The 144179-nt window shown below is 40.8% G+C and overlaps 2 protein-coding genes across 10 annotated transcripts; one reads left to right on the top strand and one right to left on the bottom strand.

Annotated features, from left to right (window-relative positions):
- Positions 39596-121864, bottom strand: LOC109720951 (ultraviolet-B receptor UVR8). Of its 9 annotated transcripts, none has more exons than XM_020248322.1 (15): positions 121463-121861; positions 95347-95423; positions 88388-88466; positions 85493-85552; positions 67036-67137; positions 66834-66927; positions 65282-65324; positions 65162-65207; positions 65017-65063; positions 64801-64903; positions 63378-63432; positions 63191-63257; positions 63026-63062; positions 41092-41171; positions 39596-39945 (listed from the first exon to the last, which is right to left on the bottom strand). In XM_020248322.1, exons 1-15 carry the CDS (start codon positions 121710-121712, stop codon positions 39820-39822), a joined length of 1266 nt encoding a protein of 421 aa, XP_020103911.1. In that variant the 5' UTR covers positions 121713-121861; the 3' UTR covers positions 39596-39819. The 9 variants fall into 9 exon arrangements, 8 of the variants coding, with proteins under 8 accessions (XP_020103911.1, XP_020103914.1, XP_020103912.1 ...); XM_020248328.1 differs by lacking the exon at positions 39596-39945 and adding an exon at positions 41458-41516 and having other exon boundaries at positions 41091-41171; positions 121463-121864; XR_002219105.1 differs by lacking the exon at positions 39596-39945 and adding an exon at positions 41444-41516 and having other exon boundaries at positions 121463-121864.
- Positions 78646-81416, top strand: LOC109720952. The gene is made up of 4 exons (XM_020248330.1): positions 78646-80656; positions 80748-80878; positions 80959-81034; positions 81114-81416. The coding sequence occupies exons 1-4, from the start codon at positions 79882-79884 to the stop codon at positions 81215-81217; spliced, it is 1086 nt and encodes a 361-aa protein (XP_020103919.1). The 5' UTR covers positions 78646-79881; the 3' UTR covers positions 81218-81416.

The following is a 144179-nucleotide window of genomic DNA, read 5'->3' as shown; positions in this document are numbered from 1 at the left end:
CCGCTTCCACCCCACGGATGAGGAGCTCGTGAACCACTACCTCAAGTACAAGTTCAATGGCCGGATCAAGTCTGAGGCCGAGGTCATCCCCGAGAACGATGTGTGCAAGTGCGAGCCATGGAATCTACCAGGTAATCATCGTCTCTCTTTTTTTCCTTTTCTTTTATTTTTTCCAGCTGAGATTTGGTTCTTAGATTGTGATCTGAAGCAGATTTGATGGATTTAGATTTGGATTATGGTGGGGGGAGTGTTTTTTAGGTAAATCGTTGATTAGATCGAATGATCCGGAGTGGTTCTTCTTCGCCCCTAAGGATCGGAAGTATGCGAACGAGCACCGGTCGAATCGGGCGACGGAGAAGGGGTATTAGAAGGCGACGGGAAAGGATCGGATCATCCAAGCGAAGAACACGGCTGCCGGCTCCAAGAAGCACAAGCCGGTTGTCACGCCCCGGAGCGGCCAATTTGGTCAGTTCGGCCACGCGAACAGACGCCAAACGGACAGCACCTCCCCTGTCCGCCCAAGGCTCCAACAACATGTATAATATAAGCAATTTAATACAAATGAACGCAATTATACAATGTTTGCACGAGGGCAAACAACAACTAAATCACAGTGAAAGCATCGAAACTAAACTAAACATTCATCCACATACTTGTCATTTGATTTCATTTGAATCAAACACAAGTAAATCTATTACATTTACATTCATTCTTCCTATTCATTCACATTTACATCACATTTGCCCTTAACCAAAATAAAAGGTTTACATCATATTGACCTGCTGCAAATAAGAATATTTGGGAGGCCTAGTTGCAATTGTAGCACACCATATATACCCCATCTCTTCTCCTTTCACAACAGCAGCCCCTCTCCTCCTCTTTCTCTCATATATCCCTTTCTCTCTCTAGAGATCTCACTCTAGGGCAAGGTGGTGAAGGAGAAGAAAGAGATTTGAAGGGATTTTGGTGGCTTTGGTGGTTCTAGGAGCTCTCCATCAAGGTGGACTTGGGGATAGCTCTTGGTTAAGATAAGTTTTGGCCAAGAATGCATCTACGCTTTGGACTTCCACCCTAAGTTTTAGAGTTTTGAGCTTCTTAGAGGTTTTAGAAGCATGCTAGAGCCTTGAACACCATGAAAACATGGTTTTCTTGGAACCCTCTCATGGCGGATTGTTAGAATCCAAAGTAGATGCCCTAGGAATGGTTCTAGAGGCTTGGTAATAGTATTAGAGAGCTTTTTAGGTGATTCTAAGCTATCATTTGCTTAGAGATGAGATCAATCTAGGATAAAATCCTATATGACATTGTTAGGGCTTGAAAATTGGGGCTTTGCCTCCGGTCGTTTTCGAGGCAAATTGATCTCTTGGAAACCTAATTGGGGGTATTCCCGACGCGTGGGACAACTCCGTTTAACGTTACGAAAAGTCTAGATATGAGATCTTGTATATAGGGCCTAATTCGACACTATTTTGGGTATAGGTCGCGGGAGAGGCGTCCTAAAATCACGAGAGTCGAACTACAACCCTTCTACAATATTCAAGGTGGGGGGTGCACACCGGAATAATCGGATTCCCCTTTATATCTATTTCACCTTTTGTTGAGCATATTGGTGTATAGTTATTCATGCATAGTAGGGTTAAATTACACGTGAACCTTGGTTTGATTTCATTTACATGCTTCTAACGTAGTTGAACATAGAGAATGATAGAACCATAATGGATATGTATGGTAGAACCCTAAAGTTGTATGAATGTGAGACTTGGATTTGGACAATAGTAAACAAAGGTGACATTGACAATAGAGACATGATTGGCATTAAGAAATTGGTTGTTAAATATAGTTTAACCATAGTGACATTGTAACAAGTATGACTTGGAAAGTAGCATGAACAAATAGGTAGAAATCTATTATGACAATGGCATTGTGACTAGTGGCTATGTATCTTCAAGTTGAGGATTGGATCGATACTTACGATAAGTCTTGGCTTGAGGGAGGTAGCTCTCCCTCGGGCGGTGCACTCCAGAGTTGGTCACCACTGGGCGTGGTAAAGTCCCTTCAGAGGATGGTCCCTAGGGTGGTTCGAGTCTCCCGTTATTAAGGAATTTTGGGTTGTAAAGTAAAGTATGAACAAGCATTGTCATGCCCCGTGACCCGCCAATTTGGCCGGATCCGGGCACGTCGAACAGACGCCGGACGGACAGCACCTCCCCTGTTCGCCCCAGGCTCAACAATAAGATCATGTACAAGAGTTGCCCAGAATAAACTCAATTAACATACATGATTCAACGTAACACCCCAAGTGCTAAACCAATAAGAGCAAGATACAAGTAAATATACAAGTGCATAAAAAGAGATAGTTCTAACTATTACACCACATTTGACATTCAACATTTACAAATAGATTTACAACTTTCTTTTCCCAAAATGAATACATATATCGCTCATAATACATACATCACTAGCAACCTCACCATCAAAATACATAAGTCGCTCGAACCATAATACATAACCTCTCAAAATGATGCCCGACTCTAATGCATATAGGAGGTAACTAGATAGCTAGGGCGCTATGTCCTTACCACGGTCCTCTACCGGTGCTCTCTCGCTAGGCCCTGCAACAAAGTGGGGTGAGAACTATATAAATATAGTTCCCAGTGGGTTCGGCCGCTGACTCCGCCGATCTTCCCACTAGGTCTAAGCAGGCATAAGCAACAAATAGATAGATAGATAGATATGAAAAAAGCTGCTACATAGTAATGGAATATACACATGCTACTATGCCTCTGTAATCATGGAATGCATGAACATAGCAATGATATTCTACTAATCATGATACCATGTCTCAATATACAATTGAATGAGCTACTACATAGGATGTACTCTACAACATGCACTATGCCTCATAATCAACAAATGCCTCAATAAATAATGAATAAGCTGCTACATTGTCACGCCCCCGCCCCGAGACCGCTACCAATTTTGTCCAGATCGGGCGCGGCGAACGGACCGCCGAACGGACAGAAACTCCCCTGTCTGCCCAAGGCTCAACCAACGAGATCATGTACACAAGTTCCCAGGAAATACACTTGACTAAATACATGATCTAACAATGACGACGAAGCACAAACAGTGCTTATCAACCAAGAGCAAGCAACACAAGTAACGCATACAAGTGATAAAGAGAGATGTACTTAACTATTAAACTCACTTGACTTTATACAATTATTCCATCCTGTACATTCTTCCAAAACATATATACAATCACTCTCAAAACCTCACCCTATACAACATCTACTCTCAATATAAGTATAGGGTAGAGCTAAAGCAAAGGGAAGTAAAACTCTACTAATACCACTAGGGCGCTACGCCCTTGCCGCGATCCTCACCGGGGCCACTCGAACTCGGACATGCAACAAAGTGGGATGAGAACTACGAATAGTTCCCAGTGGGTTCGGCCGCCGACTCCGTCGATCTTCCCATTAGGTCTAAGCAGGCACAGATAGATATGTAGATAGATAGATATTTTGCTGAATTGAAAGCATCCATAATAACAGGCAATTATATAAAATGAACATCTAACTATGCCTCAATCTGAAATGATGCATGCATGTGTCATAGGGTAAAGCTAAGTACCAAACTACTATGCCCAACAATAAATGTGACACATCAGGTTACCCAATCTCTTAGCGAACTCGAGGGTCGCTCAAAATCTCACGTAAGTAAGTTTTATAGGGGAGGAGCCCAGGCTCAACTACCCCCAAAACCGCCTGCGGACAGATACGTTAGTCCAAGGGTAAATACGTTAACCCTCCTCGGGTGACAACTTCGGAGTGCACTACCTGTGTGGAGCTACCACACCAGGCGCAGACAGGCAATGTGAGCTCGGTCCAATCTCATGAACTGTAAACATCCTACCAACTGGGATGATCTCATAATATCTCATCGTAGAACCCGAGTGTTCTAGTACTCAATCTCATAGTGTTCACTACACTAAGGTTTTCATATCAACTAGATGCCACTCGTTCTGTGTTCATTGTTAACTAGATGCCGCTCGTTCTCAATACGCTAGTTTGCAATATACTAGGTTCATATTCACGTAGCATGTTCATCACACATAGGGTTAACTATCTCATGTTCAACTCCTGCGTACTAGGTTCTCATTCACTGTATCCGCAAACCCAACTAGCCCTAGCATGCATTAATATGTAACAATTACATTTAACTCCCTATAATGCTATATCACAATATGCACTTAATCAATATGATGACTTAGACATAGGAAGCAGTTCAACTGCTTCGGGATGGCACTCCCCCACCTTTTGGCAGTGCCGTGTAGTTAGCAAACTCGACGTCGCGGTCCTCGTACGTCGCTTCAACTCCTCGGGGCAAAGCGAACCCTCAAGTACCTGTTTCGGCGATATCTTCGCACTCGTTCGTCGGATCGACGAACCGTCTTCGCCTACGTGTTCAGAGACCTAGCAGTTAGGTTTACGACCTATTAAACGAGATCAAAACCCTAGCTTTCCAACAATCCCAAATCCGTGCCCTAGGTTGGCAACAATGGAGAAATCCATGGTGCGAGCTTCAATTTCGAGCTCGAGCCATCTCCTTAACCTCAATAGGTTCCATTCGAACCATTTCTAAACAATAAAAACCCCAAACTCTAGAAATACCATTAGAGGGTTTAGAGCTTACCTCTATACAAAGCTCCAAGCTTGAGGGAGAGAGAGAGAGAAGAAGATGATCTTCTTCTTCTTCTCAGTCTTCTCCTTCTTCCTTCTCTACTTCTTGTCCTTCTTCTTCTTCCTCTCCTTCTTCTTTTCCTTTTTTTTTCTTTCTAGAGAGAGAGAGAGAAAGAGTGAGAGAGGGAGTGAGGGGAAAAGAGAGCAGTGAGCGAGAGAAGAGGGTCCCCCACCTCTCATATAAGACATTTTTGCAATTAAGCCCCTCAACTTTCTATCTATGAAACAGCCCTGCCTGGGCATTTCCCGCAGTGAGGGACCGGTCCCAGCTCGGGAAGACCGGTCCCCGAGAGCCTCCCATACGGGCAAAGGGGATTTCGCGTTCGGGAACCGGTCCCTGCCTGAGAGACCGGACCTGGGGAGACCGGTCCTTGCCCGAGAGACCGGTTCCCGAGAGTTGGATTTTTGGGACTTAGCCAAATTTCGGCTTTTCTCGCTGGGTTAACGTTCGGGGACCGGTCCTCCCCTGCCAGGGACCGGTCCTCTCCTGCAAGGGACCGGTTGCATCAAGAATCCCCACCAGCCCAGCCTGATGGGACCGGTCCCTCCCTGCTAGGGACCGGTCGCCGAGAGTAATTCTGCTCCAGTGCAGAATTTGCACTGCTGCTCTCGCGGACTCTTCCTAATGCAGTTTATGTATTTAATTACCTCCGGACTTTCCGAAGCTTATACCCTCGACAATTAGTGGACTCTAAATGAAGTCTAATCCTCGGGTTTCGAGAATTCACTTCCTTACATCCTCCGCACCTTAAAGTTTCGTCCTTGACACGAACTCGATAACACTAAATTTATCCAGAACTTAACCTTTAGATGCATACCTCAGCTCAATCTTCAAATAAGTGAGGATGATTCACTCTCATCTCCTCCTCGAGCTCCCAGGTGGCTTCGCGATCGCTATGATTGCTCCACCGGACTCGAACATAGGAAATTTCTCGATCCTCAACTTACGCACCTCCCGAGCCAAAATCATCACCGGGAACTCCTCGTAGCTCATATTTTCTTGCAGTTCCGGCGGCTCATAGACCAAGACATGCTCAGGATCATGCACATACTTGCGAAGATTAGAGACGTGGAATACATTGTGCACACCTGCAAGTTTGGGTGGCAATGCTAGTTGGTAAGCCACCGTCCCAATCCGCTCTAAGATCTCGTAGGGGCCGACATAACGAGGACTTAGTTTCCCTCGCACCCCAAATCTCTTCACGCCTCTCATTGGCAAAACTTTCAAGAACACACGGTCACCCACTGCGAACTCCAAATCTCTACGACGCCTATTTGAATAACTCTTCTGTCGGGATTGCGCCGTGAGCAATCTCTTGCGAGCAAGGTGGACTTTCTCCTCCGCCTCTCGCAACACGTCGGGACCGAATTCTACTCGCTCGCCCACATCACTCCAATGAATGGGAGACCGGTCCTTGCCTGAGAGACCGGTCCTCGGGAGATCGGTCCTTGCCCGAGAGACCAATTCCCGAGAGTTGGATTTTCGGGACTCAGCCAAATTTCGGCTTTTCTCGCTCGGTTAACGTTCGGGGGCCGGTCCTCCCCTGCCAGGGACCGGTTGCATCAAGGATCCCCACCAGCCCAGCCTGATGGGACCGGTCCCTCCCTGCCAGGGATCGGTTGCCGAGAGCAATTCTGCTCCAGTGCAGAATTTGCACTGCTGCTCTCGTGGACTCTTCCTAATGCACTTTATGCATTTAATTACCTCCGGACTTTCCGAAGCTTATACCCTCGACAATTAGTCGACTCTAAACGAAGTCTAATCCTCGGGTTTCGAGAATTCACTTCCTTACATACATAGTAATGGATCTACACATGATACTATGCCTCAAAATGAAATACATGAATGAGCCGCTACATAGTATGAACCAACAACATGATACTATGCCTCAATAAATAATGAATGAGCTACTACATAGTAATGGATCTACACATGATACTATGCCTCAAAACGAAATACATGAATGAGCCACTGCATAGTATGAACCAACAACATGATACTATGCCTCAATGAACAATAAATGAGCTACTACCTAGTATATGATCGACCACATGGTACTAGGCCTCAATAATCAACGAATGAACAAGCTACTACATAGTGCGTCGTGCAACTATGCCTCGATAATCAGAATGAACGAGCTACTACATAGTGCGTCGTGCAACTATGCCTCGATAGTATCCAATCTCATGGCCAACCCGAAGGTTGCTACCCCAAGGCCAACCTGAAGGTTGCTACCTCGACTCACATCTCAAATCTCGCTAGTAGGGATATACTACTCGAGACCTGTCTGCGGGACAACTATGTCTGCCTCAACGCGACTACTACTCCGGAGATTACTACTTGGGTGGAGCGACTACGCCAAGGTTACACAGATTATGTGAGTATGATCCAATCCCCACGCTGGAGGATACTCTATCTACTAGGACCACAATGCCTCAACTGCACTAATGCCAAATGCAGAATGTCCACAACTAGGGAAACTCACCTATTCCCTATGCTCAATGCCATAAGTGTTTCTATTACACTAGGTTTGATGCAATATGCCACAACTAGGGAAACTCAACTAATCCCTATGTCCAATGCCAAGTGTCAACCACACTAGATTATCATGCAATGTATCATAACTAGGGAACTCAACTAATCCCTATGTTCAATGCCAAGTGTCAACCACACTAGATTATCATGCAATGTATCATAACTAGGGAACTCAACTAATCCCTATGTTCAATGCCAAGTGTTTCTATCACACTAAGTCCGATGCCACTCGTCATATTATTAACATTGTTTACATGCCACTCGTCAACTATGTCTTTAGATACAACACTAGGTTCATTTCGTTTAGCATCATAGGTTTCCAATGTCATCTCTCAATCCTTATGTCTATTACATCAAGTATTCATATCATAATACTATATCAACCATAGACATCATACAAGGAGTAAGAATGCATGTATCATCACCCTATAATGCATAACAATATACAATATGCTATATGCAAATCAACAAAGCACTAAGACATAGGAAGGAGCTCAGTTGCTTCGGGATGGACACCCCCCCACCTTTTAATATTACTAGGAGGCTAGGGTTCCGTTCTTGTGATTTTAGGAAGCTTTCGCCGTGAGCTGCGGCAATCTGTACCGCAACAAGCCTTTTCTTTAATATCTTTGCACAGGCTCGACGAATCACCGAACCGACTTCACCAACGCGTCGGAATACCTAGCAGTTAGGTTTACAACCACTCAATTTAGATCAAAACCCTAGATTTCCCAAAACTCTATTTTGGAGCCCCAGGTTGCAACTAGATAAAAATCTACCATTAGAGCTTTGGATTCAAGCTCTAATCATCTATTTAGTGTGCTAGGGTTCCACTAAATCCATTTCTAGGGTATACAACCAAAGCTCCAAAGATCTACCATTAAAAGGCGTGAAGCTTACCTCAACCAAGCTCTCCAATGGTGAGGAAGACGATGAGGAAGGTGAAAACCCACTTCCAAGCTTGCTTCTTCTCCAACTCCTTCTCTTTGATCCCCTTCTAGAGAGAGAGATTGAGAGCTTAGAGAGGGAGAGAGAGTGTTCTTTTAGGTTAGAACACAAGAAATGAGAGAGGAAGAGAGAACCCTTGCTTCTATACCCTCTCATAAGTGCCAAAAGTGCAAATAGGCCCCTCAACTTTACGTTTATGGCATTGCCCCCGCGGGGGCCATTTTTTGTATAAGGGACCGGTCCCTGGACTTGAGGGACCAATCCCCGAAGGTCCAGAATTCCAGCATTTTTAGGACTTAGCCAAATATCAGCCCTTTTCCCTGTTTCTTCTCCGTTTTCGCTCGTTTCGCTCGTTTGACCTCCGATTCTTTTCAAATCGAACCAAGACTTTCCAAACATGTTTTCGAGCATATTTTCATCATCTTTTCATCCGCGCTAATGCCGGATTTAGTCCATGGTCCAACATAGCCTTTCGGACCCAGTTTTCGCACCTACGCTCTCCGAAAACGCCCGAATGCTTCCGAACTTCACTGGAATCATTCTAATGGCTTTCCAAACCAAATGTACACTGTAACTTCATAATTTTTGAAGTCCGATACCTTACAAGCATGCATGCATGAGCATTCATTATTCGATTATATATCTATTGACATCTTTCTTGCAGGCATAGTATTTGCATTAGCATTGGTTACAGTTTCCTTTCCTTTGAAATACTGATGCTTGAATAGACCTAGTGGGTACGTTGGCGAGGTCGGTTGCCGAACCCACTGCGAACTTCGTTGTAGTTCTCACACCACTAACCCTACAGGTCCGAGCACGAGCAGGGCGGCGGAGGACCTTGGCAAGGGTATTGTGCCATAGCTAGTGGCCACCAAGACTTATGCGTTAGTCATTCCTTTTGCCTATATGTATCAACTTTTATTTTGTTGATTTAGAATTGTAAAGTTGAAAACATATCATGTATTTTGGAGAATGATAAAAATGTAAAGAATTATGGTTGAATGGAAAAAGACTAATAATTTTAGTTTACTTGTATTTGGTTTAAATCTAATCAAATATCATGTATGGTTATATGTTTATCTTAGAGCTTTCACTTCCGTTGTTGCTTGCCCTCGTGCAAGTCTTGTATAATTGCAAAATCTCTTTGTTGTTTGTTTAATTATACATGTTGTATGAGCCTTGGGCGGACAGGGGAGATGCTGTCCGTTCGGCGTCTGTTGACGTGACCCGAACCCGACGGTGCGGTAGTACGAAAAGGAGTTCACGCACCTTGTCAATTGCGTGCCGAGCTTGGTTCACGGCGATAGGGATCGGGCGGAGGCGTTCGAGCGCGGGTTGCGACCCGAGATTTTCAAGGTCATTCACGCCTTCCGGTTAAAGACCTATGAGGAGGTACTTGACCGCGCGCTTTGGTTGGAGCGCGGTAATGCTATTACGCGAGAGGAGCGCGAAGCATTCGAGAAGGACAAGGAAATGGATAAGTCCAAGAAAAGGGCAGCTAGCGGGTCTGCGGGGCAGTCGAGCTCTAAGCGACCCCCTCGACCTCAGCGATCACAGTGGCGGGGAGGCAGGAGCCAAACGACTACCTACCTGTGCGTGATATGCGGCGGAGATCATAGAGTCGCTACATGCCCACAGCGGGAGGGACGATGTTTCCGATGCGACCAACCGGGGCACATCAGCCGAGAGTGCCTGGGCGGCGCATCCCCAGCTCCGTCGTCAGCTTCGGTTCAATATACTCAACGACAGCTGGCGGGACTGCCACCCGTGGTGTCAGCTGGACGATCATCGGCGCCTCGTCAGCCGGAGGCTTCTCGAGCACCTAGTGGGCGGATTTTTGCCACTCAAGTGGAGGGGCTGCCGATTCTAGTCCTCGACGACGTCGTGGCAGGTATTGTCTTGATCAGAGGCACTCGAGCTAGAGCATTATTTGAGATAGGTGCATCGCATTCATGCATATCAGCATCATTTGCACTAGCTCATGACATAGAGGTTACACATAATGAGGACTATTTGACAGTAATATACCTGGGCATTTGTTCCATGGACATGACGAGTGTTTGGATTGTACGGTACAGATAGGCGATTGGATCATGCTGATCGACCTTTTGGTATTAAAGCAAATGTGAGGCTTCGATGTAATCTTGGGGATCAAATGGCTAACTCCAGAGCGCCGGCTTATAGGGAGCGACCCTCACAAGCATGTGCGAATGAGCACAATGGCAAGCATGCGTATAAGTCTGTTTCAAGTCTCAAGTCCTCATTTCTATGAACATGAAAAGTATCGAATGTCACAAAGGCTTATCACTATGTCATCATGTCTCTAACATGGAATATAGTCGATGTCCAATGGCCTATCACTATGTCTCTATGTTGCATTTTCATAGTTTACTAGTTTCAAGTGCCCCTTTATGACACTTTTGTTCAACGAGTCCAAGCATGATAATTATGTTCCCGAATGCATAATATGAGTCATTTTAAACATAGAAGACAAATTTTTCACTCGCTAATGCGATTACTTTTCACATGCATGCAGCATATCCATAAGGCTCTACTATATAGAGTGAAATATTCATCATACATAATGCATGCATTTTAAGTGATCTAAAATTCACATAATTCATATTTAGCATGGATTTGCATTCAAAAATACTTTACGGCAAGTATAGAAAACATAGGGGCCATTTGCCCCGTGTTCATGAAGCCAAACCCACCAAAAATCGAAACTCTTCGTTTCGCCGAACGGAGGTGTCCACAAGTCTCCTAGCACCCTAAAGATGTAGGAACAAGAGTTACACAATCGAAACGAATATCGGAAAGCTCAATCTTAACCATCTAAGCATAGAGGGCATAACTCACATCTTGTGATGAAATCCTTTCCCAAGTTTCCAAAGAGAGCAATAACCTTTCCAACCCAACCTAGAGGAAGGTTCTAAACCCATCAATTAGATCTCCAAGCCCTTAAATCAAAAATCTCCAAAATAAATCCTAAAATCCAAATTTAGGGTTTCATCTCCCAAAATCTACCAAAAATAGGTCTAGAGGGGAGAAATAAGCAACTAACCTCAAGAGAAGATCCAAACCAAGCTCCAAATGCTGTAGGGTTGTAGATTGATCCTCTATCAAGCTCCTAGCCTAAGCCCCAAGCCTCCAATGGTGAGCAAAAGGGAGAGGAAGATGCTCCAAGCCTTAAGATCTTGCTCTTCTCCAATTTCTTCTTCTCATTCTTCTCCTTCTCTTTCTCTTTCTAGAGTGAGTGTGAGGGAGAGGAAATGAGGATGAGAGGGAGAGGAAACAAAATCCACTTAGGTCCCTCTAAAAAGGAACCTGTGCACTGCCCGGTCTGGGCAGTTTTCGCGCTGAGGGACCGGTCTCCCCGACACCTGGGACCGGTCTCTCAGTTCATCCCGCAAAATCAACGTTCGAGAACCGGTCTCTCCCCGCCAAGGACCGGTCTCTTGGACCCTTCACGCAAAAATACGCATTCGGGAACCGGTCTCTCTCAGCCAGGGATCGGTTGCCTCAAGCCCTGCCGCAGCACTGTTCTGAGGGGACCGGTCTCTCCTATCAGGGATCGGTCCCCGAGAGTGAAAACTCTCAGGACCAAGTCAAAACTCTAGAGATCGAATTTTTAGGTTGGAATACCATCTACGACCTTCCACCAAGTGTGGAAAAGTTCGGAATACATATCAAACACTCGAACCTTGCAATTTGCAAAGGTCCAATGTGCTACAGCCTAATGCCAATCTCTCGCCGACTTCACTCTAATGAAGTGGCGATCTGCACTTCCGTCCATAAAGTGCTTCGAAGGGCGCCATCTTGATGCTTGCTTGGTAACTATTGTTATAAGCAAACTCCGCTATAGGTAGATATTGCGACCATCCTCCCTAGAAGTCTATCACACATGCTCGGATAAAGTCTGGATGGTGCGCTCCGACTGGCCATCACTCTGAGGGTGGAAAGCAGTGCTGAAGTCCAATCGGGTGCCCAGGGCGTCCTGTAGACTCCTCAAAAAATAAGACACAAACCGAGTGTCTCGATCCGATACGATCGATGTAGGTGCTCCATGAAGTCGCACAATCTCATCAAGGTACACTTGTGCGAGCTTCTCTCCGGTCCAAGTAGTATGAATAGGTATGAAGTGCGCCGACTTCATCAACCTATCCACGATCACCCATATAGCATCATGCCCGGCCTGAGAGTGAGACAATCCTGTCACAAAATCTATAGTGATCTTCTCCCACTTCCACACGGGAATAGGCAAACTCTGAAGTTTTCCCGTGGGTAATCGATGCTCAGCCTTTACTTGTTGGCAAGTTAGACAACGAGCTACAAACTCGCGAACGTCCTTTTTCATCCCGGGCCACCAATAGAGTAACTTTAAATCCTTGTACATCTTGATGCCTCTCGGATGTATAACATAGGGCACACGGTGCACTTCTTAAAGAATATCCTCTTTAATTCCCGAATCCGCCGGTACACAAATCCGTCAACGGAAATGCATCAATCCTTGGTTATCCACAAGGAAATTGCCGGTGCAACCATCAACCATTTTACCTTTAATCCTTTGCAACTCCACATTGGAAGCTTGCTTTTCTTTAATTCGATCCAAAAGAGTAGGTTGCACCACTAAAGTCAACAACCTCAAGGGCGTGTCAGGAGTCACCACCTCCAGCTCCAACTGCTTCATCTGCTCGATCAACTGTGGTTGAGTAACAACATGCGTCGCTAAGTTCTCCGTTGATTTCCTACTTAGTGCATCCGCCACCACGTTAGCCTTACCCGGGTGGTATAGGATCGTCAGATCATAATCTTTGAGCAGCTCCAACCATCTACGCTACCTCAAGTTTAACTATTTCTGAGTGAACAGGTATTTCAAACTCTTGTGATCCGTGTATACTTCACACCGCTCGCCATACAAGTAGTGGCGCCTGTGAGATATTGAACTCGAAGGATTTTGGCTAACTTTGGCCAAATGGACCAAAGTGGGTAATTGAACGGTTTGGACTAGTTCCATTCGGTATTCCAATAAGTTTGGAAGAGCAAAATGAGTTCCAAAGGAGTTGGAATGGTTTTGACATCGATCGGCGCAAAGTAGAGCCGAAGAGAAGTGAAAATAACATTCTGGAGCTGTTGTACCGGTACAAGGGTGATGGCTGTACCGGTACAACCATCGCAGCTCTCGTGTTGGGGGGCTGCCAGGCCTTGTACCGGTACAAGGGGGCCTTGTACCGGTACAAGCCCTGCGAAACCGAGAAACCGAGCCTCGGGTTGGGCTGTCTGCCAGGCCTTATACCGGTACAAGAACCCGTGTACCGGTACAAGGGACCCGAAACTGCAGGTCAAGTTGGGAAATAGAAAATAGAGGGGCTTTTTGGGATTTTGTTACATTAGAGGGTTATAATACCTCTCTCTCTCAGCCTCGCTCTCACTCTTAGCCTCTCTCTCTCCCTCTCACTTAGCTCTCTCTCTCTCTGACCGTAGAAGAAGGAGAAGAAGAAAAGAAGGAGAGAAAGAAGAAGAAGAGAAGAAGGAAAGGAGGGAGAAGATCAAGGAGAAGAAGAAGAAGCTTCTCTCCCTCCTCTTCCTCAAGCTAGGGCTTGCTTTGGAGCAAACCTTAGAGGTAAGCCTCAACCCTAATTTGTGATTTCTAGGGTTTGGGAGGTTTTTGTTACTTTTAATGGTTCGAATGGAACCTAATGAGTTTAGAGGACATGGATCTAGCTCACAATGAAGCTAGAAATCATGGTTTCCCATAGGTGCTAAACTTAGGGTTGGATTTTGGAGTTTTTGGGAATATAGGGTTTTGATCTATTTTGATGGGTCGGAAACCTAATTGTTATGCTCCCGAACGCGTAGGCGAAGACGGTTCGTCGATCCGTCGAGCGAGCGCGGAGATATCGCCGATTTGGTCGCTCTAGGGTTCGTTTTGACCCAAGGTGTTGAAGCGGCGCACGTGGATTTCGACGCCGAGTTTCTTAGCTTTTCGGCACTACCACAAGGTGAGTGGTGACCTTCTCGAAGCCGCGGGGCTACGTTCTATGTCCAAGTTTATTATTGATCTAATTGCATCTTATACATGTTGCATATAGGGTTAGAAGATGATTGTTATTGCTTATATTTGCATGCTAGTAGCTATATGTTTAGTTGATTGATCCATGATCTAGTATGCATGAAAACTACATGATGAAAACCTAGACCCTATATGTAATGGTTAATGTTTATGAGATTAAAGAACTAGTATGATGTAACTAGTGTTGAAAATGAGTCTAAATGACGAGTGGCATCTAGTTTAGAAAACTATGACAAGTGGCATCTAGTTATAGAAAACTATGATGAAGGACATATGATTGTTGATAATTTGATATGAGAACCTTAGTGTAGTTGAGACACTATGAGATTGGGTACAAGAACACCTTGATTCCATGATGAGATTACCCTTAGAGGGTAGGTTGCTGTTGTTCGTGAGTTGATCGTGCTCACATAGCCTGTCTGCGCTTGGAGGGGTCGCTCCCCGCAAGCTGTGCACTCCGGAGGTTGGTCACTAGAGGGATAGTCAGTGTGCTGTCTGGACGGTCTGTGTGCTGTCCGCAGGCGGTCTCGGGAGTAGTTCAGTGAGACTTTCCATATGAGACTTACACGTGAGTTATGCTTGTGAACCTCGAGTTCACCATGAGATTGGGTAACTTATTGAGTCACACTCATTACTTGTTGTCTATAGTAGCTTCCCTATGGTTGTTCATATTAGCTTACTTGTTGTTGCTGTTCATAGCAGCTTATCACATAGCTTTATTATCGTTCATGCATGCATGATATCAGATTGAGGCATAGCTAGATATTCATGATTATACCTACTTGCTTACGTTCCTTACTTGCTCAGTTATCATACCTGCTCTTAGTTGGTTTAGCTTTATATATATATATTGCATATATCTCTCTATGCCTGCTTCGACCTAGTGGGTAGATCGGTGGAGTCGGCGGCAGAACCCACTGGGAACTATTCGTAGTTCTCACACCCGTTGTTGCAGGTGCTAGTTCGAGTGCCCCGACCTAGCGAGATGATCGCGGCAAGGGCTTGGCGCCCTAGCTGTATTAGTTGATAGCTTACTTTCTACTTGCATTAGCTCCACCCTGTCTTTATATTTTGAGAGTAGATGTTGATGTATTTACATTTTGGAAAAGATTGAAAAACAATGTATGAAGTTTAATGCAAGTTGTATTTAATGCTTTAAATTTCATAGTTCAAATAGTTAAGTTTCTCTCTTTTATATACTTGTATGCTTTTACTAGTATCGCTTGCTCTCGATGGTTTTAACACTTTTTGTATTATCGTTGTTTGATTGTGTATGAAATCAAGTTGTTTTTTCCCGGGGACTTGTTGTACACAATCTCGTTGGTTAGCCTTGGGCGGATAGAGGAGACTCTGTCCGTTCGGCCTCACGCCGCCGCCCTCGAACCGGACCAAATAGTTACCGTTTTCGGGTCGTGCGGTCGGGGCGTGACAGTTGTGGTATTAGAGCGAGGTTAAGAGCAAGCAAAAAGGAGAGTCTAGGATGACCTAGGAGACCCTAGGTTGGTTAACCCTAAGGTTATAGGTGCGTGAGTGCGACGTGAACCTATGACGCGGCGGAAGCTAATTGATTGGGTTTGGAGTTGGTGTTGTTACTCTAGTTATGACTAGAGATGATCCAAGTGGTATTAATTTTTGGCTTCAGGTGATTGTGTTGGCAGCCGAGAACACGATGCCGAAAGTCGAGAATTAAGACACTTGTAAGCTACCGCCTGATTGATGTTGTTTAATCGTTATGTATCGCGTTTACGACGATGTTGTTGAGTTAAGTAATTAACCAACTGTTTGCATTTCAGGAGCTATGGCACCAAAGAGACGCTATGTGCGTAGGACCGCTCCGGCACCACCTCGAGAGGTGCCCGGGCCAGCCGTGCCTCCAGTGGTGCCAGGGCCAGTTGGGCCTACTAAGGTGCAGGAGCTGCGAGCGCAGGTTGCGGCGCTCACTGGGCGGTTAGATAGGATTCAGGAGCTGCTGGAGCAGCAGGCTATGGCGGCGGCTTCGGCGGCAGGTCTAGGCCATGGTCCGCCTGCGCCTTCGGTTCGTGCCCCTGATGCGGCCGAGGGTGTGGGTGGCGTATCGGTTCCGGTGGCGGCGCAACCCCCACCGGTGGATATTCCTCCGGAGAGTTCGAGTTCTCCTACACTCGTGGTGGCGGCTGAGGAGGCGGAGCGTGAGCGCGGCTATGTGGCACTCACGAGGTTCACGAAGTTTCACCCGCTTACTTTCGACGGAGAGGTGGTGGATCCAGCGACGGTGGAGTCTTGGCTGACAGCTATGGAGACTCTATTTGAGGACATCTTCACCTTGGAGAAGGACAAGGTGAACTTGGCCGCTCATTGCTTCGAGAAGCGGGCCAGGACTTGGTGGAGGAGGGTTAAGAAGGACCGATCCTCGGAGCTTCCCCCGATCGATTGGGCGGAGTTCCGCAAGCTGATGTTCGCCGAGTACTTCCCCGACAGTGATAAGAGGAAGATGCGGGAAGATTTTCGCAAGCTCAAGCAAGGCAACCGCACGGTTCGAGAGTACGAGCGGGAGTTCACCCATCTCCTGAGTTGCGTCCCGAACGTGGCGGCGACAGAGCAGGACCGGGCGGATTGTTTTGTTCGGGGACTACAGCCCGGAGTTTTCAGATTGGTGCATGCCTTCAAGTTCCACTCTTTGGCGGAGGTTTTAGACCGCGCACTATGGGTTGAGCACGGGAACGCTTGCGAGCGTGAGGACCGTGAGGCGCTTGACAAGGACAAGGGTAAGAAGAGACAGGGCGGTGGTTCGGGCGGTCAGTCTAGCTCCAAGAGGCCCCCGAAGTATCCACGCTCTCAGCCCAAGGGTCGCGGTGCTCAGCGATGTGTCTTTTGCGGTGGAGACCACCGGCCGGGTGTTTATGAGCAGCGCCGAGGGAGGTGCTTCAAGTGCGGGCAAGCGGGACATGTCATCCGTGACTGTCCTCACGGAGGAGCTTCGTTCGCTATGTCGACTGCATCGGCCCCGGCGGTTCCAGCTCGTTATGCCTTGCCCCCTCCTGCAGCATCTACTGGGCGAGCAGCGGCGCCACGCCAACCAGAGCCTGCACGATCAGCGCCGAGCGGGAGGATGTATGCTGCACCCGTGCATGTTGAGGAGCCTTCTGAGGCCGGCGAGCGCAACGTTGTGGCAGGTATAATTTTGGTTAAAGGTGTTCGAGCTAGAGCTTTGTTTGATACCGGCGCATCACACTCCTTTATTAGTCGATCCTTCGCACAAGCACACGATATCGAGTATCGTCTAGGGGAGCACGTGTGGCATGTTGAGGGCCCCGGGCGATCCTTTATGGTTAGGGAGCGATGTTTGGCATGTCCAGTGCAAGTGAATGACTGGGTTATGCCGATCGACTTGTTGGTGCTCCAAAGGTTGAAGGAGTTCGACGTAATCTTGGGCATGGATTGGCTCTCAAAGTACTATGTATCGATCGATTGCCCGACTCGTGTTATCACATTTCGAGAGCCGGGTCAGGTTGAGTTCACCTATCGAGCTTGCAAGAGCTCGTGCTTCGCCGCGACGGTATCGGCGACTAGAGCGAGGAAGTTTGTGAACAGCGGTTGCGCAGCCTTTTTGGCGACCGTTGTGGAGATTGATCGAGTAGTTCCGACCCTCGAAGAGTTGGCGGTTGTGCGAGAGTTCCCCGACGTGTTTCCCGCGGAGCTACCGGGTATGCCGCCGGACCGGGAGATCGAGTTCATGATTGACTTGGTTCCCGAGACAGCACCGATTTCTAAGGCCCCGTATCACATGGCGCCGGCCGAGCTGAGGGAGTTTAGAGATCAATTGCAGGATCTCCTCGATAAGGAATTCATTAGGTCGAGCGTTTCGCCGTGGAGTGCCCCGGTATTATTCGTGCGAAAGAAGGATGGATCTTTTCGACTCTGCGTGGATTACCGCGAGTTGAACAAGGTCACGGTGAAGAACAGGTACCCGCTACCCCGTATCGACGACCTGTTTGATCAGTTGCAGAGGTCGCGAGTGTATTCTAAGATTGACCTTCAGTCCGACTATCATCAGTTAAAGATCAAGCCGGAAGATATTCAGAAGACGGCGTTTCGCACGCGTTATGGACACTATGAGTTCACGGTGATGCCGTTTGGGCTCACAAATGCCCCGGCAGCATTCATGAGCTTGATGAACTGAGTGTTCCAGGAGTGCTTGGACCGATTTGTCGTAGTCTTCATAAACGACATTTTGGTATATTCGCGTAGCGACGAGGAGCACGCGGAGCATTTGCGCACGGTACTTCAGATTCTTCGGGAGAAGAAGTTGTACGCAAAGCTGAAGAAGTGCGACTTCTGGCTCAGGGAGGTTGCATTTCTCGGGCATGTTATTTCCGAGGGTGGTGTTTCAGTTGACCTGAGAAAAGTTGAAGCTATTGAGAATTGGCCGCGCCCGACGAGTGTAGCTGAGGTTCGTAGCTTTGTGAGCCTAGCAGGTTATTATCGACGATTCGTGGAGGAGTTCTCTAAGATTGTGATTCCACTTACCCGCTTGACTCAGAAGGGCACCAAGTTCGTTTGGAGCGACGAGTGCGACCGGAGTTTTAAAGAGTTGAAGCAAAGATTAACTTCGACTCCGGTGCTTGCCTTGTCGGTGCAGGGGCAGGACTATGCCGTCTACAGTGATGCTTCTTATCTGGGTTTGGGGTGTGTGTTGATGCAGGGCGGGAAGGTTATTGCCTATGCATCCCGTCAGCTTAAGAGCTATGAAAAGAATTACCCCATTCACGATTTAGAGTTGGCGGCGGTGATCTTTGCCTTGAAGCTCTGGAGGCATTATCTATATGGTGCTCATTGCGAGATCTACACCGACCACAAAAGCTTAAAATATTTGTTCACCCAGAAGGAGCTGAATCTGCGACAGCGGCGGTGGTTGGAGTTGCTTAAGGATTACGATGTTGATATTCTCTACCACCCCGGGAAGGCGAATGTAGTCGCCGATGCGCTTAGCCGGAAGTCTGTTGAAAATCTAGCGTTGTGAGTTACCGATCAGACGTCCCTACGGTTGCAAATGGGAAGGATGGATCTTGAGGTTGTAGCTCCTGAGGTTCCGACGATATTGTTGGCGCTTGTGGTCCAGCCGACCCTATTGGACAAGATTAAAAGTTTGCAGCTGGCGGACCCATTTCTCCAAAAGGTGCGCCAGAGCATAGTTGATGGCCGAGGTGGAGACTTCGCTATGGATGCTGATGGTGCACTTCGGTTTAAGAACCGGTGGTGTGTACCTACGGACGAGGAGCTTCGCAAGCTTGTATTGCAGGAGTCACATTGGTCTCCTTATGCTGATCACCCAAGCGGCACCAAGATATTCCACGAGTTGAAGTTGCTCTATTGGTGGCCGGGACTAAAAGCGGATATTGGGCGCTTTGTGGCGAAGTGCTTGGTATGCCAACAGGTTAAAGCGGAGCGTCGATTTCCAGCGGGGAAGCTTCAAGGTTTACCTATTCCCGTCTGGAAGTGGGAAGATGTATCGATGGATTTCGTCGTCGGCTTACCTCGTTCGGCGGGTGGCCACGATGCGATTTGGGTGATTGTGGATCGCTTGACGAAGTCGGCACATTTCATACCGATCCATGGCACTTGGGCAGGCGAGAGATTGGCTCAGGTGAGGCTTCACGGGGTACCGAAGTCGATTGTATCAGATCGAGACCCCAAGTTTACCTCACATTTCTGGAGGAACCTGCAGGGTGCCCTTGGTACGCGTCTCGAGTTTAGCACTACATTTCATCCCCAGACAGATGGGCAGACTGAGAAGACTATTCAGACTCTGGAGGATATGCTGCGAGCGTGTGTTATTGACTACAAGGGCGGTTGGTGTAAGCATCTGCCGATGGCCGAGTTCGCCTACAACAACAGTTATCATGCCAGCGTAGGAATAGCACCGTTCGAGGCTCTCTACGGGCAGAAGTGTCGATCTCCCATTTATTGGAGTGATGTAGGCGAGCGAGTTGAGTTCGGTCCGAATGTTTTGCAGGAGGCGGAGGAGAAAGTCCACCTTGCTCGCAAAAGGTTGCTCACGGCGCAGTCGCGACAGAAGAGCTATTCAGATAAACGCCGTAGAGATTTGGAGTTCGCGGTGGGTGAACGCGTGTTTTTGAAGGTTTCGCCGATGCGAGGCGTGAAGAGGTTTGGGGTGCGAGGGAAGCTAAGTCCTCGTTATATTGGCCCCTACGAGATCTTGGAGCGAATTAGGACGGTGGCGTACCGACTTGCATTGCCCCCGAAGCATGCGGGTGTGCACAATGTCTTCCACGTCTCCAATCTTCGCAAGTACGTGCATGATCCCGAGCATGTTCTAGTTTATGAGTCGCCAGAGCTTCAAGAGGATATGAGCTATGAAGAGTTTCCGGTAGAGATTTTGGCTCGAGAGGTGCGTAAGTTAAGGAATCGAAAGATTTTCTATGTTAAGGTTCGGTGGCGCAATCACGACGATCGCGAAGCCACTTGGGGACTCGAGGACCAGATGAAAGCGAATCATTCTCACTTGTTCGAGGATTGAGGTAAGAGTTTTGTTCAAGTTATGATTTGGTTGTTTCGGGGACGAAACTCCTTTTAAGTGGTGGAGAATGTGAGATATTGAACTCGAAGGATTTTGGCTAACTTTGGCCAAATGGACCAAAGTGAGTAATTGAACGGTTTGGACTAGTTCCATTCGGTATTCCAACAAGTTTGGAAGAGCAAAATGAGTTCCAAAGGAGTTGGAATGGTTTTGACATCGATCGGCGCGAAGTAGAGCTGAAGAGAAGTGAAAACAGCATTCTGGAGCTGTTGTACCGGTATAAGGGTGATGGCTGTACCGGTACAACCATCGCATCTCTCGGGTTGGGGGGCGGCCAGGCCTTGTACCGGTACAAGGGGGCCTTGTACCGGTACAAGCCCTGCGAAACCGAGAAACCGAGCCTCGGGTTGGGCTGTCTGCCAGGCCTTGTACCGGTACAAGAACCCGTGTACCGGTACAAGGGACCCGAAACTGCAGGTCAAGTTGGAAAAATAGAAAATAGAGGGGCTTTTTGGGATTTTGTTACATTAGAGGGTTATAATACCTCTCTCTCTCAGCCTCGCTCTCACTCTTAGCCTCTCTCTCTCCCTCTCACTTAGCTCTCTCTCTCTGACCGTAGAAGAAGGAGAAGAAGAAAAGAAGGAGAGAAAGAAGAAGAAGAGAAGAAGGAAAGGAGGGAGAAGATCAAGGAGAAGAAGAAGAAGCTTCTCTCCCTCCTCTTCCTCAAGCTAGGGCTTGCTTTGGAGCAAACCTTAGAGGTAAGCCTCAACCCTAATTTGTGATTTCTAGGGTTTGGGAGGTTTTTGTTACTTTTAATGGTTCGAATGGAACCTAATGAGTTTAGAGGACATGGATCTAGCTCACAATGAAGCTAGAAATCATGGTTTCCTATGAGACTTACACGTGAGTTATGCTTGTGAACCTCGAGTTCACCATGAGATTGGGTAACTTATTGAGTCACACTCATTACTTGTTGTCTATAGTAGCTTCCCTATGGTTGTTCATATTAGCTTACTTGTTGTTGCTGTTCATAGCAGCTTATCACATAGCTTTATTATCGTTCATGCATGCATGATATCAGATTGAGGCATAGCTAGATATTCATGATTATACCTACTTGCTTACGTTCCTTACTTGCTCAGTTATCATACCTGCTCTTAGTTGGTTTAGCTTTATATATATATATTGCATATATCTCTCTATGCCTGCTTCGACCTAGTGGGTAGATCGGTGGAGTCAGCGGCAGAACCTACTGGGAACTATTCGTAGTTCTCACACCCGTTGTTGCAGGTGCTAGTTCGAGTGCCCCGACCTAGCGAGATGATCGCGGCAAGGGCTTGGCGCCCTAGCTGTATTAGTTGATAGCTTACTTTCTACTTGCATTAGCTCCACCCTGTCTTTATATTTTGAGAGTAGATGTTGATGTATTTACATTTTGGAAAAGATTGAAAAACAATGTATGAAGTTTAATGCAAGTTGTATTTAATGCTTTAAATTTCATAGTTCAAATAGTTAAGTTTCTCTCTTTTATATACTTGTATGCTTTTACTAGTATCGCTTGCTCTCGATGGTTTTAACACTTTTTGTATTATCGTTGTTTGATTGTGTATGAAATCAAGTTGTTTTTTCCTGGGGACTTGTTGTACACAATCTCGTTGGTTAGCTTTGGGCGGATAGGGGAGACTCTGTCCGTTCGGCCTCACGCCGCCGCCCTCGAACCGGACCAAATAGGTACCGTTTTCGGGTCGTGCAGTCGGGGCGTGACAGCGCCATAACTTCAATGTTAAGACTACGGCGACCAACTCCAAATCGTGCGTAGGATAATTCTTTTCATAATCCTTTAATTGGCGAGAAGCATAAGCGATCACCTTGCCATCCTGCATCAAAACGCAGCCCAATCTATTAAGAGATGCATCACTGTAAACCACATACCCTGCTCCAGCAACTGGCAGGGTTAGGATAGGGGCGGTCGTTAGTCTCTGCTTCAACTCTTGGAAGCTTCTCTCGCACGCATCATTCCAGATGAACTTGACACCTTTATGCGTGAGTCTCGTGAGGGGAGTAGATAGCTTAGCAAACCCCTCGACAAATCTCCGGTAGTTACCGGCCAGTCCAAGGAAACTCCGAATCTCTGTAACGCTCGTCGGTCTCGGCCAATCCTTGATAGCCTCAATTTTCTTAGGATCCACAGCTATACCCGATCCCGATATCAAATGTCCAAGGAAGGCTACCTCTCGAAGCCAAAATTCACACTTTCTCAGCTTGGCATAAAGCTCATTTTTCCGAAGTATTTGAAGTACAAGCCTCAAATGCTCCTCGTGATCTGTATCACTTTGGGAATAAATCAAAATGTCGTCGATAAACACCACAACGAATCTGTCCAGGTAAGGCTTGAAAACACGGTTCATCAGATCCATAAAAGCTGCCGGGGCATTAGTAAGCCCGAACGGCATAACTGTGAACTCATAATGTCCATACCGTGTTCTAAAAGCGGTCTTCGATACATCCTCGGGTTTGATCTTTAACTGGTGGTATCTGGACTGCAAGTCGATCTTGGAATACACACACGATCCTTGAAGTTGATCAAACAAGTCGTCAATTCTCGAAAACGGATACTTATTCTTGATCGTGACTTTATTGAGTTCACGATAGTCCACACATAGGCGAAGTGATCCGTTCTTTTTCTTGACGAACAGAACTGGCGCTCCCCACGGCGAGACGCTCGGTCGAATGAAGCCCTTGTCCAATAGATCCTGTAACTGTGCCCTCAGCTCCTTTAGCTCCGCCGATGCCATCCTATAGGGTGCCTTCGAGATTGGAGTAGTCCTAGGGACGAGATCTACCACAAACTCGATCTCCCTATTGGGTGGCATACCCAGTAGCTCAGCTGGAAACACGTCTTGAAACTCCCGTACCACCGGAATATCCTCAATCCTAGGGGTGTCATCCTCGCCCCTCAACACAACATTAGCCAAGTAGGCTACACATCCTATGCTGATCAGCTGCCTAGCTCGAGACGAGCTGATCGACATCGCAAAAAGCGAACTCCGGCATCCTCTAAACTCAACCTCAGTCTGCCCTGGTTCTCTAAAGTAACCGTGCGATTCTTGCAATCAATCGTGGCATAATACTTGGTTAGCCAATCCATACCCAAGACAACATCAAAATTCCCACGCTTGCGTAAAGCTAGCAAATCCACGGGCATGATCCAATCTCCTACCCGAACAGGACAACTAGGGCAATACTCTCTAATATCCAGAGTGTGGTCGGGTACAACAACATATCCCGGATGCAATAAAGAAATCATAGGGATGCCATGCAACTTGGCAAACAGCCGATCTATAAATGAATGCGATGCACCGGTATCAAATAAAGCACGAACTCTAATGCCATCAAGTAAAATGATACCTGCAACCACATCCTCGGCTGCTGCCGCCTCCTCGGTCTGAGCGGCATACAAACGCCCACTCGGGGCCTGTCGAGATCCCTCGCTCTGGCACTGGACGGGTGGCCGCCCAGACTGGTACTGTGCCAATGGAGTCCCCTGGCTGGCGGCTGGTAGAGCCAATGCCGATGCAGTCGACGGTGCCGGTGACGAACCCTTCAGGACCTCGGTACGGAAGTGGCCCTCCTGGCCACACTGGAAGCACCTGCCTCCCCACTGCGGACTCTGCGATGGAATGTGAGGACTACCGCAGATCACACACTGGGGAGGTCAGCGTCGATCAGGTCCTCCTCGCGGTGCTGCCGAGCCGCGCCCACACTGCTGGCTCCCAGGGTGCTTCGGCGGCCTCCTAGAGTGCGTCTAGCTCGCACCCTCAGCCGTAGGCCTCTTGGCCTTACCCTTGTCCAAAGCCTCTCGCTGCTCCTGGACATCAGCCGCGCCGCTCTCTACAATGAGCGCGCTATCCACCACCTCCCGGTAGGTTTGGAGGTTAGAGGATTGCACGAACCGGAAGATCAACGGTCGTAACCCTCGCTCGAAGATGCGGGCCTTATCTTTGTCGTCTCGCACGACGAAAGGCACGCAGTGAAGAAGTCGAGAAAACTCCCGATCGTACTCGGCTATAGTCCGATCTCCTTGGCGCAAGTTGCGCAAATCCTCCTCCATCTTTCTCTTGACGCTGGTCGGGAAGTAATGCGCTAATAGAAGCTCTTTGAACCTCTTCCATGAGATAGCCGCCAAGTCGATGCTGGGGTTCTCCTGGAGATCCAACCACCAGCGGTAGGCCTCGCTGTCCAAGTGGTGTGTGGCGAGCCAAACTCGATCTCTCTCCCCACGAAGGTGTCGCGAAAGAGCTTCTCCATATGCATCAACCACTTCTCTACGGTCCAGTGGTCGACCTTATCGCCATCAAAGATCCGAGGATTGCACCTCCTGAACTCGTTGAGGCGCTCCATAAGTCGGTCCTGCTCCGCTCCCTCGACCAAAGTAGGGGAAGCTGCTCCAACCGGGGGCCTCTGCACAGGTGGTACCGTGATGGCCTCCTCCTGAGGCACGGCCGCGGGCGCTGCTCGCGAAGAACTGGGCGCGGGGGACGGCGCTCTCGGCGCGACGTCCACCACTGGTGCTGGTGGTGTAGGGGCCTGAGTCTCTTTGGAAGCTGCCGCCTGCTGTATAAGAAGGTCCTCCAGGGGCTTCATCCGCGCCTCCTGTTGGCGCGCCGCCTCAGTCTGCTGTCGGGCCGTCTCCGCCTGCTACGTCACCAAGTCGGTGAGAGCCGCAAGCTGGCTCCTCAACTCTCGGACCTCGCCGGATCCGGAGGTAGTGGAGGTCTCGACCTCCTCCAAGTTAGCCGCGTTATCCGCTCCGGTAGATTGGGAGCGTGTAATCGGCATCGTCACTACAACATCATGAAAGCGTAAGTTAGTAACCCATGCTACCGCATCCCCACTCAAGCAAATAATACCCAAATCATGCGAAAGTAACTCCCGATGTTACATTGTCGGCCGCCAACGTAACCCTTCACGAAGTTAGAAGCTATACACTTCGATTCAACTCTAACTTTTTAGAGTTATCGAGGTACCCAATTATGATACTTTCGCTCACCAGTCAAATAGACCTCGTCTCTCACGAGCCTATTTCCTATAGTCCCACCTGCCTAAGGTTTGCTAGGTCCACTAAGACTCAACCCTAGATTCTGATACGAAACTAATCTGTCACGCCCCGGGACCCAGCAGAAGCCCGCCTAGTGCGTGCCCAGACCCGCCATATGTCTAAAACATATAAGGCATCTAAAACAAAATGATAAATAAAACAAGAAAAGAGAGAACATCTAGCTGTATTAGAGCAAAGTGTATCTATGAGCTACAATAAAAGAAATGAACATAAAGCCGAAAGTCCACTAGATAAAAGCATGAAGTAGTACAAGAAGAATCCCAAATACAAATGCTAAACATAAAACATGGGTGGTCGCTATACAGGGTAACAAAACTCTCTCTCACACCTAACCCTAAACACTTCCCTCTCTCTCTCTAGAGCTCTCTCTCTCTCTCTCTCTCTCAAAGAAGGAGAAAGGGGAGAAGGACTTGGTGGAGCTTAAGAAGAAGAGGAGGATCATCTTCTTCATCTTCTTCCTCAAGTTGGAGAAGCTTTTGGAGGTGAGCTCTAAACCCCTCTAATGGCATATCTCTTGGGTTTATCTTTTATACCCTAGAATTGGTTTAGTTAGAACTCTAGTGTCCCTAATAGATGCTCCATGCTTGAATCTCAAGCTAGAGTCGTGGATTTTCGCGTTGTTGAAACCTAGGGCTCCAAAATGGGGTTTTGGGAAATCTAGGGTTTTGATCTAAATTAGTTGGTTGTAAACCCAATTGCTAGGTATCTAAACGCGTTGGCGGTGACGGTTCGACTATTCGTCAAGTTGGTGCGGAGATATCGCCAAGCGGAGTGTTTCGGCTTCGTTTCCGCTCGAGAGGTCGAGCCGGTGACGAGTGATCGTGAGATTGGGTTTCCTACTTCGTAGCATCGCCAAAAGGTGGGTGGTGACCATCCCGAAGCAGTTGAACTGCTCCTTATGTCTAAGTTTATTGTTGATCAGTTTTGCATATTGAGCATGATACATTATAGGGTACCTAGATGGTTTTTACATGTTATTGCATGCTAGTGGTAGCTTAGAGTTGCTCGTATGGCACTTGAACCTAGTATGCATGGTATCGGGACATAGTGATTTGTAACCCTATAATGAGATGATACTTGTGCATAAGAACCTAGTAATATATAGGTTATTGTGTTGGAAACTCTTAAATGATAATGAGTGGCATTTAGTGAATGTTAAACACATGATGAGTAGCATGAGAACCTTAGTGTATATGAAACACTAGGATATTGAGTATAGTGGTACATGGATTCCATGATGATACCATCCCTAGTTGGTAGGGTATCCTTTATGGGCGAAAGTGTCGCTCTCCTATACACTGGGGTGATGTAGGTGAGCGTGCGGTGTTAGGCCCCGACGTTTTGCGAGAGGCTGAGGAGAAAGTCCGCTTTCCTCGCAAGAGGTTGATCACGGCGCAATCCAGGCAGCAAAGTTATGCGGATAAGCGCCGTAGAGATCTAGAGTTCGCGGTAGAAGACCGCGTGTTTCTGAAGGTTTCGCCAATGAGAGGCGTGAAACGATTTGGGGTTCGAGAAAAGTTAAGTCCCCGATATATTGGACCGTATGAGGTGTTGGAGCGAGTTGGAGCTGTAGCTTACCGGCTTGCATTGCCACCGCAACTCGCAGACGTTCACAACGTGTTCCATGTCTCCAATTTTCGCAAGTATGTCTATAACCCCAAGCACGCGATGCTATATGAACCGCCAGAACTTTAAGAAGACTTGAATTACGAAGAATTTTTTCGGTGATGATTATCGCACGGGAGGTGCGCAGTTGAGAAATTGTGAAATTTCCTACGTTAAGGTTCGGTGGAGCAATCACGATGACTGTGAAGCCACTTGGAAACTCGAGAGCGAGATGAAAACGCATCATCCTCACCTGTTTGAGGAATAAGGTATAAGTTTGAGTTTATGTTGGAATTGGATTAGTTTCGAGGACAAAACTCCTTTTTAGGATGGGAGGATGTAAGAAAGTGAATTCTCGAAATCAGAGAGTTGGACTTCGCTCAGAATCGACTGATTGTCGAGTGGGTATGCTTTGGAAAAGCCGATGAAGTCAAAAACCCAAAAAGTGCATTGCAACGGACCTCGGAGAGCAAACTGGTGAAAATCTACACTTGGCTGATTTTTGCTCTCGGGGACCGTTCCCTGGTATGAGGGACCGATTTTCGTAAGCATTGTGTGCTGCAGAGAGGGTTTGCGCACAAGTATTGCTCTCGGGGACCGGTCCCCGCGGGGATAGACCGGTCCCCGTACGCGCAGCCAGCGAAAAGAAGGGAAAATCGGCAAAGTCTTGAGAGTTCTGCTCTCGGGGACCGGTCCCTGGCGGGACAGACCGGTCCCCGTACGCGTAGAAGCTGCCTGAGAGCCTCTGACCGCAAGAGTTGCTCTCGGGGACCGGTCCCTCTAGGGACAGGCCGATCCCCGAGCGCGAAAACTGCCCAGTCTGGGCAGTGTGAGAGAGGCAAAGTGGAGGGGCTGTTATGCAATTGTTGCATTAGTTCGGGGTATAGATGGGAGATCACCATATCTCCTCTCATTTTCACACCCAAACACATCTCTCTCTCTTTCTAAGCTCTCTCTCCCTCTCTCTTGAAATGAAGAAGGAGAAGAAGGAAAAGAAGGAGAAAAAGAAAGAGAAGAAGGAGAAGCAAGCTAGAGAAGGGCCTTGGACATCCTCTTCTTCCTCTCCTCACCATTGGAGCAAGCTTGGAGGTAAGCTTTTGAGCTCAACAATGGTAGAGACCAAGGGTTTGGATTTTTAGCTCTAGAAATGGTTTGATTGGAACCCTAGCATGCTTAATAGATGCTTAATGCTAGAATCTAGAGTTTTGTTGGAGTGTTTTGCTATAGTGCAAACCTAGGGCTCCAAATTGGGGCTTTGCTCGTTAATGAGGTTTGATCTCAATTGATGGCCTCTAAACCTAATTGTTAGGTGTCTAAGCGCGTTGGCGAAGACAGATTGAGCATTCGTCGAGTCGTTGAAAAGTTATCGGCAAAACAAGACCGATTGGGCGTTTCCGCCTTGGAGGCCGAGACGACTTCGTAGTAAGCGCCGAGAAGCATTCTTAGCACCCCCACATCGTCGAAAGGTGGGTGGTGTCTTCCTGAAGCAACCGGGTTCCTCTCTATGTCTTAGTATACCATGATTCTTGCATCTCTTGCATGTTACATTGTAGGATTGCATTGTATTCCATTCCTTATGCTTTCTAATTGATATCATAGTGTGAGTTGAATGCTTGGTATTACGGATAGATAAGGATTGGGTTGTGACATTGAATCCTATAGTGCCGAGGAAAAGAGATGGACTTGATGGTTTCCTAGTGACATAATGAGTGGCATATGATTGACAAATGAATAGAATGAGTGGCATATAATGTAGTGTACAATGACACTAGTGACATATGAACTTAAGGATAGGTGAACTCCCTAGAGATGACTCGTTGAACAAGAACCTAGTGTAGTCAAATGCTTACACATGGACATTGGGATAGGTGGATTCCCGAGTGACTATTAGCCCTAGTGGATAGGGTATCCTCGAGTTGAGGGATCATACTCACAGTCTGTTTATACTTGTAGTGGTCGCTCTACACAAGTCGTCGTGCACTCCGGAGTTTGGTACGAGAGGGGCAGAGTTGATGTCCCGCAGACGGTCTCGGGTTTGAGAGCGAGGTGAGTCTCCTTACCATACGGGATGGCAATGTGAGTCGTGGGCGAACCCGAGGGATCGCCAAGGATTGAGTAAAGAAGAGAATAGTACTGTCATTGAACATTTGCTTATTGGATATTGTAATGGACATAGTGGCATGTTAGTAAACTACTTACTATATGATGCATGCATACATTACACACGATTTGGGCATAGTAGCATAGTTTACTTACTATGTCATTTACAGTTTTCATATCTATCTACCTATCTATTTACTTTTGCCCACTCGGACCTAGTGGGGAGATCGGCGGAGTCGGCGGCCGAACCCACTGGGAACTATGGACAATAGTTCTCATCCCACTTTGTTGCAGGGCCTAGTACGAGTACGCCGGGCGAGGACCACGGCAAGGGCATCGTGCCCGAGCAGTAGTACATAGTAGCTTTCCTTTTTGCATTAGCATTACCCTATGTATTTAAGAGACTTATGTTGGTGAGGACGTTGAGAGCTATGTGTATGTATTTTGGTGATGATCTAGTAAACATGTATTCATTTTGAAAAAGAGGTAAATGAATGCAATGTGATGTAATAGTTAGTAGATCTCTCTTTACTCACTTGTATGTACTTGTGACTCTTGCTCTTAGTCGTTGGCACCTGTTGTGCCCTTCGTTGATTGTGTATGTATAGAATTTTTATTCCTGGGCAAATTCTTGTACACAATCGGGTTGTTTAGCCTTGGATGGACAGGGGAGGTGCTGTCCGTTCGGCGTCTGTTCAATGCGCCCGAATTGGACCAAATTGGTAGCGGTCTCGGGGCGGGACAGTGGATCTATAGTGTGGTTGCTCAGTTAGCACAGATGTATCGATCGATCCCGGCTCTTCGTGATTGTCCATCTTAAATAGTCAAATAAAATCAGTGAGAAACAAATGGACATAACATGAGTGTATAAGCATAAAAAAAGGAAAAAAAAAAGGCCAAGTACAATTTGCATATCAAAAAAATCTAGTGACGACGTCTCTCGGTCCTACTTTGCTGATTTTTAAGACATATGCTTTTATAATGGTCATACTATTTACACATACTATACTTGCCCCTCCTATTCCCAGCACCTTCGTCCATAACATTACGGATGCGCGTAGATTTGGGTCGTCCTTTTTTTCCTTCCCTTATGTAGTGGAAGTATAGGTGAATCATATGACTCGATCCAATAACGATGATCGGGAACAGGTTGGAATTGCGGTTCATAAGCCTTACGATAGGATGTAGTAGTATACCAAGGAGAACATAAGCCATAGTAGTCTATGTTCATGTGTAAAGAACTACAACAAGGGATTCCTGTGAGTTGCAAACACCAACATGAACAAGTAGAAGCTCTTTCATTGATAATTACTTGGTATTGCAAATCCTTTCCAGTAAATACGTCGAACTCCTGAGCGCCAAATTGCCGAACTGTATGCTCTAGAACATGTTATCCGGCTATTGATGGTGTTATCAACAGTTGATACAAACTGTGTAGACATTGCGGCTCCCTCCGCACGATGTTTTAGAAAAAATTCTACCACTCAATGAAATGTTGCCATCACAAAAGTTGTAATCGGTAAGGCACGAATTCCCCTCAACACCTCATTTAAACTTTTCAATCGGTTCGTTGTCATAATGTCGAATCGTCGACCACCATCAAAAGCTTTAGCCCAGTATGTCCTATCGACATGAAGATTGTCAACCCAAAGCCAAGCTTCTTTATTCATAGCTTTCAATTCTTCCTTTAATGTGTAATATTCTCGTTCTTCTAAAGCACTCCTAATTCTCTAAAATATCTTAAATAAGTGTTTTTCTTTGAAATGAATATTCATATTGGCCTTCATATGTCGCAAACACCATCGATGAGCATGACCTTCTGATAGTAGGAATACACGTGCAACGAGATTCGCTAGCTCTTAAAACGATTCGAAATGAGTGTAATAACTCGAGATCGTGTTATGTACAGAGATGTCAACGGGTCGGATTCGGGGCGGATTTTTAAAAACCCGAACTCGAACCCGACTCCAAACCCGAGACCCGAACCCGAACCCGAACCCGACGGATTTTAAAAATCTAAAAATTCATATCCAAACCCGAACCCGACCAAAAATCCGAAACCCGAACCCGAACCCGAACCCGAAAATTTGAACCCGAAACACTTATTTCTTTTTTCAATATTTCAAAATATATTATATTAAATCTAAATTTTAAAATACAAATTCAAATATAACATCAAATTTATATATATATATATAATATTATATACTATATATATATATATATATATATATATATATATATATATATTAATATTATATTATATTATAGATATATATATATATAATACAAAATAAATTCGGGTTCAGGTCGGGTTCGGGTTCGGGTCGGGTATAATCAAAATCCATATCGGAAGCCATATCCGTCGGGTTTCTATTTTTTATATCCATATGCGAATCCATATCCATATCCATCGGATATATCCGTTTCATTCGGGTTCGGGTTCGGATAAAATTTCGGGTATCCATACCCATTGACATCCCTAGTTATGTACCTTTGTAGGCAATTTAGAAACCACTCCCAACTCGAGCCATTCTTTTCCTTACAAATTGCGAACGCTAGCAAAAATAAATCACTATTGGCATCAACACCTATGGCAATTAATGTGTGGCCTCCGTATTTTTCATACAAATGGATAACATCAATTCGATACTAAGTAATGGGCGGCAATTCTCCTGACCTTGAATCGAAGGTCCAAAAGACCAAAAGGCTCATGAAAATATTTTTGTAGTGCTCGTCATCCTAATGAAATCAATCTTCATAATAGTTTCGGGTTTGTTGCTTCCAACATGGAGAAGTATTGAGGTAGGTTGCTCCCAACTACCGTATATAATGTGTAGTGTTTTATTCTGTGCTTGCCAAGCCTTGCTATATGATATGCTAATGTGCATCTCACTCTGAACTCGAGATTGAATTTCCATAGGACTCATAGCAAGCCTTGCCTTCAGTGTAGGTAGTATAAAATTGACATATGAAAGAGAATGTACAGTTTCAATGTGTTGTATTCAGAATTGAAACTATACATGTGTGCGGATCTCTATAAGTCTTTACTGTAAAAAATGAACTACCTGTCGGTAGAGAGGCATGTAATCTCCATAGACAAGAATTGACGACACATCTCACAGTATATCTAATTGTATTTGACTTAACAACTTTAAGCTGCACATTATGTGCAATGTGCCAAGCTTCCAACACATTCACCAAGAATGATTTATCAGAAAATGTCCGATTAGCCCATGCCTCATCACTTGGAGGATCCTGATCAATATTTTGTTCAGTACATGCATCAACAACGGCTTGATGAATTAATTCATTACCCAAGAGAGATCGTTGTTGTTGATCTTCAAATTCCTCGAATTCCACCGGGTCCGATACATCATCATTGTTGACATTTGAATTTTCGATCCATTCAACACCTTCATCTCGAATAGTGCATGCAAGTGTATTCAAACCACCATCATGATCAGAATCCAACGAATACGGAATAAAGGATTCCTCATCATCACTAGAATCAGCATCAATTCGCTTTTGATCCTCTTCATCACTTTCAATAACATACTCCTCATCACTTCCAATTACGTCATCATTATCAATTGCAGTTCTCATTTCCTAATTGGTCCATTCACGAACACTAGATGATGAACCTTTACTTTGATTATGAGGGATAGTCAACCTGCGAAGATATTTAAAATTAACTATTTGCATTGATCCAATTTTCATATAACTAAATCATACAATCACCTACCACTTATTTTGACCAACCAATAGAGACAGACCCATCATAGTAGATGGCAATGATGCACTAATGGCACACATAGGACTCCAAACTCTCTGTAATACTTACAAGACAAACTTATTAATTTTGCGCAACTAAACTAATTGAAGAATTATAAAAAATATTTATAAAGATCATTACTTTATACCTTAATGTAGGAACTCGTTCTTGATTGACATAATTCCTTTGATAATCACTACAAAGCATTTCCGTATAGTTAATGGTACTTGGATGGTCTTATGTCATCAACACATGTTTCTCTACGAATTGTTTTATACATTCATGCAATGAAAAAAAACTCATCATGCCAAATAGTACATTGTCACTTGATATGTTAACTAATGCCCATTCATTGGCTCCCATTGGACATCGAACCATTATGTGGAGACGACCTTTCACTCGATCATAGTTAGTAACCTTATATATTTTCATCTCAAATTCCTGAAATGTTATATTGCGTCGGATAGCAACCAATTCTTTATGGCCACCAATATATCGTGGTATATTATCATTCACGACTAAATTTCTATCCCAATGGATATAGAAAGAAACACATTCGCCGGATATAGAGTTCTAAAGTAAGCAATATTACCAAAATATACGTGAGTTGACCTTTCTATACAAAATCTCTAAATAAATTAAATAAATATTAAGCATTTACAAAATAACTAATGTAAGAAATTTTACGCAATCAATTTTATGAAATAATATAATAAAATGTACAAAAGTATTACATTCATGACATATTAACATAGGACATCTCTAACATACAACAAAGAAGAGGGTGAGAGATAAAATTACCATTTTACGAACATGGTCGACACGACTTCTATGCCGATTAAGAGCTCTGGAGGAAAGGGGTTGATGAGAGAGAGAGTGATTTGTGAGTGAGAGACTGCAATTGTGATATGTGAGAGAGAGAGGAGGGGGGAAGGGTTCACAGAGAGAGAGAGAGTTTATAAAGATGTCAACGGGTCGGATTCGGGACGAATTTTCAAAAACCCGAACCCAAACCCAAACCTGACTCCAAACCTAAGACCCGAACCCGAACCCAAATCCAACGGATTTTAAAAATCCATATCCAAACCCGAACCCGACCAAAAATTCGAAACTCAAACCCAAACCCGAACCCAAAAATTTGAACCCAAAACAAATATTTATTTTTTCAATATTTCAAAATATATTATATTAAATCTAAAATTTTAAAATATAAATTCAAATATAACATATTTTGGTTCGAATCGGGTTCGGGTCGGGTTTGGGTTCGGGTCAGGTACAGTTAAAATTCATATCCGAATATCCGTCGAATTTCTATTTTTAATATTCATATCCGAATCCATATCTATTTAGCATCGAAAATATCCGTTTCATTCGGGTTCGGATTCGGATTCGAATAAAATTTCGGGTATCCATACCCATTGACAGCCCTAGGAGTTTCTGTGAGGCAGAAGGGGTTTGGGGAGGGTGATGGTGTAGTGAAAGTGAGAGGAAGAGAGAGTTGAGGGGTTGCTGTGACAAGGGAGGAAAAAAGGGGGGAGGGTGTAATATACCGAATTTTAATATAAAAGTAAGTGTAAATAAAAATAGTATGAGATACTATTTTTATTTCACTTAAAGAAGTAAATATAAGTCGGAAGTGACTTGTACTGAAATTGGAATGAAAACAGAAGATTTAGAATTTTCTGTAAGGAACGGGGTTGATATTTTAGCAGAAAATTCAGAGTGTCAGAAAATTATGAAAACTGGAGGATAGGTCAGAATTATTTTTATGAGGCTAGATTTAAAATTTCATATCATTCTGACACCCAGAAAGTGAAAAATAAAATATAACTGCTATCTGCTAGAGATTTTAGTTCGGTAGAGCTTTCGGTGACCAAAAGTAGTCCAAACTGGAAAGTTAAGATATATTTCTTTTTATTAGCTTAAATCGAGCCTGACTGTCAAAATTAAGCACAAACAGATATTCAGAAGGGCTCCGGCAAAAAGCAACAGATTTTGAGTTGCTAAACTGAAAGTTGTACTAGTATTATGTGGAAGGTGTTAGGTGCAATTGTGCACATATGAGGAGTATACGAATGGGGTCTTCTTGCATCTCTCTCATTTCCCCTCACATTTGCAACCTTAAGAGAAAGGTCTCTCTCTCTCTCTAAGATCTCTCTATCTCTCTAGCAATTTCTCTACCAAAGAGAGGAATTGGAGGCGGATTTGGTGGAGAAGAAGGCTTGGAGTTGAAGCTACTACCTCTTCTTCTTCCTTGGTCCAAGAGGAAAGCTTGTGAGGTAAGCTTCTTGAGTTTTAATGGTGGATTTCTAGGGTTTAGTATCTATGCTTTAGAATTGGCTTTAGTGGAACCCTTAGGTGCTAGGTAGATGATTATTGCTTGAATCATGAAGTTATATGATGAATTCTTGCAACAATTGTGTTCTAGGGTTCCGATTGGGATTTTGCTATAGGGTTTGATCTAAATTAACCCTATATAACCTTAATTGCTAGGTAATCTGACGCGTTGGCAAACTCAGTTCGGCGATCCGACGAGTCTGCGCGGAGATATTGAAGAAAAGCCTGTTTTTGGCTTCGTTTGCCGCAGTCGGAAGAAATAGGCGGCGGAAATTACAAAACTTGGAGTCTAGCTTCACGACATCACCAGAAAGCGGGGGGTGTCATCCTGAAGCAGTTGAACTTCCTTTTATGTCTAAGTTATGTTATTGATCATATTTCACATGTGGACATTATGCATTATAGGATGTGTAGATGGTTGCATTTCTAATTCCTTGCATGCCTTCGTGGTAGTGTTGCATTGTGAGCTTGACACATAGACTTAGGATGCATGAGGATTAGGTCTTGTGACATAGAATCCTATAATGATATGTGAACTTGAACTTGTGATGAAGTAAACAAGTGACATGTCAATTAGTGTAGCAGAAGCACTTATAACATGAACGAGTGGCATGTAAACTAGTGTAGTTGAGACACTTACAACTTGATGACTTGAACGAGTGGCATTCAAATCTAGTGTAGGAGAAACACTATGATATGAACCTAGGGATAGTAGATTTCCCGATTGTCGAGTTGTGCATTGGAACTAGTGCAGTAGAAGCACTATGACCCTAGTAGACGGGTATCCTCGAGTGAGAGGATTGGATCATATTCACATAGTCTGTTTAACCTTGGCATGATCGCTCCACCCAAGTAGTGAGCTCCGAAGTAGTAGTCGCGTTATGGGTAATTTGAGTACCCAGCAGACGGTCTCGGGTATGTGTGCAGCGCAGAGTCTCCTCACCTACGAGATTTGAGATGTGAGTTGAGCATAACATTCGGGTTAGCCGAGATGAGATTGGATGACAGACATAGTATTTGATAGTAGATTTCATTGCTATGTAGATATCTCCTTTACATCATGCAGATTAAGACATAGTATCATATTAGTAGAATACATCACTATGTTCATTCATTTCAGGATATTGTTGAAGCATAGTAGAATGCTAGTTGAATTACTTGCTATGTGGAGTTAGCATACATTGTATCATGTTGAACAAGGCATAGTAGCATGTTGCAGATTTCACTACTATGTAGCAGTTGTTTTCATATCTATCTATCTATCTACTTATACCTGCTTAGACCTAGTGGGAAGATCGGCGGAATCGGCGATCGAACCCATTGGGAACTATTATTAGTTCTCATCCCACTGTGTTGCAGGGCCGAGTTCGAGCGGACCCGGCGAGGACCGCGGTAAGGGCATAACGCTCTAATAGCTAGCAGCTTTCCATTTGCATTAGAGTACCCTCGTGTACATGTGTAGTAGATGATGTATATTGGTGAGGATACCTTCTGGAGAGCTATCTTGTATCTTGAGATGAACTTGCATATATTTTGGAAGATGAAAATATAAATCAATTGTATAAATGGTTGAATAAAATGTAATAGCTAGAACTTTCTTTCTTGCTTGGTTGCTTGTATTAGTACTCGCAATGCTTCATGTATATTGTTTAAGTTTACATGGGCAACTTATTGTACATGATTGTTATTGTTTAGCATTGGGCGGACAGAAGAGGTGCTGTCCGTTCGGCGTCTGATCGACGTACCCCAACCGACCAAATTGGCGGTCGCGAGACGTGACGGAAGGGGAAGGGGCAGTGAAAGAGTGAGAGGAAGAGAAGAGGTGTGGGTAGAGGGAGGAGGGAGGGATGGGTGGGGGGGGGTGTGAGGTGGTTCCAGGGTTAGAAAGAAAGAGGTTGGGGAACAGAGATATGCTGCGGCAACAACGACGGTGTGGGCTAGAGAGAGAGAGAGAGAGAGAGAGAGAGAGAAGACAACTCGGGCAAGATTAGGTGTATAATACGAACATGGTGAATGGTTCACCATGTCTAAACATGGTAAACCATTTACCGTGCCTAAACACGATAATTCAATTACCGTGTCTAGACACGGTGAATGAATCATTCACCGTGCCTAGACATAGACATGGTAAATGGTTCATTGTGTTTAATTTATTCCAGCTCCCCCAGGCCTGCTCTCGTGGCGCTGATGTGGCGCCTGCGTGGCAAGGATAGGGCCAAAAGTGCACGAAAATAAATTTTTTGAGGAGGCCAAATGGAAAAAAAGCCCTCGATCTCAAAAAAATAAGGCTAAATTACAGAAAACCCCCCCGTAATAACCCGTTTTTTCACTCCCCCCCTGACATTTAAAAACTCATAAAATAAAAAATATTCACAGGAGAATTACGGTGTGTAAAATGACCATTTTGCCCCTCGCCATTTTCGTCTTCTTCCTCATCTTTCTTAGCTGCCCCTTCGATCGGCCGCGATTCCCACCTCAATCGACCACGACTTCTCTCCATTTCCTTCTCCACCTGCTCCCCCTCTCCTCCTGCACCCTCGTCGCCTCTCGATTTTGGCGACAGTAGGGAGGAAACCGAGGTAGGTGTTGATAGAGAGGTAGGCAAGGGCAACGAAGGCGAAGCGAGGCGACGGACGACGGCGAAAGGGATGTGGGCGAGGGCGAGGCAGTGGAGGACGGCGAGGTGGCTAGGCGGCGAGGCGGCGGGGAGAAGGCGAGCCGGAGAGAGGCGAAGCAACAGAGAAGANGGGTGAGGTGGTTCTAGGGTTAGAAAGAAAGAGGTTGGGGAATAAAGATATGCTGCGGCAACAACGGCGGTGTGGGCTAACGAGAGAGAGAGAGAGAGAGAGAGAGAGAGAGAGAGAGAGAAGACAACTCGGGCAAGATTAGGTGTATAATACGAACACGGTGAATGGTTCACCGTGTTTAGACACGGTGAACCATTTACCGTGTCTAAACACGATAATTCAATTACCGTGTCTAGACACGGTGAATGAATCATTCACCGTGTCTAGACATAGACATGGTGAACGGTTCATTGTATTCAATTTATTCCAGCTCCCCCAGGTCTGCCCGCGTGGCGCTGATGTGGCGCCCGCGTGGCAAGGATAGGGCCAAAAGTGCACGAAAATAAATTTTTTGAGGAGGCCAAATGGAGAAAAAGCCTTGGATCTCAAAAAAATAAGGCTAAATTACAAAAAACCCCCCCATAATTACCCGCTTTTTCACTTCCCGTCCCGACATTTAAAAATCTACACTTTGCCCCCTTGTAAAATAAAAAATGTTCACAGGAGGATTACGGTGTGTAAAATGACCATTTTGCCCCTCGCCATTTTCGTCTTCTTCCTCACCTTCCTCAGCTGCCCCTTCGATCGGCCGCGATTCCCACCTCAATCGGCCACGATTTCTCTCCATTTCCTTCTCCACCTGCTCCCCTTCTCCTCCTGCACCCTCGCCGCCCCTCAATTTTGGCGACAGTAGGGAGGAAACCGAGGTGGGTGTTGATAGAGAGGTAGGCAAGGGCAACGAAGGCGAAGCGAGGCGGCGGACGACGGCGAAGGGGATGTGGGCGAGGGCGAGGCAGTGGAGGACGGCGAGGCGAGGCGGCTAGGCGGCGGCGATGAGGCGAGCCGGAGAGAGGCGAAGCAACAGAAAAGAGGACGGAGGAATATTTTTGGCATAAAAAAATATTTTATAACGAAACCCTACCGGTAGGAGGTGAAGTGCACATTTTTTATTTTACAAAGGGGCAAAGTGTAGATTTTTAAATGTCAGAGAAGGAAAGTGAAAAAGCGGATTATTACAAAAGGGTTTTCTGTAATTTAGCCAAACAATAATGCAATTAAAAAAAAAAAATTGCGAGGTCCTCAAGCAGCATGATTATTAATCTACATTCATGCGTAAGCTTGGCTACCTATTATATGCAATTATTATTTGGCACCTGCTTTTTCCTGTGAACTTTACTCGAATTTACAACACTTTCACAAGCATGGAAAAGGAATTTCGAAGGCAGTATGCCTCAAAAGAGTCCTGAAATGATCTCTTGCATGCAGGACGTAGAGCCCCCCTCAAGTTTCACTGTACTCAAATATGGCACCAGTGTGGTTGAACCCGCAAGATACATGCAAAGCCTTTACATTATGGCTAAAATTCACCATTGTGGGCTCGAAGTAGTCAATATCATTTCCATGCCCCTGAAAGTTAATCAATGGTAAGAATGCAAAGCTCAATAGTAACAGCCAAACCAGCACTGTATGAATGTATGTTGCAACTAATGTAACAATTATTCATCAAAGCGTAGCACAAAGTTGTGGCATAAAGTGTTTTGGTCTTTTCATGATGGTGTTTATACAACTGTAGTTCACATCATAAATGAATTTTTCAACAGTTCTAGCATGCCAAATCTCAGGTTCTTTGGTAAAAGACCCAAGAATGTCATGCTGGCAATGTATGGTATCCAACTACAGCTCTATGCATCCTATCAGTTAAATAAGTTGTCCTCCTTTCCCTCAAGGCATTTTTAGTTCCTTCGAAAACTATGGAAAACTGTCTTCCGGAAAAAAAAAAACTACTTTTCTATCTAGGAAACTCTTTCCTAAGATACGTTCTGGAAAACCAAACACCCCCTATGCACAAACCCAAAGAAGAGGGAGAGATTGCCTGCGCATGGGTGCCGTGCACACAGCATTCTATAACCCAATAATAATGCCTTCAAATCTAATCAATTAGATGCGTTTTACAACATTCAAAAACGCCTACTTAGTGAAATCATAAGCTCTTTGACACCTGTTTCTTCTGGATCAAAAAAGAAAAAAAAGAAATCCCTTTTTACACAGTTGGAAGCCAAAGTATTAGGTTTCCAAAACCATTGGTTATCCCTTTCCACACTCTTGGATCTGGGACAAACATGATGCCAAAATATTAGCTTTCCGAAGATAATGATTTTTATACCTAGATGTCGCAGATTACATATGCCAGATTAGTTTGGGATTTTTAAGACACCAATAATCAAATCTAGAAAGTGACGCACAGAGAGAGAGAGAGAGAGAGAGAGAGAGAGAGAGAGAGAGAGAGCAGCGGTAACAAACTTGGAAGCTAACTGTCCATTCAATCATGCATTAGTACACAAAATAGTGAGATTGTTTTATTAAGACTCTTTTAAGTTCTCAATGTATTTAAGGTATACAAAGATCTAGTAATGCATCCATAGAGAATCAACATGTGACCATTAGAAAAGAAAATTGGCTATTATATGCATTTAAGCAAATTTATGGTTGAAGAGGAACATTAGTTTCTCTTGGCAAAAGGAATTTAAGTTGGAGTAAGAATAGTTTACTTACCAGTTGTCCTCCAGAAGAGTGGCCGTCTTCAAAGAATGTTCCATTAGCACCTCCCCAACCCCAAGTGAAAACTCTTCTACCTGAATGTTGAACATTTTACAACACTCAAATGTCACAATATGCAAAGGACCAAATTCTTTCAAAATTCTCTCATCTGCAAAAGCTTGACCAATCAAAATATAGAGAAAGATTAAATAGGGTAGTTTGCCGGCCCTTCTCATCCTCAAACATTTAAATAGGTTTCACATTACTCTTTGAACTAGTGAGTTGGCCATTCGCTTCCCCAAACTACTGAAAGTGTTTTCTTTTAAGTCCTTGTCCTTATTTGCTGTTGGAAGAAAAATTATTGTACCGGTGCATTCATACATCTGTTCACCAGGAAACCATCAGTTTCTCAACCCATTTCATATTTCAATTCCAGCCACCTATTAAGATGCAAGCATTTCTCAGATTGAAAGTATGAGAGATGGATAGCCAATGTAGACTTGTGACGCACGAATTATGAAAGCACCAGGAGCAAGCACTAAGTTTTCCTGTAACAGAAGCGATGCAGTAAAGGGATGACCCTTTTTCTTATTTATTTCAGATTTTTAAGCTTCAATTTCTGTCTATGTAGAAACTTAGGTTTTAAATTATAATTTTCGGAAAGATAGGGGACCACTGTGTAATTGGATAGTTCTTAATGAAATAAAATCGCCAATTTCGAGGTCTGACGGTGCTGTAGTTCACAAGAGAGACTTGCACATGATTTTGCATGATGAAGTGATATTTGGAGATAAAATCAGGTGAGAGAGAAACTGATAAAACGAGATTTTTATGCAAAAAAGGCGACATGTCATATGTCAAATAGCAAGATTTCGCAGCTGGAGGGAATTCTATGCATAATACACAAGTGAGAGTTATTGATCAAGAAACTGTGAACCAGATAGGCTAAATTGCAATAATTACATTAGGAAAATTAGAAAACCCTAGCCCTCTCTCTCTTTTCTCTTTCCCCATCTCCCTTCCCCAGCCGCAACCTACCTCTCTGCTTCCGGCCAGCGCACTGCCATCTTCGGCGACCTCCTCTACAGGAAAAGTAGCTCCCCGTGCCCCTCTCTCTCTCTCTCCATCTATCTCTCTGCCTCACTTGAATTGCAACACAGAAGCTCCGCCGCTGTCATTGCCTCTACATGCCGCCTTCCATTTCCCACTAGCGGTTGCACCACCCCATGCCGCCACAGTCGGTCATTGCTTTCTCGACATTCCCTCCAGTCAACCTAACCGCCTCTAGCGTGCCTTAGCCGCCCTTAACCGTGGGAAGCAACCCGCGCTCTCTACTATCCTGCGGCTTACTTCTCCTGCAACAAGATAGAGTCGTGCACCCCTCCTTGGCCAACCTTGCCGTCGGCAACCCTACGATGGAGCACAGTAACCCCTTGAACTCTCTCGAGCTCGCACTCCTCTTTTCGTAGCAGCATACGCAATTGTTGGAATAGTTTACAGTTAAGTGCTCCCAGCCTCTTCCTATTCAACCGCAAAACAACTCTTTCGTCGCTGGCGATCGTCACTAACGCCTTGTGTAGTGTACTGAATTCCAGTATACTTCCCCGAACTTTGGCTAAATTGGCAAAGTACGGAGAAAATAGTGTATGAGACTATTGGAGGAAGTTTAGAAGCAAAATTTGTGGGTTGAGTGAAAATTACATTGAATGAGAGTGGTTAAGTTGCAATTGTGTTGGGGCTTAAGGATAAGGCCTACCTCACCTACTCTCTCTTTTGTCTTCTACCCATACAAGAGAAAAAAAAAGAAAAAAAAAAAAGAACCCTTCTTTCTCTTTAAACCCTTTTCCCTTACTCTCTAACACCTCTCTCTCCCTTTCTCTTGTAACCCCTCCATCAAAGAGGAAAATTGAGGATTTTGGAAGCTTCAAGTTGGAGAAGAAGCTTGGAAAAGCTCTCTAATGGTGGATCAAACTTCTTGACTATGGTGGCTAAGGTGAGATTTATAGATTAGAATTAGAGTTTTAGTTAAATCTTTTGTAAATGATGTATTGGAGATCCCTAGATGATTCTAAACTAGTTTAATCAAAGGATTTACCATGGATTTGGGGTTTTCTTGTAGAACAAGAAATCTAGGGTTGGATTTGGGCTTTTGTCCCTATGAGATTTGGAACTAAATTGATTTCATAAATCTCTAATTGAAGGGTAGTTCGACGCATGGGACAACCACAATTTGGATTACAATAAGGTTACGATGTCCAATTGGGAGATTTCGCCAAATTTCGTTTGATAGGCTTGGGTCGAGCCGAATTGGTGTCGGAAATCAAATTGCTTGGAAATCCTAGCAATTAGTAATTAAACGAGGTGGGTTGTGTTTCACCAAAGTAATTAGGTCACTTCCATGCCAAAGAGTAAAGTATGGTATTATTTGTTGATGCGTGTATATAATAGTGGGTTGTATGTGGTAAATATGGATGTATGAATCATATGTTACTGGATGGAATTACCTATCATTGGACAAGAACAATAGGCATGTGAAAATATGTAGGATATATATATATATCTATGCCTAGGTGTGGATAATGAACATGGGTCGATTAACTCTAGGAAAATTAAAGAACTTGACAAGTGAGGAATCAAGGACTAGATATCATGAAATCATGAAATCATGAATTCTAGGTGTGGACAACTAGGATAAGAAAGAACATGATTGGGTATTGAACCTAGTGTCATTGAACATAGGTTGGAAAACATAGTGGTAGGAAGACCACTTGGATTGTAATGTCATTGAACCTAGTGTCATTGAATATAGGTTGGAAATGTAGTGGTAGGATGACCACTTGGACATGAATGACTCGAACCTAAAAAGGTTGACTATGTAGGGTGTAAATGTATGGACCCTTGAGACTTGGGAAGTGGATTTTGGAGTCCCTAAACTGATACTTGTAGGTATGTGTGGTTCTCCTCGCCTGGCAAGTGATTCATGACTTCGGATATGTATGGTTGTCCTCGCCCGGCAGTGGTTGATACTTGCGGGTATGTGTGGTTCTCCTCGCCCAGCAAGTGAATCATGACTACGGGTATGTCTGGTTCTCCTCGCCCGGCAGTGATTAATGATTGCAGGTATGTGTGGTTCTCCTCGCCCGTTGACTTGAGCCATTGTTGGCGTGTGCGACAATTTCGCCGCCAGATGGCTAAGGATTATGCCGCCTGATGACTTGAGCCATTGATGGTGTGTGCAGTGCCGAGTGGCTAAGTCAAATAAGGCGGTAAATTGTGGATGATTGACTCAAGATCGAGTCGGGTGATATAGCTCGGCTAAGGTAAAAGAACCTTAGAAGCGGATTGGATATGAGATGGATAGTGAAATAGAAAGTAGAAAAAGTAGATCTACTTGCGTGATTTTCATTATCGCATTTGGTTGAGGCATAAGCATGGATATTTGTTATTTGCATAAAGTTATATCTTTATATATATTGGACTAACATGCTTATGTTGCCTCCTTTGGACCTGATAGGTCGAGCTCTTCCCTTGGGTGGCCGTACCCATTGAAACTATATTTATAGTTCTTACCCCCGTATTTTATAGGTCTACACGTGTTGGCGCAAGGAAAAGGGCGTAACTCAATAGATAGCGGCCTACCACTTTATGACCACAGATAGATGTACTTTGAATCAACGCACATTAGGGGTATAGAAAACAAAAGAATAAAAAAAAATTGTAATAACAATTTGGTTGTAATTGGAAGAGAAAGAATGTAAATATGATGTAAATGTGACAAATGCTTGTAATAGCATAATTGTTTTATGTTTTTGATGCCTTCCTTATACAATCTATGTATGAATTCTGCTCCTAGTTGGAACGACTTGAATTATACTGATTGTGACGCCTTGGTCGGACAGGAAAAACTCTGTCCGTTCAGCGGGTCTGGCGCACGCACCCATGCCGGCTCTTTCCGCCAAATTGGGGAAAGGATGGCAGGGCATGACACCTTGGGCCTAGAGCACAACATTCAGAACCTCGTCGCCAACGTTCTTGCACAATTGGTCACCTTACTAGTTGAAGAAGCTTTGATAATAGACTCGAACTCCATTCCCTTAATAAATATTGAATAGTACCTGTTGGTAGCCGATTTCTCTAATCCCTGACCCGGCCAAAGATCTTCCTCGAGAAGCGCGTCGGGATGCGAAACGGCCGCGGATAGTGACCCTCGAAGTTTGCGCCCTTCGACTGGATCAAGCGATTCGGCTGATGAGGGATCGGATCAGCCGAGTTCGAAAACCTCTACTTTTGAAATCGGTTCGGCTGGATGAGCCGAATGTATGAACTATGCAGGGATCAATGTGGGCAGAAGAGCCGAATGGAAGAAGTACACAGTAACTGGTAGGCTGAAAGAACCGAATGCCTAAATATATATATATTAATAAAACAGAGTGTGCCCGAAGGGCATACAGACTCTACAAATTTGTAGTTTACAACGGAGTGATGCCCGTGGGGCAGACAGATTCCAGGGTTCTACTTAAGAACTACTAGGAAAGCAGTAAATGCGAAAAAGAAAAGATTACATTTAGACTACTCCTAGAAAAGCGATAAAATTGCAAGAAAAATAGGGTGGTCTTCTCGTTCAGGGAGGAGAAAGACCCTTATTACAAGCTTTGAAGTTACTATTTATAGTGATGTCTTCTCAGCCCACATTATTGGTTGGTTGAAAGTAGTGGAGGGAGTGGTTGTAACCATGATCATGAAAGTTACGCCCACTCCTCATGAAAGTTATGCCTTTACTTCTCAACCATTCCCGCCTAAAACCTTCAGGCGCCTTATTGCCGACTCCTGGTGTACCACATATCCTTATTGGCTCATACGTGGGTTAGGTCGGTATGTTAATTTCAATTTAGGCATCAATAGTACCTTAATGTACGTGAATCTCAGTCGTTTTGATAGATTTGCGTCGTGTGCTACCTTGGATAGTGTCGCTTATGGATGATTGACCCTTAGACTGGTCGTCCTAAGCTCGGAAACCTCTTTGGGGCTGAAATGAAGCTTTTCGGTGCTTATGTCGCCGAAACTAATCGATATAACGTATTTTCGGTTTGCGATTCATGAAATTGTAATTGTAGCTGTCCTCATATATCCTCGAGCCTCTTGGCTAATCGATCCTCGATGTTTTTATGTATCTAATGACAGCAGGAGCGTCATGCTATGGTTCCGATGACATAAACGGCACTTTCGAGACCCAATATGGCCTATTTTCACTATTGAAGCCCTTTTTGGTACGCACTTCGCATGTAGCTACCCTGATAGCTAATTGGTGCATTTCGAGACACCGAATGGGCTGAGGAGCTGTGTGGCTTTGTTTGGGACAATATGTGGACCGAAATATTGATTTTGGGGAGTTCATGTGAATACCAACAAAAATCAAAAATTGGTAATTGGAACCGATAATCTCATACCATTGTTAGGTATTGTTGGTGACTTGGTCACATTTAGGGCTTGTTTAGTTAACCTATTTTAGACTTTGGAATCAGAATGGAATTCACTAATTCTAATAGCAATTTGTTTGTTTTACGAGAATCAGATCCAATTTCTCATTCCACTCTAGAATGGGAATGACCCAATCAATTTATGGGCTTCGTTGCATCGAGACCTAACAGCTGATGCACTCGATTGGTCTCGCAGTCACGTGGTATTCGGTAACGGCCCTAAATATTGATTTTATATATATATATATATATATATAATGCTATTTGCTAATAGCGTAGGGGCTTTTATGCAAATGTGACTGCATGGGCTGCCTCGAGCAGCATGAGACCACTTATTGTGACCCTCTAGACTGATTGTCCAAATTTTTGATGCCCTCGCGGGATCAGAATTTGGTTCCGAAGCGTTTTCCGACAAAATCGTCGGCGGGACGCGATTATTGATGTGGGGTCCACTTTTTATTAGTGTGGATACCCCAGGTTTGCGTTGAGCGCTGGTTGCTCTCGCTATCTCAAGTTTCTAGAGACAATGGGTGAGCGATGGAGGGTTCCGGTGCCGAAAACGGCATTTTCGGAAACCCGGAACGACACTAAGTGTGTTGTTATATGTCTATATCCCTTTGGCATGTGTTTGCTGTTCGAACAACTAATTCGTTAGGTTCAGAAGTGTTCCGGTGGACTTTCCGGAACTTCCAGCAGTTCCGGAGTTGTGTGTTTAGTGTTTTGGAGTCGACTGAGTGGACCTTGACTTGGTGGTTCTTTCATAGGTCCAATCAACATCCCTGTGCGCCTTGGGGGTTAAACGCCACAACAATTTCAGGTAGGTGCTTCGATCCGAAGTTGGTACAATGGTGCTAGCTCGATGTTCTTCCATTACCCTTTCCCGTTGCTTTTGCATATTACTAATGAGCACTCCATCACTAGACTTCCAATTTATTTACTCTGCTTCTGCTCTATCATGTGTTAGTATTGGATGATGTTTGATATATTGCATGATCTCTATCTGTGGGATTTGATTGGTCGGTATTGGTTAGTTCGGTGACATGGGTGATATCGTTTGATAGGTGTTAGTTATTGACTTATTCTCAGCTATTTGTTGTCTCGTCGACTATTGAGCATAGCGAGTCGATCGTCATAGCTCATGTGGCATGTCACGTACACCGGCTGTTTGGCCACAGTGTAGGTGTTCTTTTCTGAAAAAGCGATCGTTTCCTCGACTTATGAGCCCCTTGCAAGGTGCTAGCTGGGGTTATGTGTAAGGAATGAAAATCTCGGAACGTAAATCCGAACTTCAATCAAAATTGATCGAAGTTGAGTTCGGAACGCTTCGGAGAGGCCGAAGGCGTTGAAATTGGCTAAAGTGCATTGAGGGAGGACCTTGGAAGGTGGAAATGCAAATCTGCAACTTTTCGGAGTTTTGCCACTTTCTGAGTCCGGACCCTAGCTTCAAGGTCCGGACCTCGTAGCTGTATTTCGCCCAATTCGGGCTGTGCAAAGAAATAGCTTGTTGAGGGGGGTTTTAGCAATTTGTGCTTATAGGGGTTAAATGAGAGGTGTGTGGGCTCATTCTCTCTTCTCCCTCAAACCTAAGAACCCTAAAACTCTCCCTCTCTCTCTAAACTCTCATTCTCTCTCTCTAGGAAGGAGACAAGAGGAGGAGAAAGTGGTGGAGAAGAAGACAAAGGAGTGGATCTTCACATTCTTCTTCTTCTTCTCAAGCTTGGAGCAAGCTTTTGGAGGTAAGCTCAAGGAGCTTTCATGGTAGATCCTTAGAGATGGATTTTTAATCTCTAGAAATGGATTTAATGGAACCCTAGCATACTAAATAGTTGATTAATGCTTGAATCTAGAGATTTAATGGTGGATTTTGCAATAGTTGCAAACTAGGGCTCTTAAATGAGGTTTTGTTATATGTTAGGTTTGATCTAAATTAACCCTCTGTAAACCTAATTGCTAGGAATTCCGACACGTTGGCGAAGTCAATTCGGCGATTCGTCGAGCCGGTGCAAAGATATTGATGAAACGGGCGATTTAGCTTCGTTTCTGCCTGGAGGGCCGAGGCGACATCCAAAAACCATGAAAATGGATTTGTGGCATCACGGCATCGAGCTGTAGACCTATAATTTCCGGGGCCGCGAATCGACGCACGGTTGGGGTGCAGTTGCAGTATCGGGCCGTGCCGGGCGACGGGTGTCGCGGGAGGCCGATTGCGAGTGTCGACAAGCAATCGGAACACGATAACAGGTGGGTTGTGTTCACCGAAGCGACTAGGTCGCCTTCATGTCGAAGAGAAACGTGTTTTCTTATTGATGCATATAATGGTAGTTGACTATAGAACCTATAATTGCATGACGAGCATGTTATAGGAATGCTAGATAATTGCATGATAAGCACGTTATAGGATGCTAAATTAAATGCTTGAGTAACATATTGCGGAATATATGCTAGGTGCATTTTAGCATTGTGAGATCGTGGTAAATAATCATGCATATTGACATATTGTAGATCATGTTAGATAAGATGCATGCTGGCATTGTGAACAAGTGCTAGAGGATATGTAATTATGAAACTCGGTGTGGACAATTAGGGTGTTGAATAGATCGAGTGGCATCGAACTTAGTGTTATTAAACATAGGTCGGATATGATCCTAGTGTTGTTGAACCTAGGGTGAATCATGAGTGGCATCTAACCGAGAGTTAAATAGACCTAGGTTAATGGCATCTAATCTAGAGTCATGAACATAGATTGTGGATTGAACCTAGAGTCAATTGGACCTAGGGTGGATAGTACATTGGACCTAGATAGGTCGATATCCTAGGGTTGGAGACGGACCCTTGAGACGTGAAAGTGGATTCCAGAATCCCAGGATTTGTGATGACCTCGGTATCAAGGCTAGGGCGTGTGCGACAATTTCGCCGCCGAGATTGATACCAAGGAGGATTGGGTGAGTGTGCAAAGTTCGCCACCCGGAGGCTTGAACCATTGTTGGGCGTGTGCGATGATTTCGCCGCCAGATAGTTAAGCCACTTTGTGGATCAGGCCGCCAGGTGACTTGAGCCTGTTCAGCGTGTGCGACGATTTCGCCGCTATGGGGCTAAGTCACAGAGAGCGGTAGGCTGTTGAGCAACCAGTACGCGATAGTCCGCGGATGATTGACTCGAGGCCGAGTCGAGTGGATAGCTCGGTTGAGATAATAGAGACCTTATAAGCTAGTGATAGAGGCAAGAGATAAGGTAATAGAAACCTTATAAGCAAGTTGAACTCGAATTGTGAACCTATGGTAGTAGAAACCTTAGAGATGAATGACGTGGGCTAAAACTAGCCAAATTGAATGTAGAATCAATAGATCTACTAGTTTTTGCATAATATTCATATTGCATGTTGTGAGGCATGATATCTGTTAGTTGCATAATTACATGATGATATACATATCTGTAGATGTTTTTGGACTAACATGATTGCAGTGCCTCCTTGGACCTGTTGGTCGAGTTTCTCCCTTGGGCAGCCGTACCCACTAGGAACTATGGAGTTAGTTCTCACCCCACGTTGTATTGGGGTGTTATAGGTTCGCACGTGAGCAGCGCGGCGGCGCGAGGTAAGAGCGTAGCTCCATAGATAGCGCCCTACCCCAGAGACCAGAGATAGCGGTACCCCGAGTCGACATAGCCTAGGGGTAGAGGAAAATGAAAAGAACAAGATGTACTAAAACTTGTAAATAAGTGATGTAATAACTTGATTGCATTTGGATGAAAATGAATTGTAATTGAGATGCAAAATGACACTGTTCCTGAAGTTGATGGATGAAGCCATTAATCACTTAATAAATGTTCGTTTTGAAATAAGTGTGTCCCTTCGTTTTTCTATAATTGTCTTTTCGTTTTCTTAAAATGAGTTATGATAGTCTAGATTTGTGTGTGTCTTTTAGTATTCCTAAAAGTGTCTTTTAGTTTCTCTATGAAATTAAAGAGTGCATTAATGTGTACAGAAGATGAAGGGTCATTTGAGAGCCTATAAATATGTAATGATTTTATAATGAAAAGCAAGTCAAGTTGAGTTGAAGTTTCTACTTTTATTTGTGAAGAAGGATTTCTTCTTGCTCCTATCTCCTAGGTGGATTCCTTATGAGAGGAGTGTTGCTCAACCATTGTGTTGGTGGGTTCCGCATAGTGGTGAGTGTGCTCGAGTTCGACGTGGTGGATTCGACGGCGGGTCGAGTATTTATCGTCTTGTATTTGTCCTATCTCCGCGTCCCCTCTAAGATCCGGCGCCAGATTGGTATCAGAGCCCTAGGTTAAAGATGGCTAACAATCGAAGGCGTGGTTCGCACGTGGAGGATCCCGCAACGCGTGAGCGAGATTTACAAGATGTTGAGAGGGAAGATGACTTGCGGAGACAAGTGCGACTTCTTGAGGAGCGACTTGCTCGCTTTTGAAGTTTTGGAACATGGTGACTCTCGTCATAGTTCAGAGCAAGAAGACGAGGAGAATATCAACCCATTTCATAATGCTCGTAGATGGGCACCTAGTGAGGAAGGTTCTCTACATCGACAACCTCGGAGAAACAATGAGTTTCGCCGAGACCTCGGCATCAAAGTTAATATTCCTGAGTTCGAAGGGAGGATGCAACATGATGAGTTCATTGATTGGCTTCACACTGTGGAGCGAATTTTTGAATATGAAGATGTACCCGAGCACTACAAAGTAAAGCTTGTGGCCATCAAGCTTAAAAAGCATGCATCTATTTGGTGGGAGCAACTCAAAGTTCGACGAGCTCGCAAAGGAATATCAAAAATACAAACTTGGGAGAAAATGAAGAAAGAACTCAAGAAGAAGTTTTTACCGGAGCACTATATGCAAGATGCTTTTCTCAAGTTTCACCGCTTGAAACAAGAGAATCGCTCTGTTGAGAAGTACTCGGAGGAGTTTGATCATCTTATGATGCGGTGCGGTATTTACGAACCGGAGGAGCAAACCATCGCTCGTTACCTTGGTGAGCTTCGTCGTGAGATTTTCGACATCGTCGACCTTCAGCCTTATTGGACATACAACGGCATCTACAAGCTTGCGATTAAAGCAGAAAGACAGCTCAAGGGAAAGGAGGTTCGTCCAGCATCAAGTGCCAGTGGTAATTGATCCATAGCCCATAAGAACACTTCCAACCGGGGGAGTACTTATCAAACTTCTAAGTCCATATCCCATAAGTCTCATCCGAAGCAAGATGCGGTGAGTACTTCTAATCATCCTAGTTCTTCGAATTCCAACCCGCGACGGTGCTTCAAATGTCAAGGTCTCGGACACATTGCCTCTGAATGCCCAAATAGAATAATTGTTACTCTGTTGGACGAGATACCTGATGAAGAGGAATGTCTTGAAACTACATCACCCGTATATGATGAAGAAGTGGAAGGGGAAGATGAAGTCACTTATGGTGACGGAGGAGAGGCTCTTGTCATTCGGCGAGCCTTAAGCGCTACACCTGTCAAGGAAGATGATTGGCTTCGCAACAATATTTTTCACACACGGTGCACTTCCCATGGCAAGGTATGCAATGTTATTATAGATGGGGGTAGTTGTGAAAATGTAGTTTCTACTACTATGGTAGAAACTACACGGTGCACTTCCCATGGCAAGGTATGCAATGTTATTATAGATGGGGGTAGTTGTGAAAATGTAGTTTCTACTACTATGGTAGAGAAGCTACAGCTTCCTATGGAGAAACATCCCCAACCATATAAACTCTCTTGGCTTAAGAAAGGAAATGATCTGAAAGTGGAGAAAAGATGCTTAGTTGACTTCTCTATTGGTAAAAATTATAAGGATGAAGTGTGGTGTGATGTCATCCCTATGGATGCATGTCACTTACTTCTTGGACGTCCTTGGCAGTTTGATAGAAAAGTCATACATGATGGCTTTAAGAATACCTATACCTTCACTAAGGATGGCACTAAAATCACACTAGGCCCTTCCAAACCTGAGCATTTATCCAAATTTTCTACAGAAGAGGATAAAATCTTATGCTCTAAATCATTATTTCTTAAGGAGTTGTCAAAATCCTCCGAGGCCTATGCTTAACTCCTTGTAGAGGAAAATAAAATAGAGAATACAATACCTCTCTATAGTGAGCCTTTGGATAGTTTCGATGAGTGAAAGGCCACTCCGGGATGCAAAAGTGCATTGGAACCCTCGATTACTCGATAAGTTGAGTTGGAGTTGCAATGAGTTAGTTTCGAGGACGAAACTTTTTTTTAAGGAGGGGAGAGGATGTAAGGAATGAAAACCTCGGAACATAAATCCGAACTTCGATCAAAATTGATCGAAGTTGAGTTTGGAACGCTTCGAAGAGGCCGAAAGCGTTGAAATTGGCTAAAGTGCATTGAGGGAGGACCTTGGAAGGTGGAAATGCAAATCTGCAACTTTTCGGAGTTTTGCCACTTTCGAGGTCCGGACCCCGTAGCTAAATTTCGCCTAGTTCGGGCTGTGCAAAGAAACAGCTTGTTGAGGGGGGTTTTAGCAATTTGTGCTTATAGGGGTTTAATGAGAGGTGTGTGGGCTCATTCACTCTTCTCCCTCAAACCTAAGAACCCTAAAACTCTCCCTCTCTCTCTCTAAACTCTCATTCTCTCTCTCTAGGAAAGAGACAAGAGGAGGAGAAAGTGGTGGAGAAGAAGATAAAGAAGTGGATCTTCACCTTCTTCTTCTTCTTCTTCTCAAGCTTGGAGCAAGCTTTGGGAGGTAAGCTCAAGGAGCTTTCATGGTAGATCCTTAGAGATGGATTTTTAATCTCTAGAAATGGATTTAATGGAACCCTAGCATGCTAAATAGTTGATTAATGCTTGAATCTAGAGATTTAATGGTGGATTTTGCAATAGTTGCAAACTAGGGCTCCTAAATAGGGTTTTGTTATATGTTAGGGTTTGATCTAAATTAACCCTCCGTAAACCTAATTGCTAGGTATTCCGACACATTGGCGAAGTCGGTTCGGCGATTCGTCGAGCCGGTGCAAAGATATTGATGAAACGGGCGGTTTAGCTTCGTTTCCGCCTGGAGGGCCGAGGCGACATCCAAAAATCATGAAAATGGATTTGTGGCATCACGGCATCGAGCTGTAGACCTATAATTTCTGGGGCTGCGAATCGACGAACGGTTGGGGTGTAGTTGCAGTATCGGGCCGTGCTGGGCGACGGATGCCGCGGGAGGCCGATTGCGAGCATCGACAAGCAATCGGAACACGATAACAGGTGGGTTGTGCTTACCGAAGCGATTAGGTCGCCTTTATGTCGAAGAAAAACGTGTTTTCTTATTGATGCATATAATGGTAGTTGACTATAGAACCTATAATTGCATGACGAGCATGTTATAGGAATGCTAGATAATTGCATGATAAGCACGTTATAGGATGCTAAATTAAATGCTTGAGTAACATATTGCGGAATATATGCTAGGTGCATTTTAGCATTGTGAGATCGTGGTAAATAATCATGCATATTGACATATTGTAGATCATGTTAGATAAGATGCATGCTGGCATTGTGAACAAGTGCTAGAGGATATGTAATTATGAAACTCGGTGTGGACAATTAGGGTGTTGAATAGATCGAGTGGCATCGAACTTAGTGTTATTAAACATAGGTCGGATATGATCCTAGTGTTGTTGAACCTAGGGTGAATCATGAGTGGCATCTAACCGAGAGTTAAATAGACCTAGGTTAATGGCATCTAATCTAGAGTCATGAACATAGATTGTGGATTGAACCTAGAGTCAATTGGACCTAGGGTGGATAGTACATTGGACCTAGATAGGTCGATATCCTAGGGTTGGAGACGGACCCTTGAGACGTGAAAGTGGATTCCAGAATCCCAGGATTTGTGATGACCTCGGTATCAAGGCTAGGGCGTGTGCGACAATTTCGCCGCCGAGATTGATACCAAGGAGGATTGGGTGAGTGTGCAAAGTTCGCCACCCGGAGGCTTGAACCATTGTTGGGCGTGTGCGATGATTTCGCCGCCAGATAGTTAAGCCACTTTGTGGATCAGGCCGCCAGGTGACTTGAGCCTGTTCAGCGTGTGCGACGATTTCGCCGCTATGGGGCTAAGTCACAGAGAGCGGTAGGCTGTTGAGCAACCAGTACGCGATAGTCCGCGGATGATTGACTCGAGGCCGAGTCGAGTGGATAGCTTGGTTGAGGTAATAGAGACCTTATAAGCTAGTGATAGAGGCAAGAGATAAGGTAATAGAGATCTTATAAGCAAGTTGAACTCGAATTATGAACATAAGGTAGTAGAAACCTTAGAGATGAATGACGTGGGCTAAAACTAGCCAAATTGAATGTAGAATCAATAGATCTACTAGTTTTTGCATAATATTCATATTGCATGTTATGAGGCATGATATCTGTTAGTTGCATAATTACATGATGATATACATATCTGTAGATGTTTTTGGACTAACGTGATTGCAGTGCCTTCTTGGACCTGTTGGTCGAGCTTCTCCCTTGGGTGGCCGTACCCACTGGGAACTATGGATTTAGTTCTTACCCCACGTTGTTTTGGGGTGTTACAGGTTCGTACGTGAGCGGCGCGGCGGCGCGAGACAAGGGCGTAGCTCCATAGATAGCGCCCTACCCCAGAGACCAGAGATAGCGATGCCCCGAGTCAGCATAGCCTAGGGGTAGAGGAAAATGAAAAGAACAAGATGTACTAAAACTTGTAAATAAGTGATGTAATAACTTGATTGCATTTGGATAAAAATGAATTGTAATTGAGATGCAAAATGCATGTTGTGTGAATGCATGTAATAACTTAGGTGTTTTATGTTGTTTGATACCTTCCTTATGCAATCAGTGTATGAATACTGTTCCTGTTTGGAACTACTTATATTGTACTGTTTGTTGAGCCTTGAACGTACAGGGGAGATTCTGTCCGCAGTACAAGGGAAACCCTGTCCGTTCGGCGCTGTCAGCGGCCCGACCTCGGCCAAATAGGCGTGGTTGCGGGCTTTGACATTATGTGTCGGTGGGTGAGCATACTGTGGCACTGCCTGCGATCTTTAGACCAATATGGCAAGGTGTTTGGACATCTGTTTTACATACAATTGATACATATGTTATTGTTTACAGTAGCGGTAGGTGCTTACTATTGTTAATATCTGTATTTCTTTATTCGCTACTGTACTTGAGTATCTATCTCTCTTTATTTATATTCTACTCGCCAGTGAGTACACTCACCCTTGTCTGCTTGCGGTATTCACTAGGAGACCCCTTGTTGGTTTCTCACCTCCTGCTTTCAGATGATGTAACACATTGGACCTGTGCAATTTGCGAGGTTCGAGTGTTTGATTTGAGTTCCGAACTTTTCCACATGCTTGTGGAGGGTCATAGACGGTGTTCCGACCCGTAGTTCGAAATTCTGGATTTTTTTGGCTAAGTCCTGAGAGTTTTACTCTCGAGGACCGGTCCCTGGTGGGAGAGACCGGTCCCCCGTCGCATGGATGCGGCTGTCGGCCGAGGCAACCAGTCCCTCAGCCAGAGAGACCGGTTCCCGAACGTGTATTTTGCGGGAGGGTCCGAGAGACCGGTCCAAGGTGCGGGGAGACCGGTCCCTCAGCCCGAAAACTGCCCATACCTGGCAGTGCACTGTTTTGATTGCTGAGGGGGCTTAGTGGATTTTGTTATATAAGAGGGCCTATATGGCATTTCCTTTCCCTCTCTCCCTCATTTCTCTCCCTCACACTCTCTCTTACACTCTAGAAAGAGAAGAAGAAGGAGAAGGAAGGAGGAGAAGGAGAAGGAGAAGAAGGAGAGCAAGCTTGGGGGACTTTGGACATCTTCCTCGCCCTCTATTCTCACCATTGGAGGCTTGGAGCTTGGGCTAGGAGCTTGATAGAGGATCAATCTTCAACCCTTGAGCATTTTGAGTGTGGTTTGATGCATCCTAGAGGTAAGTAGCTAGTTTCCTTCCTCAAGATTCTAGTTTTCGAGCTTTGATCTAGAAGAAACCCTAGATTTGGATTTTAGGGTTAGATTTGGGGATTTTTGTTTGGGGGGCTTTGGAACCTAATTGATGGGTTTAGAACCTTTGTTTAGGTTGGATTGGAAGGACTCTAACTCCCATTTGGAGATCGAGAGAGTTTCCTTCGCTTTCGGTCAGTTTTTAGCCCTATCCTTGAGTTGGCTTTTGATCAACCTCATGGTTGTTCGTTAGATTCGTTTAACTCCGATTTTGATGCTTCTAGGGTACTAGGAGGCTAGTGGGCACCTTCGTCAGAGCAAATGAGGGGTCGCAAGAGTTGTGGTGGGTTTGACTTCATGAAACCGGGACAAAATGGCCCCTATGTATATTATACTTGTCGTAACGTCAATTTGATTGCATATTCATGCTAAATGGGATTTATGTGAATTTTAGAACATTTAAAATGCATGCGTTATGTATAATGAAAATTTCACCCTATATAGTTGAGCTATATGTGTAGGCTGCATGCATGCGGAAGTGTTTATCCTTGCGAGTTGATTACATGTCTCGTGCGAAGGAAATGATTAGAATTATGTATTCATGAATATAATTATCATGCTTTGACTTAGTGAACAAAAGTGTCATGAAGGGGCACATGAACCAGCAAACTGGAAAACTGCAATATAGAGACATAGTGGTAGGCCATTGACATCTACTATATTCCATGTTTTAGACATAATGACAGAGAGATAGGCCCTTGAGACATTTGATACGTCCCATGTTTTAGACATGATGACTTAAGACTCGAGACGGATCTTACGCTTGCTTGCCATTGTGCTCATTCGCACATGCTTGTGAAGGTCACTCCCTACAAGTCGGCACTCCGGAGATAGCCATCGCGATACATACTCGCCGTGCGGGATTGGGCGCCGAAGTGGATTGCCGTGGGCAAGGCTCATTCTTAGAGTGGGAATGTTGACTACCACAGGGCCATTAGGCTCGGCACCGGCCAGACAGCCTACGGGTGGGTCTACAGGCCAGACAGCCTTCGGGCGGGTCTTCCAAGATTTAACTTTAAGTAGTTAACATGCCAAGTGAACATTGACTAGAATAGTAAACAATGACATTTTACTATTACATTGTGGATATTATATTGACTGTATACTCGTGCATTTTCATGATAGAATAGCTTTCTTACTTATGCATTTCCATGCTCAGTAGAGACCTCATGTAGTAGCAAGTACTCATGTTTATTTACTTGTCGTATATATCGCTTTTGCTTATACTCGTACTTACCCCTTTTTGTAGCTTTTGGGTCTAGTGGCGCATTTCACTGAAATCAATAATTGCCCACTGGGAACTATTATTTAATTCTCACGCCCCCTGTTTTATGGTTTTATTTCAGAGCCCTCTACACCGGTGGAGGCACGGGATCGCGACAAGGGGATCGCTTAGCTAGCTAGCGAGGAGCATTTCTTTTGCTTACTAGGTGGTTCTGTCTTTATTTTGTATCTTGTAGAGAGAGAGAGGTTTTGTTACTATGTATAGAGACCACCTTTGTACCATTTTTAGCACTTGTACTCGGATTTTTGTTGTATTACTTTACGGTTCCTTTTAGTGGTTTTGGCTTCTTTCACCTTCTATTGTTTTAGAAATCTAGATTTACTATGCTCTGATACTCCTAGATGTTCTTTTATTACTGTTTTATTTATCGCTTTGTTGTAGCCGCCTTGTATGTTTTAGACATATGGCGGGTCTGGGCACGCACCAGGCGGGCTTTCGCTGGGCCCCGGGGCATGACAGATGATCTCAGTAGGAGTCAGGACGGTGCGTGAGACGCGGTAGTTAGCGAGCTCCAAAGGTCCCGATCTGTCGACATCGGTTACGGTTATTTTGATCAGACCCCTTTCCTTTTATTCGTTAGTAAGTTAGAATTATGTGGTTCAGCTATCTGCTTTCATGGTTGTTTGATTTATAAGTATTCCGTTCTTGTGGATAGTTATTTGCTTGCAAATAATCTGAATGGTGGTGCTCTTGTGATTACTGGTGATGATGTGGTTTTGGTTTTATGACAAGTGGTTTTCCACCCCTCATGGTAGTCGACTTTTCAAAAGAATGAGTTTCCGTGAGAGGAACAGTTTTCAAATGACTTTCTGGATTTATTAATGTTTTAGTATTTAAAAATGAAGTTTCCGGGTAGGAAACACATTTAAATGATAGAATTGATTGTTGTAATGTGCATTAATATCATCTTTCCCTAAAGAGTGTTTAGAGCATGAATCATCTCAAGGATGGCTAGCTGAATAGTTACTATGAGCATCTGCATTGTGAATGTTGTTTGTGTAAGTGAATGAATGTGTTGCAGTACATACTTGTAGTTGTACGCCGTGCAAATATAGGGGAGACTCTGTCCGTGTGGACAGGGGAACTTTTGTATTTGTGGCGGGTCTATTCCATCTCGTGGGCAAGTTGTATTAAAAAAGAATTAAAAAAAGAGGCAATTTCCGCTGACTATACTTTCTAATTGGCCCTTCAATCGAAAAGACTTTCCAAAAAGGCCCCGAGGCATGACATAAAGAGACCAACCACACGTGGAGCGTCGACAATGCGCTAAACGACTGCCGCGTGCTAGCGAGGGCGACAGTCTATGCATGGACAGTCGATGACGTGTCGGCGAGATCTAAATAATGAGTGAGATGTGGACAAAGAGAGCACCTCTGTAAGGAAGTGAATTATCGAAATGCGAGAGTTGAACTTCGATCGAAATAGATAAAGGGTGAGATTAGAGTGCTTCGGAAAAGCCGAAGACATAAAAAATGCATAAAGTGCATTGTAGAGGACCCGCGAGAGCAAACTGTGCGAAATCTACACAATTGCAGATTTTGTGCTCTCGGGGACCGGTCCCTCTGGGAGCCTCTGGGAGGGGACCGGTCCCCGTACACGTGGGAGGGAGGCAGGAGGCCTTCTGCGCAAGAGTTTTGCTCTCGGGGACCGATCCCTCCGGGAGGGGACCGGTCCCCGTACACATGAAAGGGGCTGTAAGGTACCGGACTTCTAAAACTATGAAGTTACGGTGTACATTTAAATGGCTCCGGTGAGGTTGCGGCGAAATGTAACATACCGGATTTTAAATATAAAAGTGAAAATAAATAAAAATAGTATGAGATACTATTTTTATTGGATTTCGAGAAGTGAAATATAGGTTGGGAATGACCTGTGCTGAAATCGGAGCNAAAGCTAGTAGTTTATGTATTTGATACTTCCTTATGCAATCTTGATTGATATCCGTTCCTGGTTGGAACATATCTATATTGTTTGGATTGCGACGCCTTGGACGTACTGGGGAGACTCTGTCCGCGTACAAAGGAATCCCCGGTCCGTTCGGCGGTCTGTTGTCGGCGCCGCGGCCCGGTCCAAATAGGCGGTTGGTCGCGGGGCGTGACAGGGGCTGAGCTGAAGCTCAGCCTGTGAACTTGCTCTCGGGGACCGGTCCCCCCTCGAGAGAGACCGATCCCCGTAGCCTGAATTTGCCCAAGTTGGGCTGTGTATTATTGGCAAAGTTGAGGGGCTTTTATGCATTTGTAGCATAAGTAGAGGCTATATAAGAGTGTTGCTCTCTCTCTCTTCTCACTTCTCCCCCAAACCTAAGCCTAAAAGCCTTTCTCTCTCTAAGCTTTCTCTCTTTCTTAAAGGTGGAAAGGAAGAGGAGTTGGTGGAGATTGAAGCTAGAGGAAGGGTCATCTCCCTCTTCATCCTCTTCCTCAAGTTGGAGCTAGCTTTTGGAGGTAAGCTTGAAGCTCAACCATGGTAGATTTCTAGGGTTTGGATTATAAATTCTAGAATTGGTTTTGGTTGAACCCTAGGGTGCTAGTGAGTTGATTATTGCATGAATCAAAGGTGGTATTGATGTGTTCTTGCAATAGTTATCACCTAGGGCTTCAAAATGGGTTTTTGAGAAATGATGGGTATTGATCTAAATTGATCATGTCTAAACCTAATTGCTAGGTGTTTAAACGTGTTGGTGCGCTCGGTTCGGCAATCCGACAAGTGTACGTGAAGAAGTCAAGGAAGGAGCCTGTTTCGGTACAGATTGCCGCAGCACGCGGCGTAGGCTTCCAAAGCTCGCCAAATCGTGTTCCTAGAGTCATGACATCGCCAAGAGGTAGGGGATGCCATCCCGAAGCAACCGGGCTTCATTCTATGTCTTAGTACACTATTGATCTTGCATCTCTTATATATATGCATTGTAGGATTGTGTTGCATTTCCATTCCTTATGCTTTTCTAGTTGATATCATAGTATGAGTGGAATACATGATATAGTGGATAGGTAGGGATTGGGTCTTGATGTTGAAATCCTATAGTGCCGAGACGAGAGATGAACTTGATGGTTGTGTAACGACATAACGAGTGGCATGTAATAGTGTAAATAACATGACGAGTGGCATGGAAAGTTAGTATAGAAAACACTTGTGAACCGAGGGATAGGTGGACCTAGTTGTGAGATATTGCATGACACTATGATATTGAACATAGGGATAGATGGATTCCCGTGTGGATGTTAACCCTAGTGGACAGGGTATCCTCAATTGACGAGGATTGGATCATACTCACATAGTCTGTTTTATGCTTGTGGTGGTCGCTCCACACAAGCCGTGCACTCCAAAGTTTGTCACACGAGGGGCAGTAGCTAGCTGTTCCGCAGGCAGTCTCGGGTGAGTCGAGCGGCTAGGACTCCTCACCTATGGGATTTGAGATGTGAGTCGAGGCCGAACCTTCGGGTTAGCCAAGTGATTGGGTGAACTAATGAACGGCATCGTTTCTTGAGCATAGTAGTATGATAGCTAATTTCCTTACTAGGTAACGCATGCATATTGGCAAAGATGATTGAGGCATAGTAGAGTACCGATACATTTTCTTACTATGTTACTGTTGCTTCCATATCTATCTATCTGCTTATGCCTGCTTAGACCTAGTAGGAAGATCGGCGGAGTCGGCGGCCGAACCTACTGGGAACTATATTTGTATAGTTTTCACCCCACTTTGTTGCAGGGCCGAGTTCGAGCACTCCGGGAGAGCCTATGTATATGAGCGTAGATGATGTATAGGATGTGAGATGTTTTTGGAGAGCTATTGATGAACTTGTATCCATATTTTTGGAGATGTAAATGTAAATCAATGTGATGTAATAGATAGAATGTCTCTCCTTTATTCACTTGTATATACTTGTGACTCTTGCTCTTACTTGTTTAGCACTTGTGGTGCTTGTATCATCGCTTGCTAGATCATGTATGTATATTAAGCATTTTCCTGGGCGCTTGATTGTACTTGATCTTGTTGTTGAACCTTGGGCGGACAGGGAAGGTGTTGTTCGTTCGGCGTTTGTTCGACGTGCCCGGACCGGCCAAATTGGTAGCGGTCGCGGGGCGTGACAACCTCGATATCACAAGAAAAAAAAAAGAGAATAGAGATAGCACATAGATAACGCACCTACACATGAAGCATCGACGATGCGTTGGCAATGATTTGTGACCGGCAAGGACCGAGTTTTACACATTGAACACCGACGATGTGCCGGCGAGGTGTGGAATAGTATGGAAGGAGAAAGTGACGTGTGGAAGGAGTTGGAGTGGGTGGAAAAAGGAAGATTAAGAGGTCTGTTGTATTGTAGAGATAGAAGGAGTGATGGAGGATATTTAAGCATGCCGATAATCTTTTAGGAATAACATTCAAAGATAATTTGTTCAAAAAAGGTAATTAAGAATTGGTGAGAAAGAGGCGAAAAGTAATTTTTGGAATTGGATAGAATCACAATGATTTTTATCGTTTGAATTAAAAAGTCAAGAGGGTGAGAAAAAAGGGGATAATACTTTTCGGAATTAGAATGATTTTTCTTATTGAATTAAAAAGGTAAGAGGGAAATCTGGTAAAGAAATAACGACAGATGCCTCTTGTCTCATTCATTGGATTAGATCTGATGGCTCATAATTATTTCACAAAATGAAAAATATAAAATGAAGTATATATCAAACAGCTGCAAGATACCAATCAGAAAATGTTTAGATCCGATAGCTCATATTGTTAGAAGATGATGGGCATTACATAGTCAGAAAGAAGCAATTTTTGAAAAAAAAAAAAAAAGAAAAAAAAAAGAGGAAGGAAGAGGAAGGGAACTCCCTCTTTAGAAAGGCTGAAACCTTTACGGCTTTACAACAAGCACAAAGAATCAGCTTAACATAATATATAATTAGTTGAGTGCGAGGTAATGAAAATTAACAACATTCCACAAGTTGAGTCGAAAAATACAACCAGTAAGTTCATGCATTCATGCCGGATGGATAAATCTTTAAAAATACTAACTATAGCGAAAATGTAAAATCGCAAGAAAGATTGATGCAAATAGATTATCGAAAGGAGAAGATGCAAAGGATAGAATAGCAGCATTTAGCAGGGCTGGTCACATAAGCAAAAGGCATGGAAAAGTATTGTAATTGCATTTGCTCTGATGTTCAAAGAGTCAACGACTGACCTGAGATGACGGCAGTGTGCTTCCATCCACAAGATACCTGAAGCAAACATGTACATAAAGAAATGAGAAAGAAAGCACAGTGAGCAATACGTTATATTTATGATGCACTAGAAAATGAAGTTAGAAGACCAACAGTTAAATTCAACAGTTATAAACAGTATTGACCTCAGATACAGGAAATCTAAAAGATGATTTCTTGACACATTGAGGAGTGCGGACCATATCTGTGAAACTGACAAGAGGAAGATTATAAGCCAAACTGTCTTTGAAGTCAGAAAATTTTGCTTATTCAGCAAATAAATATTTTGTTCAAGGTCTTTTTACGGCATTATGTGCAAGAAACTGAAAATACCCAAGACCGAGGCAGCCATTTTCATTTGAACCCCATGTGTACAATTCTCCTTCACCTGCAGAAGGAAATAGGCTTCACTAGCATAGACGAAAAATAAAGGTGTGGAATAGCCCAATGGGTCTAAATTGTAGACAGTGCAAGTAGGTATGAAGGCCTATGAGTGCCTTACAAGTTAAATTGGTTCTAACTTGAAAGCGTAATACTTGTTAAATGCACCGGTTCATATCTTCATTTCATGCACACAAGGATTGAAGTGCCATGGCACAAGGTTGTGCCGGAACAAATAAATTCTTGTGTGCCAACACATAATAGAATGAAATATTTATTTTCTTTAGCAACAAAATATTCTAATGATTTATTATGTCTTTTTATCACATCTTTTGAACTTTATTGAGGAAATTATTTACTAATTTAAAGAATAGAGGGTTTTGAGCTGTGCCATCGGCACGGGATCTGTATCGTGCCGGTATCTTGTTGGCACGGTACGGCACGGTGGATACGGCCCATGCCGACGGGCACTTAAAACCTTGCATGCACATTCTACCACAAATAATTTCAGTAGATCTCTTGAACCAAAACAAAGCTTCAAATAGAATACAATGGAAATAAGGTATTAAGCAACCCAAACTAGACCAAGCCAAACTAGACTAACCTATTGAACTGCTTGAAAATATCAAATGGCGCAACAGTAGAAATCAAATTGATGAAGCTTTAGAAAGAAGAAAGACTAGTTGTACAATAGTTCCATAATACTCCTTTTCGTTACTAGTTTTCTACTTGACACGAGCTAAAAGCTTTCACAAATTTCATGATGCTTCTTGAGATATCGTGTATCTTTCTCGAAGTCTCCTGTAATTGCACCACCACAACTGCCTGATTTGGAAACCCACCCCCTCTCCCTCTGCCCTCCTCTGCCTCCCAAAGAGCAAAGAAGGAGAAAAAATAAAAATAAAATATAAAAAATAAATAAATTGGCCATTTAAGCCCTCAGACCCTCACCCATAGAACGCATTTCTCTGTCACTTAAAAAGCCGAAAATCAGCACCATCGAAGCCCTCAGGCACTGCTAGCCACTGCTGTCTTCTCAGCAGCAGAACCCTCCATGCAGTCACTTGACGAGACTGTGCATGGCATATAAAATCCTCAAGATAGTTCATGGTAAATGCAGAGCAATGTTGACTAGCCAAAATTAATGCAGAGCCCAGTAATGGTACCAGATGTAGTTTGTAACAATCTAATTAGAGAAGTTTTCAGACATTTTTTTATAGTGTGATTCAGAGCATATAGCGCCACCATTGGATGCAGCACAGGCAAAAATAAAATAATTACCACTTGGATAACTAATTTAGTTACTCAAATGATTTTATGCCCAATATTAGTAAATAACTATGACTATCTGCCAGCGCTGAGATGATGATTATACTTGTTATGACACAAGTGTGGTAACCACCACAAGCGACCGCCGATGAAAATGGAAGCTCCTTCATAGCAGATGGTGTTGAGGCATTATTTGTTCTTCCAAAGCCCTTGACGTCATATGGGTGAAAAAGAGAAAATCTTTAGCTACTGACAACTAATACGAACTAAATCTTGTAAAACCATAAGAATGGTTACAATATTGTATGGCTTGACTTGATACCATTTTCTTGACCGTCCTTTCCCCAAATATGTAAACAATCCCTTGTTCTGCAATGTGCAAGTAAGAGGGAATATTGCTACGAAAACAAATCAATACAATAAAATCATAGATTAATCATTTGATCAACATCTAATCTTAGATTTACCATCTACGCAAGCTGAATGCAACATCCCAGCAGCAATTCTCTTGATCTACAAGTCAAGATTATACATACAGCAAGTGATGCAAAAAGCAAGCCATGTTAAACTTTTCAAAGCATGTTTACCTTAATAGCATCAAAGTACTTGATCAACCTTGGAGTGCATTCACTGCATAAATGGACCATTTAGTACTATTTTGCATGGCGACAAGCAAACCTAGTTTCACTACTACAAAGAGAGATTTTGTGTTACGTCCACAACATCATAACATTAGTGCACTGGAAGATTTGATAAATATAAAAACACCACATAGCAAGTCATCACTTTCAGTCCGCAAGATCAGCCATTATCAGAAGTGAATCACATAACCTCATGTTTCATGATCAACGGCAGATGGTTCTAAAGGACACATAGATCAAAATGGATGCATCATATCAAAATAGATGAAACAATTTGAAGCTTGATGAAACAATTTGAAGCTTGATGAAACAAGGGTCACAAAATATATCATGTTTGCAGAACCAAGCAACAAAGTACCATTAATTTTGAGTGTTTAACAGCCGTCATACCGAAATGCTTTAAAGCCAATGATTTTGCATGACCACAGTGAAGTAGATTGTGAGCAACAAAGATCATGATGACTACTTTCTTATAAAAATTTTGCCCATTGTTCCTAGCATTCTGTTACGAGCTTGTCAAAATTCTTTGCAATCCAAACAACACCTTCTTCGTTCTTCCATTTTGGTCCTACTTACTCATTCAACCTATATTTTAACACTTCTTTTTGTCAAAATCTCATCAAATCTTTCTTGAAAGCATCTACTCCATCTTAGTCATTAACTCCATGTACTCCTTTAGCAAACTAACATTGCCATACTAACCTACCCTAATTTCCATATGTCCTAACGATTTCATGCTTGATACATCTATCCTATTTTCATGTTTTGTTTACAGTAGATGATTTCAGGCTACAGAAAAGAACTGAATTCATTTTCGCTTCAATAAATTCACTTAAGCTGACATGGAATGGGCAGTCATATAGCAACCAAGAGACCTAACTTGATTGATCTTTACCATGAACTATTTGTATTAACAATCCAGCAAATGAAAACCATAACAGGAACTTTTTATTTCAACACAGAAATGCTTGTCTAAATTTCCAATTTTAACATTGTTGGTTGGGTTAGATGCTTAACCAGGGACTAATCTGTAAGAACAGGTTTTATTCTAAGGGATGACCGGCAAATTTATTACAACTTTTTCATTACAGCTCAGGATTGGATGGTTTAGGTGTGATACGATGGTCTTAAAAAGCCAGGCTCCTACATTGGATAAAAAACTTTTGCAAAATTTTGAAAGCAATAAAGGAGGTTTGTTATGGTTCATAATTAATTATTGAGTTTTTCTCTAAACTTGATGTCGGGAAGGCAATGGTGGTTTATTTTGTTAAATTAATATATGTTGAATTTTAATTCAAATATTAATAATAATTTTGATATTCATGGTTGCGGCTATTCATGGCATTAAGGCCTTCCATCAAAGGTTTTACTCTTCAGGATGTAGCCGATAGTTGCATTTTAGGGTCAGAAAGCTGGGATTAGGGCATGATAGATAGCTTTCCACCAATGAGATCAAATCATATAAGAAGTTAGAATTGACATGATAATGTACTCAAACCTTGAGCTCACATAGAATCCTAATATGCTAGATTGGTGTCCATGACCAAGTCTACCGGCTCCGCCGGCTCCCCAACTCAAGACATTGCCTTCATCTGCAAAGAGAAATATTAGATGAGAGAGATGTTATGCCAACTTCTGGGCGATATAAATACTTTTGTACAGAAAAGTTATGCCTAGACAGGGTCTGCATCCCATGTCACCTGTCACAACAATTGAGTGCTCTGCACCCAGCGCAGCCATTCTGACAGTAACATCAACCAAGCAATCGACCTTAGTAGGGGAAGAAACTGTCTTTCCAGCCTCTAGGAAACAAAATGAAACAACAATAACATATTGTGTCCTTAAAATACATTGAGTTGTTGTCGACTTCAGATAACTGAATAAACAATAAACAATGAAAAATATATAAATTACAGAAAAGTCACGATAATTCAGGATGCATTAGGGACGAGCCAATAATTAGACTTATTTCAGGTATGTGAGACATATATATGGGGCTGTTGCTTATACACTCCTCACTATTCAAAATTTTCAAATTCACCAGTCTATTCCCAAAGTAGTAAATCCTAAACGTAGGGTTAGGAGTATATTTGAACGAACTTTTGAAAATCAACAAGGGCATTTTGGTCCACCGGGGGTATATTAGATATTTTTAAAGTTTTGAAGGATATATTAGATATTATCCCTATATTATATATATATATATGTAGAGAGAGAGAGAGAGAGAGAGAGAGAGAGCTAGGTTACTATGCTTTCGAAAGTACGGAAGCCTCCGTGCTTTCAAATTGTTTTCGATGATAGGAAATCCAATTTGGCAATCAGCTCTATTAACATGATCTACACTGTTTGAACTATGTAAAGACCAAATTTCATAATTTTTTGACACTATTTACCAAGTGAACTTGTAGCCTTAAAATGAATGGCTGAAAATAAAAATCTCATAAAAAAAAGTGTAGAACCTAAGATTTTTACAATAATTTTCCTAAAGGAGGAGGATTATCACATAACTGGACTATTTCTCAACGAAACAAAAATTGTCAACTTCGAGGTCTTTTAGTGTTGTAAGTCATAAGAGGGACCTCGGTGCAGTTTTGTGTGATAAGGTGATATTTTGGAGATAAAATCAAAAAACTGCGAAATTGTTAAAATGGAATTTTTATTCAAAAAGCGCAACATTTCATGTGTCAAATTGCACAATTTTTTAGGTGGTGAAACTTATGAGCAAAACACACCTATGGGTGAGTTTTGGATAAGAAATTGTGAACTAGGGGGGCTAAACTATAATTTTTATAAAATGAGAAAAAAGAAAAATACGCAAAAAGGTTATCATTTTATGCGAGAAAGTTTGGAGTTTTGGGGAGCAGAGAAATTCATAAGAAAGTTGACTCAAAGAGGGATGCGAGAATTCAAGTTTCACGAGATTCGAAGATTTCTATGCAAAATGGCAGCACAAATGCTAGAAGGGCTTCTGCGGAAAGTGCGCTATGTTGTGGGGTTGTGAGCAAGAGGAGGACTGTCCGGGGAATAGAGTGCAAATGTTACAAATGAAAAAAAATATAGTATTAATACCCAACCCCTAAACCTAAACCTAACCTCTCCCTCTCAACCTCTCCTATAGCCATAGCCGCTGCCCGCTGCCCCCTGCCCCATGTGTCACCAGATTCCGGCATGCTCCAACAAGCCTTCGGCTGGCTAGGTGAACCCCGAAGCTCTCCCTCCCGCAATCTATCTCTCTCAAAGTCTCTCTCAAGATCTCTCTCTCTCTTTTGTTTGAGGAGATCCTCGACCCGGAGCGTCGCCGCTGCTGCTAAGCCCCACTCTGGTGACCCCCCTCCAGCAACGCCTCCATCTTGCGGCCACTCTTAAACCGTGCCGCTTCTCCAACGGTAACCCGTGGCCAATTTTCGGTTGCTACTTTTCCAGCTGTGCCCGCCGCCCTCAAGAGCCGCCATCGGCCAGTGTGCTCCCTAGCGCCGCTTAGCTCCGACCAACCTCTCCCAGCTCCTAGTCCAGTCAAAAGTATTCCAAAATTGCTACTTGGGCTGCTACTGTTGCTATTGCTTTATTGATCCCTCTTGTTGCCCGAGGTTGCTCCGTCGGCCAACCACAGTTTCCAGCAGCCTCACTCTAGCAAGCACAGCATCCCTTGATGTCCCTACATGCCCATGCTCCCCTGAGTTACAGTCAGATCTACATCGATTCACTGGTTTCACAATCGCCTGCCCGGTGCTCGAAGCAATTGATCTTTTTGGTGGTTGGTTTTTCCGCTCAACCCGGTGGCCGACGATCTCTATTCTTGGAAGCACGGTGATCCTCTGGCCTTCCCCTACATTGTGCTTACCTCGCTAGTGCAATCCAAACACCCATTGTGTACTCGAAACCCCGCCGTGCGGTTGCTTCTCACTCTCCGGCCGTCGATGAATGTTAGTGAGGACTTGGTGGTGTTCCGTTGCAGCCAGAGGCACGTCGTCGACCCTATGCATCATGGGTTGACTTCCGATTTGCGGAAGTTCAGGTAAAATATTCAAAATCTGCTTTTACTACTATTGTAGGTGCTATTTACATGGTTATGGCATGAATTGGGCTTTTCAACGCTTTTCGTGGGTAGTGTTGGATGGCGTTATTTTGCAATGTTGATGTTTGGACCAATTGTCCGAGGTCCGAAAACCTCGTGGCTGATTTTATGCAAAACGACACAAGTTGAGCCGAAATCATATCGATATAGTGGGTTTTGGTTTCGTTTCGCGAAATCCGAGTTGTTGCTATCCAAATTGGTTATCGAGCCTTGTTGGCTGGCCTAGCCTTGCTATGTGCCTCGTGGCAGCGAGTACGATGTAGATTGGGTCTGATACAGAAATAGGTATCCCGGAACCCCTTTTGGCTTATTTTTTAAGTTGTGGCTCCCGTTATCACACACTTTGCGTGCAGCAATCTCACCACCTAAAATGAGGTGTTTCGGATAGAGGATGAGATTTGCAAATGTTGGGTTTAACTCGGGACACTTCGTGGGCTGAAGTGGCAAACCGATGAGTTTTATGCGGAAATTGACAGATTCCAAAAGTCGGTAAGTGGGTTCGATGTTCAGATTGCGCCATTGTGAGTTGTAGGTGACATAAATCTCACAATTTAGTGTGACAGGGGGTTGACAGCATGGGCTGAACACACAATGCGTGCGTGATTCGGCACCAAAGTGGTGTCCGAAATACCAAATAGGTGCCTATCGGTTCCATTGTGGCCTAGTTCTGCAGTCGTTTTCTATTTTGTCGAACACTTGGCATGCTGTTGTTCCGAGACCTAAAATAGTGCGGCTCAGGATAGCGAAAATGTTGTCGTGGTTCTCTGTTGAGTCGATTAGTCGTTAGGCTTAGTTCCAGAAGTCGGTTTGTGGAACTATTGTTCTTTTTGTGTCGTTGGACCTGATGTTGTGTTTTGGTCGTGTTGGTTGGTATAGATGACACGTAAGGGCTAATGATCGTATTTGGTTGTCTTGTCTAGGTACATGTGATATCTACAAACATCGGTCGAGTCGATGACTCGGATACTTGGTGCAATGGGTGCTTCAATCTGAAGTTGGTAAAGTTGTATTTTACTCGGTTTCTTCTATGTTCATTCTATTCCCTTACAGTTGTTGAGTAGTACAACTTATCACGACTCCGTATTCCTGCATGCTTGGTACCTTACATGTTTGTTGCTTAATCACATTGCTTATCGTATTGCTTATGATTAGTGTTATTGTTCTCCATCTATTGCAGATGTGTGACATGTAGACTAGGATATGATCTAGTTGCTTACCCACGTGACTATGATAGGACATAATAGGTCGATGTTCACTCTTTAGTTTTGACCATGTTAGTCGGCCGCTTTACCTCTATGTGATTAGACCTCATCAGTCGGTTATTCCCTCTTATGTGATATGACCTTGTGGTCGACGGATCTACTCTATGAGATTTGACCTAGTTGGTCGATGCCTACTTCTTGAGATTTGACCTAGTTGGTCGGTGCCTATATCATGAGATTTGACTTGGCCGATCCCTTCTTCATGACATTTGACCTTAGAAGTCGGTTGGCTTATCCTATTCATGATTGGGACTTTAGCATGCTTCACCTCCATCACTTGCATTTATCGTCATTTACCTTGATACTCATGTAGTGTAGCATGCTAGTCGACCTTGAGATTATGATTATACTTGTGGGTATGGACCGAGGATTAAAGCGTCCATCCGCATGGGTCGTATCTACCGTGTCGTATCATGCCAGCAAAATATCGGCACGATATAGCCCTCGTACCAATGACACAACTCAAAACCCTCTATTTTTGGAATTAGTAATTATTTTCTCAATAAAGCTCAAAAGATTTGATAAAAATACATAATAAATAATTGGCATGATTTGTTGCTAAAGAAAATAAATATTTCATGCCATTACGTATAGGCACACATATATTTTTTGTGATCGACACGCATTGGCATAGCCCGGCACGCATCGTGCCGTACCATGCCGGCAAGTTTCCGGCACGACCCCGTCCCACGGCACTTAAATCTTTTACTATGGACCTTATTTCTTTTGATGTTCTTTGAGATTATTTCTTAGCTTCTCAAGTTGCCTACGGGCGTTGGTCAAACTGTTGAGTTAAATTGTTGGAGCCTTGAGCATACACATCAGACTATAGCTTGAGATAGCGTTGTTGCGCTTAGACAGGGTTCACAAACTTGAGTGCTTGAGTTTACCAGCCTAGTTGGAGGGGTTGCTCTTACACAGGTTCATCACTCTTAGATAGGGTAAGCGATTTTAGGTGTAGTATATTGTATCACTTCGGAGTGGAACTTGGTTATTCATCCTCGCAAACTAGTGGGCAAGCTTTTGTTGGGCCTTTATGGCAGCCATAGTGATTGGGTATGACTTTGGACGATTCATATGTCCAGTTGATGCATAATGCCTCTATTTGAGTTGTGCATGGCTTTCGGTTAGTTGTTTTGATTACAAGTAGCGACATCTCTCGTATAGTTATTCACAATATCTGATTATGTTTTACTTTGATACGGCAGCTAATATCTTCATCGCATTTATATATGACTCTCGCTACGGTAGCGGCAGTAGATTATATTCATACCATGATCCATACCTACTATTTTCATGCCACTATAGTTGATCATGTCTATATTTCAATTGACTATATGCAGTTATCTTCTTATTATTGTTGTTGTCTCTTTATCGTACTAGTGAGTGTGACTTGCCTTCGGCCACTGGTTGCCCCCACTGAAAAATTTATTTATATGTTTCTTATCCCACTTTTTTTACAGGTGTTGCTGACAATGTGGGTCGGGACGCTACGTGAGAAGTAGGGCCGGGATAGCTCGTACCGTGGATCTTGGTTGCTAGTTCAGATTTACCTTTCATTTGTTATATTTTTATCACGTGGAGATTATGTACTTCAGTATTGTAGCCTTGTGTTTAGAGCTATTATCGGGTTTTCCTATTGTCGTGGTTTATGAATTCTTGGTTGTGATTTTTGGATTGTTAATAGTTGTTGTATTTATTATATTGATATCCTCCTTGTTCAGGTTGCTTGTGGTTGTTTTATCTGTGCTCCTACTCCGTACATGTACAAAAAAGACTATCCGTTTGGACAAAGAAAAACCTGTGCATGGGGCAGGTCTGCGCGCGTCTCGAATAAGGTTCCAAAAAAATTTATATGCTTTTCCGCAAACTCTGTTTTCTAAATAGAAGGATTTTTCCAAAAATAGTTTCTAAGGGGCCCGGAGCTTGATAAATAGTGATAAAAGACAAATTTTAAATCGGAATTATTGATTTTGCTATTGATGATAAGTAGAATTTTCTATTAAAATTTCACCTAATTTGGATAATTTTTATACCATTAAACTTATAAACTACCACATTGGCCATTAAAATAGTCAATTTTAAGACCCCTGGATTATTTGGCAAATGAGGCTGAAATTTACGAAATTTGGTCCCTAGATAATTCAAATAGCGTACATCATATCTAACACAATCGATCATCAAATCGAATATCTCATCATAGAAAACAACTTGAAAGAATGAAGACCTCTGTGCTTTCGAAATTATAGGAGACGTACTATATATACATACATACATACATACATACATACATATATACAAATATGCATGTATGTATGTGTTTGTATATGTTGTTGACTTGTTGGGGCTAGAATACTCTTGTAGTTGAGGGATAGTGTTTACCACCAATTCTTTTAGCCTTGAATGCCTAGGGTTTACTATTTGGTGGTTATACTAGAATAGTGTTTACTACCAACTTTCTAGTCCTTGGATGAATACTAGTATAAATACCAAATAGTAAACCCTGGGCATTCAAGGGCTAAAAAATTGGTAGTAAACACCATTCCTCAACTGCTAATAGTAGTCTAGCCCTAACTAACTATATATCTATGCATCTATCTATCTCCAAACATACATATCTATATATATATAGAGTTGAGCTGGAATGCTATCGGTAGCAAACGGGCTCCGTTGCCACCCATTTGTTTTCGATGATGAAGCCTCAAAATCGATGATCGGCATCTTTGAACATAATCTATACCACTTAAAGTGTTTAGAAACCAAATTTTAAATCTTTTCGACATCATTAGCCTAATGATCAAAGGGTTTCAAAATTTGTAATTTTAATGGTAGATATGAGCCGTTTTCTCGTTTAATGGTGTAAAACTGTTCAAATCAATTAAATTTTTGTTAGAAAATTCTTTAAACTATTTAGAACAAGATGTATACTCTCGATCTTGATTATAAAATTCCTATCATCACTTTTTAGAGGATATTCATTTTCAGCCATTCATTTTTACGCCCACTTGATGGACAAGAGAACAATATCGGAAAAGCATGAAATTTGATTTCTAGATATTTCAAGTGGTGTAGATCATTTTTAATGGTGTCGCTCGTCGATTTGGAGGCTCCATCATAAAAAACAAATGGGTGGCAACGAAGCCTGTTTACTACCGATAACATTCCAGCTCAACTCTATATATATATATATATATATATATATATATATATATAGGGTAAATTGCAATGTTTCCCCCTGAGCTTTTTGCGAAGTTTCACTTTACCCCTCGAACTCCTAAAATGGACATCTAACCCTCTAAACTTTAATACAAGGTTTTAAGTGCCCGTCGACACGGGCCGTATCCACCGTGCCGTACCGTGCCAATAAGACATCGGCACGATACAGACCCCGTGCCGATGGCACAGCTCAAAAACCTCTATTCTTTAAATTAGTAAGTAATTTCCTCAATAAAGTTTAAAAGATGTGATAAAAAGACATAATAAATAGTTAGAATATTTTGTTGCCAAAAAAAATAAATATTTCATACTATTATGTGTTGGCACACAAGAATTTTTTTGACCGGCACGCACCGGCACGGCTCGGCACGCACCGTTCCGTACCGTGCCGGCAAGTTTCCGGCACAACCCCGTGCCACGGCATTTAAATCCTTGCTTTAATATTTCATTCATGTTACCCCTTTCGTCAGTTTTCCGTTAAGCTCTGTTAACCGGAAACTGACGGAAGGGGTAAAATGAATGAAATATTAGAGTTTAGGGTGTTAGATATTTTAGGAGTTTGGGGGGTTAAGTGAAACTCGCCAAAAGTTTAGGATGTAGCAGTGCAATTTACCTTGTAGGACTCTTGACTATAAATTATTTTATTATAATATGTTACTTATGGGTTGACTACTAACTCTCAAGTTAATGACCATACTTGATTTTGAATTTATATATATTTTTTATTCTAAAATAAATCATACCATAATTTATCCTATATTTTATTGTAATAAAATAAAATCGAAAAAAATAAATTAGAGTGGCTTAAAGATAAGAAAAGAGCAATACTAATTACCTACGATGCTCGAACACTCTACTGTCCTGGTGTAATCGCTAATATGGTTGATTTACAATAGGTGTCCTCACTAGGATATAGAGATTTTCATTCTCAGTTAATTTTCTGTAATACTCGTTTTTCCCTTTGATCTTTAGAAGTATTGTTATAGAAAATGCACTTATTTTCTATGAAACTCTGCAATGTCATTTTATTGGAGCCTAAAATAAAATTTTTGTACTTCATTTCAGCCAATTAAAAATTTTTAATATAAAAATATAAAATAATATTTTATTAGAAAATGCACTTATTTTTTATGAAACTATGCAATATAATTTTATTGTAGCCTAAAATAAAATTTTTGTACTTCATTTCAGCCAATTAAAAATTTTTAGAATAAAAATATAAAATAATATTTTATAATATTTTAGAACAATACTTCTAAAGATAAAAAGAACAAACGAGTACTACAGAAAATTACTGAGAATTAAAATTTCTATCTCCGAATGAGGACACCTATTATAAATCAACCATATTAGCGAGTACACTAGAACAGTAGAGTGTTCGAGCATTGTAGGTAGTTAGTATCGCTCTTTTCTTATCTTTAAGCAACGCTAATTAATTTCTTTCGCTTTTATTTTATTACAATAAAATGTAGAATAAATTATTGTATGATTTATTTTAGGATAAAAAATATATATAAATTCAAAATCAAGATTGATCACTAACTTGAGGGTTAGTAGTCAATCCATAAGTAACATATTATAATAAAATAATTTACAGTCAAGAGTCCTAGGGGTAAATTGCACTGCTACCTCCTGAACTTTTGGCGAGTTTCACTTAACCCTCCAAACTCCTAAAATAGACATTTAACACCCTAAACTCTAATATTTTATTCGTTTTACCCCTTCCGTCAGTTTCTAGTTAATGGAGCTTGACGAAAAACTGACGGAAGAGGTAACATGAATGAAATATTAGAGTTTAGGGTGTTAGATGTCCATTTTAGGAGTTCGATGGATAAAGTGAAACTTCGCGAAATGTTTAGGGAGTAACAATGCAATTTACTCTATATATATATATATATATATATATATATATATATATATATATATATATATATATAGAAAGAAAGAGAGAGAGAGAGAGAGAGAGAGAGAGAGAGTTGAGTTGGAAGGCTATTAGTAGCAAACAGGCTCCGCTATCACCCATTTGTTTTTTATGATGGAACCTCCAAATTGGCGATCGGCATCGTTGAATATAATCTATACCACTTGAAGTATCAAGAAACTAATTTTCAAATCTTTTCGACGTCATTAACCTAATGATCAAAGGGTTTTAAAATTTGCAATTTTAATGGCCAATGTGAGGCATTTTCTAGTTTAACGGTGAAAAGATATCCAAATCAATTGAATTTTGGTTAGAAAATTCTTTAAACTATCTAGAACAAGATCTATACTATCGATCTTAATTACAAGACTCCTATCATCACTTTTAGAGGATATTCATTTTCAGCCGTTCATTTTTTATTCACTTGATGGACAAAAGAACAACATCGAAAAAGTATGAAATTGATTTCTAGATACTTCAAGTGGTATAGATCATGTTTAACAGTACCGATCGTCAATTTGGAGGCTCCATCATCGAAAGCAAATTGGTCGCAACGGAGCCCGTTTGCTACCGATAGCATTCCAGCTCAACTCTCTCTCTAAATATATATGCATATATGTGTGAATATGCATGTACATATATATACACACACACACATATATACATATACATATATGCACACACATATGTATACATAGATATATAATAAATAGAGCAAGGCTGGTATACTATCGGTAGCACAGATAGCCTCCATGCTACAAAGTTGTTTTCAATGATGCGGTTTTCAAATCAACGATCGACGCCGTTAAACTTGACCTACACTATTGAAAGTATCAGGAAACTCAATTTCATAACTTTTCAGCATCATTTACCTATCAAATGAGTAGTCTAAAAATGAACGCAAGAAAATAAAAATCTCATAAAAAATGATGATAAAAGACTTGAATTTAAGATTAGAGACACTGATCTTATTCTAAATAATGAAAAGAATTTTCTATAAAAATTTTATCAAATTTGGATTGTTTTACACCGTTAAATTCACAAACGCATCACATCTACCATTGAAATTATCAATTTTGAGACCTTTTGATCACTAGCCAAATGATATATATATAGATATATGTATATATATATACACGTGTGTGTATATATATACATATATGTATATATATATGTATAGAACGAGGCTACTATACTATCTATAGTACCAAAGCTCTAGTACTATAGGTTTGTTTTTGATCTTAGGGTGCTCAAATCAATGATCCACACCATTAAATATGATCAAGGGTATATAAAGTTTTTAGAAATAAAATTTTAGTTTTTTTCGACATTGTTTACTTAATAAGTAAATCATGTCAAAATGAACGGTGAAAATTGAACAATCCTTAAAATTTGAGGATAGAACTATTGAATTCAAGAACAAGGATGCTGACCTTGATCTAAATAGTTTTTAAGTATTTTCTATCAAAATTTGAATAAATTTAGATTTTTCTACACTGTTAAACTACAAACTCACCACAGTAGCCATTGAAAATTGATAGTTTTGAAATGGTTTAATCATAAAGTAAACTATGTCGAAAAAATATAAAATTTTATTCCTAAGAAGTTCAAATACCCTAGATCAGTTTTAGCAATCTTGATCTACGGTTGAAAGCAAGACTATATATATAGAGTTAGGCTCCTACATTATCTATAGTACCGATGCTCCGGTACTATACTTTTGTTTTCGATCGTAGAGTGCTCAAATCAAACGATCAACACCGTTAAAACTGATCTAGGGTATTTGAAGTTTTTAGAAATAATATTTTATATTTTTTCGACATAGTTTACTTTATGATCAAACCATTTCAAATTTGTTAATTTTCAGTGGCTACTATGGTGAGTTTGAAGTTTACCGATGTAAAAAAATCTAAATTTATTCATAGTTTGATAGAAAATACTTTAAACTATCTAGATCAAGGTCAACATCCTTGATCTTGAATTCAAAAGTTCTATTCTCAAATTTTAAAGATTGTTCAATTTCCACCGTTCATTTTGACATGATTTACTTACTAACAAGGATTTAAGTGCCGTGGCACGGGGTTGTGCTAGAAACTTGCCGGCATGATACGGCACGGTGCGTGCCGAGCCGTGCCGATGCGTGCTGGTCACAAAAAATATGTGTGCCGACATGTAATGGCATAAAATATTTATTTTCTTTAGCAACAAATTATGCCAATTATTTTTTATGTATTTTTATCAAATCTTTTGAACTTTATTGAGAAAATCCTTGTTACTAAGTATATTTTTGGCATAACATCCTTGTTACTAAGTATATTTATTTTCTTTGGCATAATTTGTTGCTAAAGAAAATAAATATTTTATGCCATTACACAAGGTTTAAAGTGCCGTGGCACGGGGGCGTGCCGGCACGGCCCTGGCACGGTACGGCACGGGCACGCTTGCATGCCGACACGTGGCACTCGAGACAGAGCGGCACGCGACTGGGTGCCGCGGCACCGTGCTGTGCTAAATAGTCTTTTTTTTTTCCTTTACTTTATGGTTTTTTTTTTGTTTTGTCTTTTTGCAAGTGTTGGTTTTGTTTTGACTTACAGTAAGATGCTTTTTGGTTTTCTTTTTGCAAGTGTTGCCTTTTTGGCTTGGTTTTCTTTTGACCCACTCTCCCTTTTGCTTTCTTCTCATGCTTTTTCATTTCTTTTTTTTTTGTCTTTTTGCATTTGATGGTTTCTTTTTAGTGTCATTGCTTTTTTTTCTTTTTTGTCATATTCCTCCTCCCTCCATGTGGTCATGTTTCCCTCTGATACTTTTTCCTTTCCTTTTTTTTTTTTTGGGTCTTTTTGCATTTGATTGGTTATTTTGATTGTCAATTTTTTTTCTTTTTTGTCACATTCCCCCTCCCCCATGTGGTCATGTTCCCCTCTGATACTTTTTTTGACTGTCAATCCTTTTTCTTTTTTTTTTGTCATGTTCCCCCTCCTCCCTCGTCTACTTAAGGCAACGACCCTCTCTCTTTCTTAAGTAACTTCCTTATCTCTTTCTCAGGCAACTTCTCTCTCCCTTTCTCGGTTATTCTCTCCTTCACTTTCTGTCCTTTTTTTCTTCTCATGTCGTTTTTTTTTTTGAAATTTTTATAAAATAGATTTTATTTGAGTTGTTTGTATCTTAGTAATTATAGATCATAATGCCACCTAAAAGAACAGAAGATTATGGTTGGCAACATGGACAAATGGTTGATGGAAATAGATTTCATTGGAAGTGCAATTACTGTAATATGGTCGAAATGGGCGGAGGTGTCACTCGCCTAAAGAAACATATCGCTGGAGGTTTTTCTTAAGTATCGAAATGCCCTAAAGTCCCTCAGGAAATAATACATGCAATGAAAATTGAATTAGAATCTTCAAAAATAGCAAAAAAGAAAGTAAGGGACGATCGAGATGAACTAGATAAACGAGCGGGTGAATATCCCCCTACTGACCCATATGAAGGTTTAGGTGATGAATTAGATCCTGATATTAGAGCTGCGATGGAAGTATCTGCACAAGAAAGATGGCAGCAAAATGAAGTCCAACGACATAGAGCACAATTTGGACGCTCTCAGTTTGATGCTGGTGGTGGGTCTGGGTCTGGCTCTGCACCATCTGGTTTAGCTCGAAGTGGTTCTGTTAGCCGCATGTTCGATAGATTTAAAAAATGACCAAAAGAAAAAAGTGGAAGACATCCAAATATTATAGATATAGACCCAATGGCATTTCCTGACCCAGATGCTCAACAGCAACGCATAGATAGTATGCTAAAAAAAGATAAAAAAGGCAAAATTGGTCGAGCAATAGCAAAATTTTTTCACTTCAGTCATATTCCTTCCAATGCAGCAAGTACTCCATATTATAGATCAATGATCGCTACCATACAAAAGGAGGGTCCAGGAGTTGAACCCCCAACGCCGTATGAGATTTCTGGCAAATATCTTGACACGGAGGTCAATGATATTCATGCATGGGTAAAAACCTTCAAACAACAATGGGAGATGTATGGTGTTACCTTGATGTGTGATAGTTAGACAGGACCGACAAAAATGAGCATTATAAATTTTTTAATCTATTGTAATGGCAGGGTGGTTTTCCACAAATCAATCGATACGACCGGTCGATTTGAAGATGCTGATTATATATATGCATTACTGGAACAAGTTTTAGGTGAGATTGGTGAGAAATGTGTGGTACAAGTTGTATCAGACAATGGTGCAAACTTCAAAAAAGCTGGCAAACTATTAATGCAAAGGCATCCGTATTTATTTTGGACTCCTTGTGCAGCACATTGCATCAATCTAATGATGTCTGACTTCGGTGACATAAATCGAGTTAAAAAAACTGTAGATACTGCACAACGTGTATCTAAGTATTTGTATAATCATCTTTGGGTTCATGCTTTAATGGTGAAATTCACAGGACGAGAACTAGTACGTTCTGGTATCACACGATTTGCCACAAATTTTATTGCTCTAAACAGTATCCTTCAAAATAAAAATGGATTAAAGTCCATGTTTGCATCAGATGATTGGCAAACATCTCGTTATGCCTCCACGGCTGATGGAAAATCGATTGAGCAAATAATTCTGTCTGCCAAGTTTTGGGATTATGTGAAAGAGATTGTTGATATTGTGGAGCCTTTATATGTGGTTCTCCGTTTAGTGGATCAGGAAAAAATACCTCAAATGGGACATGTCTATTATAAACTGAGAATGGCTAAAGATAATATTAAAAAAATTAATTCGCCACGGTGTCAATCTTTTTTAAAAGTTATTGACAGACGTTGGGACGTTCAGATGAGCCGGGATCTACACCTAGCAGGTAAGTTATAAATTATAACAAAACTATTTATTATTGATTGTTCATTAGTAGCCTTGTATTATTAATGGAGTGATTTCTTTCTTAATGATAGGTTATTATCTTAATCCGTCGTACCATCATCGTTATAATCTTGGATTTGATGATGAACTGTTGAAGGCATTACGAAACGTTATCAATAGATTGGAGAGGGATCCAACACATGCTGCTCTTGCCATAAGTGAGGTATAATATTTTTTCAATGTATTATTAATTTGCTAGATGTTAATATGCTGATTTCTGACTATTATTCTATCATAATAAAGGGAAAAATATTTCGTGAATCCGCTGGAACTTTTGGTGAAGCGGGTGCAATTAACGGAAGACACAATACCGATCCCAGTAAGTAACTCCATAATTTGGACAGTTTACAGCTGATGATAAATCTTATTTGCTATATTTTTAACTTTTAATTGTACAGCTGAGCGATGGCTACAATATGGTGGATCAGCAAAGTATTTAAAAAAGATTGTTGTGTGTGTCTTATCTCAAACGACAACGTCTAGTGGATGTGAACGCAACTAGAGCACGTTCGCACTAATACATACCAAAGTGCGTAATCGATTAGCGTACGCTCGATTAGAGAAGCTAGTTTATGTCCACTATAATATAAGGCTCCGTTTAAAATGCATTGAAAAGGAGTATGATAAGGAAAAGAAATTAAAACTTATGATCCCTTGGATGCAAGTTTTATCAATGATGAATCAAACCCCATACTTGATTGGCTACAAGATAGAGACAACCAAGAGGACCCATTACTCAATGAGCCTGGAGATCCACCACGACCCTTCAGAGTAATTGCTGATGAAGCAGGAATTAGTAATGTTGAAAGATGGGCTGACGAGAACATAGGAAGGTGTCAAGGTAATGTGCAAGAACAAACAGCTTTGGACGAAAAATCCCAAAATCCTACACATGACTCTGATGCAGAATTCGAACGTCTTATGCAAGGACCTGGATATGGTCGTTCACGTCGTACTCAGAGTCAATCTGGAAAGGAGAAAACGTCTTATACTGCAAAAAGGCCTTCAACGACAGTCCGAAGTGGTAAGAGTAAAAAAAGTATGACATCGATGGATCCATTAGATGCAGCTGATGCACTCCCACAAGATAATGATAGTGATACATCGACACCAGCAGATTCTGGATTACCACAGTCTAAAGATGAATGTAGTGATGATGATGATACCACTAATAGCAGTGAGGATGGTGGCGACTTCATTCCACCAACACAACAGGAGAGTGGAGGTGGTGGTGGCCTTATATTTACTGAAGAGCAAAACTTCACACATGCCACTCAAGATGCTGATCATGGGTCTCGACCACGTCAAACATCCGGAATGGTATATGACCGTCGAAAAGATAGGAGGTCCTCACAACAAGATTATGGGGAGATGAGAGAAGGTTTGGAGGCAATATCAACTAGACCTCCACGAAGGGATGATACTTTGCAAACACAGTTTGATAGTACTTCAATATCATCGCATCCCTCATATCGACATGGTCTATATGGAGAGATATTTGATTATGATTCATCAATTTATGGCACTCAGAGTGAATCCCAATCCATCCCTGGACATAGTGAAAGCTCATACGGCGAATCTACATCCACTCATGCATATCCACATTATGGTTCTTCTTTTCCATACAATCCATATCCTTATGATGCTTCAGTTTATATGCCACAGATGACTGTTGTCCATTATATCCACGATCCAGTTGCATATGCAAGTTATCTCCGACAATACAATGACGTATATCGGGAATATATGACTTTCTCACAATACCAGCAATACTTATATCAACATTATCAAATAAATCTTGTATCTGCAGATGACAATATGCGATATGATCAAGCGCGACAATCTATGTGGAATTAAGCAGTCATCTCTATGTAAAGATGTAAATTTAAATAATTATTATACTTGTGAATTTTATTATTGTATTTTAATTTTTATTCTACATCAGGTATAATTGTATTTTACTTACAAAAAGCTTACATGCATGTTAATTGATGAGTATAATAAGGTATATATAGCAAATATAAATAATTATTTATTTAAATCTTTCAAAATAACATTATAAGAGTTTATTGAAATCAAAAAAACTGAAAAAAATCCGTGCCAAAGCGTGCCAGTAGGAGGTCGTGCGTATCTGTCGGCACGCAAGCGTGCCACGTGTCAGCACGCAAGCGTGCCCGTGCCGTACCGTGCCAGGACCGTGCCGGCACGCCCCCGTGCCACGACACTTTAAACCTTGGGGTGAAGTGCACATTTTTCATTTTACAAGGGGCAAAGTGTAGGTTTTTAAATGACGGGGGAAAAGTGATAAATCGGGTTTTGACAGGGGAGTTTTCTGTAATTTAGCCTATATAATATGTATATATAACCCAGATAGGAGTCTTGTACTCAAGATCAAGAGTATAGATCTTGTTTTAAATAGTTTAAAGAATTTTCTAACAAATATTCAATTGATTTGGATATCTTTACGCCATTAAACGAGAAAACGCCTCATATCAACAATTAAAATTACAAAATTTGAAACCATTTGATCATTAGGCAAATGATGTTGAAAATATTTGAAATTTGATTTCTAAACACTTCAAATGGTATAGATCATGTTCAACGGTGCTGATCGTCGATCTGGAGGCTCCATCATCGAAAACAAATGGGTGGCAACGGAGCCCGTTTGCTATCGATAGTATTCTAGCTCAACTCTCTCTGCTCTCCACGAGATGAGCTCCGACCACTGACCGACAAGCTCTCACGAACGGTCTCTTCACTCTCATGCCTCTCCCTTCAGTCCTCAGTCATAAGCAGGAAATCTCACCGCTCCTCGTCTCGTTCACCTCAATTCCGCTTACACTCGACTCCTTGCACTCTCTCCTCAGATTTCTCTCTCCCTCTGGCTCTCATCCTCTCGAAACGTCCATCATCTCTCTCTCTTCTCATACTCTCATCTCTCTCTCTTCTTATATATATTATATATATATATGATATATATTATATATATATATGTAACTCCATCATCTGAAAACAATGGGTGCAACGGAGCCCGTTTGCTTCATAGTATTCTAGCATCAACTCTATATGTATATATGTTATATGTATATATTATATGTTATAGAGTAAGCTAGAACATACTTTTAAAGCACCAACTCATTGTGGCTTCTAAGTTCATAGCCTATGATCTTACTCCTGTATTACTAATAAACCTTTGATCAAACACTAATTCCACCGACCACACCGGACACCTATACCATCATCTCAACCTCACAATCTCTCCATCAAGGGGCTAAAACTCAAAAGCACCAACCCATTGGTGCATTTTAGGGGAGTAAATTCTTAGCTCTACTCCAATATTACTAATATATAATACCAACCCATTGGTGCTTTTGGGAGTATTTCTAGCTCTAACTCTATATATATATATGTTATATATAGTATATGTATTATAAACATATATACATATATATGTATGTATATATGTATGTATATATAATATTGTATATATAATACTATATATTATATATTATATATATATATTGTATATATGTTTATATATGTATATTATATAGAGAGAGAGCTTCACGGCTGGTATACTATCCTGGTAGCACGGGCTTTCGTGCCTAGCACAGTTGTTTTAATGATGCCAGCTTTACCAAATAACGACGTCGGCTCCGTATAGACTTAATTACACTAATTGAAGTATTTGAAACTAAATTTCTAATATTTGGGTGTATATTCATCCATATCAAACATAGGTCTAAAATGACGCTAAAAATAAAAATCTAAAAAAATGAGTAGAAGACTTGAATTATTAGATCAGAGTCTGATCTTTTTATAACTCTAATAGTAAAAAAAAAAATTCTATAAAAATTTCATTCTAATTTGGTATTTTATACACCCGTTAAATTTGACAAATGCATACACTCTACCATTAAAATTGTCAATTTTGAGACCTTTTGATCACTAGCCAAATAATGCCGAAAAATTATGAATATTAGTTTCAAATACTTTTAAATAGTGTAGGATCAAGTCTAACGGAAGCCAATCGTCGATTTGAAAGCCGCAAGCATTGAAAACAAACTTGTAGCACGGGGGCCTCCGTGCTATGATAGTATACAGATCTACTCCTCTCGTCTCCTCTCGATCGCGTACATCCTCTCTCTCTATATAATTATATATATTATAGAGTGAGGCTACTATGCTTTTTGAAGCACGAGGCCCTCGTGCTTCTAGGTCGTTTTCGATTGTTGCGACTTTCGAAATTAGTCGATGGCTCCGTTAAACTTGATCTAAGATAATTTGAAGTACCTAGACAAATAAATTGTTATGATTTTTTCGATTATGATTTGCCTAGTGAATCGAAGGGCTCAAAATCGAATGAATTTTAATGGCCGTAAGTGATGTTTGTTAAGTTTAACGGTGTAAAATATCCAAATCACGTAAAATTTTGATATGAATAATTCTTTATACTATATAAACAAGATCAATTCTTTTGCATCCAAATTTTAATGTCATATTATTCACGTTTTGTAAGATTTTTTTACAGCCCGTTATTTTGAGCCCCTTCGTTCACTAGAGCAAATAATATCGAAAAAATCGCAAATTTATTTTCTAGGTTACATTCAATACTCATAGAATCAAGTTTAACGAAGCCGATCGATGATTTGAAAGTCCACATAGTAGTCTCATAATAATATATATATATATTATATATATATATATATATATTATGATATATAATATATTATATTGCTAATAACAAAGAAGGTGAGTCCAAGAATAATAGCATTACTTCTTCCAAGACCAAGCTGACCACTGGAGTTGTCTCCCCAAACAAAGAGCTTCCCATTATCTAAATCAAAAAAGCAAAGGCAATAGTTTGGAAAAGAATGTAAATTTTCTTCTAAACAAAGGACCATCAATACAAGAAAACTGTCCAAAAGTTAAATTATTACCTAGTATAAATAAAATGACCCAGAATAATGCAGTAGTAAAACGATAAATCTATCAAAGGACAAAACTATTAAGTATTAAGGACAAACTGTATAAACTTACCTAAACTATAGCACATTCTAAAATAGGTACATGAACTTTCAAAGCTCTGATTTCACTACCTAACATAAAGTGCTTTCAAAATAGATACCTAAAGTTTAAAATTTTGATTTCACTACTAACCTTGGGGTGTTTGGTTCAAAATAAGAAATGGAATCGGAATTGGAATTGGAACAGACTGGAATTGGAAACGAAATGGTCAAATTCTCTCAATTTGTTTAGTTTAGAATAAGTGAATAACAATCGGAATCGGAATAGTTGATTCCTGTTTACACAATCTAGTTGTGATAGAAAAAATTGTGGTTATCAAACAAATAATTAAAATAAAAATTAAAATTAAAATACGAAGATAATTTAAATTGAATTTGCAACTCAAAACATAGAATTAAATTTATAATTTAAATGCAAACAAAAAATTAAATATTAAAAATTTACATCAAAATTTTCAAATGATAAGCCAAAATTTTGAATGTAAATTTTTAACAATTAAAATTTAAAGTTGAGTGCACAACTCAAAGTATAAAATTAATTTTCGATTTGATTCAAATTCAAACTTAAAATTACAATTTAAATTCCAAATTAAATCCATATATTTAATTTAAAATTTAAATGAAAATTTTAAAATTTAAAATTTGAACATAAAATTTAAGTTTAAATTCATAGATCAAATTCAAAATGCTAAATTAAATTTAATTTAATTTGAGTTTTAAATCAATATTAAAAATTAAAATTTAATTTCTAAAAATTTAAACTTATATTTTACTTAAAACTTGAAGTTAAAAAATTAAATTTAGTTTCAAAATATAGTTGACATATTTTTGGAACAAACTTTAATTCTGCTAGGATTCAACTTGCAATTCGACCTCCTAAGCCGGATTGGAAAAAGGGGTGATTGGAGATTCTCATTCTATACAAGAATCGGAATCAGAATGGGACTCCCGCATACCAAACACACCCTCAAACAAATTCGTATTCTGATTCCAAATCCTGGGTGAAAAAGGGGCAATCAAGCATGCCCTAAGGGCACGTTTGGTTCAAAAGAGGAATTGAAACCAGAATAGGAATGAAAATGGACCAAAATCCAAAACGGAATGATAAAAATAACAATTTGTTTCGTTCATAAGAGGAAGTGGAATCGAAAACAGAATCATGTTCAAATTGAAATTAAAAAAAAAAAAAGCATTTTTATTAAAATTTAAATTTATTATTCAAATTTTTAATGAAAATTTGACTCTAAATTTGAACTTAAAATTAGAATTTACAATTCAAATTCAAGGTCAAAAGTCAAAATTTAAATTTACAACTATAAATTAAAATTTAAGAAATTTAAATTTAAATTTTAAATTCATATTTCAAATTCAAATTTGAAATTATGATTAAGCTAATGAATTTATATGGTTTATATTTAAATTCAAATAATTATTAGTGGAAGAAGAAAAATATATTTTTTCAATCACTCGAGAATCAAAGTTAACTCCGACCATGGAGGTGGGAGTCACTTTTAGGGCATGTTTGGTTCATCTATTTTTAGACTATGGAATCGAAACGGGATTCATTGATTCCGATTGTTGTTGTTTGTTTTACAAGAATCGGATTTCGATTCCTATTCCACTTTGAATGGCAATGGCCAAATCCATTTATGGCCCAATCTAGCTTTGAATTCCATATTGGCCTATTCCAAGCAACTACTCAAAATCCCCTCTCGCAAACACCTTCCCTTCCTCTTCATTCATCACTCTCCTATCTCTTAATCAAAACCCACACTCAAAATCCTAGATTCCCATTCTGATTTCCATTCCAATAATGAACCAAACATTTTTGGATGTTTCGTCATTCCATTTCCCATTCTGAAGCAATCCAATTCCATTTCCCATTCATATTCCAATCATGAACAAACATGCCCTTAAGGGACTCGAATGTCCCCAGAAATGGGAATCAGAATGCCAATCCCTCAATCCAAACACTAACAATAAGAATGACTTAATTCCGATTCTCATTCCAACTCTCAAATACTTCAAACCAAACATGCCCTAAGAGTAATTAATTGTAACATTGTAAGTACATAGGGATAGGAAATAAAGAATAACAAAAAAAAAAGCTCAGTATGTATCAACAGTCAATTTTAGGACAACAAAAAGAATGAGAATATAACTGTTTAATGTATTAGAATATGTTTTAGTATTCATATCAGAGGAGAATAAAGGGTAGGATCTTTTGCATAGATTTAATGAAAATGTATACCAAGTCCCATCATGTTTATTTTACAATCACCAACTTGCACAAAATATAGTCTCTGTTATTAATCTTTTATAACAACATTAGTGAAACCAATATTATAACATCAGATTCATTAAATTTTCTGAGTATTGTTTACGAGTATCATCTTTGAAGCTGCCATTTATTTCCATTCACTTTTTTGTTTGATCTGAATGTCACGCTAATAGGTGACACACACTAAATCAGTTAAAATAATTGTATTTGTTCAGCTTTCTTAAACTCATTTGCATAAACCTTTATTGATTGCCTGGCCATATACAAAGACTGCAGATTGAGCTTATTTATAATTATCAAAAGAAAGTTTGCACTTAGCATTTAACGAAAGCACAATATCCATATCCTTTGTTCTTTCTCTCACCAGTAATTGCACAAGAATGATGGTAACCAGCTGAAATTTCAACAACTTTCTCAGGGAGTCCAAAAATTTCAACAGGCACCTACATAAATAGGAAAATAGAAATTAATAATTGGTTTGACGCAATTGTTATGACAAGACTGGTCAAACCAAGCACAGATTATATTGTATACCCTATAAATGCATTATGGTTAAAATAATAATGAGATAAACAAACTGCATAAGACAAACAATGAAGATGTCGGACGAGAATGTAAAATACTTCATGTTAATTATCATACTAGGATGTTCTTTTAGGACTTATTTTGGCTTCAACTTTTAAAATGTTCACTTATTTTCCCCTACTACCCTGGGCCTCTATAATACTAGCTGCTGCAGTATCCACAGCTACACTAACATCTACTACAGTACTGCTGAAGTATTTTTCGCATTAATTATCCTATTTTTGCCACTTCCTAATCAAAGTTTAACCAAAACATTCAAAATAAAGCTATCAATAAAAGGAAAACAATAAGGATCATGAATATTATTGTGAATCATTAGCAGTGTTCCTACTTTTTTCCGGTTGTATCACTGGTAACCTCAGCTCCTAATTTTCTCATGAAACTATACTTCATTCTATGTCATGAGGAGCTAAGGTCCAAGTTCTCTAAATAGCTAGAAACTAAATAACTTCTTATAGGTATCTCGCGTAATCCTTGTGTTATTATTGTTGGCAACACTAACAAAGTTCAAGTCTTCACTGTTCCTTTCGAGTCTCCTTCAAGTTGGCCATCATTCTCAACCCTAAAGTATAGTTAAGTTCTCAAAGGAGCGAGGTTCGACCTCTCTTTACATTCAGTTAACTTCCTTCATGTTCTGATAGCTATGATTTTTACCATATGGCTACTCCCTACAGTCTTAAGTAGGATTAATTCGTTCGTCAACCATGCTTTCTTGCTTTTCTCGTTCATTTCCTCTCAATTCATCTAGAGCGTCCTTTTCAGTCAAAGACTACAAGCCATCAAGTTCAGCATCAAGTTAACATACATAACTATTTATAGGAGACTGCATTGATTACTTTCTCTCTCTATAAACATAACTTGATTAACCGCTTTTATGTACAACCACCTAATTCTAGTACAACATATAAAAGAATATTGTTATTTTTCCCAAGTGGAACTGTTTTCTAAACTAACTAAACCACAAAGAATAATTCAAAAATAGCAGATGAACAGTAGATGCGTTAATTGAATGTAGAGTACTAAATCTTGGCAAATAGGCAAGGTTGCAGTATAGATTGTTAGTCAGCATTTTTTTTTTATAGTGTTTGACTGAGTTGGAGATGTTTTGATGCAAAATGGACGCAAAAACAAACTCAGGAACTCAAGATTTAGCTCATGATGAAGTAAAGTTAGAATACTTGAATTGTGAGGGACCTATTGGCATTTTGTACAATAGGTAGTGTGTAAGGTACCGGACTTCTAAAATTATGAAGTTACGGTGTACATTTGGTTGAAAAGCCATTTGAATGGTTCCGGTGAGGTTCCGGTAAAGTTCGGAAGCATTCGGGCGTTTTCGGAGCGCGTAGGCGCGAAAACGGGACCCGAAAGGCTATGTTGGATCATGAACTAAATCCGGCATTAGCGCGGATGAAAAAGACGATGAAAACACGCTCGAAAACATGTTTTGAGAGTCTCGGTTCGATTTGAAACGAATCGGAGACTCACGGAGCGAAAACGAGCGAAAACGGACCAAAATTGGCGAAAAGGCTGAAATTTTGGCTAAGTCTGAAAATGCTGATTTTCTGGACCTACGGGGTCCGGACCCTGAGCCCGAAAAATGCCCAGAAACAGCAGGGACTAATTGGTAATTGTGGGTGCTTTGCTTTAGAAAAGGGGCCAACTCCTCTCTTCTTCTTCCTTAGCCAAAAAGCACCACACACACACACCTTGGTAGAGAGAGGAGCTCCTCCCTCTCTCTAGATCCATCTCTCAAACTCGGAGGCTTGGAGGAGAAGGATCTTGCGAACGCGTGGGAGGCGATGGTTCGAGCTTTCGTGCGCCCGTTTGAGCGGCGTGCTCCCGTCTCAACGTTTGCAATTTGGTAAGCTTTTGGGATTTGGTTTAATCCTTAATGCTTGGTGGTTTAATAGTCTCTAGTGTAGTTTTAGCATGCTTTCCTCATGAGATTTGGGTTATTGGAGATGATGCTAAAGCTAGGGCTCCAAAATGGGATTTTGCTAAATAGTTGGGTTTGATCTAGTTTAACCCTATGTAAACCTAATTGCTAGGTATACGAACGCATTGGCGAAGTCGGTTCGGCGATTCGTCGAGCTAGTGCGAAGATATTGAAGAAACGGAGGATTTAGCTTCGTTTCCGCCTGGAGGGCCGAGGTGGCGTCCATAAATCGTGAAAACGAAACCCAGGCACCGCGGCAAATAAACGAAGACCCTTTTAACCGTGGCTGCCAAGCGATGCACGGTTGATGAGCGATTGCAGAATCGGGCTAAACCGGATACCGAGTGCCGCGGGCGGCCTGTTACAAGTGACTACAAGCAATCGTAAAGCGAATCGAGGGGGGTTGTGTTTACCGAAGCGACTAGATCGCCTCTATGTCTAAGAGTAATGCTTACTATTGATGCATGCATATGTAGTGGTAGGTTGCATAAGATAATAGAGATGCACGAATCTTATTATGCTTGATGTTTAATGCCTACCAATGAGATATGTATGTTGACACATTGAGGAAAATGCATAATAACATAATGCTAATGCTAGATGGATGCAAGTTAACATATAGAGGATTATGTTAATTGGAATGTGCATGTAGACATCTATATATTAGATCGAGTGGCATCGAACCTAGTGTTAATAAACATAGTTCGAACACGAGTGGCATCTAACCTAGTGTTATTAAACATAGGTTGAACACGAATGACATTGAACCTAGTGTTAGTGAACATAGGTTGAATAAGTGAATCTAGAGTCAAGATCTAGGTGAGTGGCATCGAACCTAGTGTTAAAGAACATAGGTTGTGGATTAAACCTAGAGTTAAAGTAAACCTAGGTTATGTGATAGAGGCATGGAACCTAAAGTCAGTTGGACCTAGAGTGGAAAGGACATCGGACCTAGATAAATCGATACTATAGGGTTTGAGACCAACCCTTGAGCTGTGAAATGGATTCTGGAATCCCTAGTGTAGTGACCGCAAAAGAAGTGGTGGAACTTGTGACAGGATACAAGAGATGGCATTTAGAATCATAACTGCGGGTATGTGTGGTTCTCCTCGCCGGGCAGTGATTCAACGGGTATGTGTGGTTCTCCTCGCCGGTATGCCATGAGAATAATGATCCAACGGATATGTGTGGTTCTCCTCGCCCGGTATAAGCTAGAATGAGTATGTGTGGTTCTCCTCGCTCATTTAGCTTATTGGATGATGCCGCCTGGATTGACTTGAACCAATGCTGGGTAAAGGCAATGCGTGCGCCGCTAGAGGGCTGAGTCATGACCTGAACCATTGTTGGGTGAGATGCGATAAGTTCGCCGCCAGATGGCTAAGTAATGACTTGAGTCATTGCTCGGTAAGGACAACGCATTCGCCACCAGATGGCTAAGTCAAGAGGTGCGGTGGGCTGTGATGGCAGCCAGGCTGAGGTACAGCCAGTCCGCGGACTATCCGCGAATGATTGACTCGAGGCAGAGTCGGGTGGATAGCTTGAGTAAGGTAGTGGAAAACCTTAAAGGCTAGTGATAGAGGCAAGAACTAAGGTAACAGAAACCTTAGAAGCTAGTTGGACATGAGCTAGTTGGCGTGATAGAAGTAGAATCGATAGATTTACTTCTTTGGTTGCATTGTTGCATAAATTGCATATGGAATAGCATTATTGCATTTGTGAGGCAAAGCATGATATATGTCAGTTGCATTTAAATTATGATTTCATATCTATCTATTGGACTAACATGTTGTTGCCTCCCTTGAACCTACTAGTCGAGCTTTTCCCTTGGGTGGCAGTACCCACTGGGAATCATGGAGTTGGTTCTCACCCCACGTTATTTTAGAGTGCTATAGGTTCGCACGTGAGCGGCGCAAGGCAAGGGCGCAGCTCCATAGATAGCGCCCTACCCCAGAGACCAAAGATAGCAGTACCCCGAGTCGGCATAGCCTAAGGGTATAGGAAAGGGAAAAGAACACAATGTACTAAAACTTGTAAATAAATAATGTAGTAACTTGATTGTATTTGGAAGTCATAAAATGTGTTATGCAAGTGTGATGTAAAAATGAATCTAATGAGAATGCTTGTAATAACATAGGATGTGTTATGTTGTTTGATACCTTTCTTATGCAATCATTGTACGAATACTATTCCTGTTTGGAACCTTTGTATTGTACTGTTTGTTGAGCCTTGAACGGTACAGGGGAGACTCTGTCCGCGGCACAGGAAAAACCCTGTCCGTTCGGCGCTGTCGGCGGTCCGAACCCGGCCAAATAGGCATGGGGCTCGGGGCGTGACATAGTGGGTTCAAGTGTGCACCAGGAGATTTATCCATGCTTATTGCTTCACTTGCAAGCTTTAGAGAGAGAGAATACAATCAAGAGAGGAGAGCTTGAGTTTCTTTGCAACAAGCCAACCGAGCACGTGCGCATGTGATTTTTTTCAGCATTTTGACATCAGGGCTAGTATTATAATATTATTATTTTCTCGTTTGGACTCTTTTGATGGATTCTTGATCGCACGCTGTAGAAAAGAGGATTTTGATAGATTTTTGTACAAATTGAGAGTTAGAAATCGATTTCTATGCATTTTAAGAGTTGATTTCGTGTGATTTTTTATGAAGGATTTTCGAGCTATTCCTTGAATTTGCGATATAGGTAGGTTCCGTGCCGCCAAAATTGGTAGACTAACTCATATGTCCATATTATATTATTTAGCCTATGAGATGAACTATTGATATAGTTGAGACGATAATGGTATTTTGACACCTACCTATAGAATATAGTAAAACATGCATATTTTCCACTGTTAGTATTACGTGATATTGCCTTGGAGGCCAATAGACAGTGATAGATAGTGTGAGACTATGACTGTATTTGGGACACTATACCAGTATTATCATATGATCTGTTTGATCACCGCATTTGACTGCAACCTGCATACTATTTTGAGCTTGACAGTGATACCATACTCGGTTAGAGTAGCGCCCTGCGAATGCCACTCCGGAGGTTGGACTATGAGGTATTATTATGACATAGGCCAGATAGTAGCCTGCGTGGTAGAGGACCACTATAGGTGGGTGCCGGACACGAGGCGGCGCAAGCTAGACCCAATTGTTGAGTTTCACTATGATTGGGTATTATTGCATTATTTTATTAAGTATCTATTTGATGCATGGGATACATGATTTACAATTTTAGTTACATTGTAGAGGCATGATAGCAGTAGTTACTTTCAGCAGTTATTCATATTGTTACCTGTTTATTCATACTGCTTATTTATTATTTCTGCTTCTTATGGATCTAGTAGTATAGATTGTCGACATTATCGACCATAACCACTAAGGACTATTAATTATAGTTCTCTCGCCTTCTTCATTACTATTTTATTTCAGAGCCTTCAGCACTAGTGACTGAATGAGGTAAGAGGATCGCAGATAGCTAGCATTTCCTACCTTTTCTTGTGTATGTAGTTGAACCACCTATCAGTGTATAAGCAGCCTGTACAGTGTTCTGAGGCTTGGAGTCACCAGAAATGTTGTACCATTTTGAGAATTGGTGTAGTGATGATCATATATTTACAGTGTTGCTATAGTATATAGTTTTTATTCTACTCTGCTATCTGCTGTTGTTGGATTTTAGTAAACTTCTTTGGACAGATTTTGTTGACGTTTCGTGTGTATAAGGTGTATCCTTGTGCACGCGGCGAGTCTGTCGACATAATCCGGACTTCCGCTATAACCCAAGGCATGACATTGAACTTTATTTCAGACTAAATTTATAGCCATCTGATGCATAGGCCAATTTTATAATAAACTAATTATGTTATATAACATGTAGTCAAAAAAATTAAGAAAATAATTAATCTTTACCAATCAATAATGATTTAAAATATGGAAAAAAAAAAAGAAAATAAAAATTTTACATAGATGTAGCTGAGAAAAGGTGATTGCTAAAAAAATAAAATAAAAAGGAAATAAAATACATATATTTAGTGAAAAGAAAGTTGATAATTATTAGGAGTAGAATTGTAAAAGAAAAGGAGAAACAGAATAAATATAATTTGAAACCTAGTCCAGGATTTATATATTTATAACCAAATCTAGTCTAAAATAGAGATAGAATTTGATCCAAATAAATCTATCTTATATAGAGCACGTTTTTATCTATTTTACTATATCTCTATTATGTTATTTATTTTATTTTGATTTCTATTCAGAGTCAAAATGGGATCAAGTTATAATCCAGCTTTATCTAATGTAATTTAAATGTTATCTTTTTAAATCTAGTTAATAAAATAATAAGATATTTCCATCTTATAAATTCAAAGTTGGACCATTCAAAAATTTTAAACTTTTTAAAGGGTTTTCAATAAGGCTGAGGATGTGGCTTCGCGAAATCACTCGATATATGTTATATTGATTACTTGAACATGGATAACTTCTACAAAGTAGTTTTATGTTTGTGCTAGACGCCCAAATATGAACCACAAAGAAAGATATATCCAAATTAACATGCAAAAAAGTTTCCTTTATTATTGAGATGAAGACATATTGTTAGTTGCTCTTTTAATAATTATTAAGTCATTGATGATCTCAACCCTCAAGTTTTGAGAATGTAGCTCATTCTCGAAAAGTCAAGCCGCTAAACATGCAACTAAAAAACAAGATGCAAAGGTCTCATTTGTTTGAATAAAATACATGAAACAAGAATTACGTGCAGCTACTGATGGACAGAATGAAACAAATAAATTGGAAGAAAGCGTACTAGCGTATGGCTTTTCGAAGAGGTTATGCCTAGCTGTCCAAAGTTGTTCAGTCCGGTAGCAAACACACGACCACTTTCTGTTCAACACAAAGCAAAGAACTTATAAGCATGTAAGTCTTGATATATAAAAATTTTCTATTGCTATGTAGTAGATGGATTGCTAATTATAGACTGGACTAATTGTTTAGCATTAATGGTCATTTACTTGTATTTATCAGAATACACTTGCTATCAGTAAGATGCATATCTAAAGCATTAAGCATCCTTTCATTTAAAATAAGTAGCAGTCATTAGACCAATACATCCATTTATTTCTTTAACTAGTCGCATCATCAAACTAGAACAAACATACGACATGCATTCATTGCACTATGTGAAAAGCAAACTTCACTGCACCAATTTAGTCAATATGATGGGAGCATCCATGAACTGTACCATATAAAACTTCTATACATTATAAGCTAACTCCCTTACATTTTCACTCTATTAAAATATTATCTTCCATTTCCAATTTGACATATTTCTTTAGTTGTGAGAAACCATATTATTACTATGGTTCGTATAGAACCACCTAGGAGACATGCTTACTAGAGATGCAAATGGATCCAAGTTGGTGGACCTCCGCCCCAGTCCTCCCCTAATAGGGCAGTAAATAGAAAGGCATAAACGGATTTGGGTAGTAAACAGGACAGTTTTATGATTTGAGGCGATTCAGGGCAGGATATGGAAAAAATTTTGACACACCCCCAATCCTGCCTAAATGCGACCCAAATCTATTTTAAATTTATTTAAATACCCTTTAAAAATGACATTTTTAGAGAAAACTAACATATATATATATAGGGTTTATATTTATAAACCCTAATATTTGTATTTCTAAACTCCACTCCTTAATCCAACTTCTAACCCTAGTAGACACCACTCACACCAACCATCCTGTCTCGACCAACCTTCCACCTCCCCCCAAGTGACGCCACTCCTCTCTCTCTTTCTCGGCCAACCCTAGCCCCCTTTCTCTCTCCCTTCTGTTGTCTCTCTGCCATCTCTCTGTGGTCCCTTTGCTGCCCTTCCACTACTCCACAAGTGGGAGACACCGTAAACTCTCCAACCGACACTGTAGCTTCAACCTCCCCCTCTCCTCTCTCATCAAATGTCGTAGATTTTGTCGGAACAAGGTGCGTTTCTTCCTTTTCTTCCCCATTTTCTTCTTTTTCTTTTATGTGTATAGATGCTCTTCATCATTTGGCTCTTTGATGTTAACTGTTAGAACGTTCAATTTTCTTATTGTTGCAGTTTTTAACTTTATTTTTTTGCATATTAGGAATTTTATTCAAGAATTCGTTGGTATTAGAAAAAATTTTCAAACTCTGTATATTTCTTTGATTATCTAATGTTGGCATGTTGTTAATTGGAACTTATCTAGAAATATTATTTAGGTGGGGCAAAATGTAATTGAATAAATTTCTTCGTGTCGTAACCTGTCTATGTTTTAGAGCTATTGCATTATTGCCTCAAACAAAAGCTTATTTTAGCTTTTCAGCTATAGCTAGTCAGGGTTTAAAAGCTTATTCTAGTTTTTCATCTATTAAAAAAAAAAAATCAGTTAAAGAGCTTCTTTATGTCAAGACTATTCCTCAGCTTTCCTCACTGGATTAATTTTTTGGATAGAACCAGTCTTAAATTGTTTTAACTTCAAGAGATTTTGAGTTCAAATTCCTTTCATGTAATTTAACGAAATGAATTTGCAATGTGTAAAATGTAAACATAGAGACATAGAGATACAAAGTTTCATTCAAAGGGATTTTTTGTTATTTATATCAAGATAAAGTAAGTCTTAGCAAGCACCTTCAAGTGTTCATCCTACACATTCTACAACCAGTGGAGTTGCAACAATTGGTACTAGCGAAGGAGGAACAGCAGCTTCTACACCAACACCAATTCAAGTAGATTCTAGTCCCAACTCCTGCTAAATCTAAATCTCAATCTGATGAACTAGGTGAAGTGATTAAAGCAAGAAAATTAACATCAAGAACGTGAGAACACTTTAAGAAAAAGAAGATCAATTGAGAGGACAAAGTTGTTTGCAATTATTGTAAAGCCTAACTTGTGGGTGATGGTAAAAAAGGAACAAGACATTTACACGACCATTTTTGTAGGTGCTTGAATAGAAAACATAAAGACATTCAAGAGATGATGCAAAACCACAAATGATTGAAGGTTGATAAAGCAGATGGAAAACTCGAGGTAACTAACGATACATTTGACCAAAAAGTTTCTTAAAGGAAGGTTGCTAATATTATAATTTCGCATGAATTGCCTCTTTGTTTTGTTGAATACTTGAATATCATGGCTTTAGAGATATTAGATTTTGCCAAAGTCTTCAACCTCCTTTTAAAATGATTGTGAGGACCACTTTTAGGAGTGACATTTTGAAGATTATACTGTCGAGAAACAAAAAACTATGAAATTGTTAGAGAGGAATATTTAAGTAGAACTGATATAACCACTTATATGTGGACCTCTAGCAATGAGAAGAAAGATTTTATGGCAATCACAACCAATTGGATAGATGATTCTTGGTTATTCAAATCAAATATTAAGGTAATCAAGGTTTTTTTTTTCTTTTGCATAATCTATTTGCTTTATTTTCTCTTTTATATGCAGCAATCACAAAAGTATTTGAAATGAAGTGCACTAGTTCTTTGTCTTTTGATGTCATTCTCTCTTGATATTGTCTTTTGACGTGCATATAAAATTATAAACCTCTTGATATGGTGTTGATGTGTTATTCTCTTGCATGGTCTAGGCTATAAGGGTATCCTTTTTCTACTGTTGTCTAATTCAGAATCAGAAGTTGTCTACTCAAGCAAGCTGTACTCTGCACTCAAGCAAGCTGTACTCTGCATTTCAGCTTGCTATCTGCCTAAGGTAGAGAGTGAACATGGTTAACGACTTTCTAACAACTATATTTCTTGTTTGCTCTTATTTAGACATACAGTTTCTTCCTTTTCTTCCCTTCCTTTTATTTCTAACAGTATGTAACTTTTATAGTAGTTATGTACTTATGTTATACATACTATGAGTGCAAGATACATTGAGCTAAAGAGGATGGATGAGATACTGCAATAGAGGAAAAGGGAGTGGGAGTTGGGCAATAATATAATTACAATGGTGATATGGGACTATCAATTATATCCAGCAATTCTTAATCAAATTAAAATTGAATGAGATACTACTTCCAATCAAAGGATTTCTATATAACTAAGCTTTACATTTTTCTTTGGTGTAATCTATTTTCTATATTTTGATTTGGTATAATCTATTAGCTTTTTAGTCTAATAAGTCGAGGTTTGTCTATATTCCTTGCCGACACACTGCCGAGATGCTTTCAAATGTCTTGAATAATTGCTTAATCACATGGAAAATTGAGACAGATTAGCACTGTGACAATAGACAATTGTACTAGTAATGGTTCGTTGATTAAAACTTTGAAGGACTCTTTGCTTCCTAGTTCTTTAATATTGCAAGGAGAATTCTTTCATATGAGGTGTTGTACCTATATTTTTAATCTCATTGTCAAAGATGGATTACAGATTATCGGTGATGGCATTGATAGAAACTGAGAGAGTGTAGCTTTGCGGATAGCTACACCAAACGAAATAGAGAAATTTGAGAAGCAAGCAAAACAAGAAAGGTTTATGGGTGGTAAAAAGTTGGCTCTTGATTGCAAAATTTTACTTATAAATGTTAAAGACAGATTTGATATATATAGATGTCGTCCTTCAATTCTAGCTAGGGATGTCAACGGATCTGATTCGGGGGCAGATTTTTGAAAACCTAAACCCAAACACAACTACCAAACCCAAAACCCGAATCTAACAGATTTTAAAAATTCATATCCAAACCGGAACACAACCAAAAATCCAAACCCGAACCCAAACTCGAAAATTCGAACCCGAAACAACTATTTCTCTTTTACCATATTTCAAAACATATTACATCAAAGTTAATTTTTTTTAAATACGAAGTCAAATATAACATCAAACATATATAATGTAAAATCAATTCAGATTCGGATCGGGTTCGGGCTCGGGCTCGGGCTCGGGTTCGGGTTCGGGTTCGGGTTCAGGTTCGGGTTCGAATCGAATATACGCAAAATCCATACCCGAATTCAAATTTATCGGGTTTTCATTTTTTATATCCGTATTTGAAACTATATCCGTTTAGTATCAGATAAATCCACTCCATTTGCGTTCAGTATTCAGGTTCAGATAAAATTTCGGGTATCCATACCCATTGATATCCCTAATTCTCTGTAGTGTTCCGAAAAATTTAACTGTCCCGAACAATTACAGTTTCAGCTAAGGTTTAAAGTGCCGCACCGTGCCGCACAGCATGGGGCGGCACATATAGTGCCACCAAGAGCGAGACAGAGCAATACAAGGGGCACAGTACAAGGGGGTCTCAAACCCCCCTCCATGCCGTGGCACGGACCTGCGTAGCGCGCGAGACAGAGCAATACACAAGTCCGTGCCATGGTACTGTGCCGAGTTGGCACACTTTTTTTTTTTTTGCTTTTTGCTTTTTTTTTTCTTTTTGTTTTGTTTTTTGGGATACCACGAAGCATCCCACACCCCCCCCAAGGACATTGCAAATCGAAGATCTACTTGTTAGGTAAGTCAAAAAAATTATAATTTAATTATTTTTGTTTATCAATATATGGGAAAATTTTTAATTTATATTATCCGATCCATACCGCAGGAGGCGAAGCCCCTCGCACCCGCCTTATCGGTCTGAGCCCTTAGCTTTCACCACAGACATCCATTTTTTTTCATAAATTATTTTATCAAAATTTGTTGCACCGCGAAATTTTTGGCGAATTAAGGGAACAAAATCGAACTCAATAAACAAATTTTGAAGCACATCAAACATAAAAATTTATTTTTGCGTTAGAAGATTAAAAATACTGATAAAATTAAAAGCTAAATTAAATCAATTGATACTTAAATTTATTTAATTTATTTGTCACATAATTTATTGCTTAATTTTTTTGATAGATCTAATAATTTTTTGAAAAAATTAATTAAAAAATAATTTTTTCAAATACTTTGAAAATTAATTTTTTTAATTAATTTTAAAAATTATTTTAAAAATTTTTTTTTTGTATTTTATAAAATAAAAACTGTAATATGGTCGAAAGAAAGAAAGAAAGAAAGATGTTTTTGCATTTTTTAAATTCTTAATTTTAAAAATTATTTTAAAAATTTTTTTTTTGTATTTTATAAAATAAAAACTGTAATATGGTCAAAAGAAAGAAAGAAAGAAAGATGTTTTTGCATTTTTAAAATTCTAAGTTGTAAAATTTTTTATTCTGCATCAGGTATAGCTATACTTTACATGCAAAAAAGCTTACAAGTATGTTAATTGATGAATATAGCAAGTTATACATAAAAAATATTCATAATTATTTGATTAAATCTTTCAACATAACATTATAAGAACTTATTGAAACCAAAAAAATTGAAAATAAGTCTACACCAAAGCGTACCAGTAGGAGGTCATACGTATCCATCAGCACGCAAGGTCGCAAGCGTACAATGTGTCGGCACGGATGCGTGCCGATGCTGTACCATGCTAGGCAAACAGCGGCACCACCCCGTGCCACGGCACTTTAAACCTTGGTTTCAGCAACTCGTCGATATTTCCAATGTGTTAGGACAAGTTGGAATTGTTTTGACACGAAATTAACGTCACAAATTATTGTTTTTAGACCATGTTAGTAGGCTTGTTAGTGGTCAAGTGTGCAAGTTATCACCATTCAACTACCACTAAATGGAAACCTTGCCATGTACTTCTTCTTATTCTTCTTCTTCTCCACTACTCTCTTCCTTTTTCCCGCATTTCCCTGCTCCTCTCCTCTCCTCACACTTCTCCACTCCCTACGCATTCAGCCCATAGGTGCTGCCAGCAGCAGCAGAGTATTGCAATAGCAGCAGCAGCAAAGAAGTGGAAGTCACTAGCAGTAGCAACAGGATTTTGCGTCTTCAATACCTTTCCCTACATCTTCTTCAACTCATCTAGGAGCAGCCCCATTTGCAGCTGGATAGCTGCAGCTTGCGCAGCAATAATCGAAGCAGCTGCAGGCTGCAATAGCTACAGCAGCAGGCTGCAATAACAGCGGCACCTACAGCCTGTAGGACGGCAGCTGCAACCCCCCGTTGGACTGCTCATGTGCAGCATCTTGTAGCTCCATTTTCAAATTTAGATTCTTAGGGAGGAGGGGAGGGTAGCGGAGCTCAAGTTTTGCCTATTACTAGCTTGGAATTTCCTGGAATTGGATCAAAGACCTTGAGCTGCAGCGAGCGAGGTCACTTCTGGGACAGCTTCTTGCGGGAGGCTTTAACCAAGGATTTAAGTGTCGTGGCACGGGATCGTGCCGGAAACTTGCCCGCACGGTATGACACGGTGCGTGCCGAGTTGTGCCGATGTATGCCGATCAAAAAAATTCTTGTGTGCCAACATATAATAGCATTAAATATTTATTTTCTTTAGCAACAAAATACTCTAACTATTTATTATGTCTTTTTATCACATCTTTAATGAACTTTATTGAGAAAATTATTTACTAATTTAAAGAATAGAGGGTTTTGAGTTGTGCCATCGGCACGGGGTGTGTATCATGCCGGTATCTTGTTGGCATGGTACGGCATAGTGGATACGGTCCGTGCCGACGGGCACTTAAAACCTTGGCTTTAACTTCGAAATTGGTGATGCGGGGAAGTAAGGAAGAGTGTAGGAACTCATCTTGTACTTTAGTACCAGCTGGAATTGCATATTAGAGTATTTTAGAGCATTTGTAGGCGAGTAATTTTGCAAGCATAAGCTAAAATTTCAATTTGGTCAATGGTAGTGTTCTTGTGAACCAACTTGCATCTTTGACTTGTTAACAGTAATTGGGGGGACTTTGAGTAGATCAATTTCGAAATTGAAGGTTCATGACTTGAATTGGGGTTGTTAGGGTTGTTCATCCTTCCTTGTGCTGGATTTGCAGGTTAGTAGCTCTAAATTTAATGTTCATCAAGATGGTGCATAATGCTGAATTTTGGACTGAACTGAACCAATTTTGGATTTTGATAAAATCCGTTCGAATTTCTTCTAGGAGTTGAGCTTTGGAAGGGTTGGGTGTGATCTTGACTTCATCCTCTAGTGGTTAGAATCTTGTTTGGACCTATTTGGAGGTAAGATGAGTGAGAATTCCAGTTTTCATTGAGGTCAAAAACTGAAAAACAGTTTTTACGTTGAAGCTGAATTCTTGACCCCTATTTTCTAATTGTGATAGAATTTCGTGGTAAATTATAAATTTTTCTTGTAGTGTAGAAATTAGAGGTCACCCATGGATTGCCCCCTATTCTCATCTTGCCTTGGATTTTGCTGTGGATCAAGGTAGGCAGGATCAAGCTGCAGTCCAGCAGCAGCTACAGCAGTGCATTCTATGTAACGACCCGACTCGCCAGCAATAATAACTCGTTGGGCCAAAACCACCAGCCCAAAATGCTTAAGCCCAGTTATTATTACTAGGGCGGAGTCCTCTTATATATCCAATGACAACCCCATTCCCATCCGATGTGGGACTATTGGAGTATCACATTCCAGCAGTAGCCACTGAACTTGAGAGTGAAATTGATAGATTTTGACGCTTCAAGCTGATAAATTGAAGCATCCTCTAGGACTATCTGGTTGTGAGGAGCTAGGGGAGCAAGTTATTTAGCCGAATTGTCGAGGATTTAAGCTTCAATTGAGGTAATTTTGGTAGTAATGCTGATTTTCAATGGTGAAGCTTCATCTTTGAGAGTTGTGACTCCAACTTTCTTGTGGGTGGTTTTTAGGGGATTTTAGCTGATTCATGCCTAAATTGTAGCTGATCCAAAGTTGCTCCAAGCTGAATTTTCAGATACATTGGCTTCTAATCAAGTAAATTTGATTCCGAAGTCGAATTCCCATGTAATATTGACTTTCATTAGAAATTTTATTCGGCTATTGATTCCGTTAAATCCGGCATGGATTTTTGGAATTCGTCTTCACTTCTCTTTTAATTGGAGCCAGGGAAAGGTGCTTGTGGAGTTTCAATTCGATCCGTGGTTGGATTAGCACGCTAGGTGGGTTAACGTTACCCAATTCATCGAAATACCTCTTAAGTTGTGTAGTAAAATTCAGCATGTACAATTGTGTCTCGATCATACTCATTATTAGCCCAAATTGTAGATTTACATGTATATTTATGAAATTTGAATTTGGAGTGTGATATACTTGTTTTTAGAAGCTTATTAAATGCTGAATTGGGATTTGACTTAGAAGAAAACCTGCACTTCAACAAATTAATTGCCATTGTTAGGAATTAACTTCTGTAACTATTTTTACTACTTTCTCACCCTTATTAGTGAGCTGCGAGTACGCAGATTAGTGTAGGTTGTATTTACGATCGTGCTGAGGTGCCGAGTAAATTTTTACAGCAGAGTTTAGGCCGTTTTGTATAGTTGGGTACCGTCTAGGCTAATGGTGGTCCCAGATCTTGAATTTTGATATTAGATTGTGCCAAAGGCACATGAGTTTCAATTTTCTAATATGATTGATCATTGCATCGATTACATCCTGCATAAGCCAGATTTGAGCTCGACACAAACTACGCCTTTCCTCGATGGGGTCGCGCCCCTCGAGTGCCGCTCCGGAGCTTTGCCATTAGTGCGTTGATGTTGCAACAGCCCTTTTGCGCGACTTATATAGGACCAGTTACCCTGTGGGTAGTGCGTGGTGGTAGGTTGGGGTAGGCTTGACCGGCCTTATGGCAGTCATTCAAATTGAGTTAGTGAGTCTTCTCAATAGATAGTTGATGCATATATACAGTGATAGTGTAATTGAGCATTGGTAGTGTAGTAGCATATTAGCTGTAGATTTCTTTCTAGCTTTACTACTTTTGCTCCCTTACTTACCATGTTCTATCTTTTAGTTTCGTAGACTTAGTGGGTAGGTCATTGGCATCGGTGACGGTACCCACTGAGAACTACTTTTCTTTATAGTAGTTCTCACGATCGTTGTTACCCCTTTTTCTTGCAAAGTTTTCCGTTCCTGCTGTTGCCACTAATCGAGGTAAGGGAGTTGCGAGTTAGATCCCTACCTACCCTAGTTGCTGAGCTAGTGGAGTACCCCTTGTTAGACAGTTTGTGTATATAGTCATTGTCCATACAGATTTATCTATTTTATAGTTCAGAGTTCTGAGAGGTAGTGCTTGTATTTATGGATTTTAGTTTTTTACTTCTTGGATATTATATATGTACAGTGGACTATGTTTCAGTTTTAGTAGTTTTTTTACAACTCTGTTACTTCCTTGTACTCGCTCTTATATGCTTTATAGGTACTACTATCGCTTCGTGTGCACAGGGCTTTCTGTGTATGCGACTGATCTGTGGGCATGCCCAGGTTAGACTGAACCTCAGGGCGTAACATTCTAGCTTTGGGTTCAGGTTTGGATAAAATTTCGAATATCCACACCCATTGACATCCCTAATTCTAGCTCCATGAATTTAACTACAAATATTTGCTAGTGCAGGACTGGATTAGAGCCAAAGTAATGTGTGGCAAATTGGAGGTCTTTTAGGTGTTATATTCCATTTTTCAAGGACTATTCAACAGCGAATCAACATCTTATATTTGTAGTATTCAATCAAACTTGTGTGAGTGGATAGACTCACTATTTTCAAGTGATCTAGTGAGATCAATGGCAGAAAGATGTTAGCAAAATTCAACAAGTATTGGTCAGGTGATTCACAAGATAGTAGGAGTTGCATGTATATTGAATACTAAATATAAGTTAACAATGTTAGAGGTAGTGTAAGGTACAGGACTTCTAAAATTATGAAGTTACGGTGTACATTTGGTTTGGAAAGCCATTTGAATGGTTTCGGTGAAGTTCGGTGAAGTTCGGGAGCCTTTGGACGTTTCGGTGCGCGCAGGCGCGGAAACGAGACCCGAAAGGCTATGTTGGGTCGTGAACTAAATCCGCCATTAGCGTGGATGAAAAGATGAGGAAAATACGCTCGAAAACATGTTTGGAGAGTCTCGCTTCGATTTGAAAAGAATCGGAGGTCAAACGAGCGAAAACGAACGAAAACGAGCGAAAACGAAGAAGAAACGGTGAGGAAGCTGAAATTTTGCTAAGTCTGGGCTGGAGGTCTCTCTGGGACCGGTCCCAGGCAAGGAGAGACCAGTCCCCGAAGCCCGAAAATGCCTATTTTGGGCTGTTGCGTGAATGGCATTGTTGAGGGTGTTTTCTGCAATTTTGCACTTATGAGAGGCTATAGAAGCATGGGTTCTCTCTCCCATCTCATTTCTCTCACCATTTCAACCCTAAACACTCTCTCCCTCTCTAGAAAGAAAAGAAGGAGAAGAAAAAAAAGGAGAAGAGGAAGGAGAAGAAGAAAGAGAAGAAGATCAAGAGAAGGACCACCATTGCTTTCTTCTTCCTTTGCTTGGAGAGCTAGCTCCGTAGAGGTAAGCTTTGAAGCTCCTCTCATGGTAGACTTCTAGGACTTCAATTGTTTGCTCCTAGAATGGGTTTTATGCACTCCTTGGATGCTAAATAGAGGGTCAATGCATGAATCCTAAGAGGAAATGATGATTCTTGCATTGGGAAGATTCTAGGGCTCCAAAATGGGGTTTTAAGAAATAGTTGGGATTGATCTAAATTGAATAATTGTAAACCTAATTGCTAGGTATTTTGACGCATTGGCGAAGTCGGTTCGACGATTCGTCGAGCCTGTGCAAAGATATTGAAGAAAAGGCCTGTTGAGGTATAGATTGCCGCAGCTCGCGGCGAAAGCTTCCTAAAATCACAAGAACGGAACCCTAGCCTCCTGGTAACAGTAAAAGGTGGGGAGTGTCCATCCCGAAGCAACTGGGCTTCTTTCTATGTCCGAGTTAGAATTGTTGATCATATTTCATATATTATTCTTTATTCTTATGCATTATAGGTGATTGTTGTAGTTGCATTTCTACTTCCTTGCATCCATGTCTAGTAGTGTAGCATTGTGGGCTCGACACTTAAACCTAGAATGCATGATGATTGGGTCGGGTAACATGAGATCCTATAGTGATGAGAATATGGTGAACTTAAACTTGGTAATGAGAACCAATGGATTGTGAATTAGTGTAATGAAAACACTTGGAACTTGGACGAGTGGCATGTAAACAAGGTTAATAACATGACGAGTGGCATTTGGACTAGTGTAATAGACACACTATAATATGGACGAGTGGCATGTCAATTTAGTGTATTAAGACACATACAACATCATGACATACGAGTGGCATTCAAATTAGTGTAGTTGAACACTATGGCATTTGAACCTAGGGATAGTAGATTTCCCGATTGTCATGTTGTGGACATTATGCATTTGGCATTAGTGCAGTTGAGACATTGTGGCCTTAGTAGATAGGGTATCCTCCAGTGGGGGGATTGGATCATACTCACATAGTCTGTGTAACCTTGGCATGGTCGCTCCACCCAAGTAGTGAGCTCCGGAGTATTAGTCGCGTTAGGGCAGACATAGTTGTCCCGCAGACGGGTCTCGGGTAGTATATCCCCACTAGCGAGATTTGAGATGTGAGTCGAGGTAGCAACCTTCGAGTTGGCCTTGGGGTAGCAACCTTCGAGTTGGCCATGAGATTGACTATTATCGAGGCATAGTTGCACGACGCACTATGTAGTAGCTCGTTCATTTTGATTATCGAGGCATAGTTGCACGACGCACTATGTAGTAGCTCGTTCATTCATGTGATTACTGAGGCCTAGTGTCGTGTAGTAGATCATATACTAGGTAGTAGCTCATTTATCGTTCATTAAGGCATAGTAGCACGTGTAGAGACATTACTATGTAGTAGCTCATTTCTTTATTGTTGAGGCATAGTAGCATGTGTAGAGACATTACTATGTAGTAGCTCATTTCTTTATTGTTGAGGCATAGTATCATGTTGTAGATTCATACTATGTAGTAGCTCTTACATTTCATTGAATATGAGGCATAGTGCATGTTGTAAAGTACATCCTATGTAGTAGCTCATTCAATTGTATATTGAGACATAGTATCATGATTAGTAGAATATCATTGCTATGTTCATGCATTTCATGATTACAGAGGCATAGTAGCATGTGTATATTTCTACTATGTATATTTCATTACTATGCAGTAGCTCTTTTCATACATACCTATCTATCTGTTGCTTATGCATGCTTAGACCTAGTGGGAAGATCGACGGAGTCGGCGGCCGAACCCACTGGGAACTATATTTATATAGTTCTCACCCCACTTTGTTGCAGGGCCTAGCAAGAGAGCACCGGCAGAGGACCGTGGTAAGGGCATAGCGCTCTAGCTAGCTAGTTACCTCCTATATGCATTACAGTCGGGCACCATTTTGAGAGGTTATGTATTATGGTTCGAGCGACTTATGTACTTTGATGGTGAGGTTGCTAGGGATGTATATATTATGAGAAGAATATGTATTTATTTTGGGAGAAGAAAGTTGTAAATCTATATGTAAATGTTGAATGTCAAATATGGTGTAATAGCTAGAACTATCTCTCTTTATGCACTTGTATATTTACTTGTACCTTGCTCTTGTTGGTATAGCACTTGTGGTGCTTCGTTGAATCATGTATGTTATTTGAGTTTATTCTGGGCAACTTTTGTACATGATTGCTTGTTGAGCCTTGGGAGGACAAGGGAGGTGCTATCCGTTCGGCGTCTGATCGACGTGCCCGAATCCGGCCAAATTGGCAGGTCGCAGGGTGTGACAGGTAGCTTGCAATGAAATCAATGAACATGCAAGTGATGAAGTTCAAAAAATTCGTGACATATATTATAGTTTGCTTCAAGAGTACAGAAGTCGAAGCAAAAATGAGACAAGTCAACCTAACTCATTTCGAACATTATCTTCAACTGTGACAGAAACTTTTATACCCGATACATCTTGCATTTCAAAGTTTTTTAAACATTTTGATATTCTTGCTGCCATTAAAAGAATAACTAATTCATCAGTAAAGTCAAAGTTAGACCTTTATTTAGAGAAGGATATATTGCCAAGGTCAGAAGATTTAACATTTTGGGTAGTGGAGGAATACTAGACTCAAGTATCCCGCATTACAACTAATTGGAAGGGACATTCTTGAGATTCAATGTCCAAGGTGGCTTCAATATCTTCATTGAGTATCAGCTGTAGAAATATAAATCCATATAGGAGTAGGATTTCTCCAAAAACTTTACTGGATTTAATGTGTGTAAAAAATTGGTTGTGGGTTGAATTGGAAGGCAAATCAATTGTTTTATGTCATTTTCAAATTTTAGCATATCAGCTAAACAATTCTACTAGCTAGCTATAAGTCAAATTGCTAGTTTGGCAAATGTGATGATGGCTATAATGTTGAAGATGAGATATAGGATTGCTTTACTCTTTAAATTATATTCAATTTTAATGTTAATTTTAACACACTATTTAACTGAGTTTTTTCTCTTAATTTTTGTTTGTGCATAAGGAAAGGACAATCATGAGATGATGAGTTTTTATCTTATGGAAACTTGCAGAGAGGCCATGTTTGTTTATTCCATTACCAAGAATTCCAATGTTCTGCAAACTTGTATTTGTTTTGAACCATTTATCTGCTACTAAGACTTTCTAATCTTGTTATCATGGATATGGCAAATTTAGACTTTGTAATATTGTTGTGATGGCTTTGGTGGATTTGGTTGTTGTGGTTGACATTTCTTAGAACTCCTTTTAATGTTGTTGTTGTTGTAATTCTAGAGGATTTTTTGGTTATTCAAACCAGTTTCTTTCTTTTTTCCTAAATGGTGTACTACAGTTGCGAATGTTGTTGTTGCTAGAGTTCTAGTAGATTTTTGATAATTTGCTGAAATGTGATTGATACTTTGCTTTTGTGGTTGATATTGTTAATTATTTATATTTTTCATATTTCTAGATTATATTGTCCACTATAATTGGAAAATTTGTTAATTTAAATTTACAAAATGTTGGTTGTGTTTAATTATAAAAAAGGAAATTCTTGGCAAGGCAGATTTAGGGAGCCAGCGGGAGGCAATTTTGAGGCAGGGCGGATTATAGAATTCTTTTTTTGACCTCTCAACGAATTTGGAGTGGTAGTCAAGGCCGGATTTCGGTTGGCAAAGCGGGAGGCGAAGCGGCATTTCCAAACAGCCCCCCGCCTAGATCCACCCTACTTGCATCCCTAGCGCTTACTAGATGGAGAGCAGAGTCCGTTGTACTTCTAGCTTGAAGTTGAGATGTGGGAACAGATCAAAAATTGATTCTAAGATAGTGCTTTCCAGTGCGCCTTTGACCCAAGCCATTCCTTTCTTCTTTTCACCTATTAAATACTTTTCTTATTCATATCAATTTTGGTTTCATTATTTAGGTTTTGCTATTATGCTTCAATTTGAAGATCCCTAATATTTCCCATTAAGAGGGGGCATATTGTAAGGTACCGAACTTCTTAAATTATGAAGTTGCGGTGGGGTGTAGTATGCTGAAATTTTAATATAAAAATAAATATAAATGAAAATAGTGTGAAATACTATTTTATTGGACTTATAGACATAAAATATAAGTCTAGAATGGCCCGTGTTGAAATCGGAGCGAAAACAGAAGATTTAGAATTTTCTGTATGAAACGGGGCAGATAANACTTGTATGTACACTTGTGTTACTTGCTCTTGTTGTATTGCACTCTTTGTGCTTCTCTCCTTGTTGGATCGCGTATGTATTGAATTATTCCTGGGCAATTCTATGTACATGATCTTACCTTTGAGCCTTGGGCGGACAGGGGAGGTGCTGTCCGTCCGGCGTCTGTTCGACGCGCTCGAACCGGACCAAATTGGTAGCGGTCTCGGGGCGTGACACATATTCCCCTATATATTTGGGCATTCACAAGTGTAGGTATAAGTAAACTTGGAATATGGTGTAGCATATAGAAAATATCAAGGTTTAAAGTTTCGTGCGTGCCGCACCGTGCAAGTGCGGCATGTACCGTGCCCCCAAGATAGGGGCACGGTACAGCGGGGGTCTCGAACCCCTCCTGTGTAACATATTGAAACTCGGAAGAAATTATCGAACTTTAGCCAAATTGACTAAAGTATGCGAAAAAGATGGATGGACAAATTGCATTAGCATTCCAATGATGTTGGAAGGGCTAAAAGTAAGTTTAGAAAGAGTTAGAAAGGTTTTAGCATCGACCGGCGCGAAGTAGAGTAGAATCGGAACTAAAACTGCATTCTGGGCAAAGTGTACCAGTACAACCATTGAGTTGTAACCGGTACAGGCCAGCAAACCGAGAGATAGAAGCTCTCGGGTTTGAGAAAATTTGACTGTGTTACCGGTAACACCCCTGGTGTGTACCGGTACACTTTGGTAAAACCTGCAAGAATTGCTCTCGCGTTTGCCTATGCGTAATCGTATTACCGGTGACAGCATCCCGTGTACCGGTACACTTTGGTCTGGCAGCAACATTGAGATCTGCTGTAAATAACACTTTTTGGGAGGCTTAGTTGTAATTGTTACAACATGTTATTGCCCCAACCTCTCTCCCCTTCACAGCAAACACCCCTCTCCTTCTCTTTCTCTCATATCTCTTTTTCTCTCTCTAGAGATCTCACTCTAGGGCAAGGTGGTGAAGGAGAAGAAGGAGATTTGAAGGGATTTTGGTGGCTTTGGTGGTTCTAGGAGCTCTCCATCAAGGTGGACTTGGAGATAGCTCTTGGCTAAGGTAAGTTTTAGTGTAAAGCCATCTAGGGTTTGGATTTCACCCTAGGTTTTGGGAGTTTTGGTCTCTTTAGAGACTTTAGAAGTGTAATAGAGCTTTGAACACCATGAAAACATGGTTTTCTCAAGGTGCTCTCATGGTGGATTGCTAGAATCCAAAATTGATGCCCTAGGAATGGTTCTAGAGGCTTGGTAATAGTATTAGAGAGCTTTCTAGGTGATTCTAAGCTATCATTTGCTTAGAGATGAGATCAATCTAGGAGAAATTTAAATATGGCATTGTTAGGGCATGGATTTTGAGGCTTTTGCCTCCGGTTGTTTCCGAGGTAAATTGACCTCTTGGAAACCTAATTGAGGGTATTCCCGACGCGTGGGACAACTCCGTTTAACGTTACGAAAAGGTTAAGTAAGAGATCTTGTGTATAGGGCCTAATTCGGCACTATTTTGGGTATAGGTCGCGGGAGAGGCGTCCTAAAATCATGAGAGTCGAACTACAACCCATCTATAATATTTAAAGTGGGGGTTGCACGCCGGAATCATCGGATTCCCCTTTATGTCTATTTTCACCTTTGTTAAGCATACTTGTATATAGAGTCATTCATGCATATTAGGGTAGTTCACATGTGAATGATGGTTTAATTTCATTTATATGCTTCTAACGTAGTTGAACATGAAAAATGATTTGAGCCATAGCGGACATGAATGTTGAGACGCTACACTTGTGTGAATGTGAGACTTGGACCAAGATAATAGTAATAAAGGTGACATTGACATTAGAGACTTGATTGGCATCGAGACATGACTCGTAAACAAGGTTTAACAATTAGTGGCATTGTGACGAGAATGACTTAGAAAGTGGCACGAAGAAATAGGTAGAAACCTATTATAGAAATAGCATTGTGACTAGTGGTTATGTATCCTCAAGTTGAGGATTGGATTGATACTCACATTAACTAGGCTTGAGGGAGGTAGCTCCTCCTCAAGCGGTGTACTCCGGAGTGTAGACACCACGGGGAAAGCACCCCGTTGACGGACCCTCGGGTGGTTGAGCCTAAAGCCTCCCCCGGTAGACAGGAATTATGATGGTGAGTTTTAGGGTTAACAAGGTTAACCGGCAAGATTGGGTAAAAGCCAAAGTAAAGTTATGGAACAAGCATGCATGCATGAGCATTCTATTTTTGATTATATATCCACTGACATCTTTCTTACGGGCATAGTATTAGCATTAGCATTGGTTACGGTTTTCCTTTCTTTTGAAATACTTATGCCTGAATAGACCTAATGGGTAAGTCGGCGAGGTCGGTTGACGAATCCACTGGGAACTTCGTTGTAGTTCTCACACCACGAACTCTACAGGTCCGAGCGCGAGCGGGGCGGCGGAGGACCGAGGCAAGGGTATTGCGCCATAGCTAGTGCCCACCGGGACTTATACATTTTTAGTCATTCTTTTGCCTACATGTATCAACTTTTATTTTGTTAATTTAGAATTGTAAAGTTGAAAACATATCATGTATTTTGGGGAATGACAAAAATGTAAAGAATTATGGTTGAGTGGAAAATGAATGTAATAGTTGTAGTTTACTTGTATTTGGTTAAAATGTAATCAAATATCATGTATGGTTGTATATTTAGCTTAGAGCTTTCGCTTCCGTTGTTGCTTGCCCTCGTGCAAGCCTTGTATAATTACAAAATCTCTTTGTTGTTTGTTTAATTATACATATTGTTTGAGCCTTGGGCGGACAGAGGAGATGCTGTCCGTTCGGCGTCTGTTGACGTGACCTAAACCCGACCAAATTGACGGGGATTGGGGCGTGACACCCTGTGTGCCGCGGCACCCTGCGCGTGCCGCACGAGACAAAGCGGCACGTGTGAGGGTGCCGCGATACTATGCCGTGCCGCAAAGAGCTGTTTTTTTTTCTTTTGCTTTTTGGTTTTTTTTTTTTTTGTCTTTTTGTAGTTGTTGGTTTTCTTTTGCACTGTGAGATGCTTTTGGGTTGTCTTTTTATTGGAGGGGGTTTTGGCCTTTGGGTAACCCAAAGGCCAAGATGCTATTTTTTTCTCATGATCACCCCCCCCCTCCCCCATCCTCCACCTCGTCTTTTCCTTCTGATGCTCTTTGCTTCTTTTTTTTTTTTGTCTTTTTGCATTTGGTGGTTTTCTTTTGACTGCGGATGCTTTTTTTTTTTTGTCATGTTCGCCCTCCCCCCTTCGTCTACTTAAGGAAACTTTCCTCTCTCTTTCTCAGGCAACTTCCCCCTCTCTTTCTTGATTATCCTCTCCTTTACTCTCTATCTTTTTTTTCTTCTCAGTGCCGATATATCTTCCTAAAATTATTTAAAGGGGCCAAAGACGTTGCATATTGCAGATTTGCTTATTAGGTAAGTGAAAGAAATTATAATTTAATTGTTTTATTTATAAATATAGGAGTTAATTTTTATTGATATATTCGATCCACCACAAACATCTATTTTCTTTTCACAAATTATGTTATCAAACTTTTTCACACCGCGAAACTTTTGGCGAATCAAGGTAAACAAACTTTGAGTTACATTAATCTTAAAATTTTATTTTTGCATTAGAAGATTTAAAATATTGATAAAATCAGAAGCTAAATTAAATCAATTGATACTTAAGTTTTAAAAATTAAAATTTCCAGAAAACTATTTCTTTAACATTATATTTTATAAATTATTAAAATTCGAATAAAAGAAAGAAAAAAAATGAAAAGAATTTTAAAAGTTAATCAATTCTAAGTTTCTAACAGATTTTCGAAGAATTTTTTCAACATTTATTTTCTTAGAATTTTGATCAAATATTTTTTAAAAGAATAAAAAAGAAAAAAATTATGAATGTAATTGCAGTTCTATTTTGATTGTTCTACTCATTATATGCTTTTCTAATCAAATCAATATATAGATTTTGAAAAAAAATTATAAAAAAATAAAATTTTCTATAATTTTCTCTGTTATAATTTCTTTAAATAAAAAAAAAAAATTTCTAATTTGATACATATGATTCTTTTTTATCCTGTCGTTCTTTTTTTTATTTTTCTAAAATAGATTTATTTGAGTTGTCTGTATGTCAGTAATTATAGATCATAATACCACCTAAAAGAACAGAAGATTATGGTTGGCAACATGGACAAATGATTGATGGAAATAGATTTCATTGGAAGTGCAATTACTGTAATATGGTCGGAATTGGCGGAGGTGTCACTCGCCTACAGAAACATATCGCTGGGGGTTTTTCTAAAGTATCAAACTGCCCTAAAGTCCCTCAGGAAATAAAACATGCAATGAAAATTGAATTAGAATTTTCAAAAATAGCAAAAAAGAAAGCAAGGGACGGTCGAGATGAACTAGATAAACGAGCGGCAGAATATCCCCCTATTGACCCATATGAAGGTATAGGTGATGAATTAGATCCTAATATTAGAGCTGCGATGGAAGCATCTGCACAAGAAAGATGGCAGCAAAATGAAGTCCAACGACATAGAGCACAATTTGGACGCCCTCAGTTTGATGCTGGTGGTGGGTCTGGGTCTGGGTCTGGCTATACACCATCTGATTTAGCTCGAAGTGGTTCTGTTAGCCGCATGTTTAATAGATTTAAAAAAGGACCAAAAGAAAAAATCGGAAGACATCCAAATATTATAGATATAGACCCAATGGCATTTCCTGACCCAGATGCTCAACAGCAGCGCATAGATAGTATGCTAAAAAAAGATTAAAAAAAGCAAAATTGGTCGAGCAATAGCGAAATTTTTTCACTTCACTCATATTCCTTCCCATGCAGCAAATACTCTATATTATAGATCAATGATCGCTACCATACAAAAGGAGGGTCCAGGAGTTGAACCCCCAACGCCGTATGAGATTTCTGGCAAATACCTTGACGCGAAGGTCAATGATATTCATGCATGGGTAAAAACCTTCAAACAACAATGGGAGATGTATGGTGTTACCTTGATGTGAGATAGTTGGACAGGACCGACAGAAATGAGCATTATAAATTTTTTAATCAATTGTAATGGCAGGGTGGTTTTCCACAAATCAGTCGATGCGACCGGTCGATTTGAAAATACCGATTATATATATGCATTATTGGAACAAGTTTTAGGTGAGATTGGTGAGAAATGTGTGATACAAGTTGTGTCAGACAATGGTGCAAATTTCAAAAAAGCTGGCAAACTATTAATGCAAAGGCATTCACATTTATTTTGACTCCTTGTGCAGCGCATTGCATCAACCGAATAATGTCTGACTTCGGTGAGATAAATCGGGTTAAAAAAATTATAGATACTGCACAACGTGTATCTAAGTATTTGTATAATCATTTTTGGGTCCATGCTCTAATGGTGAAATTCACATGACGAGAACTCGTACGTCCTGGTATCACACGATTTGCCACAAATTTTATTGCTCTAAACAATATCCTTCAAAATAAAAATGGATTAAAGTCCATGTTTGCATCAGATGATTGGCAAACATCTCGTTATACCTCTACGGCTGATGGAAAATCGATTGAGCAAATAATTCTGTCTGCCAAGTTTTGAGATTATGTGAAAGAGATTGTTGATATTGTGGAGCCGCTATATGTGGTCCTCCGTTTAGTGGATCAGGAAAAAAATACCTCAAATGGGACATGTCTATTATACACTGAGGATGGCTAAAGATAATATTAAAAAAATTAATCCGCCACGGTGTCAATCTTTTCTAAAAGTTATTGACAGACGTTGGGACGTCTAGATGAGCAAGGATCTACACCTAGCAGGTCAGTTATAAATTATAACAAAACTATTTATTATTGATTGTTCATTAGTAATCTTGTATTGTTAATGGAGTGATTTCTTTCTTAATGATAGATTATTATCTTAATCCGTCGTACCATCATCGTTATAATCTTGAATTTAATGATGAACTGTTGAAGGCATTACAAAACGTTATCAATAGATTGGAGAGGGATCCAACACGTGCTGCTCTTGCCATAAGTGAGGTATAATATTTTTTCAATGTATTATTAATTTGCTAGATGTTAATATGCTGATTTCTAATTATTATATTATCATAATAAAGGAAAAAATATTTCATGAATCCTCTAGAACTTTTGGTGAAGCGGGTGCAATTAACGGAAGATACAATACCGATCCCAGTAAGTAACTCCATAATTTGGACAGTTTACAGCTGATGATAAATCTTATTTGCTATATTTTTAAGTTTTAATTGTACAGCTTAGCGATGGCTACAATATGGTGGATCAGCAAAGCATTTAAAAAAGATTGTTGTGTGTGTCTTATCTCAAACGACAACGTCTAGTGGATGTGAACGCAACTAGAGCACGTTCGCACTAATACATACCAAAGTGCGTAATCGATTAGCGTACGCTCGATTAGAAAAGCTAGTTTATGTCCACTATAATATAAGGCTCCGTTTAAAATGCATGCAAAAGGAGTATGATAAGGAAAAGAAATTAAAACTTATGATCCCTTGGATGCAAGTTTTATCAATGATGAATCAAGCCCCATACTTGATTGGCTACAAGATAGAGACAATCAAGAGGACCCATTACTCGATGAGCCTGGAGATCCACCACGACCATTCAGAGTAATTGCTGATGAAGCAGGAATTAGTAATGTTGAAAGATGGGCTGACGAGAACATAGGAAGGTGTCAAGGGAATGTGCAAGAACAAACAGCTTTGGACGAAAAATCCCAAAATCCTACACATGACTCTGATGTAGAATTCGAACGTCTTATGCAAGGACCTGGATATGGTCGTTCACGCCATACTCAGAGTCAATCTGGAAAGGAGAAAACGTTTTATACCGCAAAAAGCCTTCAACGACAGTCCGAAGTGGTAAGAGTAAAAAAAGTATAACAAGAGTAAAAAAAGTATGACATCGATGGATCCATTAGATGCAGCTGATGCACTCCCACAAGATGATGATAGTGAAACATCGACACCAGCAGATTCTGGATTACCACAGTCTAAAGATGACTGTAGTGATGATAATGATACCACTGATAGTAGTGAGGATGGTAGCGACTTCATTCCACCAACACAACAGGAGAGTGAGGGTGGCCGTGGTCTTATATTTACTGAAGAACAAAACTTCACACATACCACTCAAGATGCTGATCATAGGTCTCGACCACGTCAAACATCCGGAGTGGTATATGACCGTCGAAAAGATAGGAGGTCCTCACAACAAGATTATGAGGAGATGAGAGAAGGTTTGGAGGCACTATCAACTAGACCTCCACGAAGGGATGATACTTTGTACACACAGTTTGATAGTACTTCAATATCATCGCATCTCTCATATCAACATGGCCTATATGGAGGAATATTTGATTATGATTCATCAATTTATGGCACTCAGAGTGGATCCCAATCCATCCCATTTCATAGTGAAAGCTCATACGGCGAATCTTCGTCCGCTCATGCATATCCACATTATGGTTCTTCTATTCCATACAATCCATATCCTTATAATGCTTCAGTCTATATGCCACAGATGACTGTTGTCCATTATATCCACGATCCAGTTGCATATGCAGGTTATCTCCGACAATACAATGACATATGTCGGGAATATATGACTCTCTCACAATAACGGCAATACTTATATCAACATTGTCAAATAAATCTTGTATCAGCAGATGACAATATGCCATATGATCAAGCGCAACAATCTATATGGAATTAAGCAGTCATCCTTTATGTAAAGATGTAAATTTAAATAATTATTATGCTTGTGAATTTTATTATTGTATTTTAATTTCTATTTTACATCAGGTATAGTTGTACTTTACTTACAAAAAACTCACATGCATGTTAATTGATCGGTATAATAAATTATATATAGCAAATATTCATAATTATTTATTTAAATCTTTCAAAATAAAATTATAAGAGTATATTGGAATCAAAAAAACTAAAAAAAATCCGTGCCAAAGCGTGCCAGCAGGAGGTTGTGCGTATCTATCAGCACGCAAGCGTGGCACGTGTCGGCACGCAAGCGTGCCCGTGCCGTACCGTGCCAGGGACGTAACGGCACTCCACCGTGCCACGGCACTTTAAACCTTGGAAAATATCATTCCAAAGATAATATAATTCCCCATACTTTTATTTTATTAATTAATTTGGATTATTTTGCATCATTTATTGTAACACTCTCAGGATTTAGAATAGTCCTATATACGAGATAATAGGACTATACCTCTTAACCCGACTATAGAATGTTGGGCCGTGGTTAGACTCAAGAGGTTAAGAGGGTTAAGTGTGCTAAAACTAGATAGTTCTAGGATGGGTGCTCCTTATAGGAAGCAGGGCGTCACAATTGATAACAGAGCCAATCATCAGCCAAAAGTGTGACATGAGTCTTGGCTGAGCTATGGCCGTACAATGGATAGAGCGTAGCTCCCTAGCTAACAACCGTTGTGGGTGGGATGTCGCTCCCCACAAGGCTGGCTAAGACTAGCAAGATGAGCCTTACATTTTCTTATGCTTATGAGTGTGCTTGAGCCTGACAAGGGCGTCAGGATTTGAATAGGATTTAGAATAGTCCTATACAAGATATAATAAAACTAAACTTCTTAACCCAACTATAACGTGTTGCGCAGTGGCTAGACCCAAGAGGTTAAAAGGGTTAATCATACTAGAGCTAGAGTACTTTTAGGATAGGTGACCCTCGGGAAGCGAAGCATCACACTTATAAACTTTGGGACTTCGTGTGCAAATTGGCCTTCAACCTAATTAATATAGGAAATCTCTATTTTTCTCTTATCCGTACACCCCCCAACCCCAGCCGCTTCTCTCTCTCTCACCCCCCATGCGCATCTCTCTCTATCTCTCTCTCTTATGCGTGCGCGCTAAGCCTCTTGCTTCTCCTCGTTCTCCGACGTTATCATCGTTGTTCCTGGTCGTTGCCACATTTTTCGGTCGTCATCGACACTATTTGGATTGCAGTCAACATCATCCTATTCAACCACGTTTCATTCACCGTCTTCAAAAAAGTCCTGTTGTTTAATTTGGTACTTGGAGTTGAGTTGGAATGCTATCGGTAGCAAATGGGCTCCATTGCCACCTATTTGTTTTCGATGATGGAACCTCCAAATTGATGATCGGTACCGTTGAACATGATCTATGCCACTTGAAGCATTTAGAAATCAAATCTCAAACTTTACCGATATCATTCTCTTGTCCATCAAGCGGACACAAAAATGAAAGGCTGAAAATGAATATCCTCTAAAAAGTGATGATAGGAATCTTGTAATCAAGATCGAGAGTATAGATCTTGTTCTAAATAGTTTAAAGAATTTTCTAACCAAAATTCAATTGATTTGGATATCTTTACACCGTTAAATGAGAAAACACCTCACATCGGCCATTAAAATTATAAATTTTGAAGCCTTTTGATCATTAGGCCAATGATGTCGAAAAGATTTAAAATTTGGTTTCTAAATACTTCAAGTGGTATAAATCATATTCAACGGTGCCGATCGTTGATTTGGAGGCTCCATTATCGAAAAAAAATGGGTAGCAACAGAGCCCGTTTGCTATCAATAGTATTCCAATTCAATTCTTGGTACTTCACATTTAACCGAGCAACACTCAAATTCATTCGGTGATAAGTGACCAAACACCCATTAGTTTAAATTTTGGTAAAATTATAGAAATATGTTATGGTAATAAACAAAATCCCTTTTGCATAGTTTTCTTTTGAAAATAAAGGTTAAGCATGTTTATATACATTACAAATTGTTGAAAGAATATGATTTCTAAAAGGTTTTGCTCTAATTGTTGTGCACTTTCAAAAAATGTGTATTTTAGAAATTGTGCTTATTTGGTAAAAATTTAGTATTCGATAACTTGCTCTCTTTTAAATGTTGACTGCATAAATAATCCCAAAATGTGACGTCTCTTGGTATTTTGCTATAACTATGTTGGCCTTGTAGACATGAATTTTATAATAGAAGCTAGCTTCGATTTTGTGATGCACCTTCAAATGCTATTTAAATACACTTTCGGGTGGTTTTGCTTTGCTATTGTGCCTTCAGGCGCCTGTGATGTGTGTTTAGGACTTTGCTAACAAGTCCCTAGTTACAAGAGACTATCATTTTAAATTCTAATGTAGAATAAAAATGCTTTTGTTTAAATTCCGTTCCTGTTTGTTCTTTGTAAAATATGCTTACTTGGGAACTCAAACTTTTGAAATGAGATTTGTGAAACTTTGCTAAACCCAATCATCGTTATCATATTTTTAGTATGAGAATTATATCTGAATATTTAGAAAACATTTTGTTGCATGCTTAATCCAACTAATGTAGCGTGTGGTTGCTTACTCAGGTACTAAGTCTGATGAACTTGTGGGGAATGCGACCAAGAGATCGCTAATTGCAGAGATTCCTTTTGTTTTTGAATTATAGTTATTAAAATTAGATAGTTTAGTTAGCTTAAAATTTAATTTGGGACTGGCATAAAGTATATTTGCTTTGTTAGAATTATTGCGAAATCTTATGAATTTAGTTTGTTGAGTATTTGTGGAACTTTCAGCCATAGATTTAGTTTTGTGGATTTCAAATCTGATAACTATTTAGTATGATTTCGAGATGAATATTTTGCTCGATATCTACATGTCTTGTTGCCTAGCGTGTCTGTGATTAAATAATTGCATATATGCGGCATCTGTTATGTCTCGGATTTGGGGTGTAACATTCAAATAATTTATATACGCAACATAGTCACTCACTTAACCAAACAGATCGAAATTTTTTAGGTTAAAAAGTATAGACACGTCCTAAAGGTTAACCATTTTGAAATTGACCTTCTGAACTTTTTTAAATTTGATTTACACCCCCTCTACTTACTAAGTTTGATTTAGTTCCTAACGTTAGCAATTTTTGTAATTCACCCATAAGAGATGCTCGACATCAAGAATTGTTTCAGTCAGAAAGAAGGTCACATATATCTCTTGTGGGCAGTTGATTCTATCAGAATTTCTAAAATTACTAATAAATGGTTAGTAAGTTGTGATGGGTAAATCAAATTAAAAAATGTTTAAGGTATCAACTTCAAAACGGTATATGCAAGATCGTCGGTCGAATCTGAATGAAAATAATAATCGATTTAAGCCAGATAGAAAACTCAAATCATGATGAAAAGAACTGATATGCTTTGACTAGAAATTTACAAATCTGCTTTATTTCTTTTTCCTTTCGTGCACAACAGATATGAGGAAAAGAATGTAGCGAACAAGACTTAGGTTGGAAAGAGGGGAATGGAATTGATACCAGTAAGGAACAAGGTGTGGGCACCACCGCACACGATGGAGACCGGGTGATCATCGCGGAAGAAGGGGCACACAGTGGGCTTCCAGCGCGACTCCAGGCTCCCGAGCCCTAACCTCCCGTAGTCCCCATTCCCCCAAAGAGCCGCGAATCGCCGGGGCTTGCTCGAATACCACCTCCGCCGATGGATCAACGGCTCAAGAACCGACTTGGAGATCCTCCGGACAGAGCTTCTCCAAAACGCCGATGCCATTGAAGGAAACGTAAGGGACAAGGGCAGTTCCCGCGCTCGCGAAGAGGGGGCGACTAGAGACGAGGGCAGAGATGCCGAGACGAGCTGCCCCCGTGTGATTCGGGACGACGTGGAGGATTGGGGCAACGGTGAAGGATAGGGATGCAAACGGGGCGGATCTAGGGGCGGAGCCCCGCCCGCCTCCCCGCCTCCGCCCCACTAGAAAATTCAAACCCGCCTGGCCGCCCATAATAGTTAGTTAATTCGGATTCGACAAAATTCGATACGGTTATAATTCGTATAAAATTCGTTTCTAAATTTTAAATTCGTTAAAAAATATGACTAAAAAAATAAGATTCCCAATTACATTCGAATACGTGATTTATACGGATATTATATGTTCATCAATTAAAAATTCGGGATTAAAAATTCGGCTATTAAATTAAATTTTTTTTCTCTCAAGATTTATGTTATTAGTATAAATACTCATATTTCTTAAAAATATAAGAATAAAAAGATACAAAATTAAGTTAATTAAGTAAAAAATTTGAAAAAAAAAATCCTGTAATTAAATTAAGAGTTTTTTTTTTGTAACTTAATTAAATTAAGTTAATTAATAAGGATCAAGGTACGGGCGCTTGAGGCGCTCGAGGCGCGCGCTGGCCTCGCGCACGGGCCTCGTAGGCCTCACGGGCCTTGCAGGCGCGCGCGGGCCTCGCAGGCCTCGCGGGCGCGCGGGCCTCGCAGGAGCGCAAGCGGGCTGCGTTTTTTTCGCTCCGAATTATTCAACCCGCGTATAATACGCGAATACGTTTTTTTTATTAAAAAAATCACGTTTTTTTCTGAATTTTTGGGAAAAATACAAATTCGGTCGTTTAATTCGTTTTTTCAAAAATTCGCGAATAATTCACGAATTTACTAACATAGATCCCGCCTTCCGCCCCGAATTTGTGACAGACTTAAAAAATACATCCCATAATCTGTCCCGCCTTATAACCCGCCTCCCGTCGGCGCCCCGAATCTGCCCCGCCAACTAATATTTTTTATAAAATTATAATATTATTAATATTCTGTAAAATATAAATTAATAATTTTTAATAATATTATATTTATAATTTAACAATATTAATTATAAAAATAAAAAATAGCAATCACAATTCAAAACAAAATTCAAAAGTTTCAAATACATAGAAATGAGAGTGCTAATTTATTTGTATTTTGAACTTTTTTGTAAATACATTAATTTTTAGGAATATTTTTTTAAAATATAAATAATTTTCGGGGCGGATCATGGCGGGACGGATTCGGGGCGGGTCAAAATTTTTCCCGTTTCCTGCCCCAAATCCGTCTTTTTCCGCCCCGAATCCATTTATTTTCTCCCATTTACTGCCCCGTCTGGGCGGATCGGGGCGGGAGCTCCACCAACTCGAATCCGTTTGCATCCCTAGTAAAAGGCTGAGTCGGGGCTTTTTTTGCATCTAGCCCCTACAGAAAATTTATTTTAAAAATAGCCCCAGCAAATTTATATTTGCATTTTTTGTCCTGACCCTTCCAAGCATATGCCACGTCAGCACCACGCAAGCGGGACTAGGTCAAGATGTTAAGTTGAACACGGTGAACCATTCAGCATGTCCAAACACGGTAAATGGTTTACCGTGTCTGGAGAAAATATGTATTATTCGCAATTTAAATATTGAAAAGAGAAATAGGGAGTAGGGATATCAATGGGTATGGATATCCAGAATATTATCCGAACCCAAACCCGAATAAATTATTTATATGCATAATTTATTTTTATTTATTTATACAATATATAAAATATTTAATAATTTATATAAAATTCGCCGAGTTCAGGTCCGGGTTCGGGTTTCAGGTTTTTGGTCGGGTATGGATATCGGTATGGATTTTTAAAACCCGCCGGGTTCGGATTCGGATTCGAGTTTTAATTTGATTTTCGAATTTGGACTCGGATTTTTGAAAACACGATCCAAACCTGAGCCGTTGACATCTCTAATAGAGAAGAAGAGGACTATAAATATAAAACACGAACCATTCACCGTGTTTGATTCACCATATTCAACTTGCCAAGCAGGCTCCCAACCCGCCCACCTGGTGCTTGCGTGGCGCCTGCATGGCAGGGATAGGACTATTTTTGTAATTATAAATTTATTGGGGCTAGTTTTAAAATAAAATTTTTTCGGTGGGCCATTTGCAAAAAAAGCCCGCTGAGTCGTCTAGCCAGCCGTTTTTTTTTAAATAACCCTATAAAATTTCTTAATGAAATAAATAATTTTATAAAAATATAATTGGCAAACTAACTCTCTTTTTACCGTATAGGATTCAAGATGAAATTTTCTCTATGTAGGAGTCAAGATAAAATTTTCTCTTAATGACGTCTACTGTCTTCATGAAAGCGGTAAATGATTCACTGTCTATCTAATTTTTTATAAAAGCGATGATTCATTCACGGTCTTTCTCTTTCTCTTTATTTCTCATATAAACATAACAACCAAATAAAAATTTCAGCAAATCTGATACAATCTTAACAACAAAAAAAATTGGGGAAACTTCAAATACCCCCCGTGGTTTCGCACTTTCTCACTTTAGTACCCTGTGGTTTAAAGTGTATCAAGTTAGTACCCTGTGGTTTCGCACTTTCTCACTTTAGTACCCTGTGGTTTCAAGTGTATCAAGCTAGTACCCTATGGTTTCACACTTTCTCACTTTAGTACCCTGTGGTTTCAAGTGTATCAAGCTAGTACCCTATGGTTTCACACTTTCTCACTTTAGTACCCTGTGGTTTCAAGTGTATCAAGCTAGTACCCTGTGGTTTCATTTTTGTATCAAGTTAGTACCCTGTAGTTTTAATTTTTTCTTTTTATTATCCATTTCAGGGTATATAATTTAACGAAATATTAAACCATAGGGTACTAAAGTGAGAAAGTGTGAAACCACAGGGTACTAACTTGATATACTTGAAACCACAGGGTACTAAAGTGAGAAGGTACGAAACCATAGGGTACTAACTTAATACACTTTAACCACAGGGTACTAAAGTGAGAAAGTACGAAACCATAGGGGGGTATTTGAAGTTTCCCCAAAAAATTCTAATAATCTATTCATATAATTCTAATAATCAAATAAAAATTCTAATAATCCATATATAATCCTAACAACTTCACTTTTTTTTATTTCCCATATATAATCCTAATCACCATATAAAAATGGAAAAGTCTAGCTGGACTCCTTTAGGAAGGTGTACATCCTACACCCTTGGGATCCGACGGCTGATATTTGGGCACTAGCACAGTAGCAGCTAAGTTCACTCCCGTTTTTATTTCTTGCTAAAGCTAACCCAAACCCTACTACTACACTTCTCTCTCCCGCACACCTCCCTCTCGCTATCTCTGTTTCTCGCTCTCTCTTGCTCCCTCATCTCTCTCTCGCTTCCTCGCCTCTCTCTTGCTCTCTTGCTCTCCTCTCTTTCTCTCTCGCTCGCAGGGCACTCCATCGGGCAAAAGTTCGGCAGCGCTCATTCCACACATTATCTTCCTCGGCAGAAGCTCCTGTCCCAAGCCATCTCGAAGGTGTCTCTCGCCCTCACCTCTCTCCATTGGTAGGAGGTCGCCTCTCAACTGCTCCCATGTCCATCCCAGTACCTGTTATGCATTCCTTCACTCGTGGGCGTACGAAATTGGGAATGATTTCAGAGCTAATTCGGCCACAACCGAAGCAGAGGATTCAACTCAAACAGGGAATTTTTTAAATTCCTATAATCTTTTATTTTTAATTTTTAATTTAATATAAAATTTATATTTTGAGGGTTTAGGGTTGCAACTTCAGTTTGTCTTTGCGTGCTCCGGATTACGTCACCGACTAGCTGATTCATTTTTTTTAGAACACTGCTGGTATATTATATTTTTTGTTGCATTTTTAAAAATAAAAGATTTATGATTAGGATTAGGGTTTAGGGTTTAGAAGATGCTTCCACAGTAACACACATATATTTCATGCATTTCATAAAATTTTGCTTGGTTTATGATAGAAAACTGTATTCATTCCAAATATACAAATTAATGTTTAGGGTAAAGTTTGATTTCGTTTGAATAACAAAAAGGTATAGAAAACATGTTTAGGGTTACTAGTATATTCTCTTATGCATTGGTAGAACGGTGCTATATAGTTTTAGGAGTTAGTTTGCTACACTGGTTGAAACGAAATAGCATACTTGTATATTTGTATTAATAATTAATGTGTTTGTATTTGTATATGTATAGTTGGCTGTGAACATGTTTGCGTTGCAATCTGACACTCTTATGCCATAAAAGAACACTCTTAGAGCTTATAAGAACACTTTTATCACTTTTGTGCTTGCGAACATATATGTGTTGCAATCTTAAACTCTTATGCGATAAAAGAACACTCTTAGTAGAATACTCTTATACAATTTGTGTTTGCGAACATGTATGCTTGACAATCTGACACTCACTCTTATGCCATAAAAGAACACTCTTACAGCTTAATAGAACACTATTATCATTTTTATGCTTCCGAACATGTATGCGTTGCAATCTTACCCTCTTATCGCATAATAGAACATTTTTAGGGCGTAATAGAACAGTCCTATCAGCTTTAGGATTGTGAATACTTTTATGACATAATAGAACACTTGTAAAGGTTAATAGAACACCCTTAATAGATTTGCATTCCTACTCTATTGCGAATATGAATCTTATCCTTATATGTATGCATTGCAATCTTACTCTATTATACACTACATGTATATCACTCTTTTCATTTTAATCCTTCCGAACATGTATGCGTTGCAATCTTACCCTCTTATCGCATAATATAACAATTTTAGGGTGTAATAGAACAGTAATATCAGATTTAGGATTATGAACACTTTTATGCCATAATAGAACACTTGTAAAGGTTAATAGAACACTCTTAATAGGTTTGCATTCCTACTCTATTGCGAACATGTATCTTACCCTCATATGTATGCATTGCAATCTTACTCTATTATACACTGCATGTATATCACTTTTTTTATTTTTATGCTTCCGAACATATATGCGTTGCAATCTTACCCTCTTATCACATAGTAGAACACTTTTATGGTGTAATAGAACAGTCCTATCAGCTTTAGAATTGTGAACACTTTTATGCCATAATAGAACACTTGTAAAGGTTAATAGAACACTCTTAATAGGTTTGCATTCCTACTCTATTGCGAACATGTATGCGTTTGCATTCTTAATAGAACACTTTTATGCCATATTCTGCATTCATAGGATGAACATAATTAATTTATTTTTTAGTTACTTTTAGAATGAAGTTATGTGCTGACTTGTGTTGAATAAAATGCAGTTGAAAACATGGTTTCCACCAGAGCGAAGTCGTCAAGCCGGTCGGGCAAGAAGGCCACTACAAGTGGTCAAGGCACATCTTCGCATTCTGCAGAGAAAAGAACAGGTAGGCCATCCAAAGCTAAAAGGCTGACCATCGAGCTTGTTGTGGGCAGATCTTACCCAGTTCATCTGCACACCACAATGTGTGTTTCAGTGTTGCCGAAGACTGTGGGCAGATTTCAGACAGCTGGCCCAGCGTTACATGATGTTATGTCCGATGAACAGATGACACTTCTGAAGACTACTCTATTCTTTTTTTATCTCGACTTGCCTCCAATTAAGCAAGATCTTGTGTTAGTCGATTCCCTCCTCAGTTATTTGGACGAAGAGAGAAGAGGTATAAGAATTGGAGAAACCTTTCTTCCCCTTATTTCAGAGGAGATCTCCATTTCGGTAGGGCTGCCAGCACAGGGGGAACCAATAGAATGGCAGAACAAGGGTGTAAAATCGAGCACTCTTGATAAATACTTGAATAGTGACTATCAGCATGCCGATAGGTCAAAATTACGACATATTTTGTACAGTCTTGCTGGTCAAAATGGAAAGGAGATGGCAGCTGATTTTGTTCGTATATTTATATTATACGTATTTGCGACCATCCTCTTTCCTACCAGCCACTATAATGTGCCGAAAGGACTATATAGATATATAGATAATATACATAGAATAGGGGAATATGCCTGGGGTCATGTTGTATGTAATTATCTTGTAAGTTTGATCTCCAGAGCCTCCCCATGTGTGAAGCGTCGAAATAGCGGCCAAGAAAGAGTTGGCGGCTATATCGACAGCTGTACAATAGCATTTCTGGTAAGTAATATCATAAATTAGTATGTCAATATAATTTCTTTTGCACTTTTTTTTATGATAATAATATTGTTAAATCATGATAAACTTGTAGAGTTGGGCTTACGAGCATATAAAGGAGTTGGGTAATTCCGATGGAGACAAGGCTATCCCTCGGATGAGAAAATGGAAGGGTTCAAGAGCCTATAGGAGTTACAAGAAGCTCCTAAAAAAACTGCAGAGCTATACTCCTACAGAGGTAATTATTTATGTAATGAATGTAGTTTTATAAAATTTTCTTATAATACTTATTAAATAGATTTATCTTTATGGCAGGTTGTACCCACATTTACCTACCGCTTTAATGATATCTCAATAATTAACCGTACGTTACATGGCAGTCTACCGGAATAGGTATTGCTGAATTTAGTTAGTAGAAAATATTATTTGGTTAGAGTTTTTTTTGTCAAAATATGATATTGTCCTTTCGTACATTTCTCTCAAAGGTGGTACAAGCAGCGGCCCCCTGGAAACAGCTACTGTTGGTGAAAGTAGCAATAATATCAGCTCCTTATTGAATAAATTGGAGCAAGCTGTAAATAAACTAGAAGATCGGAATAAGTTTTTGGAAGAGGAGAATGCGATGTTAAAAGAAAAGGATGCCAATCTGGAAGTGCAACTCTCTAGGGCCACCACAGCTACTGCTGTAGAAGGCGGAGCCGAAGCCGGTGTTGATCCACCTCAAGGTGGCTAAGGCACAGTGGTTGAAGAAAGCAGCCAACAGAGAGTGGATGTTGGCGATACTGTAATAAGGGACATTCCTTCTAGAATTGAACGACTTAAAGGGCGTGAAAGGAAACAGAAAAGAATGTCCCCTGATTTTACGCCGGGCGAACGTCGTATGACTCGCCATTATAGAAGAAAGCAGCGGCATCCTTTGAAGATCGGGGGGGTCGAAGCTGGTGAAGATGCATCAAATACCGTGTCAGGGACCATTGCAGAGGTCCTTATGGTAATATATGATGTAATTGATTAATTTTAGTGTGAATAAACTTATATCATATAAAATATGACTTTTGCACGTGATTTGGTTCATAATAGGAAATGAAAACTGAACTTGGACAATCAGAAAGTGCATTACCAGCTGTTGAGATAGATGATATCCATGCGCCGGTTGAGTTGCCTGGGTTAATTATTGAGCATCATCGCAACTACCCCGGAAGAGATAATATTCCCAAAGATGAGCGGGATGCAATAAATTTTCTAATATTCCGACCTACTACAAAGTTCGTCAATCTTTATGTACATGTAGTGGTTAGTTAGCATTAAATATAATTGGTAAAATATTCGAGCTTAACTATTTAGCAATTCTTTTCTAATGTATTGTTACATATTTTATTTTTTGAATAGGGGACCCATATGGCAAGATGATATGAAAGGGTTAGATTCGTCTTCTGTTAGCAGTCAAGTCCTCCTTGATTACTTATTTGGAGGCCCGACGCGCGACGAGGTTAGTGCCGTCACAGATTATGTATTGTACTTAGCACTTGAAGCTTGTTATATATATATATATATATATATATATATATATATATATATATGTAGAGAGAGAGAGAGAGAGAGAGAGAGAGAGAGTAGGTCTTGTGTGCTATTAGGAGCACGGAGGCTTTCGTGCTCCTAAGTCGTTTTCGATGATAGAGTTTTCGAATCGACGATCGGCTCCATTAGACTTAATCTAGTATTTTGAAATATCTAGAAAATAAATTTTGCGATTTTTCGATATCATTTACCTAGTGATCGAAAAGGTTTAAAATCAACAAATTTTAATGGTTGATGTATACCGTTTGCAAGTTTAACGGTGTAGAAATATTCAAATCAGATGGAATTTTGATAGAAAATTCTTTATACTATTTACAGCAAGATCAATATCTCAGATTGAAAATTTTAGTGCTATATCACCGCTTTTTGTGATATTTTTAATTTCAGCCGTTGATTTTGAACCCTTTCGATCGCTAGGTAAATGATATCAAAAAATCATAAAATTTATTTTCTAGATACTTCAAATACGCTAGATCAAATCTAACGGAGCCGATCGTCGATTCGGAAGCTCCATCATCGAAAACAGCTTAGGAGCACGAAGGCCTCCGTACTCCTAATAGCACACAAGACCTACACTATATATATACATATATACATATATACATATATATGTATATATATGTATATGTATGTATATGTATGTATATATATATATATATATATATATATATATATATATATATATATATATATATATATATAGTAGTATTATATGTATACAGACATATACTATACATATACATATATATACATATATTATACATATACAATATACATATATATGTATGTATATTGTATCGTTTATATATGTAGTATGTTATATGATGTATGTATTGTATGTATAGTGTAGTATTGTATGTATACTATATATATAGTACATATATTACATCGTATGGTATATATACTATATAATATTATGTCATGTTATAATGGTTATATATGTATGTTATAGTATATATAGTAATGTATGTGTATGTATGGTATTGATGTGTATGTACTGTGTATGTATATATATATATTACATACATGTATATATATATATTACATACACATTACATACAAGTACATACATACACTACATACATATATATATATACTACATACATACATATTATACATACTAATTATATAATATATATATTAATATATATATATATATATATAATAAAATACACTACTATAGGATATATAGATGTACATATATACATGATATCTGTACATATAGTACATGTATAAAGTATATATATATATGTAGTATATGTACAATATATATACTATGATATATGTTACAGGTTTATACACTTGTATACATGTACATGTAGTACATGTATGACATGTGATAACATGGACAGCGGCCGTTATACCTATATATACATACATATACATACAGATACATACATGTAGTACATGTATTATAGTGTACAGTGTAATATATGTACTACATGTACCACTCATATACATTGTATACATGTAGTGTATATGGTATGCTATATGTACTGGTACGTATATGATACTTGATATACATGTATATATACATGTCATACCATGTATATATACATGTATATATATACATCGTATACATGTATAATTACATGTATTAATATATACATGTGTACATTATATATATACATACATATACATAACAGTATACAGTACCAGGTGTATACATGTATACATGTACATGTATACATGTATTTACGATGTACATGTATTTACATCGGTATACGATGTACGATGTTATACATGTATACATATATATGTATCTATTATATAGCTATATATATATCATATATATATATGATAGAAGAGCTAGCCTATATACTATCGGTAGCACGGAGCGCTCTGTGGTACCAAGTTGTTTTTCGATGATGCGGCTTCCAAATCGACGATTGGCTTCCTTAGACTTGATCTACCACATTGAAAGTATTTAGAAACTAAATTTCATAATTTTTCGATATCATTTACCTATCAAACAAGTAGTCTAAAATTGAACGGCTGAAAATAAAAATCTCATAAAAAATGATGATAAAAGATTTAAATTCAAAATTAGATATAGTGATCTTACTCTAAGTAGTGAAAAGAATTTTCTATAAAATTTTCATCCCATTTGGATTGTTTTACACCGTTAAACTCACAAACACACCACATCGGCCATTAAAATTGTCAATTTTGAGATCTTTTGATCACTAGTCAAATGATGTCGAAAAAATTTGAAATTTAGTTTCCAAATACTTTCAATACTGTAGATCAAGTCTAACGGAGCCGATCGTCGATTCAGAAGCCGCATCATCGAAAACAACTTGGTAGCACGGAGCGCTCTGTGCTACCGATAGCATAGTAGCCGAACTCTATATATATATATTTATATTATATTCTGATTCTCTTTATTTTGCTGACTTTCTTATTTAGGTGATTAATGTGTATTTTCATATAATTGATAAGCTGGATTGCATGGGTGTACATAAATTTAGTCAACCTGGTATTTTCTGCCAAAGTGAAGTTGCGGTGAGTTTGATGCTTTCACTATTAGATTAGTTGTTCTCTATTTCTCGCTTATTCTCTATTTTCCTATCAAGCAAACTAAAATAAATATAAAAGCGAGTTAAAATGGAAGATAAAAATCTGTTGAAGTCCGAATCCCAATTTGTTGAACATTATTTATTAGGTCATGTTCCATAATCTGTGAAAATATTAACCGTCGAAATAATTGCATTTGAGTTTCCTGCAACTTTTCGTCAGGCATCTTGCTAACTTGATTCCTTTTTCAATGCAGATGCACGTACTCAATATGATGCAGGAAATTGGAAAGGATGAGGCACTAACAGCTGATTTTGTCAAGGATGTGGCTTTTGGATCTGCATCTATACGACACTTTCTGGAAAAAATAATTGCACATACCTGCAGCAAGAATAGATTTGTACTTATTCCTTTGCATAGTAATTGCCATTGGCATTTACTATCAATTGATTTGAAGGAATGGCGTTTTGAGAGCTGGAACTCATTGTGGTGCCACAGCGGGGCACACGATGCGGCACAGCTGCTGGTATTAATTTATTCTTGACAGTAAACACATTGTCAAGAATAAATTCATAGCAAGTATGTTCGAATCCTTAACTCTAAGGATTATAAGTTCAATCATGTCATTACACTAACTCTAGTGTTATTTTCATCACTTTATGTTGCTATTCTAGCAATCATGATTCTTTACATTCCTTTACTTTTGGCTATCTCTAGCAATCATGTACTTTACTCTTTGCATGTTCTTTATGCCCCACTTTACATTAACTTTAGTCATTGTTATTAGTCTTTACATCACATTGATTCTTTACTTCACACTAACTCTAGTGTCATTTTACTTTACATTATCGAATGCCACTCGATCTGTCTCATTGTGTCACTCTGTTCTTTTGCCTCACTTTAGTGCTCACATTTTATCTCATGCATACATAGGATTAAACATTCATAGGAGTTCTCAAGCATCTCATTAGGCAAATTGTACTCACAATATGCAACATCACATTACTCTCATCACATTTTCCCTACAATGCATGCAACAATGTATATAACATATGCTCAATTGAATGACACATTAGGCATAGAAGGAAGTTCAACGAGTTTGGATAGCACCACCCACCTCGTAGGTTCTCAAAGATGCTCCGATGATTTTCTTGGAATTTTTAGACTCCTCGTTCTTCACCTGCGGGAAAACGAAGCCAACTTAGGCCATTTTGCCCATAACTTTTTATAGACTTTTCGTAACTTTAATCCGAGTGCACCAACGCGTCGGAAATACCCCCAATTAGGTGTCTAGTGGGTCAATTTCACTTTGGAACCCTCGCAAGCAAAAGCCCCAGTTTGGGTGCCCTAGCTCCATAGCATATATCAAACCTAGGGTTTGATCTCATTGGGAAGCAAAAGAAACTTTATTCTACTCTAGGAAGTCCATTAAAGCCATCTTTAGTTCAATCCAAACCCTAGTTTGGATTCTACCATGAGAGGGATTGAAACTCTCCTTCAAACTTCACCACACACACCACCCATGGTGTAGATCTCTATAAGAAGCAAAAGAAAGCTTCAAAGGCTCAAAAGGTTCTATAAAACCCAATTCTAAGCTTACCTAAACCCTAGTTTGGGATTTATCATGAAAAGGGGCAAGGCTTACCTCTAAGCTTGCTCAAAAGGGGAAGAAGAGGAGATAGCTTCACTCCAATGGCTTCCTCTCCACCTTCCTTGCCTTTCTTTTCCTTTCTTTCTCCTTCTTCTTCTCTTTCTTTCCTTTCCTTTCTTCTCTTCTTTGTCTTCTCGAGAGAGAAAGAGAGATGAGAGAGTGTGAGAGGGTGAGAATGAGAGAAATATCTCATATCCCCTCCTATTTCATTCTATGGGTTGCATAATTGCAATTAGGCCCCTCAGCTTTTATTTTATTAAACTGCTCAAACTGGGCAGATTTCGGGCTCGGGGACCGGTCTCCCCGACTTGGGACCGGTCCCAGAGAGCTCTCCCCGCGGGCAGCAGGGCGCACACGCGATGCAACCGGTCTCTCACTGGGGGACCGGTCTCTCGGGGACCGGTCTCTCCCCGCAGGGACCGGTTCCCGAGAGCTGGTTTTCTAGGACTCAGCCGATTTTTGGCCTTTCTCATTTCTCATGCGTTCGAGGACCGATCTCTCCCACCAGGGACCGGTCCCCGAGAGCTCAAAAACTGCAGTTTGCAGATTTTTGATTCTCTAGCTCTCGAAAACCTTCCATAACGCCCTTTTGATTATTTTAACACCTTCGGACTTTCCGAAGTGTACCATCCTCGCACTTTGGTCAATTTGATTAAAGTTCGATATTTATTTTTCGAATTTTCGGTATATTACATTCTCCACCCCTTAAAATAATTTCGTACGCGAAATTACGCATACCTTAACTTGTCGACTCAAATAGATGCGGATACTCTCTCCGCATGGTCTCCTCGAGCTTCCAAGTGGCTTCTCGCACAGCATCATTGCTCCATTAGACCTTCACATAAGGAATTCTGCGACTCCGCAGCTTTCTTTCTTCTCGATCGAGGATGCACACCGGGTACTCCTCATTAGACATATCCTCACGTAACTCCACGGGCTCGTACTCCAACACATGTGCCGAGTTTCGGATATACTTTCGGAGATTTGACACATGAAAAACATTATGAACTCCCGCGAGTCTCGGTGGTAATGCGAGCTTGTACGCTACCGCACCCACACGCTCCAATATCTCGAATGGTCCAACATAACGGGTACTTAGCTTCCCATGGACCCCAAAACGTTTAACTCCTCGCATCGGCGATACTCTCAAAAATACGCGGTCTCCAACCGCGAACTCTAAATCCTTTCTTCGCTTATCGGCATAACTCTTTTGCCGAGATTGCGCCGTCACTAACAGTTGACGGGCAAGACGAACCTTTTCTTCTGCCTCCCATACCACATCCGGGCCAAGAGCCATTCTCTCGCCCATGTCGCTCCAATGAATAGGAGAACGACACTTACGTCCATATAGTGCCTCAAATGGCACCATCGCTATGCTCTCTTGATAACTGTTATTATAGGCGAACTCTGCCTTTGGCAAGAAATCATGCCAACCTCCCTTGTAATCTAGCACACACGCTCGAAGCAAGTCCTCGAGGATCTGTATTGTCCGCTCCGACTGTCCATCACTCTGAGGATGAAATGCCGTGCTAAAGTTGAGCCGTGTGCCTAACGCGTTTTGCAAGCTCTTCCAAAAGTGGGATGTGAACCTGGGGTCTCGATCCGATACAATTGATACCGGAACCCCATGAAGTCTCACAACCTCGTCGAGATACACTTGAGCTAGCTTGTCTCCCGACCACGTAGTATGTATCGGCAAGAAGTGTGCCGACTTTGTCAATCGATCCACTATCACCCATATCGCATCGTGTCCGCCTTGTGATCGAGGCAATCCAGTAATAAAGTCCATCGCTATATCTTCCCATTTCCAAACGGGTATAGATAGACTTTGTAGCTTTTCCGCCGGAAATCGGCGCTCGGCTTTTACCTTTTGGCGCGTTAAACATTGCGCCACGAACTCTCCAATGTCTCTCTTCATACCCGGCCACCAATAATGCTCTTTTAGATCCTTGTACATTTTAGTGCCGCCGGGGTGTATGCTATAAAGGGATTGGTGCGCTTCTTGCATAATCGCCCTTCGAACATCATCATCTTTAGGCACACACCATCGATTTCGAAATCGAAGTGTGCCGTCGGCTCCAATGCCAAAATCCTTGGCACTATCATTCTCAACTTCACCTCGTACCTTTTGGAGATAAGGGTCCGAAGCTTGTAACTCCTTGATCCTTTCCAATAGGGTCGGTTGCACAACTAATGCGGCAAGTGCAGCCGGCACTCCCGGCGCCACCACTTCCAACCCAAGCCTTTGCATCTCCTTTTGCAATAGTGGTTGAGGCGTAATTGCCATCGCTAAGTTCTTCGCTGATTTTCTACTTAGAGCATCGGCCACGAGATTGGCTTTCCCGGGGTGGTATAGTATGGTGACATCATAGTCTTTCAACAACTCCAACCACCGCCGCTTGCGCATATTCAATTCCTTCTGGGTGAACAAGTACTTTAGGCTTTTATTATCTGTGTAGACCTCGCAATGTTCACTATACAAGTAATGCCTCCAAAGCTTTAGCGCGAAGATCACCGCGGCTAACTCGAGGTCGTGAATCGGGTAGTTCTTCTCGTAGCTCTTTAACTGGCGCGATGCATACGCAATGACTCGCCCATTTTGTATTAATACACATCCGAGACCAACATAAGAGCATCACTATACACTACAAAAGTCTCCCCCGGAGTCAGCAAGGCAAGCACCGCGGTCGACGTCAACCTGCTCTTTAACTCTTCGAAGCTTCGATCGCAATCGTCGCTCCACACGTATCTTACTCCTTTATGCGTGAGGCGCGTTAGTGGAGTGGTTATTTTAGCAAACCCCTCCACGAACCACCGGTAGTAGCCTGCAAGTCCAAGAAAACTGCGGATCTCCGCTACATTCGTCGGGCGAGGCCAATTCTTTATTGCCTCTACTTTCTTCGGGTCTACCGAAACTCCGTCGCCCGATACCACATGACCCAAGAATGTGACCTCCTTTAGCCAAAAGTCACAATTCTTCAACTTTGCATAGAGCTTCTCCTGCCTGAGTATCTGCAACACAGCTCTCAGATGCTCTTCGTGCTCATCTTTACTCTTTGAGCAAACCAACATGTCGTCTATAAACACCATGGCGCATCGATCCAATAACGGCTTGAAGACTCGATTCATCAAGTCCATAAATACTGCCGGGGCGTTAGTAAGCCCAAACGGCATTACCGTGAACTCATAATGGCCATACCGCGTACGGTACGCCGTCTTGTGCACATCTTTCGGTCTAATCTTTAGTTGATGATACCCCGATTGGAGATCAATCTTCGAATACACCTTGGACCCTTGCAGCTGATCGAATAAATCGTCAATCCTTGGCAACGGGTACTTGTTCTTTATCGTTACTTTGTTCAACTCGCGATAATCTAAGTAGAGTCGAAGTGAGTCATCCTTTTTCTTCACAAATAGCACCGGAGTTCCCCACGGTGACACGCTCGGCCTCACGAAGCCTTTATCGAGCAAGTCTTGTAGTTGGCCTTTTAGCTCCTTTAACTCCACATGTGCCATTCTATACGGAGCCTTCGAAACTGATTCCGCCCTGGGAATCAAGTCAATGACGAACTCAACTTTCCAGTCCGGTGGCAGTCCCGATAACTCCGCCGGAAATACATCCGGGTACTCGCACGCTACTCGAATATCCCCCAACTCAATGTACTCCTTTCGAGCATCCACCATGGTTGCCAAATAGGCCTTACACCCTCCTTTGATCATTTTTCTCGCCCTCACAGACGATATGGTCGCCGCGAAGCACCTACTTTTGCACGCTTGATAGACCAACTCTTCTTGATTAGGCTCACGAAAAGTGATCACCTTGCTTTCACAATCTATAACCGCATAGTACTTGGAGAGCCAGTTGGTCCCCAAGATAACATCGAATCCCCACATCTGAACTAGCACCAGCAGATCAATCGGCATAATCCAATCGCCTATTTGCACTGGACACGCCAAACACTCGTTGTGGACACTGAATGAATGTTTTGGGGCGTTCACCCACCAGTAATCTTCGTTGTATACCATCTCTATGCCATGAGTTTTAGCAAATGACGTGCTAATGAATGAATGAGATGCGCCTGTATCAAACACTGCTCTAGCTCTAGTGCCTTTAATCACACTTATACCTGCCACGACGTCGTCGGGTGCTGCAGGATGCTGCTCCTCCACCTGAGCTGCGAAGACTCGGCCGCTCGGCGCTCTCAATCCCTCCGGCTGACGCGGTGATGACGCGCGCCCAGCCGACATCGCTGTTGGTAACCCCGCAAAGTGTCTCGGGGTAGACGGTGCTAATGCCGCCGTCGGCGCAGACGACGTCCACGTCGGGCACTCCCGGATAAGATGTCCCGGTTGGCCACATTTGAAACATTTGCCGTCTCGCTGCGGGCAAGTCGACACTCGGTGCTCTCCACCACAAATGATGCATCGAGGAGGTCTCCAGTTCCTTGACTGCTGTCGGGGATACCAAGGGGGTTTCTTGGCATTTGGCCGACCCCCGGCACCGCCCGCCGTCCGCTTCTTGCCTTTTTCTTTGCTTTCGGCCATAGCCTCCCTTTCTTCACGCACATGGGCGCTACCGTGCTCCGCCCACAAAGCTCTATCAAAGACCTCCGCAAAGGTCGTCAGCTCAGAATCTGCACATTTTCATAAATCCTCAGCTGGAGTCCTCGCAAGAACCAATCAGCCCGATCCCGATCATCTCTAACAATATCGGGAACGCAGTCGATAATGTGAGAGAATTCTTGCTCATATTCTCCCACCGATCGGTCGCCCTATCGCAACTTGCGGAACGTTTCTTGCAACCTCTGCTTTACCGTATCGGGGAAGTAATTCGCAAACACCACTTTCTTGAACTCCTCCCAAAGCATAAGCGGAAGATCGGTAGGTCAATCCCGCTTAACTCGCTTCCACCACACCATCGCCGCCTTCTCTAAACAATGGGTGGCGAGGTATACTTTGTCCTTCTCCGAGGTATTGAGATCCTCGAAGAGTGTCTCCATTGAGTCAATCCACGACTCCACGACCGCCGGCTCCACCAAACCGCCCTCGAAGGTAGGTGGGTTGAACTTCTTGAACTCAATGAGAGCCGCCAACGTGCTCTCTCGCTCCGCCTCTACCGCCGCGCTATCGGAATTTGAGGTTCCCAATCCGGTCGGTACTACCGTAACTGGGACAGCCGCTGCTGCCACCGCTCCCTCGTCCACGCCCGGCACTACCACAAAGGGCACGACATGCTCGACACCCGCCTGGGCCGCCGCCTGCTGATGCTCCAAGGCCTCCTGGAGCCGTTGAATCTGCTCCCCTTGGCGTTGAACAGACTCCGCTTGTTGCCGCACTACGCCAATAAGCGCGGCCATCTGCTCCCTAAGCTCTCCGTCGCCACTCGCTCCGGATCGCTCGGGCTACGTATTCGGCTCCTCCAGCATCGACCTTGTCTGTGGTCGTCCACGAGGTGCCACTGCTTCCTAAAAAGAAGCAACTCGCATTAGCTACATGACCAACATTACTTGACCATACCCAATTCGGCGAAAGCAACTTATACATTCGTTCTTGTCCCAAGCATTATGTTGTCGGCCGCCCGACACAAAACAAGGAGTAGGAAACAAATGAAAATTAAACTTAGCCTCTAATCACATTAGAGACGTCCCAACTTAACCCAATCGCATGCTTTCGCTAACTTTAATTCCACGTCACTCACGTTTTCTAGATCCTTAAGGTCTTCCAATCCTAAGGGTCTCTAGGTCTATTCCTATTCTTTCACTCTTAGCTCTGATACCACGATATCTGTCATGCCCCGGGACCGATACCATTTTGGGCCGGCCCGAGCACGTCAAACAGACGCTGAACGGACAGAGTTTTTCCTATCCGCCCAAGGCTCATCACCTGTACATTTTCAAGCAAAGAAAAGCACTAGCGAAAACATACACAAACGGCTTACACGAGGGTAAGCAATAGCCATGAGTGAAAGAAAGGGAACTAAACATCTACACAAGTATTATGATTCAACTTTTGATCACATACATGCATCCATTTCATCCAAGTTGTATATTCATGATTCTTTACATTGCTTGCATCATTTCTTTTTACATCACATTGGCTCAAAATAAACATTGCATTCTTTTCTTTCTTTGGTTTATACATCAACATCTTAAATCATCAAATACAAAAGATGGTAAAAGGGTAAACTATTAACAAAATGTAATAACCCAACTCTGGTGGCCTCTGACAATGGTGCGATACCTTTACCGCGGTCGCTCGCCGGCTCGCTCGATCCCGGCTCTGTGGAATAGTGGGGTGAGAACTACAACAAAGTTCCCAATGGGTTTGACCCCAACATCACCGACTTTTCCACTAGAACTAACTCAGGCATAAGAGAAAGGATAAGCTGAATATAGTAACCAATCTATAACATGATGCTAATATGCCTGGACAATAAAGCAAGAAGTATGCTGAACATAAAACTCATGCAGATTATGCAAGTTCTTGGTTCTTTGCTCTTTATTCTTTAAGCTTTGTTCTTTGTTCTTAATCTCACGGCTAACCCGGGGGTTTCGCCACATTAACTTGCTTCACATTAAGTCCATCATCGCGGGCCCTCAGCTTCCTCCCGCTAAGACCGTCCTCGGGTTTACTCCAACCCGTGATGCAAAACTCCGGAGCGCATCGCCCGAGGGGAGCGACCGCCCTCGAGCACGGAACTCATAGCAAGTATGATCGAATCCTTAACTCTAAGGATTATAAGTTCAATCATGTCATTACACTAACTCTAGTGTTCTTTTCATCACTTTATGTTGCTACTCTAGCAATCATGGTTCTTTACATTCCTTTACTTTTGGCTATCTCTAGCAATCATGTTCTTTACTCTTTGCATATTCTTTATGCCCCACTTTACATTAACTGTAGTCATTGTTATTACTCTTTACATTACATTGATTCTTTGCCTCACACTAACTCTAGTGTCATTTTACTTTACATTATCGAATGCCACTCGATCTATGTCTTATTGTGTCACTCTGTTCTTTTGCCTCACTTTGGTGCTCACATTTTATCTCATACATACATAGGGTTAAACATTCATAGGAGTTCTCAAGCATCTCATTAGGCAAATTGTACTCACAATATGCAACATCACATTACTCTCATCACATTTACCCTACAATGCATGCAACAATGTATATAACATATGCTCAATTGAATGACACATTAGGCATAGAAAGAAGTTCAACGAGTTTGGATAGCACCACTCACCTCGTAGGTTCTCAAAGGTGCTCCGATGATTTTTTTGGGATTTTTAGACTTCTCGTTCTTCACCTGCGGCAAAACGAAGCCAACTTAGGCCATTTTGTCCATAACTTTTTATAGACTTTTCGTAACGTTAATCCGAGCGCACCAACGCTTCGAAAATACCCCCAATTAGATATCTAGTGGGTCAATTTCACTTTGGAACCCTCGCAAGCAAAAGCCCCAATTTGGGTGCCCTTAGCTCCATAGCATATATCAAACCTAGGGTTTGATCTGATTGGGAAGCAAAAGAAACTTTATTCTACTCTAAGAAGTCCATTAAAACCATCTTTAGTTCAATCCAAACCCTAGTTTGGATTCTACCATGAGAGGGATTGAAGCTCTCCTTCAAGCTTCACCACACACACACCACCCATGGTGTAGATCTCTATAAGAAGCAAAAGAAAGCTTCAAAGGCTCAAAAGTTTCTATAAAACCCAATTCTCAGCTTACCCAAACCCTAGTTTGGGATTTACCATGAAAAGGGGCAAGGCTTATCTCTAAGCTTGCTCAAAAGGGGAAGAAGAGGAGATAGCTTCACTCCAATGGCTTCCTCTCCACCTTCTTTGCCTTTCTTTTCCTTTCTTTCTCCTTCTTCTTCTCTTTCTTTCCTTTTCTTTCTTCTCTTCTTTGTCTTCTGGAGAGAGAAAGAGAGATAAGAGAGTGTGAGAGGGTGAGAATGAGAGAAATATCTCATATCCCCTCATATTTCACTCTATGGGTTGCATAATTGTAATTAGGCCCCTCAGCTTTTATCTTATTAAACTACTCAAACTGGACAGATTTCGGGCTCGGGGACCGGTCTCCCCGACTTGGGACTGGTCCCAGAGAGCTCTCCCCGCGGGCAGCAGGGCGCACGTGCGATGCAATGGGTCTCTCACTGGGGGACCGGTCTCTCCCCGCAGGGACCAGTTCCCGAGAGCTGGTTTTCTGGGACTTAGCCGATTTTCGGCCTTTCTCATTTCGCATGCGTTCGGGGACCGGTCTCTCCCACCAGGGACCGGTCCCCGAGAGCTCAAAAATTGCAGTTTGCAAATTTTTGATTCTCTAGCTCTCGAAACCTTCCGTAACGCACTTTTGATCATTTTAACACCTTCGGACTTTCCGAAGTGTACCATCCTCGCACTTTGGTCAATTTGACTAAAGTTCGATATTTATTTTCCGAATTTTTGGTATATTACACCCGGCATATTTGTTATCTTGTATTCTGCTTAATCATAACCGTGATGTCTTTTGTGTAATGCGAGTTGTTGATAAGATTCTAGTCAATTTTTCTTAATGATGTAATGTGTCAATTTTTCTCAGATTTTATCTTATATGGTTGTTATCCAGATTCGTATTATTTTTGCGAGTTCATTGTATGTTCATCCGTATTTACAGGTTTGCATTTACGTTTGCATTTGTAAATGTTTACAATGAATGTTCATTATGATTTAGGTTCAGATGTATAAATTTGGAATGACAAAGATTTGATAAAAAGCAAATTACCACTTGATCTGATGGAGGGCACAACTAAAAGGCCCTTAGTTGTGGACATATAGATGTTCCATCTCTATACATAACAAATTTAAGATATAGCACCCAAAGCAAAGCCTACCATATAGAAGTGGACATATAGATATGGCAGAGGTATATGTGTGTGCCCTTTAACACTACAGATGTACCTGCGACCTCTATAACTGTTCCGTTTTAAGCTGTAGCAGCAAAAACTAAGCCTACCATATAGAAGTGACCTATAAATGTGACAGGTATAGGGGTGTTCCCTTTAACACTCCAGATATACCTGGGAATAGTATAACTATTTTAAGCTATAGCTGCAAATGCAAAGCCTACCATATAGAAGTGGTCATATAGATGTGGCAGGTATATGGATGTGCCCTTTAACACTACAAATGTACCTGCGACCTCTATAAAATAAAAGTGTGTTTTCTGATTTAATTTCAGATTGCTAACTTTGGAAGTACGTACAGTAGATTTGAATCGACCTATATGATGAACACTTAAAGTGATGCATTGTACAGTTACAAATGTATCTTGGAACACCTGTACAACAGTTGGGTATAGCAAAAGCGCCACAGGAACAGCCATGCCCAGTCCATTTTCAGCTATGGTTAACAAAACATAATATAGAAGATTAAAAAAAGCTTAATCATAACCGTGATTCTGCTTAATCATAACCGTGATGTTTTTTGTGTAATGCGAGTTGTTGATAAGATTCTAGTTACTTTTTTTCTATTGAAACATGCTGTGTCCATCTACCTTGATGTCTTTTCTCTCAGATTATATCTTATATGAGTTGTTATCCAGATTCGAATTATTTTCACAAGTTCATTGTACCTTCATCTGTATATGGATGTGCCAGGCATATGAGTGTGCCCTTTAGCCCTACAGATGTTCCGGGGAGCAGTATAACTGTTCCATTTTAAGTTATAGGTACAAAAGTAAAGCCTACCATTTAGAAGTGGACATATAGATATGGCAGGTATATGGGTGTGCCCTTTACCACTACAGATATTCCGGGGAGCGGTATAACTATTCCATTTTAAGCTATAACTGTAAAAGCAAAGCCTACCATATAGAAATGGACATATAGATGTGGCAGGCATATGGGTGTGCCCTTTAGCCCTACAGATGTTTCGGAAAGCAGTATAACTGTTCCATTTTAAGCTATAGCTGCAAAAGTAAAGCCTACCATATAGAAGTAGACATATAAATGTGGCAGGTATATGGGTGTGCCCTTTATCACTACAAATGTTCTGGGGAGCGGTATAACTGTTCCATTTTAAGTTATAACTGCAAAAGCAAAGCCTACCACATAGAAATGGACATATAGATGTGGCAGGCATATGGGTGTGCCCTTTAGCCCTACAGATGTTCCGGGGAGCAGTATAACTGTTTTATTTTAAGCTATAACTGCAAAAGCAAAGCCTACCATATAGAAGTGGACATATAAATGTGACAGGTATATGGATGTGCCCTTTACCCACTATAAATGTTCCGGGGAATGGTATAACTGTTCCATTTTAAGCTATAAGTGCGAAAGCAAAGCCTACCATATAAAAATGAACATATAGATGTAGCAGGCATATGGGTGTGCCCTTTAAGCCTACAGATGTTCCGGGGAGCAGTATTACTGTTCCATTTTAAGCTATAGTTGCAAAAGCACAGCCTACCATATAGAAGTGGACTACAAATGTTTCGGGGAGCAGTATAACTGTTCGATTTTAAGTTATAGCTGCAAAA

Source organism: Ananas comosus, linkage group 15 (assembly GCF_001540865.1).
Source record: "Ananas comosus cultivar F153 linkage group 15, ASM154086v1, whole genome shotgun sequence".
Classification (NCBI taxonomy): domain Eukaryota; kingdom Viridiplantae; phylum Streptophyta; class Magnoliopsida; order Poales; family Bromeliaceae; genus Ananas; species Ananas comosus.
The sequence above is the reverse complement of the archived record's forward strand: the minus strand, read 5'-3'. Positions and strand labels throughout refer to the sequence as shown.

Excerpts from the sequence above, each read along its gene's own strand:
- LOC109720952 (XM_020248330.1), top strand. The coding sequence starts at position 79,882 with ATGAGCATTATAAATTTTTTAATCTATTGTAATGGCAGGGTGGTTTTC. Across the intron at positions 80,879-80,958 it reads CTGCTCTTGCCATAAGTGAG|GGAAAAATATTTCGTGAATC; the intron begins GTATAATATTTT and ends ATCATAATAAAG. Across the intron at positions 81,035-81,113 it reads AAGACACAATACCGATCCCA|CTGAGCGATGGCTACAATAT; the intron begins GTAAGTAACTCC and ends TTAATTGTACAG.
- LOC109720951 (XM_020248322.1), bottom strand. The coding sequence starts at position 121,712 with ATGGCATCGGCGTTTTGGAGAAGCTCTGTCCGGAGGATCTCCAAGTCG. Across the intron at positions 67,138-85,492 it reads TCAGCTTGGTCTTGGAAGAA|AGGCTGGAAAGACAGTTTCT; the intron begins GTAATGCTATTA and ends TTTGTTTCCTAG. Across the intron at positions 63,258-63,377 it reads AATGGCTGCCTCGGTCTTGG|TTTCACAGATATGGTCCGCA; the intron begins GTATTTTCAGTT and ends TCCTCTTGTCAG.